At 54.5% G+C, this 138,920-nt stretch overlaps 4 protein-coding genes across 9 annotated transcripts; 2 read left to right on the top strand and 2 right to left on the bottom strand.

Annotated features, from left to right (window-relative positions):
* Window positions 1–34,863: 34,863 nt before the first annotated feature.
* On the top strand, window positions 34,864–66,185 carry MAEA (macrophage erythroblast attacher, E3 ubiquitin ligase). 4 transcript variants are annotated; one of them, XM_060107226.1, is made up of 10 exons: window positions 34,864–34,969; window positions 50,544–50,726; window positions 52,841–53,044; window positions 56,837–56,959; window positions 57,704–57,817; window positions 60,348–60,424; window positions 61,365–61,473; window positions 64,415–64,548; window positions 64,874–65,069; window positions 65,333–66,185. In XM_060107226.1, the coding sequence occupies exons 1-10, from the start codon at window positions 34,901–34,903 to the stop codon at window positions 65,405–65,407; spliced, it is 1,284 nt and encodes a 427-aa protein (XP_059963209.1). In that variant the 5' UTR covers window positions 34,864–34,900; the 3' UTR covers window positions 65,408–66,185. The 4 variants fall into 4 exon arrangements, with proteins under 4 accessions (XP_059963209.1, XP_059963202.1, XP_059963214.1 ...); XM_060107219.1 differs by having other exon boundaries at window positions 65,312–66,185; XM_060107231.1 differs by lacking the exon at window positions 57,704–57,817 and having other exon boundaries at window positions 65,312–66,185.
* Window positions 66,186–73,646: 7,461 nt separating this feature from the next.
* UVSSA (UV stimulated scaffold protein A) lies at window positions 73,647–99,081 on the top strand. 3 transcript variants are annotated; one of them, XM_060089589.1, is made up of 14 exons: window positions 73,647–73,712; window positions 74,689–74,796; window positions 75,950–76,280; window positions 77,360–77,480; window positions 78,300–78,590; window positions 79,376–79,488; window positions 79,581–79,709; window positions 87,590–87,707; window positions 92,914–93,058; window positions 93,470–93,595; window positions 94,316–94,499; window positions 94,928–95,039; window positions 97,667–97,832; window positions 98,860–99,081. In XM_060089589.1, exons 2-14 carry the CDS (start codon window positions 74,699–74,701, stop codon window positions 98,951–98,953), a joined length of 2,028 nt encoding a protein of 675 aa, XP_059945572.1. In that variant the 5' UTR covers window positions 73,647–73,712; window positions 74,689–74,698; the 3' UTR covers window positions 98,954–99,081. The 3 variants fall into 3 exon arrangements, with proteins under 3 accessions (XP_059945572.1, XP_059945556.1, XP_059945565.1); XM_060089573.1 differs by having other exon boundaries at window positions 73,691–73,737; XM_060089582.1 differs by lacking the exon at window positions 73,647–73,712 and adding an exon at window positions 73,761–74,211.
* Window positions 99,082–101,251: 2,170 nt separating this feature from the next.
* LOC132488438 (TRAF3-interacting JNK-activating modulator-like) lies at window positions 101,252–101,914 on the bottom strand. Its single transcript, XM_060096616.1, has one exon. It carries the CDS (start codon window positions 101,912–101,914, stop codon window positions 101,252–101,254), a length of 663 nt encoding a protein of 220 aa, XP_059952599.1.
* An 11,274-nt stretch (window positions 101,915–113,188) lies between these two features.
* NKX1-1 (NK1 homeobox 1) lies at window positions 113,189–116,721 on the bottom strand. Its single transcript, XM_060089559.1, has 2 exons — window positions 116,280–116,721; window positions 113,189–114,042 (listed from the first exon to the last, which is right to left on the bottom strand). Exons 1-2 carry the CDS (start codon window positions 116,719–116,721, stop codon window positions 113,189–113,191), a joined length of 1,296 nt encoding a protein of 431 aa, XP_059945542.1.
* Between the last annotated feature and the right edge of the window lie 22,199 nt (window positions 116,722–138,920).

Raw genomic sequence — 138,920 nt, 5'->3', positions numbered from 1 at the left:
TTATTTTATGGATTGTGCTTTTAGTGTCACGTTTGAGGTCCTGAAGATTTTCTCCTGTGCTTCCTTCTGATAGTTTTATAGTTTTACATCTTACTTTTAAATCTATGCTGTGATCAATTTGTGTCCACTTTTGTATAAGGGGTGACGCTTAGGTCGTGGTATTTTTGTTCATTTGTTTTGTCCTTGTTTCGTGGCCTGTGGAGGTCTAGTTGCTCTGGTACCATTTGTTGCAAAGACCATCCTTCTATGTTAAATCGACTTTTCACCTTTGTCAAAAATCAGCCACATGAGTGTGGTCTACTTCTGGGTCCTCTGTTCGGCTTGTTGGTCCTGGGTCTTTGCCTCCAACCATACCAGTCTTGAGATGGAGTGTACTGACTTCATTCTCCCATTTTGTTCCATTTCAAGTTGTTTTGGCTGTCCTAGTTCCTTTGCATTTCCATATAAACTTTAGAATAATTTCGTCAGTGTCTATAAAATAAAACTTTCTGGAATTTCCATAGGAATGTGTTAAACCAGGAGATCAGTCTGGGAGATGAGACATCTTGACTGCAGTGTGTGTCTGCATTCGGGGGGATCTTTGACCTTTTCCACCGCCCTGCCATGGGGTCCCACTGCTGCCTCGGCACCCCCACTTGTCCAGCTGCTGGAAGGACAGGGTCTCGGTGGTGCTGAGAGCAAAGTCAGAGGCTCACATACTGAGGGCCCGGCTGCCCTGGCCCTCAACGTCCCTCCACCTTCCCGCCCCTGAGCAGAGCTGTGGGACCCCTGGAGCCCCAGGGCCTCCACGTCAGCGTGGCCGGGACTCGGGCACAGCAGCTGGGGGTGTCAGGCCCTCAGAGCAGACTTGGAGATGGAGGGTGGTGGTAGCAGCTGACCCGTCCACTTGGCCCGGAGCCTCCACGCCTGGGCTCGAAGGAGCCCAGGAGCCCGTGGCGCCCTCGGGGCGCAGCAGGAGCAGAGCCCCAGGCCTGGCTTCCATGTGGAGAAGGAGTGTGGCGCTCCTCGGCCTGAGGGCTCGCCCTCTACCGAGGGGTCTCTGTGCTGGTGGCACAGGGCCTGTATGCCTGTGGCTTCCATTTATTTTCCAGAACAAATGAGTTATGACTGTGACAATCTTGGCAGCAACAGCAAAGCGTCTTGACGTATTGAATTGTCGTTTGTGCACCAGGTTCCGACTTGCCGAGAAGGGGCCGGGAGGTCTGGTTACCCCACCGCCCGCCTGGCAACCCTCCAGGTCTCATCTGCTATGACACAGCTCACCGGGACCACACTGAAGCGTGTTCTCCAGGAAGCGTTCTTCTGAACGTGTGCTCTAAGTTCTCTGGGGTTTCTCCCTAGGAGTGGAACTCTGGGTCCCGTGTGTCACTTTCTGAGAAGCCACCAGCGTGGTGTCCACAGCAGCATCACCATTTTCATCCCTACTTGCAAAGTGGGAGGGTTCCCGCTTCTCCACACCCTCATTAACACTTGCTAGTTTCTGTTTGGGGATTATTTTGTTGTTTGAAGCGGCATCTCACTGTGGTTTTGATTTGCGTTTTCCTAGTGACTGAGGTGGGAGGTAAGACTTCTCCTTTATCCCCTTAGCCTTCGCCGGACGGACACAGGACAGATCAGCAGGAGAAAAGCAGACACATTTTATTTAATAAAATTTTATGTGTATGTGGGAGTCCTCACAGGACAATGATGCGCCGAGAGGTGGTGAGGACCAGGTGTTTATAAAGTAGGTTGAACAAAGAGTGGCAATTGTGGGACAGAAGGGGGAATATCTGGGGGGATGGAAGGAAAACACGAGGGATTTAACGAGGTCTCCTCGCAGGGTCCTCGCCTGGCAACCCGCCTCTGGTGACGAGTGTTTCTTCTTGGTGCAGGGAGGATGTCCTCCACGTCGAGTCTCACCTCTGCTTTCAGGAGGAAAAGGGGGGGTCAGAGCACCCTTCCTGCACCTGCTGTTTTTCAAGCGCCTTTAACACAAAATAACCAATATGCCAAAGCAGCACAGCACAGAGCAACACGTCCTGAGCCCCTGCCCTAGCAATGCTGGGCATCCTTTCACGAGCTTATTGCCATTCGTGTATGTTCTATGGGGAAATGTCTGTTCAAGTGCCTTGTCCATTTTTAAATAGGGTCGTCTGTCTTTTTGTTGTTGAGTTGCAAGAGTTCTTTTGTATTCTAGATACTAGATCTTTACCGTTACATGATTTGCAGATATCTTCTCCCATCCTGTTGGTTGTTTTCTCACTTTCTTTCTTTCTTTTTTTGGCCAGCTGTGAGGCATGCAGGATCTTAGTTCCCCAACCAAAGATAGAACCTGTGCCCCTGCAGTGGAAGCATGGAGTCTTAACCACTGGGCCAGCAGGGAAGCCCTTCTCCTCACTTTCTTGATGGTGTCCTTTGGTGCACAAAAATTTTTAATTTTGTTGAAGTGCAAACTTCGTATTCTTAAATTTTGCTGCTTGTGCTTTTGGTGTCATATCTAAGAAGCCATTACCAAACTGAGTCCTGGATTTCTTTTTTTTTTTTTTTTTTTGCGGTATGCGGGCCTCTCACTGTTGTGGCCTCCCCCGTTGCGGAGCACAGGCTCCGGACGCGCAGGCTCCGGACGCGCAGGCTCAGCAGCCATGGCTCACGGGCCCAGCCGCTCCGCGGCATATGGGATCCTCCCAGACCGGGGCACGAACCCGTATCCCCTGCATCGGCAGGCGGACTCTCAACCACTTGCGCCACCAGGGAGGCCCGTGTCCTGGATTTCTTGAGGGCAGTTTTGCCCTGGCCTCTGTCCCCTCCTCTCACTGCTCAGGCTGCTCCCTGGTGTGCGCTGCCATGTGCGCTTCCATGCGGCAGACACAGTGATGCCCAGCAACCTCGCATCTGCGTCCTTTCTTCCTGGTTCCGGTTACACGGCCACCCCTGCACTCCTCCCCCACCGCCTGCCTCTCAGCCATCCCTGCAGCTTGTAGGGGAACAGGCCCCGGGACAGCTCCAGGCTGGGTAACAAGGCTCTGAGGCTGCGGGCGTCTGCAGCAGGGTCTGGGGAGGCGGAAGGGGCGGGGGGGGGTGCGGCCTGAGCTGGACACCAAGCACAGCACTGCTTCTGATGTGCAAACCACGCTGGACGCAGTGTCACCCTCCCCTTAGGAAAAGGGCTTTGTATGCTGAAATTAACCATGAGTATAGGAGGGCTTACACCTCCGCGGGAGAGGGAGTCCTGGGAGACTTACTTCCTCAACTCAACTCTTTCCTACTTTGTTACATTATATTTTCTACAAAGGAATTTAAAACTACTATTAGTGCTCTAAAGGGATTTTCTCAGTAAAATTCTTCCTGTGAGCTTAAGTGAATAAAATAAACAAACCAGTGTCAGAGGGCATTGGCGATTTAGCATGAAAGTGTCATCAGAAATCAAGGAGTTCCAGTGTGAAATGGGGAAAATCCAGAATGAATAATTATACTTAGAAAGCAAAAGGGGCGCCCAACTGCAGATGATAATAAACCTATTATTTTATTTTATTTTATTTTATTTTGCGGTACACAGGCCTCTCACTGTTGTGGCCTCTCCCGCTGCGGAGCACAGCCTCCGGATGCGTAGGCTCAGCGGCCATGGCTCACGGGCCCAGGCGCTCTGCGGCACGTGGGATCTTCCCGGACCGGGGCACGAACCCGTGTCCCCTGCATCGGCAGGCGGACTCTCAACCACTGCACCACCAGGGAAGCCCACCTATTATTTTTTATGGTATTAAAAATTATAAAAGCCAAACGCTCTGAAAGAACTAAGCAGAATATTATTCTTCCTAAACGTGTCAGACGGGGCAGGGCTCCAGCATCACAGCTCCCAGTGGAGGAAATCCCAGGTCCGAGCCCTTCACCCTGTGCGTCTCCTTGGCATCTACATCGACCTTGGGGGACGGGGGGGCGGGGGGCGCTCCTGCTGCCGCAGAGGACACGCACCATTGCTCAGCCTGTCACTGAGAGGTCACTGGGTTTGCCGTGACATCATCCTTTTTTTGCACAGGGTTCTTAGCGTCAGAGCGTTAAGGATGGGAGGGATAAACCAAATTCCGGAAAATAACGGATCTCCTCTGGAGAAAAGAGAGCACTGCTGCTTTCTCTCCTGCAGAGGCAAGAGGAGGGACACACCGCCCCCCAGGGAGGACGACCCTGGTGGGACTTCGGTGAAAGCTTACCGCTGCTCGTGGCCTGGTGACTGTGATCTTTGCTGAGCGCAGGCGGCAGCTCCCGGAGTTGGGGACGGGACGCAGGGCAGAGAGGGACATCCCACGGACAGGAAAGCTGGCACCAGGCGTAAAGCCTGGACCTGGAAAAGCTCAGCAGGGCTCAGACCCCAGGTCCTTCTCCCAACCCACGTCCTCCGTCCAAAATATTGAAAGCTGCTGTGAACTGAATCTGATTCAAGTTGCGAGAGAACTCAGACTCGGCTCAGTTGCGGATTAGACTGGATCACCCTCCACACAAGTGCCTGGCCAAAGAGGAAGACTGCCCTTCTTTACTGTAAAATACACGTAACATAAACTTTACCATCTTCATCATTTTAAATGTACAGTTCAGTGGTAAGTGGTATTAAATACATTCTCAAAGTTGTGCTACCATGACCACCATCCATCTCCAGAAAGCTTTCATCTAGTAAAAGTGAAACTCTGTCCCATTAAACACTGACTCCCTATCCCCCTCCCCCAGCCCCTGGCGCCCACCCTTCTACTTTCTGTCTCCATGATTCTGACTGCTCTCGAGACCTCATATAAGTGGAATCATGCAGTATCTGTCTTTTGTGACTGGCTTATTTCACTCAGCAGAATGTCCTCAAGGTTCATCCATGTCGTAGCAGGTGTCAGAATCTCCTTCCTGGTTAGGGCTGAATCATATTCCATTGCACGGATGGACCACATTTTGCTTATCCATTCATTTGTCAAGGGACACTTGGGTTGCTCATGCTTTAGCTGTTGTGGACATGCTGCTGTGAGTACAGGTGTGTAAGTACCTCTCTGAGATCCTGCTTTCAAATCATTTAAGGATATACCCAGAGGTGGGATTGCTGGATCATATGGTAGCTCTATTTTTAATTTTTTGAGGAACCTCCATAGTGTTTTCCATAGTAGCTGCACCAATTTACATTCCCACCAATAGTGCACAGGGTTCTAATTTCCCCACATCCCTGTCAACAAGGTTTTTTGATAGTAGTCATCCTAATGGGGGTGATGTGGTATCTAGTGGTGGTTTTGCTTTGTGTTTCTCTAATAATTAGTGATGTATTAGCTATTCTTATATCTTCTTCAGAGAAATGTCTATTCAAGTTTTGCTCATTCTTGAATCAGGTTGTTTGTTTTTTTGTGGTTGAGTTTTAGGAGGACTCTGTATATTCTGGACATTAATCCTTTATCAGGTATATGGTTTGCAAATATTTTCTCCCATTGTGGGTTGCCTTTTTACTCTGTTGATAGTGTCTTTTGATGCACAAATTTAAAAATTTTTGATGAAGTCCAATTTGACTGTTTTTTGTTTTGTTGCCTGTGCCTTCGGTGTCATATCCAAAAAACTATGATGAATGTGTCAGACAATGTAGTAGAAACGGTGGGTAGGGAATTCCCTGGTGGTTCAGTGCTTAGGATTCCGCGATTCCACTGTAGGGAGCATGGGTTCAATCCCTGGTTGGGGAACTAAGACACTGCGTGCTGCGTAGGGCTGCCAAAAAAAAGAAAGAAAGAAAGAAAAGAAAAGGTGGACAGTATAGTATGCATCAACAGATGGGAAATTTCAGCTGAATAAGGACACTCAGGTAAGCGTTCATTCCCAGCTGACCTGCAGCACAGGAAATGCCATAAGGAGCTCTTCAGTGAAAGAAACTCAGTACTTGGAAGGCTGGACTCATATGAAGGGACGAGAGACTGAAAGGCCAAACATGTGGTGAATGTATAGTCATAACATCTTTCTCTACAGGTGGCGAGAGATTATGTCTATCTATCAAGAAAGATTTTTTTACCTGACAGCTTAGAGCAAAGGTAACAATGTTCTTTTGGGTTTAGAGTGTAATAAAATGGGGGAAAAAGGATGACAAGCATGAAGGGTGGGAGGGACTAAAGGCAACTTCCTCCATAAATTCTTGTTGTGTTATGTAGCATAAAGTGAGGTGAAAAGTGTGAATACTAAAACCCAAGCCAAACCCACCAGTTCCAGCACCCCCCGCCCCACGTCGTGTTTAATCTCAGGAAGTTTTGAGCTCTCAGTGGTGAGGTACTGCATGTCTACTGTGATGGCATTTTATTTTTTATTTTATTTTTTTCATTTATTTATTTATTTATTTATTTATTTATTTTTGCGGTATGTGGGCCTCTCACTGTTGTGGCCTCTCCCACTGTGGAGCACAGGCTCCGGACGCGCAGGCTCAGCGGCCATGGCTCACGGGCCCAGCCGCTCCACGGCATGTGGGATCTTTCCGGACCGGGGCACGAACCCGTGTCCCCTGCATCTGCAGGCGGACTCTCAACCACTGTGCCACCAGGGAAGCCCTGTGATGGCATTTTAAAGTTTTTGGTCCCAGTACCTGTTGCTCAAATATAAGAAATACAGTCGATTTTCAAGTTCTGGCTATACTACAAATGGCCCCCAAACAGAGCACCGTTCTTCAGTTTCTGACGCCCTGAGTAGAGAGATGTCAAGGCCAGGCCCAGGGTCGCTGTCCATGGCCAGGGCCCAGGTCCCAGGCAGAGCCTCTTCTTGGGGACGTGGGATAGGAGTTGGGGTCCCTTCCTACCACCCCCGGGTGTCTCAATGGGTCTGGAGCCCCCGTCGCCACACCAGTAGGTGCAGAGAACAGGAGCCACAGCCCAGGCCTCCCCCACTTTCTCCAGGACCCCCTCACCTGGGTGGGTGGAGGAGCCCTCTGTCACCCCTGCTGCCCCCTCTGCACCACTGCCCAGCTGGGCCCGCCCACCGCAGGAACCACCAGGATGGTGGGGAGGGAATTGGGATTCGACGCCGGGGGAGAAGCAGCCTGTTCTGTGGACAGTTTGACCACCAGCACGAGGAAGCCTGTCCCATGAGCAATGGTCTGTGCATGCCCAGCCGTTTTCCAGGACGTCCTGTGGCTAAAGGCACATCACCATGAACTCGGCGGGTAAACAGTTATGTTACTGCTGCAGGAACATCCAGGATCCCTCGTTTATTGTATTACAGAAACAAGGCCAGAAATTCAAACAAAAGAATTTCACTTTCGAATCCACCATCTCTTTTGAGCCAAGAATGTAGAAGCTGATCTTTCAGAACCTCAGGGCTCAGCTTGTGCAGAATTCGGTCCGCCCTCGAGACCGCACACGCGGAACCCCAGCCAGTGAGCACGGAAACCAAGTTTGCTCAGACAGCCCTGCCTTACCCTTCCACCAGAAGGCAGGCGCTGCTCCCTGGCAGGTCTCCCCACTGGGGGCGCCCCTGCTGGGGGCCAGATGACCCCCTGTGAATTATTCCAGGACTGAAGGCACTTGTCTGCAAAGATGTTTCATTACAATTATTTACACGTTGAAACATGGTGAAGACCCCGTCGTTAACTGGCAGTTCCAGGTGTTTTCCTCTGTATTGCAAGACGCATGTTTCTGTGACGTCCAGGCTAAGATCTGTGCCACGAGGTGACCAAATGCCCGTGCCGGCCGACAACTGTGGCAAATGACATTCCTGGCATCTGTGGTGACGGGTGAGACGATGTACCAAATTAACAAAACAGAGCATACGTTTTTATCGGAGAAAAGTTTTGTGATAAGCAAGTAACGTGCAAGCCTCCAGGCGTAAGATGGAGCTGCCTGCTGAGCAGATCCGCCTTTGTGGTCAACTGCGAAATTGGGCTTTTTCCCCCTGGCGCCCGTGAAGGACTGCAAGGGCGGACCGTCCCGAGCTTTAGAGCCACCAAGTAGTGGAGACGGTGGCGCGAATGGGATCTGTGGCTTCACCCAAACCCCCGCCTTCTTAGACTCTCTGTGGGCAAGAAGCGATTTTCACTAATGGGTCTGCTGCTCACACTGGAATCTCATCTTTATTATAATTCATATCATAGGGAATTATTACACAACAGTTAAACTCCCATTTTGACTTCCTGAAGATACATTATTGTGAGTTTAAGTACCTTTTTCTGTAGTATATACAGAATTGGAAACGTTTTAACGTAGAGAATCCATATTTGTGAACCACATGCCGAATGTTTATTCATTTTTGCAGCGTATCCAAATGCCCTGCCATTCCGAGCATCTAAGAGAGATTTGAGTGCTAGTCACTCAGGTCAGGATCTGTGTCCGCCGTTGTCCTAATCCAGGAGGCCACGGCCCGTGCCTTCCCTCCCTGGGGGCCTGGCGGCCCCTGGAGGCTGGGAGACGCCAGCAACGCTGGGGACAAGACACCTGGGTGGCCGGTCCTTCTGACAGCCCTGGGGGCCCCGGGGAAAGGTGGACGCCAGCCCTCCCTTCCCAGCACAGCCTCAACGGTCCCTCGGGGTCAGAGCCAGCTAGGGATCTGGGTCACACAGGTAGACATGGGCTCCAGCAGGGAGGAGGGGGCCTGAGCCTCAACACCGGACACTGGGCAGGCGTCCCCACAGGCCCGCCCGAGGTGCACTTGCTTTAGAAGCAGCCTCTGCCCTTCCTCAGAGCCAGTCCGCACCTCCACTAGGGATGTGGCCTCGAGAGGAAGCGCTGTCCCCCAGCCCAGCCCCACCCCAGGATCCCTCACGCCGCTGCCCCACCACCACCCCCCCCCCGCCTCAAGTTCCCCTGATGGAGCCAGCGGGTCCCGCGGGCGGCCGTGAAACTACCACAGGCATCACTGAACAGCGTCGCTCCCACCTCTGGGTTGTGTTTGCTGCAGACACGACGCTGTGCAGCCTTAGAGCCTCTCCAGGAGGACAGAGTTGCTGTTCAGGGGAGTCTTGCCAGGGGCGGGGCGCACGCTCGTCCTCTCTGCAGATGATGTGCTAGCTTTCTGGGGCTGCCAGCAAAATACCACAAACTGGGGGGCTTAAACCCCAGCTCTGAGGGCCAGAAGCCTGCGAACCAGGCGTCAGCGGGATTGGTCTCCTCTGGGTGCTGCGAGCCAGGAGTTGCTCCAGGCCTCCCAGATTCCAGGGTTGCCGGCCCTCCTTGGGGCTCCTTGGCTTGTAGGCGCATCACCCCATCCCTGCCTCTGTCTTCACACACGCGGGGCTGTGTCCCAATGTCCCCTTTATGAGGACACCGGCCGTAGTCAATGAGGGCCCACCCTGATGACTGCAACTTAACTGCTCATCAGCAAAGACTGTTTCCAAATCAGGTCATGTTACGAGGTACTTGGTGTTAGGACCCCAACAAGCGAGTTTTGGGAGGACAGAGTCCAACTCACAGCAGATGATGTAGGTCGAGGAAGTGAGGGTAGGGATTGGGAGCCTTGGTAAGAAACACGAGCTTCAGAGCAGAGACAAACTCACGGAGACCAGGGCCACCGTGTTGGAGAGGTCCCGGGGGCCCAGGGGCAAGCGGGGGTGTCCCCTTCAGAGAGAAGGAGTAACGTGCCCCTCATACTTCCCGCCCTGAGACAGGGGTGGCCTCCAGGCTTTGGGGGCAGCACGTCCTCAGACACCGGTCCACCCAGTCACCGAGGGGACCCCTGAGCCAGGCCAGGCCAAGGATAGCAGCCCTGCCCATCCCTCAGCGTCCCAGGCACCTAGAGGAAAATGATCCCGTGTAAAGGGTCTGGCGGCCCCGCGGGACGGTCAGAACTGCCCGCTTGGGCTCGGCCACAGAAGATGACCTGGTCAGCCGTCTGCGCTGCAGGCCTCTGACGGGGGACAGGGACATCGGGGACGTCTGCAGCCAGGCCCCCAGCCCCGAGCTGAGCCCCGCCCCAGCTCTCAGCACAGACGGGACTGGCTGTGGCTCAGAGATTTGGCCCCATTTTCTGACTTTCTTCATCTCCCCGGGAGGGGTCTGTCGCCAAGTCTGCGTCTTTGTCCGGACTGGAAGGGAAAGTCTTCCCTTTTATTTCCCTTGGGTCGTTTTTCGCAAGAACTGCAGCTTCAGGCAACATCCTTCTTGGACTTGGCATGTCCTGGAGCTGAGTCATTATGAGAAGCACAGGCGGCGGGGAGGCCGTGTCCAGGAGCACTGACACTGTGACAGAGGCGCTGGGTCAGGTCCGTCCTGGCCCCGGGGAAGTAGCATCTTTCCAGCAGCGGCACCACCTCCGCATTACCTGCCGCGACCCCGGCTTTCCAGGGCCGCTGGCGTCTGCGAAGGACAGGACGGCGGGCAGAGGGCAGAGGGACGGCCTTCTGGAGGGGAGTGGCCGCGAGGCCTGGGCCCGGCTCCCGCGTCCTGCGGGGGACGAGGCTTCCTGGCATGTCGTCCCTGCCAGATGTCTCCGGGCACCCGCGCCCCGGGCCCACCTGCTTCTGCTGAGGGGGGGAGAAGCCCAGGTCCCCTCGCGAAGGAAGGGGCGCCCCTCCCCCTGCCTCCGGGGACCCCAGGCCACCCGCCACCCTGCCCTTCGCCCCGCTAGCAGTGGACGCCTTCCGGCAGGCTGGGTCTCTGAGCGTCCCTCGCCTGGTCCCACGTCCTCCCAGCGGCCACCGCCGTGGTTATTCTCTGCTCTGAGCCCACACGTCATGAAGGGCGTGTCACTTCTGGCACCCCCAAGCCTGGGGTTCCTGCAGCCCGACCTCCTGGGCTCCGGCCACTCGCTTCCACCCTATTTCCAAGCAGGGCCGCGTCCACAGATGTAGGGGGTCCGGGCTGAACGAGTCCTTCTGGGGACCTGTTCAGCCCACTGCACACACTAGGCAGAATGACAAGCACCTTCCTCCCACCTGCTAATATATTTTGGATAGTTTTTTGTGCCAGCACCTGCGTCTCTACCATGTTTCTCTGCAGGTTCTGAACACCACCCCCCAATTTGGGCACCCCCTTCACGCGAGTGGCAGGGTGACTGGCGACCCCGCAGTCGGCGCTCTTGTCCACGTTTCTCTGTGAACCCGTGGGGCGCAGCTGCGGAAAGAGCCTGAAAGTGTGTCCATGGGGCAAAGGGTATTGATGCCTACAGGTTCAGCCGTTATTGGTAAAGTAGGAAGGAATAGTTACTGTAGATAATATCCAATAGAGTAACTGCAAAGTGAAAAAGTAAAACTAAAGGCACCAGCCATGAAAGAAAGAATCGATGGTTGGACTTCATTAAAATCACACTTTTTTTTCTTTTGACCATTTTCACCTGCTTCCCCCATCTCCCCCCACCCCAACCTCTGGCATCCACCAATCTGTTCTGCTTCTATGAGTTCAGTGTTTTAGATTCCACACATAAGTGAGATCACACAGCACTTGTCTTTCCCTGTCTGACTTATTTCCCTTTCACATAATGCCCTCGAAGTCCATCCATGTTGCTGCAAATGGAAGGATTTCATTTTTCACAGCTGAATAATATTCCAGTGTGTGTGTGTGTGTGTGTGTGTGTGTGTGTGTGTGCGCACCACATGTTCTTTATCCATTTATCTGTTGATGTGCGCACCACATGTTCTTTATCCATTTATCTATTGATGGGCATTTAGGTTGTTTCCATGTCTTGGCTATTATAAATAATGCTGCAGTGAACATAAGGATGCATGTGTCTTTTCAAATTATTGTTTTCATTTTCTACAGATAAATACCCAGAAGTAGAATTGCTAGATCATATGATAGTTCTATTTTTATTTATTTATTTATTTATTTATTATTATTTTTTTTCTTTTTGCGGTATGCGGGCCTCTCACTGTTGTGGCCTCTCCCGTTGCGGAGCACAGGCTCCGGATGCGCAGGCCCAGCGGCCATGGCTCACGGGCCCAGCCGCTCCGCGGCATATGGGATCCTCCCAGACCGGGGCACGAACCCGCATCCCCTGCATCGGCAGGCGGACTCTCAACCACTGCGCCACCAGGGAGGCCCTATAGTTCTATTTTTAATTTTTTGAGGAATCTCCATACTGTTCTCCATAGTGGCTGCACTAATTTACATTCACACCAATGGGGTACAAGGATTCCAATTTCTCCATATCCTCACCAATCCTTTCTTTTGTGTGTGGGGGGGCGTGCTGTGCAGCACATGGGATCTTAGTTCCCCGACCAGGGATTGAATCCGTGTCCCCTACAGTGGAAGTGCAGAGTCTTAACCGCTGGACCGCCAGGGAAGTCCCTCAATGTGGTTTTGATTTGCATTTCCCTGATGATCAGCGATGTTGAGCACCTTTTCATGTAACTGTTGACCATCTGTATATCTTCTTTAGAAAAATGTCTGTTCAGTTCCTCTGCACATTTTTAATCAGATTGCTTTTATGAAAATTAAACATTTCATTTCTTTGAAAGACACTGTCAAGAGAATGAAAAGACAGGCTACAGACTGGGAGGAAATATTTGCAAATCACACATCTGATAAAGGACTGTTATCCAAAACACAGAAAGAATTCTTAAAACCCAACTATAAGAAACAACCCAATTTAAAAATGGGCCAAAGACCTTAACAGACACCTCACTGAAGAAGACATACAGATGGCAAGTAAGCACATGAAAAGATGCTCCACATCATATGTCATCAGAAAAACGCAAATTAACACAAGATCCCACTCCACACCTGTCAGGAAGGCCACAATCTAGGACACTGACAGCGCCATGTGCTGGCGAGGATGTAGAGCAGCAGGAACCCTCATCACTGCCAGTGGGAGTGCAGAGTGGTGCAGCCACATTGGAAGACAGGTTGGTGGTTTCTCACAAAAGTAAACATACTCTCACCATACAACCCAGCAATCATGCTCCTTGGTAATTGTGCAAAGGAGTTTGAAACTTATGTCCTGCACGCAGAGATTTAGAGCAGCTTTATTCATAATTTCCAGAGCTTGGAAGCAACCAAGGTGTCCTTCAGAAAGTGAATGGATAATAAACTGTGTACCTCCAGACAATGGAATATTACTCAGTCCTAAAAAGAAATGAGCTATCAAGCCATGAAAATACATGGAAGAACCTTAAATGCATATAACTGAGTGAAAGAGGCCGATTTGAAAAGGCTGCAGATTGTGTGATTCCAACTACATGACATTCTGGAAAAGGAAAAACTATGGAGACAGAAAAAGATCAGTGGTTGGAGGGTAGGAAGGGATGAATAGGTGGAACACAGAGGATTGTTAGGGCAGCGAAACTACTCTGTGTTGACGCTATAATCGAGGACACGTCATCATACATTCATCCAGACCCACAGAATGTACAGCACCGAGAATGAACCGCAGTATAAACTTGGGGTGATGATGATGTGTCAGTGGAAGCTCATCAGTTGTAACAAACATACCCCCTGGTGCGGGGTATTGATGGTGGGGAAGACAGGGCATAGATGGAAGAGTCTCTTCCTTCCTCTCAATTTTGCTGTGAACCTAAAGCTGCTCTAAAAAAAAAAAGAAAGTATTTTTCTTAAAGTAAGAGTGATGTTAGGTTGAACTCCCAAAGAAATTATTAATATTTTTCAATTTTTGATCTATAAAAGCAGTAGATTCATATAATTTAGCCGATTAAAATAGAGTTTGGTCTTTAAAAAAAATACACAAACTTCTGGCAAGTCTGTCCATTTTTGTTTGTTTGTCTTAATGAAAAACGCGAACAATAACTATTTGGATTGAGAAGGGCGTTAACAGTAGTTATGGATCGTGAGGGGTTCTGTGAGCACTCGTGTCCGCCTTGTTCTAGTAGCAGATTAAGGGAATGACTGTCTAGGAAAGTAGGCCTCTGGGATGGAGTGTGCCCAAGAGGCTCTGAGTCTCCACCTGGGCTGGGGACAGCAAGGCCACCCACCCCGGGGGAGCGAGATAACAGCAGGCCACGCGAAGGGGCAGGGATGATGTTCTGTGGCCCTGAGACGGACTGATCTGAGGCAGGAGTGGGAGGTCAGGAGATTTCTGGAGACGGATGTGGGACCCGGCCCCTTCCCCCCAACCCCGCCCCCACTGCCAGCCCAGGACACAAACATTGAGGCTATATAGCACCCGCAAAACTTTGGAGAGAAATTAAAGAAGACCTGAAAATTGGGAAAGCTATATCATATTCATAGTTTAGAAGACTCGGTATTGTTACGATGTCAATTATCCCCCAAACTGTTCTATAAATTCAATGCAATCTAAATCACAATATGAACCATAAATGAACCATAAAAGAGAAGAAGCTTCCGGAAATGACCTTTTTTTTTTTAGAAATTGACAAACTGGGGACTTCCCTGGTGGCACAGTGGATAGGACTCCGCACTCCTAATGCAGGGAGCCTGGGGTTCAATTCCTGGTCAGGGAACTAGATCCCACATGCATGCCGCAACTAAGGAGCCGGCGAGCGGCAACTAGGGAGCCCACCTTCTACAACTAAGGCCTGGCGCAATCAAATAAATAAATAAGTATTTTAAAAAAAAAAGAAATTGACAAACTGACTCTAAAATTTAAATGGAAACGAAAAGGATCTAAAATAGCCAAGAAAATCTTAAAGAAAAAAGGAGGAAAGTCGGAGGGCCTACACTCTGTGATTTCAGGACTTATTTATTATAAAGCTACAGAAATTAGGACAGTGTGGTTTGCTGTAGGGAACTCAATCAAGAGTCCAGAAATAGACCAACACAAAAGCAAATCAATTGATTTTACATAAGCTGCCAACGCAATTCAATGGGGAAAGGGAAACATTTTAAACACACAGTGCAGGACCTACCTGGATCTGTATGGAAATGAGCTCTGGCTGCTACCTCACAGTTTGCAAGTTAATTCAAGGTGGAACATAGGCCTTGATGCCAAAACTAAAGTTATTGAACTTCCAGAGGGAGAGAGTTTTATCTCCTAGGTAGTCAAAGGTTTCTAAATAAGAAACAAAAACCATGCCCCATAATAGAAAAAAATGGATACATTAGACTTCATTAAAATTAGCATTATCTGCTCATTGAAAGGAAAATTCAGTAAATAAAAAGCTAAGCAAATTGGGAGGAGAATATCACAAACCATGTATCTGGGAAAAGACGTGTATCCAGAATATAGGAAGAGCTCAAAAGAACTTGTGAAATCAACGAGGAAAAGATGAACAGCACAATTTAAACAGAAGCAAACCATTTAAACAGACAATTCACAGAAGTACCTGTATGAATAACCAATCATCACATGGACAGATGCTCAATATCACTAGTCAGGTGAAATGTACATTGAAACCACAGGCACTAAAACAGCTAAAATTGAAAAGGCAGGATGTTGGGAATGGGAACTGTCTCCAGCTGGTGGGAGTGGACGTCAGGACAGCCACGTTGGAAAGCAGTTTAGCAGTTTCAGATAAAGTTAAACACCCCCTGCCCCAGCCATCACCCAGCAGTTCCATCCTAGACACATTCCCAGAGAGAAGAGGGCTGGGCCACAGCAGTGCTCAGCAGGGATGTCCAACTGGGAACGGCCCAAACACCCGCCCTGCCAGGACGGATGGACAAACCAGGGCATCGGCACGAGCCTCCTGCTCGCAGTGGAAAAGAATGACGTGCTGACTGATAGACGGGGTGGACCGAACTGGCTTGTTTCATGGTAGAAGCTGGGTGAGAAAGTCCACATGTCGTGTGAGTCCATCTAATGGACTGACCAGGTACAAGGCAGGGCTCGGCTCATTTCCGGAAGCTTCTTCTCTTTTATGGTTCCTGCAGCTCCTTTTATTTCTTAGCGGTTTCCCTTGTAATTGTAAATTACAATTAGTGGTTGTAATTTCTTACTTTCCATACTTCTGTCATCTTGCTTTTTAAGACAAAAATTGATCAGCTAGTGGAATTATCTATTTTATTTTTTGAACAACCATATTCTGCATTTATATATTTCTTCTACCATTGTAAAATTTTCTAACCTTTTAATTTTTTATTTTTATCTTTATTATTTCTTCTTTCTGCTTCCTTTTACAGTTATCTCTGTAACTTTAAAAAATAGCGTATCGGGCTTCCCTGGTGGCGCAGTGGTTGAGAGTCTGCTTGCCGATGCAGGGGACACGGGTTCGTGCCCCGGTTCAGGGAGATCCCACATGCCGCGGAGCGGCTGGGACCGTGAGCCATGGCCGCTGAGCCTGCGCGTCCGGAGCCTGTGCTCCGCAACAGGAGAGGCCACAACAGTGAGAGGCCCGTGTACTGTAAAAAAAAAAAAAAAATAGCGTATGTAGGTTATTATTTCTTTCTTCTGTAATTAATGCAACTTTTTTATTGAATGAAAGATCCTTTAAATTCTATAGTACTTCACAATTTTCACAATTTCTCCACACATGATTTCATATAATCCCATAATAACCCTTTTTTCCCCTACCCTTATCTTGCCCCTCCCCCTTCCCTCTCCCCACTGGTAACAGCTAGTTTGTTCTCTATATGTGTGTGTCTGTTTCTGTTTTGTTATATATATTTGCTTGTTCTATTTTGTAGATTCAACATATAAGTGATATCATAGTATTTGTCTTTGTCTGACTTATCAGCATAATGCCCTCCAAGTCCATCCATGTTGCTGCAAACAGCAAAATTTCATTCTTTTTTATGGCTGAGTAATATTCCATTGTGTATATGTACCACATCTTCTTTATGTCTTCATCTGTTAATCAACACTTAGGTTGCTTCCATGCCTTGGCTATTGTGAATAATGCTGCTATGAACATTGGGGTGCACATATCTTTTTGACTTAGTGTGTTTGTTTTTTTCAGATATATACTCAGGAGTGGGATTGCTGGGTCATATGGTAGTTCTATTTTTAGTTTCTTAAGGACCCTCCATACTGTTTTCCACAGTAGCTGCACCAATTTACATTCCCACCAACAGTGCACAAGGGTTCCCTTTTCTCCACATCGTCACCAACGTTTGTGTTCTTTTTCGTAACAGCCATTCTGACAGGTGTGCTGTGATATCTCATTGTGGTTTTGATTTTAATGCAACTTTTTAAAGCTGTGAATTTTACTGCACTCTTCTATTTTTACTGTTCTCTAGAAATTCTGTGCTCTGTACCTAGCTTCTCTTTGGCTCCAGAGAGAGGCTTTGCCATTTCTGGGCGGAAACACTCTTTTCTCCTAGTTTGGGTGCAACGTGATCAAGAAAGTCGCTTGTCCTGTTTCTGCTCTGCAGTGCCGTGCTGTCTCCTTTGCAGCCTGCTGGGTGGGCCATTCTTAGCACCTCTCCTATGAGTGCCTGGATTATCTTCTGGGCTCCGTTGTTGAGAGTTAGGGACAGGGTGGGTCCATTTCACTAACGTGATCCCAAGTAAGAAGAAAACCCTTTACACCGCCTGGGCGGCCTCATGCCACAGACGATCTACTCTCCGCCCCGGTTACCGTCTTCTCCTTCCCAGCACCCATTTCCATAATTAAACCATGGGGGTAGGGGTGTCTCCAGGCAGATCTCCCAAGACACCGATTGCGTCCTTTCGGGGGGGGGCGGCTCACATTGGGGAGGAGGGGCCGTACACACACACACATGCACACACATACATGCACACGGGTGCCTGATTTCTTTAGCGAGAGTCACAGGGACACCTGGACCCAGGCGGCCGGCCCCTCTCCCTGTAGCTTCCTCAGCTCTTGAGTCCCTGCAGGGCTGCACCTCTACCAGCGACACACACCAGCTAGGTCTTAACTCTGTCCTGTGTCCCAGCCTTCTTATTTTCAGACTCATAGCACCTTTCCAAAGGAACGCTTACAATGCTGGGCCCTGACAGGAGCACTCTTGAACACCGAGCACAAGTTTGAGCCCCACTCAGGACCAGGGAGGGCCCACTGCCTGGCCGCTCCCCTGGCCTCCAGCCTCGCGGCCCTGGAGGCTGCCGCCTGGAGAGTTTGTTGGCGGGTGTTGTGAAAATGACAGTCATGTAGTCTGGGTGGATTCAATCTCTATGGCTGATCATAGAAACTAACTATAGGTTGTTTTACTAAATGATTTCAGGGGAAAACCAAAAAATGTGACTTTCTTACCAATAAGCCAGCTAACTGCGTGTAAAGTCTTATCTTATCATCCTGTGTGGGGCACGTGTTTTATTCAAGAATCAGTATTTTAAACAGAATTGGCAGGTGTCAGCCGCCTCCTGTGAGATCAAAATCACCGGAGGTCAGTTCTGGTTGGACAGCGGCCTGGGCAGCGTCCCTGAGCCCTGGGGGGTTATTGACGCCCTGGCTGTCCTGTGGGCGGCTGAGATGAAAGAAGGGCCCCCGGGGCCGGACAGGTCCCCATCCTGTAACAAACAGCCTCCCACCCTCATCTGCACAGCCCCGCCGGGACGTCCTCCCACGGACCTGTCCGGGAGCCACCAGCTTCTCTTCTCTAGATCCCCCTGACCCACCGGGAAGGGGTCTTGGTACTTGCGCATGAGCCACCCTCTGCCCCCAGCACAGCTGATGAGTTCGGATCCTAAGATGCTGGAAGTTTGAATGGAGACGACCTGGCAGCTGGTGGGCGCTATGTGGCAACAAAACCAGACTTGGCCTTTGCCCCTCAAACTCCCGGGATTTCTTGGGTGATGAGTGTCTTCTGTGATTCATAACCAGCTCCTTCCAAGCACAGCTGAGTTTATGCCAATGAGGCGACGCCACCGGGGCCTGTGAGAGCGTCAGGACAGGGGTCGGTCATTAGAAAAGCCAAGTGACCAGGGTGGGAACCCTCAGCCCCCCACCCCCGGACCTCCGGGGTGGGGACGGGGCAGGAGACAGGGTCAGAGCTCTTGAATGGTGAGACTGGAGAGCACCAGGTTGGTGAATGCGAGGGGACGCTGGGAGGGTCACGGCCGAGAGTGAGTGGAAGGAAGCCCCTCCATCCCTCCCTGGCAACCCCCGCCCCATATTGGGCTCTTCCACTGGTCCTGAGCTGCGTCCTTTATCATTAACAAGTAAGTACATTTTCCTGAGATCTGTGAATCGGTGAACCAGAGGAAGGGTGGGAACCACCGAATTTGTCACTGCCAGGAAGAAGTCCCACGTGGTAGTGGGGGCCCACGTACAGGTGGCACTGGAGGGGGCAGCCCCGCGGGACTCAGCCCTACTGTGGGCGGCGCTGACTCAGGGGGAGGGGCATCCAGATGGCGGAGGACGCGCCGGGCACGTGGCTGGTAGGGTCCCGGAGGGAAGCCCGGCTTCCGGGAGCCCCTGGTCTCCCCCAAGCGATGCTCAGCCTCCACGCCCCGTCTCCACTTCTCTCTGTGTCTCTCTCAGCCTCTTTCCATCTCTATCTCTGTGTCTCTGTGTCTCTCCCTCTCTCCTGTCTCTCCATTTCACAGGGGGCTTGAATTAACTCTTACTCAGGACTAGGGTCCTTTTTACCCCTCTGCTCTGGAGCTCAAGCGCATCTTGCTTTGCGGCTTGGTCAGGCCCCAGCCTGCCCCGCCCCCAGAGCCCCCTCCCCGTGCCCGGTCCTGTGCCAGGCCCTGCCGATGGTGCCCTCAGGAGCTGCAGAGTGAGGGGACCGGCAGGCAGCCCCCCGCAGGCAGGAGGGACCCTGGGTGCGGCCCTTGGGCCAGCAGCCCGAAGCGTTTCCAGGATGCGAAGGTGTGACTCACCTGAGCCGGAGGACCCGTCCCCCAGCCCCGCCCTCCCACAGCGCGCGGGCATCCGCGGAAAACACTGCTCCGGAGGTTTGTCCTAAATGTGCTTCCAGAACACAGAGGGGGCGGTGGCTTTGCATGGCCCGAAAGGAAGCGTCAGAAAGAAAACTGGGCGTGCGAACGCTGCTCCCACATCGACGAAGGTTAAGTGTACAAACACATAGATTTTAATAAGAGGTGTAAAATACAGAAAGATACACGTCGTGTGAAGACCTCTTCAGCCACACGTGCCCACGGGTTCCCACAGGCTCTGCTCCGAGAGCGTCTAGTGAACACAGATGGGCCAGAGACAAGCCGCCTCCCCCGAGATGGTTCAGTGACCTGTGATCCCGGAGGCCGGAGCACCTCCACGTGGCTGGGCCCTCGGGTCACTTGACGCCAGGGCCGCGCGGGGACCCGGCAGGAGGAGGGGACGGGGCGCAGTGGCGGCCGGGAATCCACTCACCTCTGTGTCCAGGGCCCAGATGCCGAGTCTTGCTGGCTCATAGCATCTGGATTAGCGGAAAAGTGCGGCCTTTCAACTTGACCTTAATTCTGCCAAGATCAGACACCCTCCTCACTCTGGACCCCAGTGCAACCCCGCAGGGTGAGCCAGGCTCGCCCGCAGACAACGGTCCCCCCCTCACCCAGCCACCGCCTGTGACACAGCCCTTCCTCCCACCCCCTTTTTTTTTTTTTTTTTTGCGGTACGTGGGCCTCTCGCTGCTGTGGCCTCTCCCGTTGCGGAGCACAGGCTCCGGACGCGCAGGCTCAGCAGCCATGGCTCACGGGCCCAGCCGAGCGGCATGTGGGATCTTCCCGGGCTGGGGCATGAACCCGTGTTCCCTGCATCAGCAGGCGGACTCTCAACCACTGCGCCACCAGGGAAGCCCCAGACTTTCCCCTTTTATTCTACTTTTGTTGAGGCTAAACCTTCCAGAACCAATTTCCAAAAGCATGGCTGTGCCCCCGAGTCAGGGGAGCCACGGGCGGGACGCTGTGGGCTGTGTGCTGTGGGCCCCCCGGGCGCCGGGCACAGCCGGCGTCCCAGAGGGAAGATCTGCCGGGGAAGCTGCATCCGAGGGCAACACAGCGACGCCTGGTCCTGGGGCAAGTACAGAGGAGGCTCCCCGCAGCCCCCCAGCCCTGACGTCTGTGTTACATGAGCACCACACACTCTGCTAAAGCGACAGGGGTAATAACGTCCCTCAAGTCCAGGGCGGTCACAAAACAGACGATAAGTGAAAAGCGTTTAAAAGAGGCAGTATCTTGGTTGCCTCAAAGAATGGGGTTGTGCAGCCCTGGGGCCCTCAGAGATGAAGGGGTGGCCATTCCCACGGAGCTGACCGGCCAGAGCACCAGCCACAAGGCCTGGCCAACCATCCACACGGCCACGTGACCAACGTGGTTCCAGAAGTTGGGGTTGGGGCATGATTCATCTTTATGGCAAGGGACACAAAGTAAATAACGTTTTTATACTAATGAAGGTTATTCAGAAAGGACCAAGTAATTCAAATGCAGTTTTATCTTCAAATACGTGGATTCCAAGAATGAATGCCGCAGATGAACTGCGAGGGTTTATGCGCTTCTGTGACATGCAAAACTGTGGGCTGAGTGTTTGCATCCCCAAACTCTTATGTTGACATCCTACCTCCTTTATTTGGAGGTAACTGGAAGTGGGGCCCCCGGGAAGGGCTGGGGTGCTGCGGGCAGCACCCCCAAGACCAGACCAGTGCCGTCTCAAGAAGAGGGAGCGAGTTGGGACTTCCCTGGGGGTCCAGTGGCTAAGATGCCGCAGGGGGCCCGGGTTCAATGCCTGGTTGGGGTACTAAGATCCCACAAGCCGGAAAAAAAAAAGAAAGGAGGGAACGAGCATGGGAGGAAGTCTATTCACATTATCGTGGCAAAATGTAAGGTCAGGTCTGTGCAAGTCCACTTCCATGAAGCTTGAGGAAGCTGATTTATGGGGTGAAGGGTCGGGAGGGCAGCCCTCGGGGGCACAGACGGGGAGGGGCAGGGAGCCAGTACTCCCTGTGTGCCCGGTGTGTGCCCAGTGAGCACTGGGTACTGGTCTGTAGTTTCCTTGTAGTGTCTTTGTGCGGCTTTCGTTTAGGGTAATGCTGGCCTCAAAGAATGAGTTAGGAAGTGTTCCCCCCTCTTAAATTTTTTTGAAAAGTTTGAGAAGGATTTGTATTAGTTCCTCTTTAAATGTTTGGTAGAATTCACCAGTGAAGCCATCAGGTCCAGTTTCTTTGTTGAGAGGTTTATTATTGTTGTTATTACCGATTCAATCTCCTTACTAGTCATATTTCTATTCTTATTTTCTATTTCTTCATGATCCAGTCCTGGCAGGTATTGTATTTCCAGGAATTTGTCCATTTCACCTAAATTATCTAATTTGTTGGTGTACAGTTGTTCATAGTGCTCTCTTACAATCTTTTTTATTTCTGTAGCATTAGTTTTATTTTTTTTTATTTTTATTTTTTTTGCGGTATGCGGGCCTCTCACTGTTGTGGCCTCCCCCGCTGCGGAGCACAGGCTCCGGACGCGCAGGCTCAGCGGCCATGGCTCACGGGCCCAGCCGCTCCGCGGCACATGGGATCCTCCCAGACCGGGGCACGAACCCGTATCCCCCGCATCGGCAGGCGGACTCTCAACCACTTGCGCCACCAGGGAGGCCCTGTAGCATTAGTTTTAATGTTTCCACTTTCATTTCTGATTTTAGTAATTTGAGCTATTTTTCTTTGTCCATCTAGATAAATTATGTTGATCTTTCCAAATAACCAACTTTTGGCTTTACTGATTTTCTCTATTGTTTTCCTATTCCTTATTTCATTTATTTCTGCTCTAATCTTTTTTTATATATAAATTTATTTATTTATTTATTTTTGGCTGAGTTGGGTCTTTGTTGCTGGGCATGGCCTTTCTCTAGTTGCGGTGAGTGGGGGCCCCTCTTCGTTGCGGTGCGCGGGCTTCTCATTGCAGTGGCTTCTCTTATTGCAGAGCACAGGCTCTAGGTGTCTGGGCTTCAGCAGTTGTGGCTCGCGGGCTCTTGAGCGCAGGCTCAGTAGTTGTGGAGCACGGGCTTAGTTGCTCCACGGCATGTGGGATCTTCCCGGACCAGGGCTCGAACCTATGTCCCCTGCACTGGCAGGCAGGTTCTTAACCACTGCACCACCAGGGAAGCCCTAATCTTTATGTTTTTCTTCCCTTCTGCTAGCTTTGGTCTAGTTTGTTCTTCTTTCTCTAGTTCCTTAAGTTAGTGTGTGGATTTGAGATTTTTCTTGTTTTTTAATGTGTTTATAGCTATACATTTCCCCTAAACACCACTGTTGATGAGTCTATTACTTTTGGTAAGTAGTGTTTTCTTTTTTTACTCATTTCGAGTTATTTTCTAATTTCCCTTTTGATTTATTCTTTGATCCATTGGTTCTTTAATTTCCACAAATTTAGGAATATTCCAATTTTCCTTGTGTTATTGATTTCTAACATCATCTTGTTGTGGTTGGAGGAGATACTTTTTTATGGTATCTAGCTTTTTAAATCTATTGAAACTTAATTTGTGGCTTAACATATGATCTATCCTGGAAAGTGTCTCATGTGCACTTGAGAAGGATATGTATGTTGTTGTCATTGGGTGGGGTGTTCTGTGCACATCTGTTAGATCTGGTTGGTTTACTGTATTGCTTATGTCCTCTATTTCCTTATGTATCTTCTGTCTGGTTGTTCTATCCAATATTATGAGTGGGGTTCTACAACTATTGTTTTAGAACTCTCTATTTCTCTCTTCAATTTTGTCAGTTTTTGCCTCATATTTTTTTATTGGAGTATAATTGCTTTACAATGTTGTGTTCATTTCTGCTGTACAAAGAAGTGAATCAGCTATATGTATACCTATATCCCCTCCCTCCCACCCCCCATCCCACGCATCTACGTTGCCACAGAGCACCGAGCTGAGTTTTCTGTGCTTTATAGCATATTCTTGCTAGCTATCTATTTTACGCATGGTAGTGTATATATGTCAATCCTAATCTCCCAATTCGTCCCACCCTCCCCTTCCCCCCGTGTCCACATGCCCATTCTCTACATCTCTATTCCTGCCCTGCAAATAAGTTCATCTGTACCATTTTTCTAGATGCCACATATATGCATTAATATATGATATTTGTTTTTCTCTTTCTGGCTTACTTCACTCTGTATGACAGACTTTAGTCCCATCCACATCTCTACAAATGACCCAATTTCATTCATTTTTATGGCTGAGTAATATTCCATTGTATATATGTACCACATCTTCTTTATCCATTCATCTGTTATTGGACATTTAGGTTGTTTCCATGTCCTGGCTATTGTAAATAGTGCTGCAATGAACATTGGGGTACATGTGTAATTTTGAATTATGGTTTTCTCAAGGTATATGCCCAGTAGTGGGATTGCTGGGTCATATGGTAGCTCTATTTTTAGTTTTGTAAGGAACCTCCATACTGTTCTCTACAGTGGCTATATCAGTTTACATTCCCACCAACTGTACAAAAGGGTTCCCTTCTCTCCACACCCTCTCCAGCATTTATTGTTTGTAGATTTTTTGATGATGGCCACTCTGGTGTGAGGTGATGCCTTATTATAGTTTTGATTTGCATTTCTGTAATAATTAGTGATGTTGAGCATCTTTTCCTGTGCCTCTTGACCATCTGTATGTCTTCTTTGGTGAAATGTCTATTTAGGTCTTCCTCCCATTTTTTTATTGGGTTGTTTGTTTTTTTGATATTGAGCTCCATGAGCTGTTTATATATTTTAGATTAATCCTTTGTCAGTTGCTTCATTTGCAAATATTTTCTCCCATTCTGAGGGTTGTCTTTTTCTCTTGTTTATGGTTTCCTTTGTTGTGCAAAAGCTTTTTGTTTAATTAGGTCACATTTGTTTATTTTTGTTTTTATTTCCATTACTCTAGGAGGTGGGTCAAAAAAGATCTTGCTGTGGTTTATGTCAAAGAGTGTTTTTTCTATGTTTACCTCTAAGAATTTTATAGCGTCCAGTCTTACATTTAGGTCCTTAATCCATTTTGAGTTTATTTTTGTGTATGGTGTTAGGTAGTGTTCTAATTTCATTCTTTTACATGTAGTTGTCCAGTTTTTGCCTCATATAGTTTGATGTTCTGTCATTAGGTGTGTAAGTGTTTATATTTGTTATAAGTTCTTGCTGTATTGATCCTTTTATTAATATTTAATGTCCTTTTTGATTTAAAGTCTATTTTTTTCTGATATTAATATAGCCATCCCAGCTCTTTTTTGGTTACTGTTTGCAAGGAATATCTTTTCTATCTTTTCAATTTCAATCTAGTTGAGTCTTTGGATTTAAAGCAAGTCTCTTGCAGACAGTGTATAGTTGGAGCATGTGTTTTTATCCATTCTGCCAATCTGTCTTTTTATTAGAAAAATTAATTCATTTACATATAAAGTAATTACTGATAGGGAGGGACTTACATCTGTCATTGTGCTATTTGTTTTCTTATAGCTTTCCCTCCTCATTTCATGCATCACTGTCTTTTTTTGTGTTTAGTTGATTTTTTTGTAGTGAAATGTTTAAATTCCATTCTCATTTCCTTTTGTATATATTCTATAGCTGTTTTATTTGTGGTTCCCATGGGGGTTACATTTAATACCCTAAAGCTATAACACTCTAATTTGAATTTCTACCAGGTTAACTTCAAGGACAACAAGACCTCTGCTCCTTTACAGCTCCATATCCACCCCTTTTGGTTGTTGATGTCACAAAATGACATCTTTGCACATTGTGTGCACAAAACATAAATTAAACATTCTTTTAAATGCATCATTCTCTTAAATTATGTAGAAAACAAGATTTGGAATTATAAATCAAAATTACAATAATATTAGTCTTTAAACTAATAATTTTTAAAATGTATTCATGTCAAATAATATAGAAAACAAACAGTGCAATAACAAGCCATTGTTTCAATAACACTAGCTTTTATAATTGCCCATGTATTTACCTTTCTGGAGATCTTTATTTCTCCATATGTTTTTTGTTTAGTGTCCTTTCATTTCACTTGCATGACTCCATTGAACATTTCTAGTGGTCATGACCTTCCACAGCTTGTTCATCTGGGAAGGTCTTATTTCTCCCTCACTTTTGAAGGAGTTTTGGCAGGTATAGTGTTCTTGATTGGCTTTTTTTTTCCTTTAGCACTTTTTTTTTTTTTCTTTTTGCGGTATGCGGCCCTCTCACTGTTGTGGCCTCTCCCGTTGCGGAGCACAGGCTCCGGACGCGCAGGCCCAGCGGCCATGGCTCACGGGCCCAGCCGCTCCGCGGCACATGGGATCCTCCCAGATCGGGGCACGAACCCGCATCCCCTGCATCGGCAGGCGGACTCTCAACCACTGCGCCACCAGGGAGGCCCCCTTTAGCACTTTTAACATGTCAGCCCACTGCTTTCTGGCCTCTAACTTCTTTCTTTTTTTTTTCAATTTACACACAAATGTTTATTTCTTCACATTTACTTTTTTAATTGAAGTATGGTTGATTTACAATGTTGTGTTAGTTTCTGGTGTACAGCAAAGTGAGTCAGTTATATGTATATACATAGTCCTTTTCATATTCATTTTCATTATAGTTTATTACAGGATATTGAATATAGTTCCCTATGCTATACAGTAGGTCCTTGTTGTTTACCTATTTTATATATAGTAGTTTGTATCTGCTAATCCTAAACTCCTAATTTATCCCTCCCTCACTGCCCTTCCCATTTCGTAACCATAAGTTTGTTTTCTATATCTGTGAGTCTGTTTCTGTTTCCTAAATAAGTTCATTTGTGTCATATTTTAGATTCCACATATAAGTGATATCATATGGCGTTTGTCTTTCTCTTTCCAACTTACGTCACTTAGTATGATAATCTGAGTCCAACCATGCTGCTGCAAATGGCATTATTTCATTCTTTTTTTATCACTGAGTAGTAGTCCGTTGTGTATATATACACCACATCTTCTTTATCCATTCATCTGTAGATAGACATTTAAGTTGTTTCCATATCTTGGCTACTGTAAATAGCACTGCTATGAACACTGGGGTCCATGTATCTTTTCAAGTTATAGTTTTCTCTGGATACATGCCCAGGAGTGGGATTGCTGGATCATATGGCAACTCTACTTTTAGCTTTTAAGGAACTTCCATACTGTTTTCCATAGTGACTGCACCAATTTACTTTCCCACAAATAGTGGAGGAGGGTTCCCTTTTCTCCACACCCTCTCCAGCATTTATTATTTGTAGACTTTTTGAGGATGGCCATTCTGACTGTGAGGTGTGAGGTGATACCTCATGGTAGTTTTGATTTGCATTTCTCTGATAATTAGCAGTGTTGAGCATCATTTCATGTGCCTGTTGGCCATCTGTATATCTTTTTTGGAGAAATGTCTATTTAGGTCTTATGCCCATTTTTTGATTGGGTTGTTTGGCTTTTTGTTATTGAGTTGTATGAGCTGTTTGTATATTTTGGAAATTAAGCCCTTATTGGTTGCATCCTTTGCAAATATTTTCTCCCATTCTGTAGGTTGCCTTTTCAGTTTGTTTATGGTTTCCTTTGCTGTGCAAATGCTTCTAGGTTTGATTAGGTCCCATTTGTTATTTTTGCTTTTATTTCTATTGCCTTGGGAGAGTGACCTAAGGAAACATAAATTCTCTGATTTATGTTAGAGAATGTTTTCTGGCGCCTAAAATTTCTGATAAGAAATCTGTTGATAATCTCATTCAGGATTGTGTATGATGATTTGCTTCTCACTTGGTGCTTCCAAGATTCTCTGTCTTTGTCTTTTGAAAGCTTGATTATAGTGTGTCTCAGTGTGGGTTTCTTTGAGTTCATCTTACTTGGATTTTGTTGAGCTTCTTGGATATTTATATTCATGTCTTTAATCAAATTTGGGAAGTGTTCAGCCATTATTTCTTCAAATATTCTCCCTGCCCTTTTTTCTCTCTCTTCTCCTCCTGGGACTCCCACAGTGTGAATGTTGCTCTGTTTGATGGTGTCCCACATGTCCCTTAGGCTCTGTTCACTTTTCTTCAATCTTTTTCTTTCTGTCCCCCAGAGTCACTAATTTCCATTGTCTTATCTTCAAGTTCACTGATTCTTTCTTCTGCCAGCTCAAATCTGCCTTTGAATCCATGTGTTGAATTTTTATTTTAGTTTTTGTATTTTTCAGCTCCAGAATATCTTTTTGGTTTCTTTTTTAGGTTTTCTATGTCTTTATTCATATTTCTATTTTATTTGTACATTGCTGTCTTGACTTTCTCCACAGCTTCTTTCAGTTCTTTGAAGATCTTTAAGGTGGTTGTTTTAAAGTCTTCGTCTAGAAGATCTACCGTCAGGTCTTTTCATTGGTAGTTTATGTTGATTTATTTTTTCCTTTGAATAAGCAATACTTTCCTGTTTCTCTGTGTGCCTTGTGATTTGTTGTTGTTGTTGAACACTTAACACTGGACATTTGAATCTAATAATGTGATAACTCTGGAAATCAGATTATCCCCCTTCCCTTGGGTTTGCTGCTTTGTGTTATTGTTGTTGTTTATCATTATAGGCTGTCTCTGTGCTGAGGATAAGCCTAAGGTATAAACTTAAGGTCTTCTCAGATCATTTCTGAGCCTTTCCCTGGGCATGCATGGTCACTTTCTGATTTTCCCCATATATGCATTTGTTTTTGAATGTCTGGCTCCCAAAAAAGGAAAAAGAAAAAAGTGAACAGGGATGAAGGCTGCCAGCCTTTTAAAGCCCCTGGAAGTCACTTCAGCTGGAGGGGGAGGGTCTTGCAACAATGAGGGAGGTGCAACAAGGGCCACCAGCCTGTTCATCTGCACCTCTGTGATCAGAAACAGCAATCAGTGATCAGAGCACAGATCCCCAATATCTGCACAGGGTCTTTTTTCCCCACCCTAGTTTCCCCAAGCTGTGTGTAGGCTGCTCCAGAAACACATGCACAGCTGTCTTCCATGAGCATAGGGGGTCCAGTGTAGATAGCTGCTACTGTGTTAAGAACTAAAATTGACCAAGATTAACCACAATTTACCATCCAAGGCTTTTCCTGGATATTTCAAGCCTTCAACAGACTCCAGAGTACCCAGATGGTTACGGGGAAGATTCTGCCCCTGCATTTATTGTCCAGGTGGGAGATGGAGTCTCACCTCGCAGGTGCTTCCTACTCTGCCATCTTCCCTGAATCCTCTCTTTAAAAAGTACTTGTTATAAGGACCCTATAAATAACATGAACACCCACTAAAATGTGGGATGTGTCACACCTCTGTGTGTGTGTGTGTGTGTGTATATTTAAAAGAATTATTTCTTATTGATCACACGGTAGTTACAAGAATGTCAGACATAATGACTTATGCAATCTAAACAAGACAGACCAATTAAAATTTTCCATAGTGGGAAAATATACATATTGAAACTTAGCCATGTGTGTAGACAGATGCCTGCAGCAAGAGTAGGTGACGGGAGGTTAGGGTTGAAGGACCGTGTGCAGTAAGATTGCTTCCCCTCCATCATAGTAAATACCTTCTGTTAACACATAGATATTCCACAAACATCTGAATACACAGGAGTAAAGTATGACCTGTCACATGTGCAAAGTGTTCTCACTATGCTGTTTCTGTGATACTCCCACAAAAATAGTAAATAGTGAACCCCGTGCAGGTAGGAGGAAGCATCAATCATTTAGCCCAGGTTGGACTTGGAGGGTGTTTAACTGAACATTAATATTTGTAAAGAGCCTATTTCTCCTTTTGCTCTGTCTTTTTCACTATTGACATGCACAATTGACAACCAGTTGATGGTTGTTTGACCTAAAGGTGATAACTGAAATACTCTTAAAAACATAAGAATTTTTTTTTTTTTTTTTTGCAGTATGCGGGCCTCTCACTGTTGTGGCCTCTCCCGCTGTGGAGCACAGGCTCTGGACACGCAGGCTCAGCGGCCATGGCTCACAGGCCCAGCAGCTCCACGGCATGTGGGATCCTCCCGGACCGGGGCACGAACCCGTGTCCCCTGCATTGGCAGGCGGACCCCCAACCACCGCACCACCAGGGAAGCCCAAAACATAAGAATTTTAATAACATATTTTAGTCACCCAGTTAACAAAAAACGTGGATCATCTATAGCTTTAGATCAAAAGGTAGTGGGAGTGCATCTGAACATCAGTGCTTTTAGGTTCAGTGTTCTGTAGTTCCTACCATTGTCCTAATGAATGAAACTAACACAACTTTATCAAAGCAGGAACTAGTTTGAACTCTTAGATAAGAGAAAATCCAAAACAGAAGAAATGTCACTCAATTTTTTCTCTGGGCCTTTTAAGAAAGCAGGCCAATTTATAAATTATTCAAGGTTCCTGTTGAGCAGTGGCGTTTTTCTGTGTGTAACTGTTTAGAGAACAAACCCCAAAGAACCCCCTAATGTTGTGACAGTGTTGACCTGGCCTTCACTCATTAGGAATAAGGAACCTTGAAGAGCAGTTCAAAGTGTTCTCATACACCCCCATTCACCCTGCTTTTTTGCCAGCTATTATGGCCAATGTGTTTGGGGGGCAGGCATGTTCAACAAATTAGGCTTAAAGACCTTCTCTGGTTGAGTAGAAACCCTTCTAGAAAGAGTTGGCCATGATTTGAAGCTATACTATAAAGCTATAGTAATTAAAACAACATGGTCCTGGCATAAAAATAGACACATAGACCAATGGAACAGAATAGAGAGCCCAGAATTAAACCCCTGCATATACAGTCAACTAATATTTGATAAGGAGCCAGGAACATCCAGTGGGGAAAGGATAGTCTCCTCAACAAACAGTGCTGGGAAAACTGGAAAATCACATTCAGACCATGATATTGGACTCCTGTCTTACACCACTCAAAAATGTTAACTCAAAATGCATCAGAGGGCCTCCCTGGTGGCGCAGTGGTTGAGAGTCCGCCTGCCGATGCAGGGGATGCGGGTTCGTGCCCCGGTCTGGGAGGATCCCATATGCCGCGGAGCGGCTGGGCCCGTGAGCCATGGCCGCTGGGCCTGCGCATTCGGGGCCTGTGCTCCGCAGCGGGAGGGGCCACAACAGTGAGAGGCCCGCGTACCGCAAAAAGAAAAAAAAAAATGCATCAGATGTAAATGTAAGACCCAAAACCCTATAATTCTTAGTAGAAAACATAGGGAAGAAACTCCTTGACATTGGTTTGGGCAATGATTTTTTTTTTTTTTGGTATGGCACCAGAACCACAGACAACAGTGGAAAAAAACCAACAAGTGGGACTATATCAAACTTAAAGTTTCTGCACAGCAAAGGAAGCATAAACAAAATGAAAAGGCAACCTATGGACTGGGAGGAAATATTTGCAAAACATAGATAAGGGGTTAATATCCAAAATCTATTAAAAAAATTAATACCACTCAATAACAAAACAAAAAACCCATTTAAATTGGACAAGAAAGACTAAACAGGCATTTTTGCAAAGAAGACACCCAAATGACCAACAGATACATGAAAAGATGCTCAACATCACTAATTATCATGGAAATGCAAATCAAAAGCACAATTAGATAGCTCCTCACACCTGTTAGAATAGCTCTTATGAAAAAGATAAAAGATCACAAGTGTTGGTGAGGATGTGGAGAAAAGGGAAACCTTGTGCAACAGGCTTTCTCTAGTTGCATCGAGCAGGGGCTACTCTTTGTTGTGGTGTGTGGGCTTCTCATTGCAGTGGCTTCTCTTGTTGCAGAGCATGGGCTCTAGGGGCGTGGGCTTCTGTAGTTGTGGCACATGGGCTCTAGAGCGCAGGCTCAGTAGTTGTGGTTCATGGGCTTAGCTGCTCTGCGGCATGTGGGATCTTCCCAGACCAGGGATCGAACCTGTATCCCCTTCATTGGCAGGTGGATTCTTAACCACAGTGCCACCAGGGAAGTCCCCAGAGTATTTTATTTTTATACTTCTGAAATTTGTAAACAAGTCAGCCTAGGTTAAACAATACAGTTTTCCAAAGCTGCATGTGCTCATTTCATACTGTTGAAGTGAAGAGTTTTTCTGCTTGAAGTACAAAAACAATTTCCTAAAGCTCCTAAGCAGGAACACTACTGTTCTTATGATCTGTGATTAGATGAACTGATCAATTTCAGTTGGTAACATCCCTTTTTTCCCTTGGCAAGTGTTTAACAAATTCTAGAACAGATGCATTTTTCCAGGCTTACACCAACAATTTCATTCCAAATGTCTCCTGAGGGGCATGTACCATACACAGGAATCCATCCCTATCCTTCTCACTTTCATACACTCCAGAAATTAGCGTGGACAAGCTCACCATTCTGTGTCTGTTCACCAGCAGGAACAGGGTGTCAGAAGTGGGATCTGAAGGCATCAAATCCCGAGAGGCAATGGCCCCCAGAATTGAACAAGGTACTCACACTGAGCCCCTTGTGCTCATCACTTCCATGAATTGCCACCTGCTTTCATCTTGGTGAATCTCTTCTTAGACTTCAAGCTTTGCTCTTTTTGCGTTTTGAGCTCTCCAACTTCATTTGGGATCTGGAAAGTCTTTGTCGTTTCAGGGGGAAAGTTTTGTCCATTCCAGTTCAAGACTTTATCTTTGGTGAGTACTCAGTTGTTGTCTGGAGCATGGAGTGACAAGATTCTTTATGGGGGATTGAGCTGTGATCTAGGAATTCGTTTTATTCCTTTTGGAATCTGGGCTAGGACTCTAGCAACTTTATTGGGTTTCCAGGAGAACTAAGGGAAATGGGATCCCAGTCACCTAAATGTTTTGAGGGCAGCCCTCCTTCAGGGATTCCAGCCAGTTTCATGTTTAAAAACTATGGATCCGGGCTTCCCTCGTGGCACAGTGGTTAAGAATTCACCTGCCAATGCAGGGGACATGGGTTTGAGCCCTGGTCTAGGAAGATCCCACATGCCATGGAGCAACTAAGCCCATGTGTCACAACTACTGAGCCTGCGCTCTACAGCCAGTGAGCCACAACCACTGAGCCCACATGCCACAACTACTGAAGCCCACGTGCCCTAGAGCCCGTGCTTCACAACAAGAGAAGCCGCCACAATGAGAAGCCCGTGCACCACAACAAAGAGTAGCCCCTGCTCCCTGCAACTAGAGAAAGCCGGCATGCAGCAACAAAGACCCAACGCAGCCAAAAATTAATTAATTAATTAATAATTTAAAAAATACTATGGATCCCCCACATGCACATTTTTAGCTAAGTGGACTGAACAAACCAAAAGTAATCTGGAATTACAGTGGCCATTATGGGGAACGTTCAATCTCCCTAAACTTGTTTTTCTTAAGATTAAATTGGAGGACCGTGGTTCTAAAATTAAACAAAATGAATGGCATATTTGTTTTCACTGGTAACTGGAAGCTTCCAAACATGCACAAAACTGTAAAATTGCCTCTTTGCAAGATACCATTTCTAAATTGGCTGAAACAACCAAAAAAAAAAAAAAAAAGTAAAGAAAAAAAGGAGAACAAAATGGCTTACAAAGTCTTGTGCTTCTTGTGTCCCTGCCCTGCCCCTAATTTGTTTGTCTCAGGTAGGGTCTTGTGTGTCTTCCCACTCCCTTTGCCTCAGACTCTGCCCCTAGAAACCATCTTGTGCTCAGGCCCTGCCCCCAACACCACCTTCCTCTCTCCTCCTCCATGAAAACCTGCCTCTTTAAAATGAGAGCCTCTGAAGGTCCAAATGCTAACCCTAATTACTGGTTTTAAGTTAACTGGGGCAAACCACTAGGTGAGGAGATCCTGACTCTTGATCAGTGATGCCTTCAAGGAAAGATCTTGAGCAAAAGGGGAAAATGTAGAATTAATTAAGGAGCATTCCTCTAACCTTTGGAGTCAGGACAGGTCCGAAGAGGGTGCTCTCACACCCACCATGCATGTCAATTATCCCAAACAGGAAGATGCCTCTGCCTACTATCCAGCAGGAAGAAGAAAACTTCCCTTCAACCCCACCCCCCAGCAGCCCAGCCAATCAGAGACTGCAGTAGTTCAGCCAATGGGAAGCCTCCATGCTTTGCCCCGCCCCCAGCTCTTCCAATGGACTCTTCCGTTATCACAGCCCCTCCCAACTCCTCGTTTTCCCTGTAAAAGCAAGTCCCCATTTCTTGTTCTCTGGGTTTGCCTGTGGTCTGTCCTTGTTTGCATATTCCGAATCGAAGTTCCTCCACTATTCCTGAGTAAACTCACTTTTGTTGGTGAAATAACTGGCTGTCATATTATTACAGTTGACAGAGGCTTGAGCTTAGCCTTGAGCTGCACAGGCTCTGATTGCCTTGATGCTGTTACTCTGGTTGATGTGATCAGGTTCCAGGAACTTGGTTTTATCCAGGACAGGAAGCTTCTCATCCTCCCGTGGTTCTGTTATTGCCATGATTCTGCTAGAATGCTGCAGGGCATGGGGGCTGGTGGAGGTGAGGGTAGAGTCCGAGTGGCTCCCATTGCGACAGTGGCTTTCTTGTGTCACCTTAGGTGATTTTTTCAATGCTCAACTTTTCTTTTAAAAATCGTTTCAGAAATGAGTGTGAGATGTGGCTTAATTTGAAAGTCTTCTCTTAACTAGTGAAACCTAATTTAATTTCTATTTTTAAAAGGAATAAAAGGGAATAAGAATGTGAAGTGGTTGAAAGGAAACTAGAGTCGGTGCGGATGCCAGGGATGCTGGATGCTCTCCCCGCACCGGGTCCTTGTTACACTGTGGGAGCCTCTTTCCTTAACCAGTTCAGTTCTCCTCCTCCCCAGCGGGAACCTGCGGCTCCGTGTCAGGCTCCAGACGCATTCCTCTGCGGAGAGGGGCCCATGGAAAGTAGCCGGCTGACAGGCACCTGTGGCCTGCAGAGATTCTGGCCACGACTACCACGCGGGGTCACTGCAAGGAGGGGTCCTAATCAGGAGGGAGGGGTCACTGCCTCCAGGGGCCGCCCCACGCGAGCCCAGTCACCCCCATAGCCGCGCTCCTCGCAGAACCCCGGCCCTCGACCCCCGGGGGAGCTCTGGGAAGGCAGCACTGGGGCTAGTGCAGCAAGCGAGCGACGGGTGGAGAGAAGCCGCCCCGCCCCGCCTCAAGTTCAAGGGGAGACCACGCCCAGCCATGCTTCCCTCTGATTGGCTGAACGAGAGAAAGGCCGGCGATGACTGGGTGGAGCGGACGCCTCTCGGCGCCCATTCTCCGCCACGGGGCGGGGGCGGACGTGATTGGTGCAGGCATCGGCCCGCCCCGCCCCGTGACGTCACTACCCGGCGTGCCGCGCGCCGCGCTTCCGCTCCGCCCGCTAATGTTTTGGCCGGTCCAAGATGGCGGTGCAAGAGTCCGCCGCTCAGCTCTCCATGACCCTGAAGGTGCAGGAGTACCCGACCCTCAAGGTGGGGTTTGCGGCCGGGGAACGCCCGCGCCTGGCCGGGCGGCCTCTGGGGGGAGGGGGAGGGGCGGGGCGAAGGCCGGTGCGCGGCATGGGGCGCCGGGCGGAGGCCGGGGGTCTGGGGGCCGGACTTCCCCGGGGCCGGGGGTCTCGGGGCTGGGCTCCCCGGGGGCCGGAGTCTGGCGGCCGGGCTCCCCAGGGGCTGGGGGCCCGCCTCTCTGGGGTCCGGGGCTGGCGGCCGGGCTCCCCGGGGGTAGGGGACCTGAGGGCCGGGCGGGTGTGGCGTGTGGCTATCCATGCTCCCGCCTGCCTTCGTGACAGGGCGGGGAGCGCGTCTGCCTGGCGCCCCGCTTCTCCCTCCGGAGCCCGATTGTGGCCCCTTCGTCCTATAATACCGTGAACTGCATCAGCGACAGTCCTGGTCGTAGACAGGCTGGTGACTTTGGAGGCTGGGGTCTCAGGGCTGTGGGGTCGCGGGCGCCCAGCCAGAGTGCCCACCGTGACTGGCGGTTGGTGTCCAGCTATCCTCCCGGAAGCTCGTGTCAGACGGTGTTGATGGATGGCTTCCAGCCTCTAATTAGGGAACCTGTGAGGAGAGACCTCACGACCCAATGGGAACCCATTTGCGGGGCGTCACCAAACCTGAAATACAGCCTTTGCCACTCGGTCGCCAGTTGGGTGACCTTGGATGGTCACTGAGGCACGTCGACTTACGCTGGGATGAAATCGGTGTTCCCGGGAGAGGGGTCGGTGCTAGTTCTTGCCTAGTTAGTGGAGGATTCAATGGTGATTGACTACAGTGAAGCACCTGGGAATAAATTCCTTCAACGCTCAAGGTTATAACATTCCCAGGAGAGCTGCGGCCGAGCCTACGTGCGTCTGAATTCCTTTCCCGGGGGCCACGTCGTATCTCTCCTCCCGGAGGACCCAGCATCCCTGTCCACGTCAGTGGTGACAGAGGGTGGGTGCGGTGTGGCCAGGTTGCTGTGAGCTCTGTGTTCACTTCCTGGGAGACCTCGGGAGGGTCCTCAACGCCTCTGAGGTTGTTTACTCCTGTCAGACGAGCGCGCCTGGGTGGGCTCAGGGTGAAGAGAGGGCTCTGGCTGTGGGAAGGTAGCTGAAGGGAAGGCAGGGAAGTGCTGCTGGCCTGAGCCAGATGCCTGTTTGCTGGACCGCAGGTGTAGGGCGTGCTGTTTTGACACTCCGCTCCCGCAAGACCCTGCGGCTCATAGGCCACGATTCTCTGCTGCCCCAGGCACCCGACCAAAACAAAGGGGCGTGAGTGGGAACCGCTGACTGTGAGCTTTGGTCTCAGCCCCTGCCAGGCCTGCCGCTTGACGGACAGACAAGAAGGTTCAGAGATGAAAACTGTGGTGGTGAATGTGGGGAACACCAGACAGGCAGGATCCCTCCTGCGAGTCCTCCTCTCTCGTTTCATAATCGTGAACAGAGTCTGAGTTGCAGACTTATCAAACAGGCTTTGATTAATGTAGTTAGGCAGATACTCCTAGAGGTAAAGGATTTTGTTTTTGTTTTTGTTTTTTGTTTTGGCTGCATTGGGTCTTCGTTGCTGCGCGTGGGCTTTCTCTAGTTGCAGCGAGTGGGGGCTACTCTTTATTGCGGTGGCTTCTCTTGTTGCACAGCACAGGCTCCAGGCACGCGGGCTCAGTAGTTGCAGCTCGCAGGCTCAGTAGTTGTGGCTCATGGACTTAGTTGCTCTGCAGCATGTGGGATCTTCCCGGACCAGGGCTCGAACCCGTGTCCCCTGGGTTGGCAGGCGGATTCTTAACCACTGCATCACCAGGGAAGTCCCAAGAAATATTATAGTATCATTTCAAGTGAGCTTGCCAAATAAAGACATTTTACTTCTTTTCTGGAATGATTTTAAAAAGTAGAATTTTTGCAAGGTACTCTCTCCGTTTTCCTTCACAGATTATTTAGATCCCACAGGATAATTCCTCTGTTCTCTTGACACGTGTGTCACTGCTGAGTTAACATTTTTATCAGGAGTAATTCCTACTGGATAATGAGGAAGTTTCACCAGGAACATGGGAAGAGCTGTTGGCTCTGTGAGCTGTGCTCTTCATGGTCTGGAGGGAGTCCAGAGGCAGGGGGTGTGGGGAGAGGGGGCGGGGGGACAGGGCCGGGGGCAGGGGGTGAGGGCTGAGGGTGGGCGTTCTGGAAGGCGTAGGTTGTGCTTCTCTAGTCTGAAGGCAGCTTCTCCTGCAGGGTAGCAGGGACGAGCATGCAGCCGGCAAGTCCCCTTCACACAGGATGGGGACTCCTCCCTGTTGGAGGGCTGGGCAGCCTCGTCACAGCCTCAGGGCTGGTAAGCTCTTCTGCTCTTCTCTCCTGGCAGAGTGGCCAGAGGGTGGAGCGGCCCTCAGCTGCGGCTCCCGGTGCGCTCTGACTGGGCCTTCTCCTCCCGGAGCCCCTGCTCCCCCCGGGGCGGGGCGGGATGGGGACTGGCCCAAGCCTGTGGACGTTTGGATGCGTCTTGGCGACGGGAGCTGTAGGATGCTGAGCAGCAGCCCCGGCCTCGGCCCCCAGATGCTAGGAGCACGCCTCTGGTGCCTCTAGCTTTGCCGCTTGTCCTGGGCCCGGGGCGCAGGTGGTCCCCATGAGAACCACTGGTCTGCACCTTGCTGTGGGGAACTCGTTCTTACCGCACCGGGCGTGTCCAGGCGCCTTGTGCTCCGGCCCTAGCTGGCACCTTTCCCTGCAGTGTGTTGGGTTGTGGGTCGTGCCCCTCAGGCCTCAGGGAAGGAGAAGTGGAAACTCGAGTGCATGACCCACCATCGTCAACCAGAAACCCTGTTCTAAGTATGTTTTTAGAAGTTTTTTCTCATTATAAAAGCAATTTGTGTTTATTCTCCAAATTACTTTGCTAATTATCCCATTAGTTTTTGGAGTTTTTACTTCTGTTTTTTTCCTTTGGACAGCTGAAGGAAAATCATATTTTGGAGGCCTTCTTTTCACCGTCCAAATCAGGTGGGAGTTCGCTCAGCCCAGGGGAGGGACCTGGCATTGTAGCTGGAAACCTGCTTTGGACCCTGACTCCTCCCCCTGAGCTCACCTGGGCCCACCTCTGGGAGCCTCATCCTGGCTCCCCAGCCCCTCTCCCAGCTGTCCCCTCCTCGTCACATGTGACAGGCTGGGAGTGTGGCCGTTGCTCCCAGCTGGGCCTGGAGGCAGATTCTCCTGTGTCTTTAAAAAAATCTGCTGCTTTTAATGTGGTGACGGTCTTGTAGACCAAGTACTGCCCTGCAATTTCAAATCCTGGCTTTGTACTTGTAGAGAGTTTGTGTGCCAGTTACATGCTAAAAGTTATAACTTTCAGTGCGGTTTTACAAACTTGGTCTCAGCTGGGCTTGGGGGATCACGTGTTCTCAAGTTTGAGAAACGCTGGTAGCATAAAGTGTTTGGGCTTTTGAGACAAGTATCTGATTATGCTGTGTCCCAGGTGGTGGCCGTGGCTGGGGCCTAACCTCTTTTTACTTTAGGTTTTGTGATTTCCCGAGTGAGCCAGTCCCTCCCTCAGACGCTGGCCATCTCTGGTCCGCAGCTGCATGCATCATGATTGCCTTCTTCTCAGGCTTCAACCTCATCACACCTTCAGGGCAGTGTTTGTTCTCAGCTGAAAGAGCCCGCACGTGGCCTTGGCTTCCAGAGCCCCACACACCCAGAGCTCGGCTGCATGCCCCTCTCTGAAGTGTGTGCCTGCCCCGCGCGTCCTCCTGGCTTCGCGCTCCCCTCTCTCTCACCGTCGCTGGAGGGATGTTTGACCACACAAAGGCAACCTGGTGGCGTGTCCTGTCCTTGCATCCTCTGCGCCGGGCCCTCCCAGAGAGACGTGGGTTGACGTGAGGGGTCCCTGCTCGCTGCTTGTGTTTTTAAGTATTGTTAGTGTTTTAAACAGATTTTAAGTCTGGAAAAGAAAGGACTTTCTAATCTCCATTTCTCTGTAAGGGGTGGGCTGTTGGAGCCGGCGCTGACCCCCAGCCCTGGGCGGGTGGTGGCAGAGCTGGTGGGGGAGCCGTGTGGCTGCCACACGCGCCTCGGGCCCCTGGCTTCCGGCCGGGTCTGTAACAACCATGATCACTGAGCACGTGACAACTGCGCTCTTGGAACTCTCAGAACAAACCCAGGAGAGGGGGTCCCCGATGGTGCACGGCAGCGGGGCGGCCTGATGGAGAGACGGGTGAGGCCCCGTCCTGGTCACACGCTTGGTGGCAGGAGGCATTAAACGAGGGACACAGGGTTTCAGCGCACTGGTTCGGGGGTGGCCAGGGAGGCGTGTTTCGGGGAGGAGCCATGTGGGCTGAGTTTTAAGTCTTGGCAACCCTGACACGGAAGGCTCACGCTCCCACTGGAGCAAGGCAGCTTGGACGTCCCCAGAGCCCTGCAAAGAGGGCAGGGGCCACTGAGTGCCCAGCTGGCAACACGGGCCGGGGGGGCGGGGCGGGAAGATGGGCCGGGAAGAGGCCTCAGGCAGGCTGAGGTGGGATGTTTGATGCTGACCTGAACCTGGCCAAACAGTTTCCGCCGGGGTAACAGTTGGTTATTTTCAGGTGTACGTTTTTTACAACCTTTTGAAAACTAGAATTATTCACTGTTTCGATCACTACTAACCAATAGTTAACAACTAAATATTGCTGAGTAGTTTGATAACTGGACTAGCACGCAGAATGTGGCCGAGGGGAGGAAACCCCCAGCTGGGTCGATGGCCTCACTGTCCACAGAGCCAGCCTTCCCCTGCCACCACATGCAGCCCCTGGGGCCTGGCCTCGTCCCCTTTCCCATCATGACAGCGGCCTCCCTGCCCTGCCCCATCTGAGCCAGACCTCCCCCGGCTCCCCGCCCCATCCTGTGTCCCTCCCAGGTCTCTGCACATGGGAGCCGGCATCCTAGCGCTCCACCAGCTGGCTGGGCCAGGGCACTGCTGATGTGTCGTTGCCCATGTGGCCCCAGGCCACCGCCCTGAGCCGGATCCGGCCCTGTGGCCCCTGCGCTCTGGCCCTCGCCCTGGTGTTTTCTTTCTGGCTTCGGTCACCCTCTGGCGCTTTTTCTGTCAGATGCCCCCTTGGGACGCTGGTCCTCAGTGAGGGGCCGTGTCTGGGTGGTTGTTGCCCTCCCAGCGCCTGGAAGAGCTGGCCCGTGGGGGGCACTGGCGGTAGCTGTTGGCCGAGCGAGCGTCTCCTCTGTCTGGGGGGAAATCCCTTAAACATTCACATCCGGGTGTGGCAGCCTTCGGAGTTTCCTTTCTCACCCCCCCACCCCGGCCCGCACCCCTCTCTCCTTCCTTCACGGCTCAGCTGCTGGGGAGGAGTGTCTGCACCCTGCCCCTCTGTCCACTCATGGTGTGCATGCCGTGACCTTCTAGGTGACAACTGGACAGCACCCTCGGGGCACCCCCTTTGAGATGGCCACCTCCCGGTCTCATGAGCGGTCTCCAGGCTGGTTTTGCCCCATCACTCCCTGGCAGGCTTCTGGCCAGGGTCTCCAGGTGACCCCATGGTGCTGCCTGAGCCCCTGTCAGCGTCTGGTGCCCGCCCCCACCTCTTACCACGTGTGCCACAGGCTGCCCTTCCTTCCCGGCGTAGGGTCCCAGGTGGCTCCCGTGACGCCACCCACGCCTGGCTCCTCGCAGGCTCACAGCCGCCCCTCATCCTCCTTGTTGGGACTGCTCGCTGCCTTGGTGACCTTGTTTGAGGACCCCCGTGTGTACCGATGACTCCCAGCTGGATCCCCTCGCCAGCACCAGAGCCTTGGACCCGGGAGCCTGTCAGACGTCCCCTCTTGGGTCTGTAAGGTGTCTCAGCATGTGGAAGTCTGAACTCGTTGTCTTATCCAACTCCTCCGCAAACCCGCTCCCCCATCTTCCTGGTCTCAGTGGAGGACAGCGCTTCCATCCCATTTGGCTCAGGCTGGAACCTTGGAGCCAGCCTTGACCCCTCTGTTCTCAGAGCTCACATCCAGCCTGTCCTCACATCCTTTTCACTCTGCCACCGTGGCCTAAACCAGTCCCTCTCCGGGTTGTTGAAGGAGCCCCCAGCTGTCCCTAGCACTGCCCGTGCTTCTTCCTGGCAGCCTCCCGTCTTTCTCGGGGTAAAGTCCAAGGTTGTTAGAGTGGCCCTCCAGGGCCTCATAACTTGGCCCCCTCTTCCTTCTCCCCCACGACCTCCTCCCCCACGTCGTCCTCCTCCCCCTCCCCCTCCTCCCACCTCCTTGCCTCCCCCTCCCCCCGCCACCTCCTCCCCCTCCCCCACCTCCACTCCTTTGGACACTGAGCCACAGTGGCCTCCCCGCTGCTACAGAATGTGCCAGCATGGGGGGCCTCAGAGTCTTTGCTCTTGTTTACTTTGTCCAGAATCCTTTCCGCCAGATGTCAGTCTGGCTTATTCCCTCACCTTCCCCTGTCTCTGCTCAGGTATCACCTTCTCAGTGCGACCACCTTATTGAGACTGGGAGTCCCACCATCCCCTCTTCTGCTCTGTTTTTCTCCTTAGCTGCCACTGCCATTTGACTTAACTATGTTTTGCTTCTTTGTTTCTAACCACTGGGATTATAAGCTCTTTGGAGGGCATAGAAGAAATAACTCTTCAAATAACAGATGAATTATTAAATATTATTTTGGCAGTTCTATCCAAAGAAGATTGAAACAAGTAAATGTAACTATTAGAACGAATGAGACAGAATATGTTTATGTACCCAGAAACACAAGCAAACTAACCAGAAAATGACTGCAATTAATTAGAAAGGTCAACACAGTAACTGGGTACATGAAAAATAGACAAAAGTCAGTCACTTTTCTGCATCCCAGCAATAACCAGCAGAACATCTCCCGGGAAAATGCCAGGAAGAGTAAAACGTTAGGGTGACTGCAGCACACCAGCAGTGGGCGCCAGTGGAGGTGCCATGGCTGGCAGCAGCAGAGGGTGCTGGGTTTGTGTTTGAAGATGCTAACAGTAGCTGTAAAGATACCACCTGACTTCTCTGTGTGCTTGATCAGACCTTTCTTATTTATCATGAGGGAAGCTCCAAGAAGGGTGTCTCTGCTGGACACCAGGGTCTGGTATGAAACTGCGAAAGTAACAGCCTTGTTGCAGAATTGCTGGCTTTGGTTATGTGTTGTATGGAAAAGGTGAGACAGTGTTTCCCTGGTGTTATGCATACAGTCGGCACTGGTGCCTGCTCGGGCTCTGTGTGTCGTGTTTGGTCAGTGAGCCGTCCCGGGCCTGGAGACGCTCACGTGGAGGCCTGGTGCCAGGATGCCTTGTGTGCACGACGGCTAACTCAGCATTTGCAGCGTGTTCTGTTTTACCTGTACTGCCCTTGCTGAGATGGACCAGCGGCATGAAAAGATGCCTGTGAGTAACCAGCAGTCGCGGATGAGCGGACCCTGCCCCCAGGAGGGAGAATATGGAGGTGCTGACAGTGCCCTTCCCGCCTCCAGCTTTGTCAGCGCTCCATGGAGTGAAAAGTCCATCTCATCACATCCCCTTAGAGGTGGGCCAGCAACATGTCACTTTTCAAGAAGCCTATTTGAAAGAGGGGGTTTGAAGCACTCCTGCCCTTCGTGAGCCTCCCTCAGCTGTGTGCCGTGGCCAGGGAGGTCAGCCCAGGAGAGCGTGGAGCCACTGTGATTTGTGAGACTCCCGTGCCACATGCCGGAACACGAGGCACAGCTCTCCAGGCCAGGCAGGGGCGTCTGCTGCCATTCAGGGCTCAGTCCAACACTTTACAAGATGTTGTTAGCTTTGTGATAAATATTTAGAAACCTCTTCTGAGGTTTCTTAATTGTGAAAGATAGAAGGCCTCATGCCATTGGGGAAATACTTCCTTCCTGTGCTGGTAAAAATGGCTGAAAACATTATGAGAACAAACTAAAATGCATCTCTTTGTCAGCAAATACTGTGAGAAAACCCACAGCAAACACTGGAGAAGGTTTGAAGAAACACGTACCAAAGCAAATGGCACAGTGTGGGAAGGCTGCTGTGGAGCTGGATGAGAGTACAGATGTTTCATACAGGTCTCGATTAGGGTGTTTGCCAGATTCTGTTTCAGTTATGAAAACAGGAAGGATTACTTTTTGCGAGTCACTTTTTGCGAGTCACTGAAGGGGAAAGAGGTACTGGAGGAAACATAATTTAACATTCAACTAATTAAATGGAGAAATTCTATGATCTTAAAAGCTGGAGTGAAACAAATTACCAAGGAAACATTAAGTAGATTTGGTTAATACAAATTTAATTTTTTGGTATAACCAGATAAGATAAAACCAGAATTTAAAAGCAAGTAACATGGGCCTCCCTGGTGGCGCAGTGGTTGGGAGTCCGCCTGCCGATGCAGGGGACACGGGTTCGTGCCCCGATCCCGGAGGATCCCACATGCCGCGGAGCGGCTGGGCCCGCGAGCCATGGCCGCGGAGCCTGTGTGTCCGGAGCCTGTGCTCCGCAACGGGAGAGGCCACAGCAGTGAGAGGCCCGCGTACAGCAAAAAAAAAAAAAAAAAAAAAAAAGAAAGAAAAAAAAGCAAGTAACAAACCTTTAACAAATCCACTAAATGTGAACCATAAAAAGCTGGTTCAAATTGATGAGAAAGCTCCAATACCCTCTTCCTTGTTGAGTATTGGGTGAGGAATACAAACAGAAAATATGTAGAAGGAAAAATGTGTTGAGTTGAACCACATAAAATCACCCTTTTGTAAAAATGATGGCTGAATAGCGTATACCATGTAAAAAGATTAAAAAAAAAAAAAAACTTCCCATAAAGAAAAACCCCAGGACATGATGGCTTCACTGGTGAATTCTATTAAATGTTTAAAAAAGAGTTAACATTGCTCCCTCACAAACAGCCAGAAAATGGAAGTGGAAGGAAGTTTCCCAGCTTGTTCTGTGAGGTCAGTTCTACCCTGATACCAAAACCAGACAAACAATACCACAAGAAAACTACACATCAGTCCTTATGAATGAATATAGGTGCTAAAATCCTCAACAGCATGCCAGCAAACTGAATCTGACAACATATAAAAAGGATTATGTACCATGACTAAGTGGGATTTACCCCAGGAATGCAAGGTTGGTTCAACATGTAAAAGTCAATGCCATACTAATAGTATAAAGGACAAAAACCACATGATCACCTCAATAGACACAGATAAAAACACTTGACAAAATCCATCACCCTTTCATGATAAAAACACTCAACAAACTAGGAATAGGAGAGAACTTCCTCTACCTGATAAAGGGCATCTCTGAGAAAACCACAGCCGACATCATGCTTAGTGGTGAAACACCAAAAACTTTCCCCTAAGATCAGCAAAAAGACAAGGATGTCCACTCACCATTTCCATTCAGCATTGTCCTGGAGGTTCCAATTGGGCCATTTGGGCAAGAAAAATAAATAGCAGGCATTCAAATTGGAAAGGAATAAGTAAAACTCAATTTGCAGATGAAATCATCTTGTGTATGGAAAGTCCTAAGGAATACACACGTACACAACACACACACACACACACACACAAACCTGTTAGAACTAATAATCTGGTTCGGCAAGGTTGCAGGATACAAGATCAGTTTATATAATAGAAATAATTTGTATTTCTGTATCCTAGAAATGAACAGTGAAAAGGGAAATGAAGAAAAAAGTTTTATTTACAATAACACTGATAAATTGGATTTCATTAAAGGGAAGAAGCTTGTGTTTCAAAGGTATGCTGTTAAGAAAGTGAAAAGACTACTCACAACAGAAAATATTTGCAGTTTTTTTTTTTTTTTTTTTTTTTTTTTTTGTGGTATGCGGGCCTCTCACTGTTGTGGCCTCTCCCGTTGCGGAGCACAGGCTCCGGACGCGCAGGCTCAGCGGCCATGGCTCACGGTCCTAGCCGCTCCGCGGCATGTAGGATCTTCCCGGACCAGGGCACAAACCCGCATCGCCTGCATTGGCAGGCGGACTCTCAACCACTGTGCCACCTGGGAAGCCCTGCAGATCACTTTTGATAAGGATCTAGGATCCAGAATATGTAAAGAACTCTTACAGTTCAATAATATAAAGACAAATAACCAGATGTAAAAACAAGCAAATGGTTTGAGGAGACTCCTCTGAAGAAGAGATACAAATGGCTAATGAGCATAAGAGGAGATGCACGACATCATTCATCATTAGTGAAATAATGAAACCATGATGAGGCACTGCTTTTACCCATGGGAACGACTGTGATCAGAAAGATGGACAGTAACAAGTGTTGGATGAGGGTGTGGAGAAACTAAAGTCCTGATAGACTCTGAGGAATGTAAAATGGTGCAGCCACTGCGGAAAGCAGTCTGGTAGTTCTTCAGAAAGTTACACAGAGTTACCATATGGCCTAGCAGTTCCACTCCTAGATAATCTACCCAGGAGAAGTGAAAACATGCCCATACAAAAACCTGTGCAGGAATTTATAGGCTTATTATTCATAATAGATCCAAAGTGGAAGCAACTAAAATGTCCATCAACTTATGAGTGTATAAACAAATGTGGTATCACATAATGGAATACTATTCAGCCATAAAAAGGAATGAAGTACATGCTACATCATGGATGAGTCTTGGAAGCATTATGCTAAGTTTTAAAAAAAAGCCAGACACAAAAGGCCACAGAATGTATGATTCCATTGATACGAAATGTCCAGAATAGGCAGGTCCATTCAAGTAGACAGTAGATTAGTGGCTGGTTGCCTGGCTATGGGGAGTAATTCTGTAGGCAGCAGGTTTCTTTTTGGGGTGATGAAAATGTTCTGGAAGTAGATGATGCTGATGGTTGCACAACCTTGTGATGATACTAAACACCACTAAGTTGTATACTTGAATTAAAAGGGTGAATTTTATAGTATCTGAATTATACCTCAATTAGAAATTGGTAAAATAAAAAGTGATGCAGGAGGACTTCCCTGGTGGCACAGTGCTTAAGAATCCGCCTGTCAATGCAGGGGACACGGGTTCGAGCCCTGGTCTGGGAATATCCCACATGCCACGGAGCAACTAAGCTTGTGTGCCACAACTACTGAGCCTGCACTCCAGAGCCTGCGAGCCACAGCTACTGAAGCCCATGTGCCTAGAGCCCGTGCTCCGCAACAAGAGAAGCCACCTCAGTGAGAAGCCTGCGCACCGCCACAAAGAGTAGCCCCCGCTCGCCGCAACTAGAGAAAGCCCACACGCAGAAACGAAGACCCAATGCAGCCAAAAATAACTTACAAAAGAGGGGGGTGGTTTAAAAAAAAAGTGGTGCAGCTTACCTTAAATTATCTTTCAAAGGGCGAAAGTTTTAGTTTTGGTAAAGACTAATTTACTGATTCCTCTTTTACAGTTAGTGCATTCTGTATACCTGCAAGAAATCTTTGCCTATTTCAAGGTTGTGAAGATTTTCTTCTATGTTTACGTCGAGGATTTTTACAGTTTCAGCTTTTATGTTTAGGTCTGTGGTCCATGTCAAGGGAATATGTGCAGATTGTATGAGGCACAGGTTGAGGTTTGTCCTTTTCCCACGTGGGGTCCAGTCCCGGCACCTCTGTTGCGGAGACAGCCTGTCTTCTCTGCCCTGAATTACCCTGTCTCTTTGGTTGGCCACACGGACTGTGCACGTGGGTCCACCCCCCGGGTCTCCCACCCTCCTTGGTCTCCGTTCCGTCCTGGACCAGTGCTTTGAATCAGGCACCATTGCCCGTATGTCACCAAAATCATTCAGGATATTTTTTTATCCAGGTAGAAAACAAATGAACCATCTCCATCATTTCTAAGTGTCTAGCAGTGCTGTATCACGCTCAGATCTCTAGGACTCTCTAAGTCAGCTTGGGCCACTCTGACAGAACGCCCCACAGCACACACTGTTCCTTCGGGTCCTGGAGGTGGAGTCCCAGAGTAGGGGCCGGCACCCCCAGGCACAGCTGCTTCCTGTTCCCCCTGGGAGCGTCCCGAGGTGTGCGCTGCTCTCCTCGTGGTTGTGACTGGCGTTTCCCCGAGTGTTAGTGGTGCTGAGCGCCTCCCACACGTGTTGGGGCCGCGTCTCTCTTCTTCGGAGAAATGTCAGTTCAAGTCCATGGCCCATTTCTCAGTTGGGTTGTCTCTCTGTCATGGAGCTGTCGGGGTTCCTTATGAAGCCTGGATAGTAACCCTTATCAGGTGTGTGTTTTGCAAACGTCTCTTCCCGTTCTGTTGCACTCTGATGATTGTTTCCTTTGCTTTGCAGAAGTTTTAAAGTTTAGTGTAGTCCCATTTGTTACCCTTGTTTTTATTGCCTGTTAGGAATGTATTTTTTCTCTTGGTCTGGCTCTTTGTTGGTTTCCCACCTCACTGACATTTCTCATGTCTCTGTGATTTTGTTGTCTCACTGAGGACTGTCTGAGTAATTTTCCTCCCAGAAGGGGTTTGGCTGCTAAGGGGTTTGGAGCCTTGCCTATCAGAAAGCATCTCAATTTTGCCTCGTTCTCAGTGATACTTTGGCATGGTTTAGAGTCTTCAGCATTTCTGAAATTCCACCCCTTCTTTTGGCAAAAGCCCCTTGGGAAGGAGCCTGTGGAGCTGTTGGTGACAGAACAGCAGGGGACAGTTGGGGAAAGGCGGGAGAGGCAAGGCCTGGGCGGCCCAGTGTCCCCAGGAAGGACAATGATTCCAGGTGCTCGTGCAGGGGGGTGGGTGGCCGAGCTCAGGGTGGGCGGCATGGGCAGCAGAGGGTGGGACCCGAAAGCTCAGCCCTGCAGAGCGCGTGGCCCAGCTGGCGTGGCCCCCGAGCATGTGGGCCGGTGGTCTGGGGCGTGGGAGAATGGCCAGGGCCAGGAGAGGCGTGGGGCTGGTGCAGGTGCAGGGGAGGCCTCTGGGGGACGGGAGTGTCCGGAGCCGTCAGGGGCTTGGGTGGGGCGGGGTGTGGGCCACGTGCGGGGGTGGCACCCTCGCTGCCACCACCACCACCGGCCGGGCTGTGCCATGGTTCCATTCCCGCACCGTGGACGTATGCCAGATCCTGAGTCGGCTTCTTTCCTCGGAAGAGAAATAAGTAAGCTTGACTATTACCTTACAGTATAAATTGTTGGGACTGGATCCTAACGGTAGACTGAGGATGAATGTGAGAGCATCACCGGCATCTTTTTTGGGTAAGAGTTAAAAGTCGGATCCCCAGCCCACGGAGCTTTCTTTGGAATCACCCTGCCTCGGTGACGTGCACGGGTGTACCGGTGTGTGCCCAGCCTGTGCAGGCTCTCTGGCCCGGGACAGGGACCCGCGGACTCCTGGCCCATGATCGCACCTGTGCCTGTGCAGGCATGTGACTCTTTTCTCCTGTGTCATGGTTGTTGTGATTATATTTATTGGAATAGAATTTTAACGTCTGGATGTGATAATAAAAAACAACTTAGGAGCTTTTGTTTGTTGTGCATCATGGGATTTGTTCAACTTGTTTTCTAGTAATTCCACTTTGTTTTCTTTTATGAATTCATCGGTCCAGCTCAGATTACAAATACACAATGTGTTCACGCAGACGGCCTGCGGGACCCAGGCAGGCTGCCTCCGCTCCTGGCCCCGGGTCCTGAGGGCACAGCCGGTGACCCACTTCCCAGTCGTTCTGGAACTGAGTGCTCACTCTTTCAAGCAGTAAAATTAACGCCTACACTCACTTGGGTTTAACAAACAGCTTGGAAGGGAGTTTGCGGTCATCAGTGACACCCCACCAGCCCCGACTCAGCCCACTGCGGGTGTCTCTCCCTGTCTGCGCACCATGGAGGCTGCCTGGGGAGGGTCGTCGGGTCAGGACGGTGGCGATGGGGGGCAAACCGAAGGCAGCTGAGTACCCTGGGGCATCTTCCCCGGTGCCGGTGTCACACAATCTTGGGGTTGCTCTACGTGCCGCTCCCATTGCAGAGACCCATCCCCCCCAGTCCTGGTCGTGGAGACCACGGGTGGTGGTTGAAGGCTGGGTTGTGCCTCCACCCTCCAGAAATCCCATCCTGTGGCAGGACACACCCTCCACAGGAGCTGGGGGGATCCTTCACCACACGTGGTTTGCTGTCTGCCATGAGCCTGGCACCGTGTTGGGTGCTGTACGCAGTGGTCACTTTCTGACCAAGTGGACACCGCAGGAGCCCCTCCGTTTTTTCTTACAGGAAGTACTGAGTCCAGAGGAGGCGGCCAGTGTTGGGGGTGGACCACAGAGACCAGTCCGGTGGCCCATGCAGGGGGACCCACGCCACCCACCAGCAGCAGGTGGCCCCGAACATCCTTGTGAGGCCGTCTCCCGTATCCTGCTGGGCTTGGTCTCTTAGCTCGGTTGTGCTTTGATAGCCACCCCACAGCAGGTCATCAGCGAGCCCGAGTCCCAGCGGGCTGACCACCCCTTGCCGAGCCCACCCCGTCACACATGGCAGATGTGGCTCGGCTCGTGGCATTCTGCCCCTCAGACTACTGATGAGACCCAAGGCGTGAACAGGCATGTTTACGCACTGCTGAATGGGAGTGGTAGTTGACGGCAAGGACAGTGCTGGCCTTGCTGGGTCTCTGGCAAAGAGTCCTGCTGTGGTGGCCCCTCTCTGGCTGGAGCCTGGCCCTGCCTGTCTCTGCCATCACCCCAGGGTCTCTGCTGCTGGGAAGCCCAGGCTCTGAGCCAGGCCTAGGTCTCCTCCCTGCCAGGCACAGTACCTGGCACACGGCTGGTGCCTAGCAAGTGTTGGTGGAGCCAGCAGTGCCCCGGGAGTGGGTGCTTCCCTGCTGGACAGGCCTGAAGACGAAGCGCTCACAGGGCCGGTTTGTGGCAGCCATCGCAGAATTCCACGGAGACCCTCCATGTGAGCGGGGAGTGCTGGCAGGGAGTCCCTGTCTTCGGTGGGTTTCCCTAGGGGTCCCCGGGGTGCGGTGCTGGACCCTGCCTGCTGCGCTGTGATGACCGTGGGGGCCGAAGGGTGTGTGAACAGCAGTTTTTCAGACTTTTCAGTGATGCTTCGTGGGTTTTCTATCTTCCCGTGCTCTGGAGGGAATGGGTGTTCTTTTAATAACTCAGGGGAATGGGCGTCCTCTCATTGAGATCAGTTAAATGTGTGTCTGTGATCTCCCATGGGTGCTGATGCCGTCACTTTCCTAACCCTGAGGTGCACCTGAGGTGCTGCTTTTTGTCCGGCCTCAGCCTAGTGCCCGCCAGGCTCATCAGCATCTCTGCTGCACATCGTGGGCTTCCATGTCCAATCGATTAAAGCCCCCAGTACTGCTCTCCTTTTTGGTCATTTCCTTAACTGTGTTATTCTAGATGAATTTGGTGATCTTTCTGTCTGCTGACTTATGGAGGTTTCTGGGAAGAGTGGAGGCTGCACTACATCTTAGATGTGGGTCAGGGTGCATCTCAGCCTTTGTGTCCTTGTCTAGGAACACAGGTGACCCTCGCTCACACGGGCCTTTTGTGGGCCTCGGGCAGGTTTTAGAGGAGATGCATTTTTAGAGAATGAGAAGCTGAAGCCTCTTGCCTCAAAAAGTGCCACGAAGGAGGCCCGCACATCCCACGTGGACGATGGGTGGTGCCCACCCGCCGACAGTGTGGACTAAGTGGCCTTCTGTCTTCTTCAGGTGCCCTATGAAACACTGAACAAGCGCTTCCGTGCTGCACAGAAGAACATTGACCGGGAGACGAGCCACGTCACCATGGTAGTGGCTGAGCTGGAGAAGACCCTGAGCAGCTGTCCAGCCGTGGACTCTGTGGTCAGCCTCCTGGATGGTGTGGTGGAGAAGCTCAGTGTCCTCAAGAGGAAGGTCAGTGCTGCTTCCAGGCCATGCTGCCTGCCCTGCCCCTAGGCTGTACGCACCCCATGGGCGCACCCTTCACCCAGTTGTCCTGAGAAGGGGCCACCTCCTGGGGGAGCTGCAGTGGTGGGGGAGCTGCGGTGGAGGGGCCCCCCTCCCCTGCTGTCCGCGCTCTGGAGTCTGTCAGCTGTAAGGCCGGCTTCCCGACCCACATTCCTGTTCCTGTAGGGCCAGGTTATCCTGACTCCAGATGTCCCAGGGAGCCCAGGTTGGGGAGGCCAGGATGGGTAGTAGATTGATTTTTTATTTTCACAATTTCACCTCAAAACAGCACATAGGGTATCTTGTTTCTGGGAGTGGTAGGTATGCCCACTGGTAGGCCCTAAAAAGTGAGATAAGATATTTGAAAACATTTTATTCACCAGAATTGGAGAGCAGGGTGTCAGGTGGGCTAGAAGGCGAGGGACCCCTGCTGCCTAGAGAGAGCCCCCAGCAAGGGCCTTGCTGGTCAGTGACTCAGGGCCATTAGAGTTGGGGGCCTGATGGTAGGACCCAGCAGCACTACACCTCAGGTGAGGGTGCCCAGAAGTGGACTTGCCAGGAGAAGCACTGCCGCCCACCCCCTCCTTCAACCTGGTCTGAGTGGTCCCAGCGGGTGCTGCCTCCAGGCTCCAGGTAGAGTAAATGCAGTTTTCTTGAGTGGAGGATGCCTTCCATCTGAGCATCAGATTGTTCAACTACAGTAACCAGGACAGGTACACAAGACACCATGACTGCGACACAGCAGGAATAGAAAGAGATCTGCACAGACTTCAGGTACAGAAACTATCAAATACCATACTTTACTGTGCTTAAAGGATGAAAAAATAGCTTGAAAATATCTGCAGGGAATAGAAAATATGTCATTTAAAGTTAAAAAGAACCAAGTAAAAATACAAGAAGTGAAAAATAGCAAATGAAAAACTCAAATGTTTGCTTACAACAAACATTTTAACACTTAACAATCAGACCAAGCTAAAGAGAGAGTTAGTGAGCTGGAAGGTGGGTCTGAGGAAATTACCTAGAATACAGCACAGGGATGAAAAGATGAGAGCACACGAGAGGGTGAGAGATTAGGGAACAGAGCAGGGACTATGCAGTGGGCCAGAGTCCAGGAGAGGCGGGCGGGAGCAGAGATATGCGGGGAGAATGACAGGGAGACCTAAACAGGTTAAATAAAAGTAAACGTAACTAGGATTTTCACATAGTGAGACTGAAGAAAAGAGAGACAGAAAAATCTTAAAAGCAGGTAGAGGAAAATCTGCTTGTCAAGGAGCAGCAAATATCCTGACAGCTGACTTCTTGATGGCAGTTGGAAGCCAAACCATAGTGGAATGTGCTGGAAGGAAACAAGGGCCGACCAGAATTCTGGACCTGCTGTCCAGTGCCTAGCCACCAGCCACCTGTGCCCACTAACATTTAAATGGAATAAAATCAAGAATTCACTGCTGGGGGCTTCCCTGGTGGCACAGTGGTTGAGAGTTCGCCTGCCGATGCAGGGGACACGGGTTCATGCCCTGGTCCGGGAAGATCCCACATGCTGCGGAGCGGCTGGGCCCGTGAGCCATGGCCGCTGAGCCTGTGCGTCCGGAGCCTGTGCTCCACAATGGGAGAGGCCACAACAGTGAGAGGCCCATGTACCACAAAAAAAAAAAAAAAGAATTCACTGCTGGGGTTGCATGAGCTACACTTCAGGTGGTTGACAGTGGCTGCTATGTGATGCGCAGGCGTAGAACACTTACACCTGGCTGTCTTAATTTTGAGCAAAATTGCCTTTAAGGGAAAGTATTATAAAAGAAAGTCATGTTATAATGACAAGTAGTTTCATTAACCAGGAAGCTATGACAAATTTTAAGTTCTACGCCTCTGGCAGCATAGCCCCAGCGTATGTAAAGCAGTAACATCCCTGAGGAGGTGGACAGACCCTGCCGTCCCCTCGGTAGCAGCAGCCCCGCACACTCTTGCTGCTTGTGGCCCTGGGCCCCAGCTCCCCTCTGACCTCCCTGCCTCCTGGTCCTCGGCGGTCAGGTTGGGGTGCCTGGTCTCTGCCCATCCTGAGCGTCCCCTCTGTTTGCGTGTCACAGGCGGTGGAGTCCATCCAGGCAGAGGATGAGAGCGCCAAGCTGTGCAAGCGCAGGATCGAGCACCTCAAGGAGCACAGCAGTGACCAGCCAGCAGCGGCCAGCGTGTGGAAGAGGAAGCGCATGGACCGCATGATGGTGGAGCACCTGCTGCGCTGCGGCTACTACAACACGGCTGTGAAGCTGGCGCGCCAGAGTGGCATCGAGGTGGGCGCGGGGCTGCGGGTTCCCAGGGCAACGGGCTTCCCAGCCCTTCGTGGAGGCTCCACTCGGCCATTCGTGCGTCCTGAGCTGGGAGGTCCCCTCCCGCTCGTGATGGCTCTAGGGGTGCGTTGCACCTGCCTCAATGGTTTACACATGTTCCGAGGAGCTAGAGTGTGGAAAGGGATCCCTCCCCGCACCGCTGCCCGCTTTCCTGCTGCCAGGTGCGTCCCGTGACCGTTCTCCTGGGGGTGACACCTTTCTCTGGGGTCAGGCACGTTTTCCATCTGTCCGTGTGTGGTGGCCCTGGGGGTGCAGGTGTGGAAGTACTTGATACCCTAGGCTGCTGGCCGGTGGTGAAGGGGGCTGTCACCACCCCCCGCCGGGCCTCTGCAGGTCGGCCTGCACCTTTCTCTGGCCTTCGGGGCGGTGTGGCTGGGGGCAGTGGTACCCTGGTGTCCCAAGGGCAGCCTTCACTGGGGGGCTGGGGGGCAAGGAACAGTTGCTCGGGCTGCTCAGACCAGAGTGCGTGGCCACCCAACCCTGTCCGCATCCTGTGTTGACTGGAGCCTCTGGCGGCAGAATCCGTGTGGACGGCAGTGTCTCCCTCGTCTCCACGTGGGGTCCCGTCTCAGCCTGCTCCTCTGCCACACACTCGGGACCCACTGGTTCCGCCCCTCCTCACTCTTAAGTTCTCAGTCTGAGCACTGCTGGCCGCCTGGGGCCCACCTGCCCCCCGCCCCCCCCACCGCGAGTCCCATCCCCTGGCATGGTTTAAATGTCACCCGTGTGTGCGTGGCTCCCACCCTGGGTTGAGGGGCTCAGCCCTAGTGGCTCGAAACCCCAGCATGAGACCCTGCCCCCTGTCCCGGCAGGTGGCCTTGGGTCCCTTACAGCATCGTGCTGTCACCCCCACACCGGCATCTGCAGGTCCTCGCTGTGCGCCCTGGCCCCACTTCCTGCTGTGTCCATGTCCCTGTCTAGTTCCAGCCCTAGGCCTTTCCTTCGATGTGGCTGACACACTTGTGCAGTGGGGCTGGGGACGGGGGGCTCCTAACTCTTGCACCCCAGCCCCGGGCAGCTCCCTGGAGCTGCGTGTGCCGCGTGCCCAGGCTCCTGCTGTGGACAGCAGGGCCACCAGTCTAAGCTCGGTGCCCAGTGGTCCCTGGTGCCTGCTCTCCTCACCCCTCCCTCCCCTGCCCAGCACGGCCAGCTTCTGACCAACGGGCTCTCCTAGCCTCAGTGAGATTCCTGGCACAGCCTGTCCATCTGCAGTGGGCGTCAGGCTTCACTGCCGCGTGCCCCCCCCAACCCCCCTGCACCTGCGAGGGTGCGGCCATGCACACCTGCGGTGGCTGGTGGGGCACGAGCTCCCCATGCCTCCTGGCCCCCAAACGCGCACCTTGTAGAGGGGAGAAGCACGAAGCCAGATGAGATTTGGTGAAGGTGACGTGTCTGCAGAAGTGCCAAGAGGGACCGGAGGGTGGCGGGGGAGGGGCTGGCGGTTCTCAGAAGAAGGTCACAGCCCGAGAAGGTTGGCATGCACCTCGTCGAGGAGACAGTCATGGAAGGGGGTTTCCACAGGAGCCCCCAGCTTCACACACAGCGCAGAAATCCAAGTCTCTTTCAGAAGCAGATGCAGGAGGACATCCTCTTGGCCTTGGGGTGGGCGAGGCCTCCCAGGAAGAGGCTGCAGCTGGAGCTCCTTCATGTCAAGAACTTCTTTTCATCAAAGGACACCATGAGGAGGGGGAGTGCGGGCTATGCAGATGGCCAGGAAGGGAGGAACGCCCGGTGGAGTCCGCTGTGGTCCCTGCGTTAGCAGCTTCCATGCTTGCGCCTCCCGGGAGCGGACTGTGGTTGGCGCTCACTCTGGCCCACCTCCCACTGGCTAGTTTAACATCTTCACTGTGGCTCCCATAACTGAGGGTCCGAGGATGTCAGAGGACCGTCAGCAGGAAAGGAAAGACCTGGAAAGACCCGGGATGCCGGGGGGTGCAGGCAGGAGAGGCCACCTCTTGGATTTTGAGCAGAACTGGAAAAGATGGGAAATGGGAGAAGAAAGACTAGAATGTCGTCTGGGGGCCTGGCCTTTGCCCAGTGGGAAGGGTTCAGGAGAAAGAAGACAGTGGAGAAATGGCCAAGGAAGCGACATGAGAAAGCAGCCCACCTCTGCAGTGAGGGCGGTGAGCAGAGAACTGGATTAGTGAGTCCTGGTTACGGCAACCATGGGGCACCTCGTCGTCAGAGCTCCCCTCGGGAGGGCAACGCCAGGTAGCAGCCGGTAGGAGCAGTGGCCGTGGCGCTCAGCCCGCCACACTCCCAGCCCTGTCTAACTGGGTCCTGTTCCGTAATCGGCAGTCAGGACGGGGAGGTTGGGGGCGCTTCCTGCGGGCCCAGCCGCCGTCCCTACTGAGGACGTGGGTAGAGCCGCCCTTGCTTGGCCACCCTGACCTGCCCGCTGTCTGGAGCGGCCATGCAGGAGCTGGATAGCTGACAGGGCATCTCCAGTGTGCCCCCCCGGCAACAGGCGCACACCCCGGGCCCTCTGGTCAGCTGCTCTTCTGCCCTTGACCCATTTGGTTCCGCAGGAGATGCTTCAGGAGCTAGCGGTCCATGGGTGCCGCCTTGTTGCCAAGTAACTGTACTCGATTATTTCTTCCTGTTAATTTTGCTGTAAGTGCCTGGTTTTCACTGCAGCATCATTAGCTATATGCATTCAGTGACTTTCTCTTGAAATAGAATAGGTGTCTCTTACTTAAAAGCTTGCACCTTAACACTGCATCCACCAGTAGGACTCTGTGTCCTTTTGCAGCACAGCTCCTGCAGGGAGCTTGACGTGGCCCTGGTGCCTGGGTACAGAAGTTCGGTGGCGAGCTCCTGGCTTGCTTTGCCGTGGCAGACCTTGGTTGAGAGAGTGTGGGCAAGAAAGCTCTCTTGTCCTGTGCTCTGCAGTGCCCAGCAGCCCATGAGGCCTGAGTGGGGACTCTGGAGACACGGGGTTCCAGGGATGTTTGTGTTGGGTGTTCCACCTGGTAACTGAGAAAACGATCTTCACTAACGTTTTCTGCTCGAGTCTGTTCCAGATGGAAGAGAAGTTTACCTTTTGAAATTTTCGTTTTCTTCTAATGACCCCCCTCCTTTTGTGATGTCTGAGCATTCTTCACCTTGCCGTGTGCGACCAGGGAGGTCCTTCTCGCTGGCTGTAACCCAACCTCTTGCTGGGGGCCTTGCACTTCCTGGCACCACACAGAGCCCCCTTGACTGCAGCAGGTGTGCACTTGAGTTGGTGGGTTCGTTACTGTGTGTCCCTGGCCCTACTGGGATCCTCCAGCCCAGCAGATGCAGCTGCACTTGGCCTGCCCTCCCAGATTGCCAGGCCTCAGGGATGGAGAGAGGGGAGCAGACAACGGAGGGCAGAGAGTTGCAGCCCCTAACCACCCTGCTGCCCCATCTCAAAAATCTAAACTTTAAATCAATCTGCAGAGCAAAACACAGAAAATGAGAGTATGAACTGCTGGGTCTCCGTGGCTGCCCTGAGAGGTGATGGCGGGCAGACCTCTGCCCTTCAGGGCCCCAGGTTCTGGCAGGGCCTGGGCTCTCAGGGGGCCTGGGACCCAGCATCTAACTGGGGCGCAAGCCTGCCTGCTGTGCAGACCCGGCCCACAGAGGGGCTGCCCCGGCAGGGGTCGGGGGTGCTCCTATAAGATGAGACTGCTGGGCACCGGGTGCTGTGTGGGGCCGGCCTTAGGCGGGTCCGGGGTCCCGTTCTCTGAGCCGGTACTTCCTTCCCTGCAGGACTTAGTGAACATCGAGATGTTCCTGACAGCCAAAGAGGTGGAGGAGTCCCTGGAGAGGCGAGAAACGGCCACCTGCCTGGCCTGGTGCCACGACAACAAGTCCCGGCTGCGCAAGATGAAGGTGTGCGGGGCTGCGCCTGGGCCGGGCTCCTGGGGGCGGGGCTGCGCCTGGGCGGGGCTCCTGGAGGGGCGGGGCTACACCTGACAGGGCTCTTGGAGGGGGCAGGACGCGCCTGGGCAGAGCTTGCAGGGTGGGGAGGCAGCTTTGCCACCTGCAGTAGAGCCGAAGTGCTTTCACCTGTTGGTTCAGAGTTCTGGGGTTCTGATTCATAGTGGAGGGTTATTGGGTTTGGTGTGGGTTTTGGGGTTTTATTGGGGGTGGCGTTTGGGTTTTAGGTAAAATCCCTGAAAAGTGCACCCCCTCTACATTATGGTTTGGACAGAAGTTCTGGGCATGAGGTTCTGAAGGCACGAGGTGTTGACCGGGCTTGCGCTGCGCGTGGCCGCTGCGGGGGGTTGGCGCCGGGTCGGCCCCCACACACGTGTGGAAGCCAGTGGGAGCGGGTGCCCGCCTGCCAGGGTGCAGAGTTCCAGGCTGGGATATTCTCCAATACAGCCTTTCTTGAGACCCACAAGCAGCTTAAAAAGTAGGCACTTAAACATAAATTGCAGAATTTAAACATGCTTACTGAAAGGTGTCATTTGCCTTAGGGCTTGCAGAAATGCTTGATTGTATTAACCTTTCCTGCCTCTGTCAGAAAAACTTTGTCTTCTGTGTCCTAAACTGAGTGCCTCTAACCCCGCCCCGTTGAGCTTGTCGTGTGCACATAGTCACCAGCCAAGGGTGACACTCTCTGCCACTCAGGGCCGCCAAAGCGAGCACGACGCGAAGACGGGACGGAAAAGTAGAGTGGCCAGTGGCTCCCCTAAAGAGAGTGAGGATCTTGGTATGGAAACCATAAAAGGAAAGCCAGAATTGGTATGTAACACGCGCCCGCTCTCCTGCTCCACCCCCACGGCTGTGCGCTCGGTGGGGACCAGGGCAGAAGGAAAATAGGCCTCCGGTCGCGACAGGCGGTTTCTGCAAGCCCTGTTCCCTCCCAGAGAACACTGCTGCTTGGCCAGGGCACACCACGTGGGCCGGGTCAAAGCAGGGGCCTTGCAGCTACCAGGGGGTGGGCTGGCAGGGACCGAATCCACGGATGGCACATTGCTGTGACCTCGCCATGTAACTTGAAGGAGCATAAGTAGTCATCCAGAAGCGCACTTGGAGGACAACCTGACGACACCGGAACGTGCTCAGTACAAAGTAGCGTCTGAACACAAGTCAGCACGCAGTCACTGTACAGTTCGTACATGTGTGGGCACACATGAGCTCCCGCACTATATCACACTCGCAGGCCAGGGAGGGGAGGGAGCTGGGGCGGGGGGTCACGGGTGCCCGTGCCAAATGCCAGGGATCCCTCAGATCAGTGATGAGATTCTAGACGAGAAAAGCAACTCTGAGACCCACGTTTCCCGCAGTTGAGAAATACTTCCAAGGATAGGCGCAGCAAGGAAAGTCTCCGGAGTTGACCTGGGTCTCCGGACACGTCAGGCTAACAGAGGCAGCAGTGTGTGTGCTGCGTGTCTGCAAACTCGGAAGGGGTCATAAGTGGGAGAACGCCACGCCTTTCTCAGACAGCACAGGGCGTGTTCAGCCAGCAGCACGTGACGTCACCCAGATCGTAGCCGTCCACGTGGAGTGTGACCGCCTGCGTGTGTGCTTCCCTCTCAGCAGACTGTTTGAAGGTTAACCTGGAGAGCAAAGAGCCACCACAAATAACGCCAACACATTTCCACGTGTCAGTTGTGTAAAGCTGTGGCCCAGCGTTTACCCGTGACGCTCCTCGGCTGCACATCCACCGGCGGCCCCAAGCAGCAGCAGTCACTGGGCCCCCGGAGGCAGGCGGGGCCTCTCCCCGCTGCTCCCCCTCTCGGCCCTGCTGGTCTGGCCTCTGAAGGGGGCGTGTCCTCTTCACTGGTTTGTGCGGCACCTGCCAGGCGGCCCACGTCCTGCCCCACCCAGTCGGGGGTCAGGACAGACTGCTGCCCAGGGCTTAGTCCCCCGTGCAGAGGGCAGGGAGGGGTCTCGGGCTGGGAGACCGCCTTCCCTGAGCACCTGTGGGGTGGATGTGTGGGCACCAGGTAAGTGGCTCTCTGCATCTCTGCCGTGCCTTGGACGCCCTGGACAGCACGGTCCGGCGGTCAAGTCAGCCTGGCCTCACCCCATGTCCCTGGGGCGGGTCTGGGGGCTTTGTGGAGGGTGTCCTCCCAGGGTCCAGCCCAGGCGCTTCCCCAGAATGCAGTGTGCACGCCGGGGCTTGGGTGGGGAGCTGCGGGGTTGGCAAACTTGAGTTGAAGCGTCAGGCGTAGAGCACCGTTCACACCATCTTGCGACCTGGGCACTGTGACAGTGACAGTGAGGTTTGCGTCCTGTTCTGTTAATTCCATGTATTCTGTCTCTGGTGGAAACCATGTTCAAGATGTGATCATCTAAATTACTTCTTTTGTAAAATAATCCAGGTTTTTCACCTTAGGTCACGCAAGTTCGTTTTGCCTGCTTGCCCTCTACCCCCAACCGCAGGGGTTTTAGCCCCAATTGGATTGATATCGCTAAGATTTCACAGTTAGTTTGGGCTTCCATACAAGCGACCCCACTGGCTGGGGCCCCGTTAGCCGCCCGCAGAGTCTCCCGTGGAGCTTTGGGACTGACGCCTCCCAGGTGACGCCTTTGGGAGACAGCCACCTCATGGCACAGCAGCCCCAGCCCCAGACCCCCTGCACCCTCGGCAAATCCTGGGGCTCCCGCCTCTTCCAGGAACCAGCCCCTGACCGGCTCTCACTACCTCTGCCTCCTTCACCTGGTCCTGGCCAAGTGCCCCAGGCCCCGCCCCCCCAGGGCCTCTGAACTGGCTCATCCCTCTGCCTGGAGCATTCTCCCGGAGTTCTCACGGCCCCCACCCTGAGGGTCCTCGCCCAGCGCTCCCTCCCACCCACCGGGTGCCCAGGCCTCAACATGGCCTGGCTCCAGAGCCGCCTGGCGGTGGAAGGCGCCCCGTGTGGCTGAGGGCTGCCGGCCGGCGGGGCTGGAGGTAGAGGAGGGTGTGCGCTTGCTGACTTACAGGAACTGGGCCGCTGTGTCTGTGCGGTTACCCGCCGCCCTCTGCGCTGCCGAAGGCTCACTCTGCTTCTCGCCCCCAGCGCCGCCTGCCGGCCCTCCCTGCCCTCCCCTGCCTGGCCCGAGGGACACACTCGGGGGCACACTTGGCCGAGGCTGCGCTGGGAGGGGCCGGGCCCCAGCCCGTCAGAGCCCAGAAAGCCACGACTGTGGATTGAGATCACGGTTTCAGTGGCAGCCCTGCCTCCCTGGCTACTCGGAGCGGCTGTCGCTGTGCGCGTGGCCTCAAGCTGGCACGTGGCTCCGGTGACCCCGTCTAAGCTGCCCATTGTCTTGTCTTCACCCTCAGAGCTGCCTGGAGTTCAGCCTCAGGATCCAGGAGTTCATAGAGCTCATCCGGCAGAACAAGAGGCTGGATGCTGTGAGGTAGGCCTTTCTCCTGACTCTCGGGGCGGGCATTTTGGGTCCCCTCCCTGTCTGGGTTGGGGGCAGGCAGGGCGGGTGTCTGGCAGGTCTTCTCTGGCTGGCTGGGCCCTGCCCAGGGACGCACGGCCACTTCTCTCCCATTGCTGAGCAGGGGTGAGGCCGCGGCGCCCCCGTCAGGGCCAGGCCTTCGCCGCACTCTTCCCGTCGTGGTCCCTGGAGCAAATGGCCGTCCTAGGTCAGGCTGTAGGCAGCGGGGAGCACAGTGTCCCCAGGGCAAGAGAGCCCTGGGCAGCTGTGTCGGTCCTCCCGCTGCTGCAGCTTCAGCCTCGCGCCCTGAGCTCCGTCTCCTGGAGGCATGGGGTGCCGGGCTGGAGGGCTCCCAGCCCAGGATGTGGTGGTTAGAGGGTGTGCGGGGCCAGTATTGCTCTCCACAGGGAGCCTCAGGGAAGGAAGCTGGAGTGCAGGCGTGGCGGCAGGGGTCCCCGCCCCCTCCTGCTGTTTCCACCTGCACAGACAGGGCTCAGCGCCCGGGGTCTGATCGATCGGTGGATGTGAGTGAGGCTGTTCTGGGGGTCACTGCAGAGCCAGAAGGCTGGACCCTCTCTGGGGCCCCAGGGGCTGTGCAGGAGGAGGGGCAGGTCGGATCCGGGTGCCACGGATGCCGTTGGGCCAGGTTCCTGGCACCCAGGGTCACCTGGAAGGGCTCGGGCAGGTACCGTTTGCGTTCAGGCACTGCCTCTGGGTGTCCTCTGGGTGGGATTCTGTACTTGGTGCCTCGCAGCCCGTCCCCATCCCCTTGAGGAGGGGGGGCCTGAGTACCGAGGCTTTGTGTGTGTCTGGGTGGGGGCGGGGCCCAGGATCCCGCAGCTGCCGTGGAGCCGAGCTCAGCTTCCCGGCGCTGGGAGCGCAGACTTCAACAGGGCGCGCTGTCCTTTTCCAGACACGCGAGAAAGCACTTCAGTCAGGCCGAAGGGAGCCAGCTGGACGAGGTCCGCCAGGTCATGGGCATGCTGGCGTTCCCGCCGGACACGCACATCTCCCCCTACAAGGTAGGGTGCGCCTGGGGGCCCTGGGCGCTCGTAAGGTCTGGTCTGTAGTCACTGCCACAGTCGAGCGTGGCCCACGCACGACTTGTTCCTTTCCCGTCTTGGGCCTGATTCATGGGACCCAGGGTCACTTTTCCCATCTTGTTCCCATTATGCTGGTAAAAAAAACTTAAATCAGAAAACCTCCCGAAGCGCATCAGCTGCAAAGTGCAGTTCCAAGTGCCTGACCGCTCCCTTTCTCTCCCCAGGGGCGCCTCTCTCTCTGGAGCGCCTGGTCAGGGCTGGACAGGCCGGGGCCTCTGCACGGCTCTGCCAATGTCTTTCCCGACCTCGCTTGTTCCTGATTTGCTTTCTCTTCCCTGCGCCAGGATCACTGGGCACATCTGCCCTCGGTCCCTCCCCCTTGGATGGCTCTCCTTGACCTTGAGGGTCCATGTGGGTCTGGGCAGGGGCATACCCCCCACAGCTGTGGTCCTTTTGAAACCTGGGGGGCGCCCTAATGACCTTTGAACCTTCTCTTGGAAAAACACCGCAAGTCCCGTCCTGTAAAACCTAAGAGGTCTGACAGCCCCCCCTTCATTCCTTCCCTTCTCCTTCCCCTGAGGTTCAAACTGGCTGTTTTCCCTGGGGTGGCCCATTGAGTCCTGGGTGCCGCCCACCACTGGTCTCCTCTCCTCAACAGCCTTTCTCAGTGTTTACAGTGTGAACAGGGTTTCCCAAATGCTGAAGTTGGGCTTCCTTTTGATGAACGATTCTGTCTTTAAGTCATTCCTCTCTTCTTGGTTTTTGTTATAAACACTCAAGAGAAGCCCAGCTACACCTTCAGCACTTTGCTCAGAGACAGCTCATCACCCACAGCTCCCTGTCCACGAATACAGCTCGGCCAGGCTCAGCACGCCTCGTAACAAGGAGCCCTCCCTCCAGTCCCAGTAACACAATCCTCGTTCCATCTGAGGCCTCATCACAGTGGCCTTGACAGTCCACAGCTCCTAGGTTTCTCTGCGGAGCCTGGGGCACTCCCTGCCGCTCTCCCTTCCTTCTCCTGGGCCCACCTTTTAATGGTCCATTCTGTGTGGCGTCACCTCCAAGTTTCTAGCTGCTGCCCATTGCCCAGTTCCAAAGCCACACCCCCGTGTTTAGGTATTTGTTACCTAAAGCATCCACTTCCGGTAGCCGGTTTCTGTCTTAGTCCCTTCTGGAGTCTGCGACAACACACCACAGATGGCTTGTGAACAGCAGAATGTTAGCAAACGGTTCTGGAGGCTAGAAGTCCAAGATCAGGTGCCAGCGGGGTCTGGTGAGGCCTTCATCCGAGTCGCAGACTTCTGCTGTGTCCTCCCGTGGCGGAAGGGTTGGGAGCCCTCTGGAAGCTCTTCTTAGACAGGCCCTAATCCCATTCATGAGGCTCCACCATCGTGACCCCATTCCCTCCCAGAGGGCCTCCCTGTCCATCGCCTTGGGCCTCGGCATTTCCTCGTGTGCAGGGAGAGGGTAAAACCCCTTCTTTGTATGGTGAACCAGCCCTGTGCTCCAGGCCTTGAAGCTGGTCTCCGTCCAAGGCCCTGAGTGTTTGCCCTGCAGCCCCGCCTGCCCCGCAGAGTTCTGTGGAGCCTCTGGCAGACCCGGCCCCTGCTGCCCAGGGCGTGTGGCGCAGGCCTTTGGGAGGTGGCTGGAAGCTTCTCGCCCTGACTGAGCTCACACCTTCTGTAGTGTTTGGGAATATAAGTCCGCAGGTCACAGAGATCTTCAGGTCTAAACTCAGGTTTTAACTCACAGCGTTTGGTCTTCCTGCTCTGGAGATTCGTTAGAAGTGCAAGAAAGGCCGGCCTGCCCTTGGGGCCAGATGTCCAGCTCAGGAGGGCATGGAGCGTGTCCCTTCCTTCCCCGGTGCGGCCTTGCAGGGGCTGTAAAGAGCCAGGCGAGTGCTGCCATCATGGCTTTGTGGACAGGAGGGGCCGAGCCTCAGAATGGGCTCCGGGCCAGGGCGGAAGCCACAGCCGCCAGGGCAGGCGACCCTTTCCCGGGGCAGAGCTCTCCACACAGCCTCCCACCTATGAAGGTTGGTCAGACAGATTGAGCAGCACAAAAGAGAAGACCAAGATGACACAGGAGAACCTCGGCTCAGAGCAAGTGGGGGATCTAGGGTGCGGGAAACTCAGAAACGGAGCTGGGACAGTGGAGTGTACTGGAAGCAGGAGCAGGGGGCCAGATACTCCTGAAACGTGCTGGAGCAGCCTGGTTAAGGGAGCGAAACCCTTGTCCCTCGTGGTGGCAAGTCACAGGCGTGTCCCGACAGGTCACGGCGGGAACGGGACGAAGTGCTTTGTTTTGAGAGGCTGCGCAGGGCCTCGGAGTCGGCACTGGGCAGTGCCAGCCCCAGGGTGTGGACCTCATTCTCCGTGGGCTTGGATAAAAGAAACATTAAAAGCATTTCTTAAACGTTGGAGTGCGATGTGTACCGTACGCCAGGACTCTTGAGGAGCTCACACAGAACCTCTGACTGTGCTTGTGTGTGTGTCTCCCCCTCCTTCCCTGCGCTCTCTTCTTGAGTCTAAACCTGGGCGGTTTTAGGCATGGACATGATTTAATCTTCTCTTCTAATAAGTGGTTTCCTGGAATAAGGCTTCTCCTTTCAGACCTTAATGCTCTTAGCAAGAGGCTCTGGAGCTCGCTCCGTGCCGAGCTGTCCTTGCAGCCCCAAGTCCTTGACTTGCCTCGAGGCCGCAGGACACATGCTCCAGAGCAGCCGAGTCCCCGCCCAACAAGTCGGTGTCCCAGAAAGCGAGTCAGCAGTGGGCTCGCCGCGGGCCGAAGTCAAGGCTGCCCTCCAGCCGCCCGCCTGCGGGTTAGTGGGGTGACTTCCTCCAGTCACCTTTCATCTGCAGGGAAGAAGATTTCGCGTTTGTTTGCTGTTGTCACCCCAACTCTGCCCCGCTTCTTCCAGGACCTGCTGGACCCGGCCCGGTGGCGGATGCTGATCCAGCAGTTCCGGTACGACAACTACCGGCTGCACCAGCTGGGGAACAACTCCGTGTTCACCCTCACCCTGCAGGCCGGCCTCTCGGCCATAAAGACACCGTATCCTTCGCGCTGGGAGTGGCTCCCCGTGTGCCCCACTTAGTGTGGGGCTGGGGTCCAAGACCCCGCTCCTTAGCGCCCTCGTCCTCCACCTTGAAACGGGCGCTGCATACCCCGACTTCAGACCCGTGCCTTAGTTGGGCTGCAGCCCCACGGTGTTGAGACTGGGGGAGGGGGTGCCCAGTGGAAACCTGCCCTGAGCCGGGCCGCCTCCAGGTCCTGCCCAAACTCCATGGATCGAGCCATTCGGAACAGCCTCCCCCGAGGTGCCCGGGGGACCCCCTAGAACCTCGGCCGGCCCCCGCCCTCCTTAACCCGCGCACAGGCAGTGCTACAAGGAGGACGGCAGCTCGCGGAGCCCCGACTGCCCAGTGTGCAGCCGCTCCCTGAACAAGCTGGCGCAGCCCCTGCCCATGGCGCACTGCGCCAACTCGCGTCTGGTCTGCAAGATCTCGGGGGACGTCATGAACGAGAACAACCCGCCCATGATGCTGCCCAACGGCTACGTCTATGGCTACAACGTGAGGGCGGGGCCTGGGCTGCGGAGGGAGGGGCGAGGTCTGTAGGAAGAGTGGGCGGGGTCAGAGGGTGGGCGGGGCTAGCAGGGCTGGTCCCTGAAGGCTTAGGGCAGGGGTACCTGCCTGAAATAACTTTTCCGAAATGCAGTGACTTGTTTCCCGAGACTTGGTTCTGTGCGTTTCTCATAGAAACGTTGATTTAAACCATATTGGCTCTTCTTAATGCGCTTGGTCTTTCTTTTCAGTCACTGCTCTCTATCCGGCAGGATGATAAAGTCGTCTGCCCGAGAACCAAAGAGGTCTTCCACTTCTCCCAGGCCGAGAAGGTGTACATCATGTAGGCGGGTCGCCGCACCCAGGGCGGCTGCAGGCCCCTGCCTGCCTGCCTTTCTGTTTCTTGCGACCAAAGATCAGTGAGCAACGACAAACACTCTTGGGAAGAGAAGAAGTACGATTTAACAAGCTCGTACTTGATTTTGTAACAAGTCAGCTCTTCGACGCTTCTGAAGCGCTTTCACCTTTCAGAGAAACTTCTTTAAAGACTGACCACGCGGAGGGAGGCTAGAACCTTTCACCATAGGAACTGATCCCTTTCCCGTGTTCTCACAGTTCCCTCCCTTTTGCTAACGAGGAACCCCGGGGGACAGGCTAGTCCTCAGCCGTGGCCCGGGAGCGTTGGTGGCCGTGCCAGACCTGCGGCGACTCGGTGCCACGAGGGACCCTGTCACTTCTCTGTAGAGCTGCTGCCAAAACGCCAGCACCGCGGGTGGGGCCGGCCTCCAGGACCGCCGCCTGCCTGCAGCCGCACCCACGGGGCTGTGTTAGGATGTGTGTAGGCTCAGTGTCATGTCACTCGTGCCGCCTTATCTCCTGCCTGAGAATGTATCCGTGGAAATCCACTGGACCGGGGTCTGCAGAGGCCTTGCCGACGGCTCCGTAACTTTAGCTCTAAACACTATTCATTACAGAAGCCAATAGTTCAGTTGAAGTAACCACCGATGACTTTTCAAATCAAATGAACCATTGTAGTTTACACGAAACCGTATTGTAGAGGTTTGTATTCAACGCTTATTTTTGCATGTTGATGTTGATTAGCTAATAAAATGTAAATGTAAGACACGGGAATAAAAGGGTTTCTACTTCTTGTTCCGCGCGCACATCCCACCCCACCGGTGGTGTCTGCCACCTGGCCGCTGGTCCAGGGTGGGGCCTGGGTTGGCGGAGAGCTGCTCCCATGTGAGCTCCGTCCCAGAGTCCTGCCCCAGGGCCCCTTCAGCCTCACTGCTGCCCCCCGAGCAGCACCTGGTAACTGGGGGTCCCTCTGGGGTCATTTGAGGCACCTGAAGCAGAGCGTGTCTTCTGCTGAGAAGGTGCCAGGCTGGGAGGAGGGGCCACTGCTCAGATCTCCCTGCTGAACTTCGGCAGGGATGGCGCGGCAAGGGGGCTCAGGGTTAGGATGCGGGCGACCACATGAGCCCCTCTGCCTAGCAGGTCGTGCCTCGGTGGAGGGGCCTCCCCCTGCCCGCTGCTTCAGCCCCCTGCAGTCCAGGAGCTGCCCAGTTCCTTTTGGAAAATTCCTCTTCTTAATTCGCACAGCTTCTGTTACTGTGGCCAAATGGGGCTCAGAAGCAGCTGGAGGCTACTCCGGCTTGGCCGGGGCAGGGCCACCTGCTCCACCAGGTCCCCAGCCCCTGTCCCCAGGCATGCTCTGTGCTGCGAATCTCTGTCCCCGTCGTTCCTGCAGAAATTTCCTGCTAGGACCGGCGCTGGGTTCTGTGGCCCCTGCTAACCACTCCCTCATGCCTGTTCTCTGCCATGTCGGCTGAGCCTTCTGGGTTCCTTGGCCTCCTTCCTGGCCTCACTGCTGTGCTTCCCCGACCCTTGACCCGCCCGGGCTTCTTGCTGGGTGCTGGCCACTGTGGCTTCCGGCCTTGGTCCCAGCTCTCTGCTCCTCTGCCAGGCACCCACACCGACCCCTATGCCCTGGGTCCACATCCCAGAGACCATGGTCTCCAGGTTGTTGCTGTGTGCTCTGCTTAGTGGGGGCCAAGGATGGCAGTGCCAGCCGAGTGGGGTCTCCCCGTGCCCATCTGCCACCAATCAGGCCCCAGCGCACACGTGGGCTCCTGGCTCTGCAGGGGTGCGGGGCAGAGCTGTCCGCGGGGCGATGGGCTCCTTGCCGCCACCTGCACCCAGGGAGGGGGCAGCGGGAGTCTCTGCTGGCCCCATCCCAATCCTCTCTGCCTGCCTTCCTGCCCTTTCCTTTCTGTAGAAATAGGTCTTAACTGAGCACATGCACGAGGATGAATTTCTGCACGCGTGCTCGTGCGTGTGGCCCGAGGGCCAGCGGGCCCTCAGGGCTGCCCCCAGGTCCTTCCCAGGCCAGTGTTCCAGCAGCGGTGGTTACTGGTGACAGTGGCTCAGCGGTTCTCAGACTTGGTGAAAACAGAACCCTACTGTCGGCTCCCTGGGTGGCTTGCCCACGGACAGGGGCAGCTCATCCTTTCCACTGTGTGCAGCGTCCCACTGGACGTGTGGAGGGTGACTTCCCGTCCACACACTGGTGGACACTTGGTTGTTTCCAGATAAACCTGCCCCGAGCGCTCTTGTACGTGGCTTTTGCTGAACACACACACGTGTTTTGTGGGAGGAGTGCCGGTCTTGTGTTACCTTTGCTAGACAGACAGCTGGCCGGCATGGGCCCCCTGCTCACACTGCCGCCGGTGCCCGGCCTTCCATGTGGACTGCACGTGCTGTTGGCTGTGAGCACCAGCTCCCTGTGGGCTTGTTTAGTTGTGAAAGTGGCATGTGTGGAAACACAGATCTTAAGTCAACAGCTGGATGAGTTTTGCTAAATAAATGTTCACACACATTAGCCAGCAGGCCCAGGTGGCCAGCACCCCCAGCCCCTCCAGACTGTCTGCTTGCCCAGCACACAGCCATCGCTCCGGTTTTTGTAACTCAGGTGAGTTTCGCCTTCACTAAAATCAAATCACGGACTGAGCTCTTGATCCCTGACTTGTCTCACCCAGAAACTCCCGTGGTCTCTGTGGGCCGCTGCTTCTCTATGCGCACCCGGCCTGGTTGTCCACCCGGCCATGGACACGCGGGCGGTTCCCGGGACGTTGGCACCCCCGTCTCTGGACATTCCTTCTTCTCTCCTGGGTAAAAACCTGGAAGTAGAGTCCCTGTGTCCTGATGTCGTCACGTGTTTATCGTCGCAGCCGCCAAGGACTTCCTGGAGTGGCCACACAGTCCACACCCCTCCGCTCGCCCCACCTCATTCTTTTCTATGTGTGTTTGTGCTCTGCGTTTCCTGGGCTGGGTCTGCCTCACTACCCACTGATTGGTTAGTCATAACTCTGTCAAGCCTTCTGCCCCTTTTTCGTTGGATTACCTGTTACCTTAATTAGTAGGGATTCATTACATAGTCTGGCTACCGACCCTTTGTCAGAAATATGTATATACACTTTATTGACGCTGTCATTTGATCAGCTGAGGTTTTAATTTTAGTGAAATTCAATTTATCAATTTCTTCTTTTATGGTGAATGCCTTTTTGTATTCTGCGAAATATTTGCCTATCTCAACATCAGAATGATATTCTCTTATATCTTCTAGAAGATTTAGTGTTAACTTTTATGTTTAGGTCTGTGATGCATCTCAAATTACCCTGTGTGTGTGGTCTGAGGGAGAGGTTGAGGATCATTTCTCCCCAGTGTGTTTATCCTGTTGTTCCAATATCAGAAGACTTTCTCCCCATTGAATGATGGTGGCTCCTTTGTTGGGAAAACCATTCCCTGACTCTCTGTCTGGGTCCACTTCTGGATGTCCTCACGCCACACTCCATCTCAGTCACTGGAACTTTAATGGAATTCTTGAAACCAGGGAGTGCGAGTCCCTTTTGTTCTACTTATTTTCTAGGTTTTCAAGATTGTGTCAGCTGCTCTACTTCCCTTGCACACACATGTAAATATTAAAATCAGCTCGCAAAATTCTACCGGGAAAAAAAAACCAGTCTGCTGGGATTTAAACTGGAATTGCGTAGAATCTCAAGATCAATTTGAGGGCAGTCTTAGTCTGCTCAAGCTGGGCGGCTGAGACAGGAGGATATTTCCTCAAGGTCCTGGAGGCCAGAGGTCCAGGACTACGGTGCTGGCATTTGGGTCCTAGTGAGACCCCATCGGTCCGGCGCCTTCTCCCTGTGTCCTCCCAGGAGGACACCAGTCCTGCTGCATCGGGGCCCCGCCCTTGTGACCTCATTTAATCTTAATTGCCTCCAAACAGTCACACGGAGATATGGGTTTGGGGGGGTGGTGCTGATTCAGTCCGTAACAGGGACTCGAAAATCGGCAGTCCTGAGCCTTCTAACCCGTGAACACAGGCTGTCTCTCCACATGTTTATTCAGATCTACCTTCATTTCTCTCATTTACATTTTATAGTTTTCAGTGTACATACCTTGCACATATTTTGTTAAGTTAACCCTAATTATCTCATGATCTTTAACGCTATTGTAAACTTAATCTTTAAATTTACCTTTCCAACATTTCCAATATGGTAACAGACAGACATAGAGTGATTTTGTATATTGACCTTGTATCCTGTGACCTTGCTAAACTCCCTCATTAATCTTAGTAGCTTTTTGGTGAATTTTAAGGAATTTTCTATGTACACAATTGTATCATCTGTAAATAAAGACAGTTTACTTCTTTCTTCCTAATCGCATGCCTTGCTTCTCTTTTCTTCCCTTCTTGTACCAGCCAGAGCCGCCAGCTCAGGGCCAAACAGGAGGGTGGACATCGTTGCCTTGTTTCCAATCTTAGGTGGAAAGCATTCTCTTTCACTGTTAAGGGTGATGTTTGCTGTAGGTTTTCCTGGGTGTTCTTTATCAGGTTGAGGAGGTCTCCTGAAAATTATTACCATAAACTGATGTTGAATTTTGTCAAATGTTCTTTAGTTTGTCTAAGGAAATTACCATATGATATTTCTTCTTTATTCTGTTGTCATGGAGAATTACATTCTTAGATCTTGAGTGGTTAAACAAACCTTGCATCCCTGAGATAAATCCCACTTGGTATGTTATATTCTTAATGTATTGCTGGATTTGTTCTGCTAGGCCTTTGTTAAGCACATGATCTATAATGTACTCTATTATTTTGTAATGTCTGTAGGACATGTAGTGATGTGCCCTCTCATGCCTGTTGTTGGTCATTTGCTTCTCCTTAGTTTTTCCTTGATCAGTCTAGCTAGAGTCAGTTTTCTATCAATCAGAATTTCTATCAATTTTATAGATTATTACAAAGAAGCACCTTTTGGATTATTTTCCCCTGTTGTTTGACTGTTTTCTGTGTTTGATTTCTGATCATTATTGTTTTCTTCCTTCCACTGATTTTGGGTTTAAGTGTTCTTTTTCCAGCTCTTGAGGGGAAGATTAGATTACTGATTTGGGGGCTTTCATTTCTAACATAAACATCCCATACATTTTAATATTGTTTTCATTTTCATGCAGTTCAAAACATTTTAGTTTCCCTTGTGATTTTTTCTGTGACCCATGGACTATTTAGGTGTCTGTTGGCTAATTTCCAAATACGTGGAGATTTTCCAGATATTTTTGTTATTAAATTCTGATTTAATTCTGAAGACCTTCCTGTAACATTTCTTCCACCACAGATCTGCTGGTGATGAATTCCCTCAGCTTTTATTTGTCTGAAAATGATTTTATTTCACCTTAGTTTAGTTTTGGGGGGACATTTCACTGTACATACAATTCAAGGTTAACAGTGTCTTTTTTTTTTTTACTGATACAAGGGTTTTGTTCCATTGTCTTGGAGCTTGTGTTGTTTCAGGCAAGAAGTCTGCTGCTCTCTTATCTTTGCAACACGCCTTTTCTCTCAGAATGCTTTTAAGGTGCTTCTTTGCCACTGGTTTTCCACAATTTGATTATGACGTGCCTTGAGTGGTTTTCTTCATGTTCACACTGCTTGGGGTTTATCATCCTGAAAAATCCCATTTGGTTGTTTTACAATATCTTTTTAGTTCTCACCACAATTCAGCTTGGCTAATTTTATTTATTGATTCAACATTCAACAAGTATGGAACACCTACTATGTGCCTGGCATCATGATACAAAGACAAAGATCCCTGTTTTCATGGAGCATATGTCCTGAGAGCAGAAGAGGAAAAAGCCCAATAACCTAGTAATAAGATTACAAGCCTGTAATCTTGTGAGTGTGAGATAGAGCTGTAAGAACTGTGAGACAAAGTACAGGAGGTTAAGAAAGGGCAGGAAGGCTGGGCCGGGGGCGGGGTGAGGGGAGGCTTGTCACAGCAAGGGAGGTGAGAGGCTGCAGGAGAAAGTGCTGGGGTGGGATGCACAGACTTCCAGGCACAGGGTGGCTCCAGGAAGCCTGACGTGGCTGCAGGGATGAGGGGAGAGCAGGAGGGAGGAGGTGGGGCGGCCGGCACAGACCAGGAAGGCCCCATGGGCTGATAAAGGCTTTTGCTTTGCTCTGGGATGGGAGCCACTGCAGGGGCGAAGGGGTGACATGATCTGACCTTAGCCTCTAGAGGGTCCCTCTGGCTGCTGCAAGGTGAATGGACCCTAGGGGTCTGAGGGGAGTGGGCAGAGGTGACTGCAGTGACCCGCGGAGGGGGAGGGTGGCAGGGACCTGCTGGTGGCCGTGGGTGACGGAAAGTGCTTGGATTCTGAATACGTTCTGAAAGTGGGCCTGTCTGGACTTCCAAGTCGGGTGAGAGGAAGAGGGGTCCAGGGGGACTCCAAGGTCATTGGCTCGAGCGAGTGGAAGGACAGATGACCATCCATCAGCTGACACCAGAGGGCAGTGGGCAGGTGGCTCAGGTGGTGCGGGCACAAGGCTGGACTGGGCCACACAAGCATCTTGGGCAACCTGGGTCAGGGCAGGGACAGCTCTTAGGAGTTGGGCCCGCACAGGGCTGGGGAGGAGCTGGAAAGAGTCAGGAAACAGTTACCCCGTAGCCGCAGAAGGGAAACAGCTCTTGGTTGCTTGGAGCAAACCAGAGGCCTGAGGTCTGGGCACAGAGAGGGCAGGCAGCCACTTCCTCTCTCTTTTTTGTGTCGTTTTTTAATTCATTTTTGTCTTTTTCCTTCTTTCTTTTCCTTTCTCTTAATGGCTACTTATTGAGATGTAATTCACATACCACAAGAGCCACCCTTTCAAAATGTACAACTCAACGTTTTAATACAGTAAGGAGGTTGGGCAACCACCACCTCTAATTCTAGGTCACGTCTGTCACCCCAAGAAAGAAACCCTGTGCCCATCTGCAGGCGCTTCCCTTCCCTTCCCTCTGCCGTGGGTTTGCCTCTTCTGGACATTTTGTCTAAGCGGCATCACACATTTGCTCTTTTTGACGGCCTCCTTTCACTCAGCGTCCTGTGTTTAAGGTCCCTCGTGTGGCGTCTCAGCGCTTCACGCCGTCTTGAGCCTGGAGACAGGCGTCTGGTCACCGTCGGCCAGGGAGGAGCCCTGCCTGGGCTGTGCGCTAAGGCTGCGGCCTCTAGCGCCGTCACCCCCTTCGGCCCCCACCCCGGGTCGCGGCAAATCCCAGCTGCCCCCTGACGCCGCTCTGTGCCGGCGCCGCGGCACCCAGAGCCCGAGTGAGGCGGGCAAGAGCTGGGGAGGCCGCGGCGCTGCGGAGGGAGGGCCGGGCGCCCGGGGCCGGTGAGCGGGCGAACGCCTCCCGAGGGCCTGGCTGCGGCGGCGGTCCGAGGACGCCGGGGCCGCCGGGGAGGGCGGCTGGGGTGCGGGGCCACCTGGCTGGGGGTGTCATCTGGCACCTGGGGTCCCCGGCCGCGTGAGGACCCAACGCCCAGCCCGGGGTGTCCCCGCCTCCGGGACGTTCGGCCACCGAGCGGGCGGGAGACGAACCAGGGAGGGTCTGCCGGGGAGGGTCCCCCGGACACGGCTCCCAGCGCTGCCATCGGACCCGGGAAGTGTAGCCGCCCAGGCGAGGCTAGTGCCGACAGCGGGGGGGGGGGGGGCACTCCTTGGGGAGGGTTGGGGGGGTCATCTGCCGAGGCCCCCAGCCCCGGGGAGCCCGCGCCCCCTCCCAGGCCCTCCGAGTGGCGCCTGGGGAAGGTCTCCGGCGCTCCCGGAGAAACGCGCAGCGGCGCCCACCCGGGCGTCCCGTCGCAGGGGCGGGGCCGGGCCGGGGGACCGCAGTCCTCCCGGCGACGACGCCGTGAACGCCGAGCTCGCACCCCTCAGCCCGGCCCCGCCCCGGCCCCGCCCCGTCCCCCGCGCACGCGGCTCCTTTAAGAACTTGCTGCGCCCGCCCGCCTCCTTTTTCTCGCGCGTCGCCCTCTCCGGCCGCCCCGCCCCTGCCGGGAGCGCGCCTGCGTCACTGCGCAGACCTCAGCCCTGACCCCACGTCCGCTCCTCGGAGGTCAGGGCGAGCCATTGCTTGCCGAGCTCGGGGACGCGTGACAGGAGGTGGGCGGGGCCTCCTCCGGAAGGGGCGGGCTAACTTGAGAGCAGCCGCGTCGCGGCGTAGATGCTATCTTGGCCGGGCCGACCTTAGCCCCCGCGCCGCCCGGGCCAGGGCGAGCCAATGACTGTCGCGATCTGGGGCATGTGACAGGGGGCGGGTCCTTCGCCGGAAGGGTGAGGTGAGGCGAGCGTCCGGGTCGGGCGGTAGGTACTGTGGTGTTGCGCCGCCCGGCAGGGGCGACGGGGCGGGGGCGGGGGGCCGGAGGGCGAGCCCTCTCTGGGGGACGCCCCCTGCGTCCCGCCGTGATGCCCCTACCGCACTCCTCCCCGGACGCCCCCTCCTCAGTCCGGCCGCTCCCCGGACTTCAAGACGGGGGCGGAGTTGGCCCTGACAAGGCCGTGGGCAGCCGGGTGCTGGCGTGTGCTCTGGAGAGCGGCTCCCGCCCCGACCGCCGAGGGTCGGCGACGATAAACGTTACTGTTGGCGGGCGCGACGGGAGAGGCTACGCCCACCTTCCCGGCCCTTCGTTCCACTGATGAAGCCGAGCCCTGCAGCCAGCCAGGCGTCCTCGGTGCCCCAGGCTCAGGGCGACCCCGGCCCCTTCCTTCCTGCGCAAGTGCTGCGCGGGCGCCCCGGCCTCCTCCGCACCCGGCTTCCAGGCGGCTCCCCGCGCGCAGGTCGAGTCGCAGCAGCTCGCTCCGGGTGTAGAGGCCGCCTTGTGGCCTTTGGATGGATAGTCGTGCTGGCGAGGGAAGAGGGGCGGCGGCGGTCCTGTGGGAAAGCTAATTTAATTAAGTGCATCTTAGACCGTTCTGATCCTTGCCTTACCGCAGTGCGTGGGCAGAGGCGGAGAACAGCCGGGGCTGCAGCCTCTGCCGCGCTGGTGGGGTCGGACCGTAGATCTCCAGAGCTCACGTGCTGTTGTTGCTCTTTTCCTAATTTCCACCAAAAAGGTTTTGTTGGTCTGATTTGGAACGTCAGCTTGAATTGTTGTATTTCAGCATCGGGGTTCACCTCCCCGAGGCCAGGGAGCGAGGACCCAGCCTTGCGCCCACACCCCGATTCCCAGCGCACAGTGGAGCCCAGCAAACATTTGCTGTTGAAACCCAGAGCCCTGAAGTACTAGGTGGTCATTTCGCGTGTCTGCGTTCCAGGTTTCTACATATGGATCAGAAACTTTCAGAGTTGGTGGAAGAGCTCACAACTTCAGGAGAGCCCCAAGTGAATCCCGAGAAAATGAAGGAGCTGAAGAAAATTTGCAAGTACGTCATAAGCGTTCACGTTTTAGGTGACGGCTGTCTCAGCAAGCCCGTGACAGCCCTGGGAGATTGTGGGACTCCCCCGGGGTCCACCCTCCCCTGCCTGTCCCCACGATCGACCCTCTGCCAGGAAAGAAGCAGCAAAGGGACACGCCCGGGACGTCTCCCCAGGGCCCTGCAGCGCCTGGTCGTGTTCTGGGTAGCGGTCCCAGGTGGGACTGTGTGGCATGGGGGAGAACACAGCAGGGCTGTGGTTGGTGTCTGTTTACTCTCGTGTGTGTGTGTGTGTGTGTGTGTGTGTGTGTGTGTCCTTGAGCGCACGTGTGTGACTTATGGATTAGTTACTGTTGGAACAAAGGATGGGAGGAAGGTTAGAGGTCAGCAGGCGGGCTCTGCAGGACCTGTTTTTCAGCACCACCTCTTCTTTTCTCCCACTGCCGAGGGCCTCTCAGATGCTGGGAACGTAAGCCGAGGAGATTTACTGATCATTCTTATCTTGTGTTTACAAAACAGGAGAACTTAAGTGATCGTGTTAGTGATTTATGTTTTGATAAAAAATAGTGTCTCAGATCAGGTTTTGCCGCACACCCCAGAATCCCCCCAAACAGCAGGGTGTGTGGAGGGGCGGGGATAGCCGGGAGGAGGAGCAACGAGGGGTCAGGGTGTGTGCCGGCCCCGCCAGGGCGGCTCCCAGAGGCCCACAGAGCTTTCTGGGGGTGCTGGGACGTGTGGTCTCCCCTTGGGGTGGGGTCTCTGCTACGCGAGTGCAGGGCCGGCAGACCTCTCCCCGCGGGCCAGCCGGGCGGGGAGTCCTTCAGGCTCCGCAGGCGGTCAAGTCTGCTATGGGCACTGGGCTGTGGACGGGCGGTCAGCCGCTGAATGAATGAATGAGCCTGGCTGGGTCCCAATAAAACTGGGCACCCACGCTGAATCTCACACATCAGGAAGTGTTACTCTTTTGACTTGTCTTAACCAATTAAAGGAAAAACTGTTCTTGGCTTGTGGGCTATGCAGAAATAGACAGGGGCTGGGTTTGGCCCACGGGCAGTAGTTTGTCCACTTTGCTCTGGAGGAAGGGCAGAGGGCTGTGGGAGGGCCCGCGTCCCTGCCACCTGTGGGTGCGTCAGGCGCCTGCTGAGGATGGCTGTGTCCTCAGGTCTTCAGAGGAGCAGCTTGGCCACACCTACCACCTGCTGATGGCCCAGCTGAGCCAGGAGCACGCCGAGGTCCGCCTCTCCGCTTTCCAGGTCCTGGACCAGCTCTTTGCCAGGTCTCACCATTTCAGGATGCTAGTCGTTTCCAACTTCCAGGAGTTCCTGGAGCTCACGCTGGGCACCGACCATGAACGGCCCCTGCCTCCCCCCAGGGAGGTGGCACAGAAGCTGAGGCAGGCCGCCACCCGGGCCATCCGCGGCTGGAATGAGAAGTATGGCACAGCCTATAAGAAGCTGGCCCTGGGCTTCCACTTCTTAATGCACAACAAACAGGTAGGCAGGCCCCAAGCTGCACTGCCCCTCTCCGCGGGGAGCCCTCCCTGGCCCCCGGGGGTACTGAAAGGGGCGGGCCTCAGGGGCTCCCAAGACAGGAGGAGCAGCTTTGGGGGAAGAGCCGCAGCTCGTCCCCACGTGTAGGTGGTGCTGAGCCTTTGGACCTGGTTTCTAGGAAAGAAGAAAAGGAGGAGGGAGATTCAGCTGTTCAGACGTAGCCCTTTTCTGTGCTGGGCTCTGCGCTTGCGCTGTCCCCCGCTTTCACTGTGAGTTGCTGCCTGGGCTGCCACAGGCTCTGGCCGGCCCGGCTGGGTGGTACCTACGAGTACCGGTAGTGCCAGCCTCTCCCGTGCCCGTGCTCCCGGCCTGTGGCTGCTGCCTTTCCTGCCGCTCCCTAGGGGTCCACTCGAGCGTTGTTCTCAGGTCCCTCGGTCCAGCCAGCAGCCTTCCTTCCCACTAATTGGAGCGAGCTTGCTGCCTGCCTGCCTGCAGCACGCGTGGGGTTACGTCTTATTTTACTAGGAGACGCCGCTGGCTGTGTTCTTCCCGGGGGTTAAGTATCGCAGCTGAGCGTGTCGCTGTGTGTGTTAAAAGAGCGCATGTGAACTTGAGATCCGTAGAGCTCATGGCTGTAGCTGGCGCGGCTGCGTCTTCCCTAACGCCAGTTTTTTTTTAATTTAGTTATTTTATTTATCTTTGGTTGTGTTGGGTCTTCGTTGTTGCACGCGGGCTTTTCTCTAGTTGCGGTGACGGGGGCTACTCTTCATTGCGGTGCGTGGGCTTCTCTTGCTGTGGAGCACGGGCTCTAGGCTTGCAGGCTTCCGTAGTTGTAGCACGCGTGCTCAGTGGTTGTGGCCTCACGAGTTCTAGAGCACAGGCTCAGTAGTTGTGACGCACAGGCTTAGTTACTCTGCGGCATGTGGGATCCTCCCAGACCAGGGCTTGAACCCGTGTGCCCTGCATTGGCAGGCGGATTCTTAATCTCTGCGCCACCAGGGAAGTCCCCTTAGGGCCGTTTTTTATTCTTGTTTTACTTGGGTTCATCACGGGCAGATTTGATCTTTACCTCAACTTCTCAGGTAGATTTCCAAGATGTGGACGCTAGGACTCTGGCAGAGAGAAAGCGAGCAGATGAGAAACAGAAGCGCTTGGATAGAATCTACAAGGAGAGGTCTGAGCAGGCTGCGCGGGAGATGGAAGGTGAGCTGTGGGGACTGGGGGTGCCCCCGTGCCCACCCGCTGCACCTTCCCAGGAGGTCTCGGGTCTCCGCCTAGCTCTCTGTTCTCCCGTCCCAGGGCCTGGTCCCCAACAGGGTGGGGGGGGGGTGGAGGCAAGTGGGCAGGCTGGCTGGGCAGAGCTGGCTCAGGTTGAGGGCTGGGGGAGGCACTCAGCGACAGACCCTAGCCTTCCCCTCTGGAGGCCGGGCAGCAGGAGGCACCCTGCAGGCCACCCCACGCCTCCCCCGCGGCCCCGGCGGCCGTGCTTGAGACGTGTACCCTGTGGTGGTCTGCGCACCCCATGCATTTGATGCTCCCCTACCCCCCAGCTGTGGTCTTGCCGGCCTTCTCCCCAGATCTCCACCATTGGCCAGCCCTTCCCGTGAAGGGCAGCCAGGGTGGGAGCACCTGGGCAGGAGGCCTGGCCTCAGGACAGCCGCAGAGCAGGGAGAGGTGGTCGGCCCCGGGGGAGATGCCGCGAGGGTGGGGGGCGGCCAGAGTGGGACGGTGGCGGTGTGCCCCCTCGGCTGGCTGCTGTCTTCCAGAAGTACTGGCCACAGAGGCTCTCGCTGGGTGTCCATAGACGCCGCCAGGCGTCGTCGCAGCATGAGTCAGGGCTGAGGGTGGTACCCGGGACGTCCTGAAGTATGGCCTTGCCGCGGCCGGCCGGGTGGTCTCTGGAGCAGGGCGCCTGTCTGCCCCTGTGGAGGAAGTGGGGGGCGGGGCGGGCAGCTGGCTGCATCCCCACCCTCGACGGCGAAGTCCTGATGGGACCCAGCGAGCCCCGTCTCGTCCTCCCAGAAATGTCTGGGGAGATCCGGAGCTGCCTCATGGAGCTGGAGAGCTGCTTCCGACTGCTGGTGCCCTTTGACCTTGACCCGACCCCGGGGGCTGCCTTGCCCGCCACGGCCGAGGAGGGTGGCAGGGACGAGGAGCAGCCCTGCTGCAGCAAGACTCTGGCCACCTGCGCCCGCTGCCCGGGAGCCGCGGGGGCGGAGGGGCTGCCCTCGGAGGACAGCGACCCAGAGGGGTTTGTGCGGCACCACGGCCTGGGCTCCCGCGAGTACACGCTCGAGGTGGAGTTCTCCTCAGGTACGGGCTGCGCTCACGCCCGGCCGCCTTGGCCACGGCCCCGGCGCGTCCCAGAGCTTGGGCTTCTCAAGCTGTGGGGTCAGGGGTGACTCAGGCTTGTGGGTCCTGTGCCCCCCACCACGCGGCCCTCATTGCGACACGCAGGCCCGACGGTGAGGGTGGGCCTGACGCGCCAGTGATGGGGCGCCTCTGCGGAGGGGTCGGAGGGTGGCTGGGAGAAAGAAGTCATTGAGAAACAGCTTGTCACCACGTTTGTGACAACACAGGTGGTGACAGGCTGGCCTCACGTGGCTCCTGCTTTCCAGCCACCGGTGGGGCAGGGGCACTGACCCCCTGTCCGACCCCATGTGGCCCAGGCCCCTCGGGCGGGGCTGGAGGATAGCCGGGCTGCAGGAAGAGCCCTGCAAGCCCCAAGGAACCGACGCCCTCTGGCCGGGGCCATGGAGGCAGGGGCGTGCTGGAGGTTGGGGTGCCTGGCTGAGGCTTGTAGGCGTGGCAGAGCTCAGAGGGAGGACCCTGGGGCCCAGGGGCAGGTGCGGCCTCCATCCTGCGAGTAGTGCGGGGAGGGGTGTCCCGACCGCCTGGCGCGGAGGGAGGCGTTGGGGTCAGGCTGAATCCATCGTGGCCGAGATCACAAGGCAGTGAGTCTCCTTAGGGATTCAGGTTTGGGGTCCCGGGTGATGTGTGGCTGGGGCAGGGTGGGTGGCAGTGCAGGTGGCCCGTCTGGGGTGCCCAGTGACCTGCCCGGATGGTGGTCCCTCTGATGACCCATGTGCTTGCTGCAGACAGCCTGAAGGTGCATGAGGACGAGGACAACTTGGTTATCATCCACGTGGTCCGGGACACGCTCAGGCTCATCCAGAACAAGTTCCTGCCGGCCGTGTGCTCCTGGGTCCAGGTGGGCCAGGCGTGTGGGCAGAGGGTGCCAGGGCGACCCCAGGGGAGGGAGAGAGGGTGCCTGGCCTGCTGAGTGATTCCCCGTCCTCGCAGCTGTTCACCCGCGCAGGGTTGCACGGCGGGCACTTGGAGGGTGCTATCGACCTGAAGGCCGAGCTGGAAACTGCCCTGAGGCGATCTCGGGACCTGGACGTCATGCCCGAGGAGGGCTGCAGGAGGGAGGTGAGTGCTGCCGGCCCGTCCACCCATGAGGATAGCCAGGGGACCTTCCTCTGATACCAGCTCGGCCTCCTAAGCAAGCAAGCATCCCTGGGGCCCCAGCGTTGTTCCTTCTCTTCCTCTCTGGGAACCGACTTCCTGGAGCGGGAGCCCTGGACTGAGCACCAGAGGCCACAGCCAGGCCTTTGCCACACGTGGAGGGACTGGGACCGGGTCTTGGCAGAAGGGCGAGGGAGGTGGGCTGGGCAGCGGGCCGAAGGCTCTAGTTGGGGAGGGGACTCCCAGGGCCCAGGCAGGGATGTGCGGGAGGCGGCCTCGCTGAGACTAGACTGCCGCCCTGCCCGAACACCTAGTAGGCCCCTTCCCGTGAACTCGGTAGTAACTTCCAGCCTCGGGCGTTTCTCCCGTCTGTGCACTGGAGCCGAGGGTGGCTGCAGGACCCGGAAAACCAGGATGTCTCTTACGTACAGAGCAGTGTCCCAGCCTAGGGCAGCCAAGTGGGGTGGATGTGGGGACTGGTGCCCGGTTTTGGGAGGGTGCTCAAGGCCCGCCATCTGCTGGGCATATGGCGCCACCTCCCAGGTGCCACGTGGTTCGGGAGCGGGGAGCTGATCTTCGATGGCTGTGTCCCCAGCAAGGCTTGTGGGGCGGGGTCAGGTGTGTGGCCCTGGTCCAGGGGCCCTAGGGACTGGGCAGGGGTAAAACCACCTGCTTCCGGACACCAGGCCCCCGTGTGGTGACCCCGAGCCTCAGAGGTGGTGGCGTCCAGGCCCCCTCCCGTGGGCTTGCACCAGGAGCTGGACCTTCGTGCCTGAAAGGGACTGAGAGAGCTGGGTCCTCTGAGGGTGTCCCAGGGGGCCGTGGGGGGGCAGGGAGCTGCTACAGCTGGAGGGTGTGTGTGTGTGGGGGGGTGACAGCCACAGCTGGACGTCGTCAGCGGTCAGAGCCAAGAAGCCTCTGGTCAGAACCAACGAGAAAACAGGCAGCAGAGTGCACTGCGCCCCAGGGGCACCCAGAGCCCGAACCCCACAGGGTTGAGCCGTGGCACCTGAAGGGGGAGGGAACAGGCGGGGGCAGGTCCCTCTCCCGTTTCCTGAGGAAGCCCTGGGGTGGGGAGAGTGCTGTTCCTTGCTGAGGAAAAGGTCAAGTTTGAAGCCCCTCAGACTTAGAGGGGAGAGGGACCAGCACCCTGGGCCTTGGTGCCTCGTCCTTGCCCCCAGGGGCCCGCGGGGATGGGCCCTGCGAGAGTTTCTGAGAGTTTCCGAGCCGAGGGCCGTCGTCTGCCCTCCTCTTTGCGGGTGTGCAGCCCCCGGGGACCGGCAGAGGGCGATCTTGACCTTCTCCCACGACACGTGGGCATGAGGCCTGGTCGTCAGCTGGGGGCCTGGCCCTGCTTCCGTGGCCGCTAGGGCTTTACTCGGTGCATAACTGAACAGGAAATAAGTTCTGTGAATTTTGACCGAGATACTTGTTTCACAATGAGAAAGGGTGCTTTCTGGGCCCGGGGGAGGAATTGGTCTGGTCTGTGCATCCTCTCAGGTCTGGGCGGGGGCGTGTTTCTGAGCCTCAGCGGACTCCCGGCGCGGCATCAGTGTGGAAGGCCGGGCCGAGAGCAGTGAGGAGTGTGGGGATCAGGGGTTGACACCGTGTGCCCCCTTCACAGGCACGTGAGGCCGGCCTATCTTGCTCGAAGGCCGCTTTTCCCTCACTGTGTCTGGCGGGGCTGGGGCAGCTCTCCTCTTTTCCGAGCAGCAGGCGCCCTGAAGCAGCCAGGGCTTTGGGGGAGAGCCTCAAGGAGAGACCAGGCAGCACAATCTGGTCCCTCCAGGTCTGGGGCCAGCATGCACTGCCCGGGCCGGCAAGACTCGGAGCCCAGAACTGGTAGCAGAACCTTCCGGATGTCTTGACACGGCTCCCTTGAGGGCCACTAGGTGAGGCCAGCTACTGGGAGCGAGCCCTGAGCGGCCCACTGGGTCTGGTTCCAGCTTGAACATCAACGCATCCTTGACGGTGGCCGGGCAGCCCCAAAGCCCGGGAGGCACGTGATGACACGGTCAGGTCAGAGTGCACTCTGTGCAGGGAGGCGGCTGAGGGCACGGGCTGGGGTGGCCAGGGTCTGTCGGGGTGGGTGCGTGGTCGGCTGTGGCAGTGGCGCTGCCTTGTCAGGCTCCTGCAGGAGTTGATTCCAAAGGCCCTGAATCCTTGGAGAGCGTGCTCGCTGGTTCACTAGCAGTGGTGGCGGGCCTGCTGATGGAGTGATTGGGGCTCGGCCGCTGAGTAGCAGCGCCCCGCTTGCTCGGGCAGCCTGCTTCCCAGAATAGACGCGGCTGCGGTATCTGCACATCTGCGCCCGCTCCATGCGACCTAGCGGTGATTAGAATTATGGACCAGTGTTTCTCGCTCGCTCGTTTTCACATAGAATGTCTGGGGCCTAAATCCTTTGCCTGGTGTTTCCCCATTTAGCATGAGCTGAGCTGGGAGCGTGTGGTTAAATATTTGAGAATTTTAACAAATGTGGAAGAGACCGAAGCTGATGTGAAGGTCGTGCTGAAGCTTAGACAATGGTTTCGGCCTTGGAAAGTGTGGGTCGTGCAGGGGCTTCTCCTGGGCAGCCTGACTGCAGCCAGGCCCAAGGGCCTTTTTTTCAGATTTCCTGTTTCAGTCTGTGTGTTGCCGTATTGTTTTCCTTTTGATGTAGACGTTCTGTCTTTAAAGAATACTTAAGCCAGCTTAAATACATTTAACCGTTTGTTTTATAGAGTGTCTGTCCCAGTTTCTTGTGGAAGCGGGCCGGGGATAAATCTTAACTAGATCAATATGGAGCATCGTTTGGTAGATTTAGTTTCCAGTTCTGCTGCTAGAGGAGAGGTCTAATAATCCGTGGCTGCTACATCTGTTAAACTGATAAAAATCCTTGGAAAACTTTTAAATTGCTTGCTGTTTAACTATGTAGCTACGATCACCACTTAACTTTGTATTGTGTAATTAACAAAATATTAATCTTCCCCCAACCAGTAAGCCAGAAAAAAATAATTCCAAGCATCAGTCTGTTTAAGCTGTGGACAGTGTGGGTGTCTTCTCAGTTGTCGGGTTCCTCGCTTCCACGGCTGGAATGCCCACGCGGATGCTCTCGTTCTCACCCATTGGTGGTCTGAAGTGGCAGCCACAGGGTTTTAACTCAGACACACCCCCTCTCATTGCAAAAGTGGAGATCGCTCCTCTTAACTCTGGGTGAGGTTTTCTTCCTGTTTTGGTCGCCCAGGTGGGTGCGCGGGCCGCGGCCAGGCTGCTGTCACGGCTGTGCTGTGGCTGTGCTATGCGCTGGAGGCGTTTCTCTGTTGCCGGAGCTGAGTGCTGGCTTCCTGTAGGTGAAAAGGAAGGAGCAGGGAACAAGGGGAGTGAAATGTTGACCGCGTTGGGTGCCCCAGGGAAGCAGGGGAACTAAATCAGCCGGCAGTCAGGACCTTGTGTTCGGCAGGGCCAGTAAACAACCTACCTTCCTGGTGACGCGCCCTCTCCATCACCACTGCCCTCTCCATCACCACTGCGCTGAAGGCTGCTGCGTGAGGGCTGGAGCCGGGGGAGGGGGCTGCACACGTTCTCGCGAGGACTGGGACCAGGAGCGTGTTAGCTGCTGGCGGGGCTGGGGTCAGCCGTCTCCCCCTGCAGCCCCTGGGCCCTCCCTGCCCTGCAGCCCAGCCTCCCCAGCACCCTCCAGGGTGGCCGCTGTCTTCCAAACACTTTTCACATGCGGTCCCGTTAATTCCAAAATCAGCCCTATGAGGTCGATTCCATTTTCACCGTCCTCTTACAGATGGGAAGATTGAGTCTAGGCGTAGCCGCATGGGTCTTCTCACCAAGGCCGAGGCGGCACAGCAAGCACCTCGCTCTTTCTAGGAGGTCGCACTGAGGGAGGAGAGCGAGCATCAGGGCTGCGTCGGGGCACTCGGGAGGAGAGCGCTGCTCATCTGGATGCAGAACAGACTCAGGCCACCTGGCCTCGGCTTGGAAATGGATGTCCAGGCGTTTGGTGGCCTCCTTGCGCACCCCCGGCAGGCTGGCCAGGGTGCCGGAGCAGCTCCCAGGGCTCGGCCACATGGGAGCGGGTGAGAAAGGGACAGTCAGTCTGACTGTTGGCTCTCAGGCCCCTGTGCAGGAGGTGAGCACATGCTCCACGCCCCGTCCGCCTCCTGTTCGCGGGCCCGTGCTGGTCACCGCGCGTCCTCTGTCCTCTGAGGTGCGTCCCGGCAGTGGAGATGCGCGTGAGATATTGGCCTGGCTGGGCAATTTGCACCGCGTCCAGGGAGGGCATTAGCATATAAATAGCAGATGTGATGACGACCATCACAGCTGAGCACGTTTAATTTTTAGTTTATAAGATAGAATGGGGTTTTAAATGCGTTGCCATCAAGCCGCGGAGACAAATGCAGCTTGGAGCTCACTTGTCTGACGAGGCCTTACATCATTTTTTTTTTTTTTAAAAAGGGAAACAGACACACATGAAACTGAACAAAAGTGATTTCTTGGGTGAAAAGTAATGGAGATGGTGCCCCGAGTTAATTAGATCGCACAAAATTTATTTAATGGTCCAGCTGTATCTCGGGCGTGCCTTGGGCGGGCAGACCTGGGAGGTGGCTCTTCCTGTCCTTCTCAAGTAATTAGCAACCTGCTGCCCTACTTCTGTAAACAGATTACGTTGTATATCTTAGCTGTTTTTATTGCTTGTTTAATTATGATCGGGGAGCCTCATTTTTCTAAATCCTTTTAACTGTGGGCGAGAATCAATTTGTGTGAAACCAGAGGAAAGCCCAGGGCATCCTCCACACCTCCCTGCGGCCTTGGGAGGGTTCAGTTTGGGGCCTGGCCCTCACCCAGATGGTTGACCGCAGGGCTCAGACCGCCTGCCCGGGCCTCCGAGGCCCTGGGACTTGACCTGTTAGGGAGGGTGGGCGCACCCCCCGGGGCGGCCTGGCATGGTCTCCTGGCCCCCAGACGAGGGCGGGCTGCTTTCTTAAGCATGTCTGGTAGTCTTTCTTCCGGATTGGGAAGCTCAGCTCCAGCAAACTGCTCTTGAGAACCACTGGTGAGTCTGGCCCCGTTTTGAAGGCCACCCACCCTCAACCGATTCCTCCCTAGGGCGTGACCTCCTCCTAGGATCCTCGGGCCTCTCCTCACCCCTCCTCTGCCCGTAGTGCCTCTACCAGCACCCAGTGTGGCGTCTGACCTGATCTGTGACCTTTAAGCTTGAGGGGAGGTTGCCACCGCGACTGCCTGGCACCCCTGGGCTGGCCCCTCGAGCACAGGGGGATGCTTTCTCATGGGCCTCGGTGTCCCCAGCCATGTGCTTTTCGGAGGCCTGGAGAGGACTGTCCAGCCTGCGGGCAGGGGGTTTCCTTCCTCTGAACAGGCCCTTGGCCCCAGGTGTTCCGGCCACAGGGATTGTGCCTTGGGACATCTGCACTGCTGTTCTCCCGTGCGGGTAGTGTGCCCAGAGCCGGATGCAGAAGGTCCCGCTGTGTGCTCAGGACAGCAGAGCCCAGCCCAGCCCATATGAACTAGAACTCGAGAATGGGTTCATTCAAGCTTGAGTTCAGTATCAGCAGCGAAGCCCCTGCTTCCTTCTGCAGGGCCGTGGTTTGAGGGTCACCCCAGCTACTAAGGGGTTTAGGACGCGAGCGTGGCAGCAATGGCCAAGGTAGCTCTCGTACGAGGGCCCCGGGGCCGCTCACGGCAAAGCTGTGCCCGAGGACCTGGCCGGGGGCCCTAAGGAGGCAGCTCTTGAGGGCCAGACGGTCTTCCTGGGTGCCATACAGCCTCATGGGCTCGTCAGTGAGAATTTAAGAACGGGGAGCCAGAGCTTAGTGTTTAATCATGGGGATAAACAACTTTAGTTGGGGAGAAAGAAGGTATAATTCCTAATAGTTAGCTAAGCAGCTAATTATTTTTTAGGAAATGAAAATTTAATAAAAGTCTCAGGTGAAATTCAAGGGTGTGAGCAATAAGCATAATATTTTATGAAAATGAGCCCCATATTTAAAGTCTGGCACTATGTGTTATGCATTGTAGCACCCGGTCCCCATCTACCTTTTAGAAAATTAAAACACATAAATTCTGTTTAGTGTTTGATACGCACTGCACTAGCCGGGACCGTAATGCCCTAAAACCTTGGGCTGCTTTCCACCTTTCATAAATTCCTGGGTAGATTCTATACAAAAATAATTTTCAGGTCCGCGGCTCATTGTTATTCAAACGTGATTGATCGTCGTCATTTGCTCAGCTCTGGAGTTAAGTGCCCCTGTCATTTCCAAAGAGTATAATTGGGACGTTTCACAGGTCAGCGGCGGAGACAGGCTTCCCTTTTGATCAGTGTTAGACCGATAACAAAAATTACAGTTTCCAATGATTAATGTCTCTGTGCTTCCCATACGCACGCCGCGGGGTGTGCCCAAGCTCAGTGCATTTGCATCTGATTAGGCCTCGCGGGCAGCTCCTCCGTGGATTTCGGGTCCGCAGGGCGTGGGGCATCCCCGGCCTGGCAGTGCCAAGGGCAGCTGCGGCCTGGCTGGCCTCCTGCCCTGGGGGTCGGCGGGCTGGGCCCTCCGTCCTTCTTCCGATGTGCCTGTGTGCCCTTGAGGCGTTGCTGTCGAGATGGGCTCTGGAGGGGAGGGCAAGTCTGATGAATACAACCATTGGTTGCTATCACCCTGGCAGCGGGCTACCTCTCTGGACGTTTCCTTCAGGTAGGCCTGGGGGCAGCAGCCCCTCCTGGCCTGAGAGGCTGGAAGCAGGCAGCGCCCCGCGAGTGTTTCAGGATGGCGCTGGCAGCGGGGCCGGGCTTCTGGGCGCCTTCCTGCCATGACCCTCTCAGGAAGGACAGGCCCCCACGCCCTGTCCTGGAGTGCGGGGGGGTCGTTGAGGATGGGTGAGGGAGAAGGGGAGCAGGAGGCTGCTCTGGCCTTGGAGGGGCTGTGCCTCCGGGTCTGAGCAGCATGGGCTGCCAACATGTCATTCATGCTGCACGTAGCCCCAGCACATTGGCACGTGTGCGAGGCCGTCGGTCGTCCTGCTTTTTGGAGGGCCCTCTGGTCCCCACGAGGTGAGCCCTCTGTGCTCAGTGTCCCTGCCGCTCCTACCCAGCCGGGCACTGCCCAGGAGGGGGTGGGGGCAGAGGCGGAGGGGACGGGTCTTGAAAAGAACGCCTTGGGTGGTTCTTGGGTCCCTGGGCAGAGCAGGCGGGGAGGTTGGCCTTGTCCAGAGGAAGCTTCCTCTTCGGTGGTTTTTTTTTTTTTTTGCAGTATGTGGGCCTCTCACTGCTGTGGCCTCTCCCGTTGCGGAGCACAGGCTCCGGATGCTCAGGCTCAGTGGCCATTGCTCACGGGCCTAGCCACTCCCCGGCATCTTCCCGGACCAGGGCACGAACCCGTGTCCTCTGCATCGGCAGGCGGACGCTCAACCAGTGCGCCACCAGGGAAACCCCGGTGGTTTTTTAACAAGCCATCTTGAGGGTAGAGTATTCCAGAAGTGCTGTGGTCACACTGGCACCACTGGACGCCCAGGTGGGGAGCCAGCCCGGGGCAGGATGAGGTGCTTTGGCCCGGCTGGAGCTGGATGGAGGGCCGTCATCCAGGCCCTGGCTGTGCGGGTGAGACCTGCCGCTCGTGGGGGCTCTGTGGGCTGAAGCAGTGCCCATCCGTGCATCTCAGAGGGCCGGCCGGTGGAGGAGCACATGCGGCTCGTGTAGTTTAGGGACAGGAGCGGACCTAAACACGGCCATCACGGTCAACAGTAAACCCTGACTTGGAGAAAGTCCACAGAAGCAGGACTGGGGTTGTCCGGGTCTCTGCCTGTGGTGTCCACTCACAGGTCTGGGGGTGTGTCCACAGGCGGCAGCCCCGGGGGACAGGGACGAGGACGAGGATGAGGACGACAAGGACTTTGTGGAGGTCCCGGAGAAGGAAGGGTATGAGGCCTGCATCCCTGAGCACCTGCATCCTGAGTATGGTGAGTGGCCAGGTTGGGGCCGGGAGGAGGTCCCGCTCAGGATGCTGCCCTTCAGGGCAGACCTCACGTCCGGCCTGGGGCCCGCCAAGCAGGGAGCTGGCCGTGGTAGGCACCCCGAGTCTGTGCCACCTGGTCCTGAGGTTCACTGGACCCCACCCGTCGACCCCGCGGAGCCACTTTCATTGAAAACCATGTGACTCTCATTTCCTGATCGGGGCGCTCACTGGCCTGGGCCCCTCCCTGAGGCCCGGCCTGGGTTCCCGCGGTCCACTTGGTGGGCAGGCCCTGCTGCCAGTTCCTGTGGGTGCGGCCAGGCTGTCCACACACGGAGGCCTCCGACCCACCCCCAGAGGCCCATGCTGACCACCCCCCCCGGCCCTGCAGCTTCAGTTCCCACCACGGTGAGGGGCAGCCCTGCTTGGGGTCACGGAAGTCTCAGCCGTCGGGAGTGAGTCCAGGGTTGGAAGGGCACCTTCAGAGCAGAGAGCACCTCCTGGGCTTGGGGGAGGGTGTTGGGGGCACGCGGTGTGGTTCCCACGGCGGTAGGGCCCTTTGGGCTGGGAGGGAGTCGGGGGGGGGATGCCACTGCCTTGGTGGGTGGGGGGCAACCACCCCACATTCTCTGGGCTCCCTTGCTGGCCAGTCTCCGTTTCTCAGGGGCGTCACGGGTCAGGCGGTGTCCTCCTTCCCGTTGATGGAGTCGCAGCCTGATGTCTGGTCCAGGAGCAATGACACACCTTGAGAAGGCGTGCTACCCACGACCTGTCTTTCCCGTGTAGCATTCTTTTCTTTTCCAGAAAATTTCCAAAAGCCTCGTCTGCACAGGAGGCATCTCTTTTCCAGAGGAAGCTAATAAAACCAAGATCGCATGTGGGGTTGTGGCGAAGTGGACAAATTGATTTGAATTGGAGTGTGTGAGATGAGATGTGAATTTGTTAGTTTAGACGCTCAGGCAGTTGGAGTGTGAGGACATGACCCGTTAGGTGTGTCACACCAAGTTACCATACCAGCTTCACAGCTCTCCAGTGTTTGGGTCCTGCCGTCTGCGCCACGTGACCCTCCCTGGGTGCCTGAGGGTACACCCTCCGCCCGCCTCCTGCCCTCCTGGCCCCCGCCCCGCCCTTGGTCCCGGCTGCGCTGACCGCACCGACCACGCCGACTGACCACGCCATCCCAGCAGTGGGGCTCCTCTGACCACTGGGCCACTCCCTGTGCCCTCTGTTCTGCCTCGTCCTCCAGGTGCCTGGCCCACCCCCCGCGAGGCCTCGTCCCACACCAGTGAGGCTGCCACGGGTGCTGAAGGCCCTGGGGTGCCATGACTGCCCTCCCAGGTCTCCCCTGGCTACCCCGCCTCGAGGGAGCTCCAGCCCCGCCAAGAGGCTCCCAGGTCTCCAGGCACCACTGTGGGTGACCACCTCCAGGTGTCACCGACCCGACGTTTGTCTTCCCAGCGGGGCCGCAGGTGTGACAGAGCGGAGCTGAGCCATCCCCTGGTTGTTTGTGGGCCGGGCAGCCTGGGAGCCCTTGCACGACAGGACCTGCTGAGCTCTGGGTCTGTCCTGCGGCAGTGGGGGACTGGGTGCCGTCCCCCCGTTCCCTGGAGGGGTCTGGGGCCTGGTCTGGAGCACAGAGTTTGGGGCCACGGGGCCCCTGCAGGAAGTGCTGGGCGCGCCAGTTTGTAACTGTAGTTGATAGTTCATCACTGGTTTTTCAGTTTAACTCAGGTGACTCTGCAGTAGATTCGGCCTAAATCCACAGCTGAGGAGACGGGTGCCCGTTTTCTTTCTCATTTCTTTCTCTGAATTTTCACTGAGGGGCTTTTATCTTCCCGTTAATCCTACGATTTCTGTCAGGACGTAATCTCTTTCTCAAATTTACATTTTAATTACAAGGCCAGCTGAACTAGGTAAAATCAATAGTGTCAGGCTCGCAGCCGAACTCCACGCGGAGCCCCCACCCCTCCCATTTCCTGCCATCGATCCTGCCCGCCCCATCTGCTTTAGCGCTGCAGGCACGGAGGTGCCACTTGGTCAGTTTAAACCAGCCCAGGGGGTTTGGGCATTCTCATGACTCTTCCTCAGAGCCGCCGAGGGAGCATATTTGAGCTGAGATCTGTGTTTGAGGCAGACGCCCCTGCGCGGGTCGGTGGGGCTGGCGGGGTTCGCCGTGACCTGCGACCTCTGGTCTCCCCGGACTCAGTGTTCTCCCCGAAAGCACAGCACCCGGGGCCGGGGGACACGTCTGCTTTTCGGACTTTTACCTTGAAAGTATGTCAGGGAGATTGATTTTCTACAGCAGTGTGAGAACGGTAGTGTTTTTTTAGTGCTCTGAGTGTTTACCCTGCTTCAACATGCTCACCCATCTTTTTAATGGTTTAAAACAACAAATCGATGAAAAATATATTTCATTCTTGTAACTCTTAGGAATTCTCGTATCGATCTTTGGGTTGCGATTGTAGCCACCTACATGAGTGCCACAGCGGCCACTTATCAGTCCCACCTCCCCGTGTGTGCGCATGCCCGTGTCGGGGTCTGCACCAGTTGGTAATGCTGCATTGTCGGCATCCCGAGTGGGGGCATCTGGAAGGCTTTGTGAATGGACCCGGGATGTGTTGGTGATGGGGCCGGGTCCCCGCCGGCCTTCTGAGAGCACCCAGGTCTCAGAGCTCAGGGTGCTGCCGGGTGACCAAGGTGGACCCTGCCACGCCAAGTGGCTCTGCCCCATGTCCTCCACTCTCAGCCACGGGCACCTGAGAAGCAGGGGTGGACCCTGTACTCTCAGGGCTATGCACAAACTTGGAGGGCGTCTGGAGCAGGCAGGGCAGGCGTTTTTCGTGAAGGGCCTGGGGTAAACGTTTTCGGATTTGTGGGCAGTATGCGGCCTCTGTTGCAGCTACTCACCTGCTATCGTCTACAAAAGCACCAGACAGCATGCCGGCTGTGCCCGCGGGGAGGCCACGTGCAGACACTGGGAGGACTTGGCTGCGAGGTCTGCCCGCCCTGCTGCAGAGAGCCCGGAGCTGATGGTGGCCTGAGCCAGCCTTCCCAACCCGTCCTTTTCGCCTTTCTCCCCTCCCACCCCCTCCCACTTCCCCTTCCTCCCCCAGGAAGCACTTCCCCTGGCGTCCAGCTCTCAGTGCTGTGTCATTTCCTGTCTGGTTTCTCTCTCTAAGCGGGGGATGTTCTCGAGTCTGTGCACGTGGATGGAGGGATGGAGACGCCATCAGGAAGGCCAGGCTCGTGGCGTCGCGGGCAGCGCTTCGTGTCAATGTTGGTGCTGCTCTGCTCCCGTGGCGGGCGGCTCTTTGGCCCCTGGAGCTGCCTGCCTGGCTCTCTTGTCAGTTTTCCATGTGTCCTGGGAAGGACTTCTCAGATGTGAGGCCCCAGGGTCTGTCATAGAAGCCACGACCTACCTCACTGACCCTTCGTCCAACCCCCACTGGCCAGGGTCCCGCCGGCACTCCCAGGGCGCTCATGAGGCAGAGCCATTCACGTCCGTTAACACCTTCACACACTCTTCTTACGCAGCTTTTTGATGTAAAACCCAGTTTTTTTTGTGGTGACATTGGCTGAGCTTCCTTCTAGTTCCCTTTGGCACAGCGAGTGTCTTTTCATCCTTTTATTTTCTTTTAGTTTTAGTCTCTGTTAACCTTTTGTTTTAAGTGGTTCTCGCCAAAGTGGTAAATTGCTGATTGTTGTTAATTTCATCAGTGTGTCTTTTCATTGACTTGAATCCATTGAGTTACTACTGTGTTCTCAGCTGGGGTTACCAGTTTGCTGCACATCTCTTTGCCAGCCTTCCTCTTTAGTTTGCTGTTGTTGCTACTGTTTTATTTTTTTCTTTTCCTACCTTTTATTTGCTGGGTAAACTTTTTTTCTGCTGGTTTTGAAAGTGTTCATCCAGTATAAATAAAATGATACGAGTATTTTCGCTTCTGATGGTGACGCCTGCTCGGGAGAGTTGCACTCACACTTCCCCTCGCCATGCACCTCCCAGCACGTCCCTGTCCCCACGTCCTGCACAAGATGGGGGACATGCTGGCTCCCGCTCGCTCAGGCCCCCCAACCCGGCACATTGGGTTGTCCAAGTACCAACTTACTTCTGACAGTTGCGGGTACTCAGGTTTCGGGGGAGGTGGGAGTGAATCTTACCAAGTCATTTCTTGGCCTTTTCTCTCCATGTCCCGCAAACCCTCCTGAACCTCCAGGTGGGGCTGTGTCCTTGACCTGCATATTGAAACCTAGCGTAGCTGGGTATAAAATTCTGAGTTTGACTGTTTCCGAGACCTTACACTCACTGTTGCCTGTGGGAGGCTTGTGGCTTCCGAAGGAAAGCTGCTCAGACCTTTCTGTTCATCTCTCGCGTTCCTAAACGTCCTTGTAAGAGCCTTGCACGTTCTTCCTTTTGTCTCCTTCCTGATACTCAGTGAGCCCCTCGGTCTTGCTCTGATTCCAGGAAGATTGGGCTCTTTATTTCATCCACTCCAGTTATCTTTTCTCTTTCCGGGGTCCAGTAATGTGGAAGCTGATGCCTATGTGAATGCCCTTCACATCTCTCTGACCAGAGAGAGCTGCCCATGGGTGTGCAGCCACCCTCCTATCCTTCAGCACGGCCTGGACTCGTCCTCTCCTCCGCTTGCCCGCTGTCTTCGTCTTCCTGGCTCCCTCTTTGTGGGGCCCTGGTGGGTCTCCAGCTCCTCTTTCTTTCTCACCTTCCAGATATTTTGTTTCTTGTTCACCTCTTTCTTGGCAGTGGTTCCCTGTCTGGAGGAGAGTTTGGGGAGGGAGGCACTGCCCTTGCTCTCGGGATGGAGTGCCTCTGAGGTCCTAACCCACACCCTGCCCCGTGCCTCCTGGGCAGCCCTTGGCCCAGGTGCCCAGCTGGGAGGGGCTGGCAGGGGTCAGGGACAGCCCGGGAATCGGCACAGGTGGGCCAGTGGGGCCCAGTAGTGTCAGAGAAGCTGCCCTCCCCCTGCCCTGGGGACCTGGGCACGGACCTTGGCCTGCAGAGGTGGCCTGGTGGCCTTGCTGGTGAGATGCTGGCATTGGGGCCTCATCTGGCTGGCGGGGCAGGTGCTGTGCTGATGGAGGGTTCGGCGCCCTCACACATGCTGTGCCGTCACTGTAGGATGGGGACACGGCGCCTTCCAGGGGTCTGTCCGGGGTCATGGGGATGGTGGTCAAGAGCAGATATGTCTCTGTCACAGGGCTGGAGAAAGACCCGGCCACGCTGGCCTCGCAGGCGAGGAAGAGGACGGGGAGCAGCGAGGAGGCCTGCGACCCCACCTCTGCGGCCGCCCAGCTGCATTGGCTCCAGCGCCACTTGCCCCCAGCCTCGCCCCCGAGCCCCAGGTGATGCCCAGACACCTGCCCCTGCCCAGGCAGCCCCGTGTGTGCACCCCTGGCCGGGCAAGCACCTGCCAACATCTGTACTGGGGCGGGGGCTGCAGGGGCCGGGGGTCCTCAGCACTGGTGTGTAGGCCAGGCCATGGGGGCGGGCCAAGGCTCGGGGGTTCAAGGGGGCAGGCGTCAGGACACCCCTGGGCCCAGCGTGAGGACCGCAAATCTGAGGCCAGCTCCCCGTATGGTCTTGGGATGGCCAGCCTTTTCGTAGGGCTTCAGGGGCTGCCCTGGGTTCCAGGCCCGAGGTGGCAATGGTCACAGCCCAGGTGTGTGACCAGGAGCTCCGGGGCTTGTGGAGAGGCAGGTGGCCGAGGCCGGCTCCCGGCAGCACATCACTGAATCCTCCTCTGCTGTCTCCAGGGTGCCGCTGGGTCCAGAGGAGGCTGAGAAGCTGGCGGCAGAGCGGGCCCGGGCGCCTGTCGTGCCCTTCGGGGTGGACTTGTGCTACTGGGGCCGAGAGGAGCCGATGGCCGGGAAGATCCTCAAGTGAGTGCGGGCGTCCCATGGGTCCTGTGGGCCACCCAGCCTGCCCCCGGCCTGGGCGCAGGGGACACAGCCAACGCAGGGCCCAGCTCTGCCGCGCAGGCCCTCACACGTCCCACTGAGCGCAGCTCTCGGGCGCTCATAGGCATGGTGTCCGGGGTCGTACAGCCCTGCCCAGAGGCCTGTGGACCTTCTTTGAACCTCCTTGTTACTCCCTGGGGGGATGTCCCCTGTTGTCCACCCTGATGGTTGGCCATCATGACAGACGGCATGAAGGCTTGTCTGCCTAGGACTGGGGTCCGGCCCAGCCCAGCCCACTGCTCCAGGCTCTCTGCCCAGGCCCTCGTCACGACCACCCTCTGGTCCTCTGACTCGGATCTCCGCAGGCCCGGCCTGGGGCTCCGCAGAGAGTTTCTGGGAAGCCGCCGCCCCCGTTGCTGCGCTGGACACTCTCTCCAGAGTGGACACGGGGGTGGGGGTGGGCGGATCTGTCCTCTGTTAACCTCCGTCAGGGAGCCCCTGCCCCGAGTCCAGACCAGGCTAGGGTGGCAGGCCACCGGGGTGGGTTGCCTGCTGGTGCCCCCGCCATGCTATGCGTCTCTGCTTGTCCTGGATGGGCTCACAGGCCCAGGGGTGGCCCCTGCTCAGCCGCCCAGGCCAGCCTTGCTGCGGGTGCTGCGGTGGCCACCCTATGACGGCGCTGAGCATCCAGTCCGTGTGCAGGTCCGACTCGGAGCACCGCTTCTGGAAGCCCCGCGAGGTGGACGCGGAAGTAGAGAGCGCCGCTGTCTCTGAGTCTCTCCGGAGCCGCCAAATCACCTTTGCAGGGCGATTTGAGCCTGTGCAGCACCGGTGCCGTGCCCCCCGGCCTGACGGCCGGCTCTGCGAGCGCCAAGACCGCCTGAAGGTGAGGAGGGTGGGGGGCTGGGCAGTGGGGTGGCCACCTCGGCCAGGCCAGGATGGGGCCGGAGGGGGCGCTGGGCTCCAGGCTGCTGGTGCCAGGACCTTCCCCTGGGTGGGTGGTCTGACATGCAGGCACAGGGCTGGGTTGCTCTGTCCTGGCCCCTGCGTCCCCGCCCACGTGTGTCTCCTGAGCGCGCTCTGTGCTGGGCTGGGGGTCCACGGAGGCGGCACTGTGCGCCAAGCAGGGCTTTGGCCAGACTGACACCAGATCTCCCTCCGCTGCCTGGCTCTGTCGCGGCTGCGCCGGAGGGCGCCTCCTTTGAGGGGTGTGTGAGCAGAGGGTGGTGTGGGCTGGCCGTCCCCGAGAGCCGTGAAGGTAGGGATGGCCAGTGGCCCGCTCCCGCCTCAGAATTGCTCTGTTCTCTGCCTCAGTGCCCTTTCCATGGGAAGATCATCCCAAGAGATGACACGGGACGGCCCCTCCATCCGGAGGACAGGGTCCGCGAGCAGAAGCAGCAGCTGCAGAGGGCGGCGGGGCGCCCAGGTAGGTCCGGGGGACAGGGTAGGGGCAGCCACGGCGTGGGGAGCACCCTGGACCCCGGCAACCTACAGGGTGACCCGTGGTTTCCACATGTGGTCGCCTGCTACCTCCCACTCAGTCATAACTCACAAGCGTGGCCGGGACACACTGTCCTCGGGGCTAGCAGGACCCTAAGCACCAGCCTGACCACATTTTCACACGGCTCCTGATGGGCGACGTGGATACACACTCACGGCCAGAAACCACCTTGTCCTCGTTTGTTTGGGTTCTGGGTTCTTAAACCTGTTTTTAAGCAAATGGAAAAACCGGGGCATGAAAAGTTAACTGGCTGAGCCCCGAGCTGCCTCCAGGACGCCAGCTGCCCACCTCCGTCACCTGCTGTCTTGCAGAGCCATGCACGAGGGGCCGGGCAGGAGGGCTGCGGTGTGTGTGGTGTGCGATTTGCGTGCACGTGGACTGTGTGTGCGTGTGTGTGGGCAGAAGGTGAGGGTCTTGCCCGGTGGTCCCAGGCATCCTTGCTGAGCCTCTGAGCCTGGGGTGCTCTCTTGGGGTCCTACTCAGGGCCCCTGTTTTCCGGCCTGTAGGCCTATTTCATGCCAAACAGAGAGGGGCTTTCGTGCCAAAGCCACCGAGACACTGTTCTCCGCCATTCAGGGAGCTCATCTCATCCTAGCACGTGAGCCGGTGCTGTGTTCTGGCACGAGCTGTGGGGTGGCGGCTGCCTGGCCCCCAGAGGGCCCTGAACAGCCGGGCAGGATGGTGACCCGCAGAAGCGGCATCCTTGGCAGGGCAGCACTCGGGCATGCTTGGGGTGGGGGTGGTGGGCCCACTGGGGCCGCCCTGACCCATGTTGACATCCCGTGGTTTGTCAGATCTGGGCTGGGGTCTGGAGGCCGTCCCGCCTTGGGCCCCTTTTCTTAAAAGAAAGGCCAGGCCCACGGTGCAGAGCCCCCCGAGGCAGAAGGCGGCTGTGTCTGTAGGGGTGGTGCTAGTGTGGGTCTCAGCTGGGCCGTGTGTCCTCTTTAGCAGGGTTTTTCCCTTTGTCAGGAGAGACAAATGTTAGATTTCGGCCTCACACCCAGGGTTGGCGCCTGGAGCCCTGGCGGGCGGCGGGGAGGGGCCCTGACCCATTAATCCGCGGGCGAGGCCTTCCCTGGTGGCCCACGCTCGGGAGCAAATTAAGTGCCTATTTTTGTGTCAGCCCTGAAGAGTATCAGGATCTGCAGCCCTTGGTGACTTGTTAACAACAGGTATCATGCCGGGGCCGTGGGCCAGCGCTGGCCAGTCAGATGTGAAATAGCATCTCTTTACTAACTACAGTATCGATCCCCGCCTCCCTCATACGCTGGGCAATTTTCTTTTCCCTGGCGTTAACTTCGGTGACAATGCGCGCGGAGCTCCAGGGCCCGTCAGCACGCAGGACGGCCCTGTGGCCCGGCTCTTATTGATTTTTTTCAAAGGCTTTTAAATTGCTCCTTCATTTTACTGAGATGCTCATTCCATCTCTACTGGGTGCCGGCGTTTTTCCGTTGTGTTTAAACAATTGCTCCATTCACCGGGTTCCTAAACTGTGACGCCTTCTCATTACTGGGAGATAAACTGTTTGGACAGTTTTCCTTAATCTTGGATTAATCGTTCCTGTATCTGGATTGTGCCACCCCGTATTCCTTCACTTCAAAAATCAACTTGGGGAGGCCTCGCTATCTGTCTGGGCGCGTGGCTTCTCCCCCCACTGGACGTGCCCTGCTTGCCACCTGGCCCCTCTGCTGCAGCTCCCCGTGGGGCTCTTGTTTGCATGGTGGGCGCCATCGGGGTTTGGGGTGTCCAGCCCCCTTCTGCCAGCCAGGGCCTGGGTCCGTAGGTCTGGGCACGTTGGGGGGCTGTGCTGTCACACTCCTGACCAGGGCGGCCTTCCCGAGCCAGCGGGCTAGATGGAGCCTGAATCTCAGGGACCTCCACGCGACCCAGCCCTGCCCCCCGACACAGCAGAAGGAGACTGAGGTGGAAGTCGCTGCCAGGGCAGTGGTGCGTGGAGTTGGGACGCTGGCCCCTGACTCCGATGCCTGTGCCTGCTGCGTTGGGACCCCCTGTTTAGACAGTTAACGCTTCCCGTCTTGGCAAACAGGCACACTGACCTGTCTCTGTTGCAGCCGGGTCTGGTGAGACCAGGCCTTGGGGCTGGGTGACGTTTGTTTCCCCGCGGAGCGCCGTCTTCTGACCTGAAGGGCCTGGGCCGTGGCGGGAGGAGCAGGGCTGCCTGCGTGAACCCGACACCCTCATCGCTGGAGCCTGGAACCAAGTTATCTTTGGACCAGTAAAGAGGCCGTGGCCACCCTGCTGTGCACACCCTCTGGCCAGCAGACGGGTCCGGAGGCCGGCCACGCCTGGGTTCTGGCGGGGCACCGTCAGCCTGGAGGCCGAAGCAGCCTGCGCGTGGCACTGCCCCTGGCCGCCAGCCTCGGTTGCCTTCCTGCCTAAGGGGTCAGTAGAGGCACCCACCTTGGCCTATGGGGGCCTTGTGCCCACTCCTCGGGCAGCCGGTGGCCCTCCCTGCCCCCGTGTCAGGGAGGGCTCAGGGCTCAGGTGAGGTCGGCGCCGGGAGTTTTCTGCAGTGTCGGGTGTGTTTTCAGCTTGGCAGGACCCTGAGCTCATGAGGGATGTGGAGGCAGCCACTGGGGTGGATCTTGGCTCATCCGGGCCCCGTGGGAAGGGCAGGCGGCGGCGGTCCGGCCTCACCGATCTCAAGCGGCAGGCGGACACAGCGCGTGCACGCATCGCCAAGAAGGTCTTCGCCAAGTAAGAGCTCCTCGCGGGGTCCCACCCTCCGCCCCAGGCCCGGTGTTGCTGGCAGCAAGAGTGGAGAGGCCGCCAGCCTGCGCCCCCACCCCGCCGCTTTGGCGGCCAGAGGCGCTCCTCACGGTGCTGCCAGGTGCCCTAGAAGGCACGAGGGTGTCCGTGCCCAGGCCCCATGGGCGCCGTCCACCCCGGGCAGAGGAGGCGGCGCCAGGGCCCTGCCCGAGTCAGGTGAGCAGGAGGGTGGCTTCCTGAGCACCCCCGCGGAGCCCCCACAGCTCCTCGCCGCCAGCCTGCCTTGTGTGTCTGCATCCAGGGGAGGGCTTGGCCCCTGGGCTCCGGGCACGAGGCTGGCTCCCCGTGGCTCAGCCAGGGGTGATGGTGCCATGGGTGCTGGCGCCCGGAGGAGCGGGGACCGGGGGCGTCCTTCGAGGGGCCGGGAGCTGTGGCCAGAGCCTCTGTGATCTGTGAGGGAGGTCGTGCCTGACCCCTGGAGTGGTGGCCGTGTCTGGGCCTCCTCGCTGCCAGGCCCCAGCGGCTTCCTCCCAGGCACAGGCGCTACCTCATCACGGCAGCCAGGCTGGCCGCGAGACGCACGTTCCTCGCCGGACGTCGAGCTCTGTGCACAGTGGGGCAAAAGCAAGCTGGGCTGAGTGGATCCAGCGTGTCTTGACTGCCTCTGCCCACACGCTGCTTCCTGCCCGGTTGCTGGGCAGGCTGCACCCTCGTTCTGGGGTGCACCCTGGTGCTGGCAGGATTGGGGATCCTGGGAGCTGCCTTCAGGGCTCAGGGAGCGATGGGAGAGATGCCAGGACACGGCCAAGGCCACGTTTGGGGACAGCGCCACTCACTGTGGTGTCCGGCTCTGGACGGGGAAGCTCTGGCTATTTCCGAGCTGTGTTGCCCGTCCGTAGGGAGCGGACGGGCAGCCGGCCCAGGACCCATGCCTGAGCCCAGCCAGGCTGCAGTGAGCAGCCCGGAGCCCTGGCTGGTGCCTCCCTGATCACATCTCGCTGTGCTTTCCCTGCAGGGCCGCTGTGCAGAGGGTGGTCACAGCCATGAACCAGATGGACCAGAAGAAGCATGAGAAGTTTGCAAACCAGTTTAACTACGCGCTGAATTAGAGCGCCAGGCCGGGTTCACTCTGGTCGTCAGCTCCTCTTCTTCTGCTGATGAGCTAGGATGGGAAGGCAGACCCAGGTCTGGGCTGTAACAACAGCCACAATTATATTGTGTATTTAACGTGAAGAAATGGTGCACTTTCTCCTTAAAGTGCCCCAGAGGTGTGGACTCTCCCTTGCTGCGGGGGACCACGGCCATCACTTACGGGTCTGACTGCCCAGTAGCCCGGGGTGAACTCGGGCAGCCATGTCCACAGGTGGGCGTCTTGTACAGCCTGTGCCCTTTGTGGTGTGATTCAGGGTCGCTCAACGTCCAGGACGAGTGTGCAGCCTCCAGCCCTGCCCCCCAGCCTTCTCCTCCTCGGAGGAAAACCCACATTTCACGTTGACACGAAGGGGAGCCAGCTGTTTGCTCTTGGCGTTTCCAGCTCACAGACATGCTGGTGGTGGTTCCACATCAGAATGCAGGGAACTACCTCACTCTTTTTTCTTCTAAAATCAACTTTATTGAGACATAACTCATGTACCGTAATGTTCATGCCTTTAAAGTGTACAGTTTGGTGATGTTAAATACACTCACAGTGTTGTACAGTCTCCACCACTGTCTAGTTCCAGAACTTTTCATCACCCTAAAAGAAACCCTGCTCCCCCAGCCCCGGCCCCCTCTAGTCTCCTGTTTCTGGATTTGCCTTTGCTGGACGTTTCCTGTGAATGGAGTCATAGCAGCCTGTGGCCCTTTGTGTCTGGCTGCCGTCACTTAGCACAGCGTTTTCAAGATTCTTCCCTGCTGGGGCGTCTGTCCGTGCTTCATTCCTTTTTATGACCGGATAACTCACCACTGTATGAACATACTGCACTTTGTTTATCCGTGCATTGTGGACATTTGGGTTGTCTGCACTTCAGGGTTATTATGGATGATGTTGCTGTGACCATTTGTGTACAGGTTTTTGTGTGGACGTATATTTTCATTCCTTTTGGGTTTATACCTAGAAGTGGAATGGCTGGATCATGTGGTAACTCTGTGTTTAACTTATTGATTGAATTGCCAAAACATTTTCCAAAGCAGCTGCACTGTTTTCTGTCCCCACCAGCAGTGTATTAGGGTTCTCGTTTCTCCATGTTCTTGCCAACATTTGCTTTTGTCAGTCTTTTTAATTTTAGCCATCTTAGTGGGTGTGGAGTGGTGTGTCATTGTGGTTTTGATTTGACTAAGGATATTGAACATCTTTTCATGTACTTATCGGCCATTTGTATATTTTCTTCGGTGAAACATCTAGATCCTTTGCCCATTTTGAATTGTTGTTTTGAGTTGTAAGAGTAATTTATATATTCTGGATACTAGATCCTTATATGATTTGCAAATATTTTCTCCCATTCTGTGTTTTCACTTTCTTGATTATATTCTTTGAAACACAAAAATTATGAATTTTGATGATACCTAATATATCTATTTTTCCTTTTGTCACTTGTGGTTTTGGTGTCATATCCAAGCAGCTGTTGCTTACTCCAAAGTCATGAATATATACTCTTATGTTTTCTTCTAAGAGTTTTAAGATGTAGCTGTTCATTTTAGGTCTTTGGGCCATTTTGAGTTAATTATTTTTAAAATTTTATTTATTTATCTTTTATTTATTTACTTTTAGCTGTGTTGGATCTTTGTTGCTGCACACGGGCTTTCTCTAGTTGCGGCAGGCGGGGGCTATTCTTCATTGCAGTGCGCGGGCTTCTCATTGTGGTGGCTTCTCTTGTTGCGGAGCACAGGCTCTAGGCGCGCGGGCTTCAGTAGTTTTGGCTCACAGGCTCTAGAGCATAGGCTCGGTAGTTGTGGCTCGCGGGCTCTAGAGCACAGGCTCGGTAGCTGTGGCACACGTGCTTAGTTGCTCCGTGGCACGTGGGATCTTCCCGGACCAGGGCTCGAACCTGTGTCCCCTGTATTGGCAGGCAGATTCTTAACCAGTGCACCACCAGGGGAGCCCCATTTTGAGTTAATTTTTGTCTGTGCTTCATTCATGTGGATATTCAGTTGTCTCAGCATCATTTGTCAAAAAGATTATTCTTTCTTCCATTGAATTGTGTGCACTTTTCTTGATCATCAGTTGACAATAAATGTGTGAATTTATTTCTGGACTCTCACTTCTATTCCCTTGACCTATATATCCTATGCTACTGCTACAATGTCTTGATTAATGTAGCTTTTTTTTTTTTTTTTTTTGGCAGAAAAGCTAGTTTTTATTTAGAAAAGTCTGAACTTGGTTCCACTGTGGGCCTGATGATAGTCGTGGGGCAGCTGTCACCAGTTCTTCAGAACTTCAGGAAGTCCTTATTGGCCAGGAACACTGCCACCGCTATAGCCATCAGTGCCATCAGCATCAGGAACTTCGGCCACATTGCCTCCTTTTCCTTGGCCAGGGGCTGCAAAGTTTTCTTTTGGAGCTGGTCTCTGAAATTCCAGTCCTTCTTCCCTGGACCCTCAGGCTCCACTTCGTTATGGGAGGGCTTTGGACTCCACCCAGGCAAAGCTTGATTCTGCAACTGCTGTACTTTGGTCACCAGGGCAAGTTTCTCCTCCTCTGAGCTCTTTAGTTGATCTTGTAGGTGCTGGGTATCCGAGCTGCACAGGTCTCTGTCCCCCTGCAGGTGTTCAGTCTTGGCCTGCAGCTCCTGGCACTCATTCTCCAGAAGCCGTAGGGCCTGGTTCATCTGTAAGTCTCTACTGTCTGCTCCCTGCAGTTTGGACTGAAGCACGTGGAGCTGGCTCTCCAGCTCCCTGTGCTGGGTCCCCAGGGTCCTCCAGTCCTCCTTCAGAGCCTCGTACTGGCTCTTCCACTCTTCACACTTCTGCTCGGCCAGAGCCAGGGACCGCTGTTTGCTCTGCAGTTGCTGTTCTGCACTCATTTTCTCCTCCAGCACTTTCTGCAGTGTCTCCTTGGCCTTCTGCTCATAGCTGTTTTTCTGGTCTTCCATCTGGGTACAGGTGTACAGCTGGTTTTCCAAAGATCTCAGTTTGCCCTTCAATTTGTCTTCATTAAGCTGGCCCTGGGGAAGCCCGAAGCCTCCCTGCCTGCCTTCCTTACGGGGCTTAGAGCGATTAATGTAGCTTTGTGGTAAGTTTCGAAATACTCCAACTTTGTTCTTTTTAAACATTGTTTTGGCCATTCTGGGTCTTTTGCATTTCCAAACAAATTTTTGAGCCACCTCACGTGTCTGTCGCTGTTGCTAAAAATAGTAATGGAATCTCAAAAATAAATGAATGAATGAATGAATGAATTTGTGCCACCAAAAAAAACAAAAAAAGGGCATCTGAGATTTTAGGGATTGTGTCGACCCTAGAGATCACTTTGGAAAGTATAGCTGACCTTAGAAAACCATGGGTTTGAACTACACAGGTCCACTTACACAAGGACTTTTTCAGCAGTAAATACCACAGGGCCCTGCGAGCCATGGCTGGTTGACTCCTTGGAGGAGAACCACAGATGCAGGGGCTGATGGTGCGGTTACACGTGGATTTTTGACTGCATGGAGGTAGGCTCGGTAGGGTCCTCTAAACCCTGAGATGTTCAAGGGCCATGTGTAATGTCATTTTAATATTAAATTTTGTAATTAGTGAACTTAGAATATCTTTTATTTAGGTTTTCTTTATATTTATTTATCATTTATTTAGGTTTTCTTTATATTTTCTCTGTGTTTTGTAGTTTTCAGTATACAAGTTTTGCATTTATTTTGTTAAATTTATTCTTAAATGTTTTATTCTGTTTGATGTCATTGTAAACGCAGCTGTTCTCTGAATTTCATTCTTAGATTGTTCATTGCTAATGCATAGAAATACAACTACTTTTTTTATGTTGGTCTTATATCCTGAAACCTTGCGGAACTCACTTATTAGTTCTAATAGTTGTATGTGTGTGTAGATTCCTTAGGATTTTCTATACACACTATCATGTCATCTGCAAGAGAAAGTTGTATTTCTTTCTTTGCAATTTGGATTTCTTTTATTTTTCTGTCTTGCCTGGGTGCTCTGGCTAGAGCCTTAGTACACTGCCGGATAAAATTGGAGAGAGCAGACATCCTCGTCTTGTCCTTGATCTGAGAGGAAAAGCTTTCAGTCTTTTACCATTGAGTGTAATGGTAGCTGGTTTTTTTGTAGATGGCCTTGTATCAGGTTGAGGAAGTTTCCTTATGTTCTTAGTTTGTTGAGTGTTTTTGTCGTGAAGGGAGTTGAATTTTTGTCAAATGCACTTTCTACATCTATTGAAATGATCATGTGGTTTGGGTCCTTTATTCTTTTCGTATGGTGTGTTACATTAAGTGTTTTTCATATGTTGAACCATACTTACATTCATGGGATAAATCCCACATGGTCAGTTTCAGTAGTCTGTATATTTCTAGGAATTTGTCCATTTCATCTAGGTTATTTGTTATCATTTGTTGACATACAGTTGTTCATAGCATTACTTTATAGTCATTTTTATTTCTGTAAGGTTGATAGTAATGTCTCTTCTATCATTCCTGATTTTAGAAATCTGAGTCTTCTCATTAATTTTCTTGGTTAGTCTAGCTAAAGGGTTATCAGTTTTACTGATCTATTCAAAGTTGTTTTTCTCTGTTATTTTTCATTTTTTACTTAATTTCCACTTTAGTCATTATTTCCATTGGGTTGCTTTGTGTTTAGTATTTTTCATTCTTTTTCTAGTTTCTCAAGTGGAAGTTTAGCTTATTGATTTGAGATCTATCTTCTTTGTAACGTAGGTGTTTACAGGTATAAATTTTCATCTAAGCACTGCTTTAGCTTCATCCCATACGTTTTGGTATGTTGTGTATCCATCTTTATCTCAAAAGTATTTTCTAACTTCTCTTATGATTTCTTATTTTACCCATTGTTTATTTAGGAGTTTGTCGTTTAATTTCCACATACTTGTGAATTTCCCAAATTTCCTTCTGTTATTTGATTTCTCATGTCATTCTGTGTAGCCAAAGAACATGTTTTGTGTGATTTCAGTTCTTTAAAATTTGAGACTTATGATCTATGCTGGAGAGTGTTTTATGTGCAGCTGAGAAGATGAGTATTCTGCTGTTGATGGGTGTTCTGTAGAGTCTGTTAGGTCTAGCTGGTTTATAGTGTTGTTTAAGTCTTCTTTTCCTTATTGATCTTTACCCCAGCAGTTAAATCCATTATTGAAAGTGGGGTATTGAAATCTCTAACTGTTATTGTTAAATTATCTATTTCTCCCTTGTCTGTCAGTTTTTGCTTTGTGTATTTGAAGGCTCTGTTAAGTGCATAGATGTTTATACTTCTTATTTCTTCCCGATGGGTTGACCCTTTATAGCACAGCCTTCTCTATCTCTAGTACTAAACAGTTTTTGCCTTAAGGTCTCTTTTGTATGATGTTAGCGTAGCTTCTGGTGGTTTGCATGGTATATCCTTTTCCAGCCTTTCACTTTCATTATATCTCTGAATCTAAAGTCTTATGGACAGCATATATTTGATCATGTTTTTATATCTGTTCTACCAAGTCTCTGCTGCTTGAGTGGAGTGTTTAATCTACTTACCTTTAATGTAATTGCTGATAAGGTAAGATTTATGTCTGCCGTTTTTCTGTTTTTCTACATGTCTTTTTAAATCTTTCTTCCTCTGTTACCTTTTTTCTTGTGTGTTAAATGGCTGTTTAATTCCCTTGTAATACTTTAATTCCCTTGAGTCTCTACCACTATTTTTTAAGTAATTTTTTTCAGTGGTTGCTATGAGGATTACGATGAACAACTTAATACAATCTACTTTGGATTAATAACAACTTAATTTCAGTAATGTACAAAAACTGCTCCATTAGAGCTCTGTTTCCTTCCAGCTCTTTTCTGCTATTTTTGTCATACAAATTGCATCTTAATAGATTGTAAGCCCATCAACATAGTTTTGTAATTGTTGCTTTATGTAGTTGTCTTTTAAATCAGATAGGAAAAGAAGAGGTTTACAAACATAAGCACATTTATACTGTCTCTTATCTGGCTCTGTAGTTCCCTTTCCCAGTGCCCTAATTTCTCTTTGAGGATTTGAATCTGGTATCTTTCACTTCAACCTGAAGCACTCCCTTCAGTGTCTCTTGTAGGGCAGGTCTGCTAGCAGTGAAGTCTCTTCATTTTTGTCTCTCTGGGAATGTCTTCATTTCTCCTTCATTTTGAGGAATAGTTTTGCTGGATGTAGAAGTCTTGGTTTAACAGTCTTTTTCTTGCAACACTTTTTTTTTTTTTTTTTTTTTGCGGTATGTGGGCCTCTCACTGTTGTGGCCTCCCCTGTTGCGGAGCACAGGCTCCGGACGCGCAGGCTCAGCGGCCATGGCTTACGGGCCCAGCCGCTCCACGGCACGCAGGATCTTCCCGGACCGGGGCACGAACCCGTGTCCCCTGCATCGGCAGGCGGACTCTCAACCACTGCACCACCAGGGAAGCCCTCTTGCAACACTTCGAGTGTGTCATCCCACAGCCTCCTGGGCTGCAGGGTTTCTGGAGAGAAGCTAGCTGTTAGTCTTTGGAAAGAAGCCTTGAACACGAGTTGGGTTTTTAATTGCTACTTTCAAGATGCTCTGTTTGTCTTTATCCTCTGACTGTTTTAACCACGAAGTGTCTAGTTAAGGTCTCTTTGTGTGTGTCCTACTTGGAATTTGTTGAGCTTCTTGGTTATAGAGATTGTTTCTCATCAAACTTGGCCACTGTTTCTCCTAAGATTCTTTCTGTCCTGTTCCCTCTCTCCTCTCCTAGGACTCCCATCATGTATACACACTTGGTTGATGGTATCCATTGGCCTCTGAGGCCTGTTCATTTTTCTTCATTCTTTTTTCTGTGTCTCAGACTGTACCTGTTGACTTGTCTTCAAGGCAGCTTAGTGATTAGCTAATGATTGGACAGAGATTTCCTTAAATGCTTTGATCCAGTGAGTCTGGTGGTTTTCCGACTAGCTGTGTGTGCGTGTGTCTGTGTTGGGCACACCTTCAACGCTCTGCCAGCCAGTTGCTGACTCTGCCTTGGCTCTCACTTGATGAGTGTTTTGGTCTTTGCTCCATGAGAAAGTAGCATGTTATAGTTTTAATTGACGTTCCTCTTAGGAGTGAGAGCAAGCATTTTTCATAATGTTAAAGCATTCACTGTTTATCCTTTTCTGTGAATTGTATTCCATACCCTTTGCCCATTTTTCTGTTAGCTTATTGGTTTCTTATTAAACTGTGAGAGCTCTTTATTCAGTAACAAGCTGTACATGATGAGTCACAAATATTTCCTCATTTTATCTTCTGACTTTGCTTATCTTGTTTTTTGCCATGTAGATTTTTTACGTAGTTGAATTTAGCCAACCTTTCATGGCTTCTGAGTTTTGTATTCCTTCCCCACTCAAAGGTTGTATTAAAAAATTCTTCCATCTTTTCTTCTAGTACTTTTATAGGTTGCATTTTCATGTTTAAGTCAGTGATCTACTTACCATTTATTTTGATATAAAATATGGCTCTGGAAATTCAGTTTTTTTTTTTTTTTTTTTTTTGCGGTACGCGGGCCTCTCACTGTTGTGGCCTCTCCCGTTGTGGAGCACAGGCTCCGGACGCGCAGGCTCAGCGGCCATGGCTCACGGGCCCAGCCGCTCTGCGGCATGTGGGATCTTCCCGGACTGGGGCACGAACCTGTGTCTCCTGCATCGGCAGGCAGACTCTCAACCACTGCGCCACCAGGGAAGCCCGGAAATTCAGTTTTTTATTTTAGATACCCATCCAGGTGTCCCAACACTAGTAATGAATTCGTTTGTTTTTGCAAATTTAAAATACTGCCTTTATCATTTGTTAAAGTCCCTACGTACAGTGGTTCTATTTCTGAACTTTGTTCTGTCTCATCAACTCGTCTACCTATTTATATATCATCATACTGTTTTAATTACTGTGCCTTGGTAGTACATGCCTATGTCAAAGACCTCTTATATTTCTGTTCTCTTTTGTATAACTTCAGGTAAAGTTAGATAACTAATGTTTTTATAAAATTTAATTCATGACTGATTTGTGACTGGTGCTCTTTGCATCATATCTTTTAATGACTCTCCATGAGTGTTTATTAAGACAAACCCACAGGTCCATGTGTTTCTGGCTGGCGGGAGCAGCAGTGGGAGCTGGGCTGGCCCTTCTGGCCAGTGGGGCCCAGTGGACTGTACCTCGGGGAGCAGGCTCCACCACTCTGAGCCCAGGGCCCCCAAGAAGTGACTTGATGCTGAGGGGGTCCTGGGTGGGTCCCACTTTCCTCAGAGGCCGCAGAGGAAGCTGCACCCCCTCTCTTGGTGCCCTCAGTGTCCCGCCTTCCCACCTGTCTTGTCACATGCTGCTTGGGACCCCATGAGTCAGGGAGGGGCAGGGGGGCCTGGGAGAGCCTGGGCAGTAGGTGGGTGTGGAGCCAGCAGGGGAAGGCTGCACCCCGTGTGCCTTGAGGAGCCCACTTGCATGTGAGAGAGCAGGGCGCCCCAGTGAGGACCTGGCAAGCAAGAGCGGGACTTCCTGGGGGATGGGGTCCCAGGGCCTCCCAAGGCCATGTAGCAGAGGGGTGTCAGTGCTGGCGTTTGGGCTAGGCAGGTTCTCGTCAGGAGGGCGGGAGCAGTGAGTGGGGAGTCCCTGTCAGCGCGGGTGCTGTGGGGCAGTGCGGGCAGGGCTGGTGGGAGCGGGTCCTCACGTGGCACTGAGGGCTCTGGCTCCAGCCTGGGAGCATGGGGGCTGCCGTGGGGTACAGGGTGGGATGGTGCTGTGCCCTGGTCCAAGGCAGACTGGCTGGGTGGGCTCAAGGAGTGGCAGAGGGACGGCAGGAGGGAGGACTGGCAGGGCTGTTACAGCGGCAGTCAGAGCTGGCTGCACAGAATGGAAAACTCTTGAGTAACAGTGGCTTGTGAACACAAGGCTTTAAATGTCCTTCTGTTCTAAGGTGGTGCCCAGGCTGGGGAGGAGGCTGCACAGAGCCATTGGGCCTCATCCCTTCCCAGTATCAGAGTATAGGGCCTGTATCCCCAAGGCTACATCTTGGCCCAAAGTGGCTGCTGGAGCTCCAGCCATCACTGGGTCTGCAGAAGGGGTGCAGGGGTATGTGCCTTGGGCTCAGCCATTTCCTGTAAGGAGCCTCCCTGGGAACCCCTCCAGCAACATACACTCTGCTCATGCCAACTTGGCCAAACCTAGTCACATGGCGTTGTCCAGCTGCCCTGAAAGCAGGAAAAGTTGTCTTTATTCTGGGGATGGGCGCCCACTGCCATCAGCTGTGTCCTGGCAAGAGGAAGAACCTGTCAGTGCCCAGCAGGGGCTTCTCCAAAGGGGGCCACCACACAGCTGTTGGGTATGGGGTGAGACATGGCACCCGGAATTGTGGCCTGCCTACAGGGGATGTGGTCGTGGAATGGATGGGACTTCCCCCTGCTACCCCGTGGACCTGTGTGCCTCAGCTCTGCACCCTCCCCTTGAGTGACAGTCCCTGCGTCCCTGAGAATGACCTGTTTGATTCCTCCCCACCCCCTCCCTGCTACTACTACCCTGCCTGCCCCAGGTGCCCCGAGTTGTCTGTCCAGTCTTGCCCTTCACCATGGAAACACCACACCCTCCAGGAAGCCACACATGGCTGGGGAAGGTCCCCCAGCTGAGTGACACTTAAGTGGTCCAGGATGGAGACCTGGGTGCCACCCTGGGATGGGGGACGTGGTAGGTCACGCTGGCTGACCTGGAGCAAGGGGTGGGAAGTGGGGAGGGGCACAGGAGGCTGAGTGATGGGCCAGCACCACTGGCCTGGGGAGGGCTGGGGGGCCTGGAGAGGGGGCCACAGGAGAGCTGCCCTGTGGAGGGGGGACGGAGCGGGAGTTCAGTGGGTCCTGGGAGGGGAGTGAAGTGCGGCTGGGGGCATGTCTGAGATGGGGCAGAGCTGGGCTTGGCCCCTGGGGCTCATCCTTGCCTCTGCAGGACAGGGGTGGGCACAGTGGGTTCCCCCGAGCTTTGAGAAGGAATCGGCAGCATCCGCAGCAGGAAGGAGCAGCAGCAGACCCGGCAAGGGCGCAGGATGGGCTGTGGGCGGGCAAGAGGGTGGCGTGATGGGCGGGGGAAGGGAAGCCATCGTAGACAGCTCTTTAGTAACTTCGGCTCGGCTCTGAAAGGGGGCCACACTGCAGGCAGCCGGAAGAAGCAATCCCGGGTCGGGTGGAGACACTAGAGCGTATTTGGACTCCTGTACAGCCCGGCAAGGAGGGGTGGAGGTCCTGGGGCTGTTCCAGTCCTCATGGCACTGACACCAAAGTGGGACCTTGGGGGGGACAGGGATGAGGTGCCAGCAGGGCCACCGTTGAAGGGGGAGGGGAGGGCTGCGGCAGGACGGGCAGGTGGCATGAGCCTGCCGTGGGGATGGGGCGGTGGGCACTGGGGGTCCTGAGCGGGGAAGTGAGCACAGTGGGCCAGGGGCAGGCTGCAGTCCAGGTGAGTGTCCCCTGAGGGTGTGGCTGTGACTGGGTAAGGCTGAGGGTCCCCAACATGCCCAAACGGAACAAAGCTGGTTAAAGTTAAGTGGGGCAGGCAGGCAGGGAAACGGGTGCAGCTGCTAGGGTGCTCTGCAAGGGTGGCAGGTCTGTTAGCAGCCCCCACAACCGCTCCCCTTTTTACCAGGAATGAGAGCACATCCTCTAGAAAAACTACATTTCCCAACCTCCCTTGGCTAGGAGTGGTCATGTGACCAAGTTCTGGCCAATTGAGATGTGAGCAGCTGTTACATGGGCTTCTGGAAATGACCTTAAAAGGAGGCAGTTTTGCCCCTCTTCTCTCTTCCTGTTTGCTGCCTAGAACGTGGATGTGATGGCTGGAGCCTCACCCTCTATATGGGTCCATGAGGATGAGGGCCCAGCCCAGCCAGGATGAGGCAGTGGAGAGCTGGACAGAGCTGGTTCTCCAAGGACCCTGGGAAGGTGTCCTAGCTGCCCAGGGCTGCCAAAGGCCAGCATTCCCTCACACAAGAGAAAATAAACAATCTCCTTTCAACTTCTGTTCATTCAGTTTTTCTCTTTCATGCAACCAAAGCCTAACACACAGCAAGGGACCACAGCCAGCCAGCTGTGGGCTGGGCACAAGCAGGGGAGGAGGGTGGGGCTCAGCAGTCCCTGGGCAGGAGACTGGGGGGCAGTGTGGGGAGGGGAGCCCCCCAGGGCGGGCTCCGGGTGCCTGTGCTTGTCCAGGCTCATCCCTACAGGGCCTGTGTCTTGCTTGCTCCTTCCACATGATGGAAACTACTTGAGTACCATTCTGGGATTGGGGGTGTATGCTGTCTGGGGCCAGGGCTGGTCCGAGGGGCTGGAGGAGGGCCTTCCCAGAGCACATGAAGATCCTGGGGCTGTGCCAGTCCTCATGGCACTGACAACAAAGTGGGACCATGGCGGGGACAGGGATCAGGTACCAGCAGGGCCGCCACTCCCCTCTGCTTCCAGCTCAGGAACCCCAGGCTGAGAACTGGGCAGGCAGGGGCCCCCCATAGCCTATTGGGAGCAAGGGTGGTAGGGCCAGCTGGAGGGTCCCTGGGGAAGCAGCCAGAGGAGCCTGCACCCCCAAGTTACCCAGGTCCGTGGCGGATTCTGAGCACCTGATAGGAGAGTGAGTGGGAGGGCTGGGGTGGGAGCTGGGCCTGTGGGCACCTCCAGGAGGGGCAAGGGCACCCAGGCCGGGGCCAGGGCCTGTTTCTTCCCATGTGACCATGTGCAGATACCCGCAGCTCGGATGCCACTCGGGTGTGGGGAGGCTCAGATGGGCTGACACAGGGCCCAGCACATGGTAGGCATGCACCAAAGAGACTGGAGGGGCCCAGGGAAGTGAAAGGGAGCTGTCCCCGCTCCCACAGCAGGGCCTGCACAGGTGCTCAGAGCAGCCCAGTGTATGCCTAGCCTGTGGGCCAATCACGGCTGTGGTATCAGCTCAGGGCTGAGTCTGCGATCCCAGAGGTGGAGCCGGGCGGGTGGGGGGCGTTGATTCCCTGCCTCATGGCTTCCAACGCCCCCCTGCACCGGTGTCCTGAGCCATGGTTTACTGATGTTGAAGGGTCCAGCGGTGTGGCTGCCTTGTTTCTGGGCGACCTTGGTGAGTGAGGGCAGGATGTGGGATGGGGAGAGGAAGGAGGCTGGAGCTGTCGTCTCGAGTCTGAAACTCCCTCCCTCTTCCTCCCCTCCTGCCCCACCGTGGACAACGCTGCAGGGCCAGGCCTCATGGAGGGTCGGGGGCACTGGTCTTCCCTGACCTCTCCCTCTGTTCCAGCAGGTTCCGGCCCAGCAAGGTGGGCTTAGGGGAGGCAGGGGACCCCTGAGGGACAGGTCCAGCTCCTGCAAGGTCCTGATGGTTTGCCCTCCTCTGGCCTCTCCCCCCAGCTCCTGGAAGTGGAGGCTGTGGCTTCTTGCTTGGCAGCCCCCTGGCATCCTGTTTGGGCTAAGTGCACAGTAATGCTGATGATTTGAGGCCAAGAGCCTTCTGGAACCTTCTGGAGCTTTCTGGGGCTGCTCTGTCAGCTGTCTACACCCTGGAGGCCCAGGCCTCAGCAGTGAAACCAGGGGTGTCCTCACCCTTCTGCACCCCGGCCAGTTGGATTCGGGGACATTCCGGCTGCCCGCAGGTTGGGTGGAGGATTCGGATGGCGGCTAACCACCAGGAGCGAGGATACTCCGAGAATTTCAGCAGCACCAGCCCCGAGCTGACGGGGAGGGCAGAGGCGGAGTGTTGCATGGGCGGGGGGGGGGGGGGGGGGGACACTCGCGTCTGAGGCAGGGGTGGAGCCGCCTGCGGGAGGCCAGAGGGCCAGGCGGCGGGTGCTGCAGCAGTGGGCAGGGCGGGTCCAGCTGCCTCCGCCCCTCCCCGCTGCGCGGTGGTCGGGGGCTGCTTCTCCCCCACCCTTTGCCCACTGGTGATGGAGAGGACAACGGGGGGCGCCCTCTCGTAGGTGAAGGCGGTGCGTGCGCGCCGCGGCTTCCCGGACTTGGGCCTGGACGGCGGTGGCTGTCACTCACACGCCGCAGTGTCGTCCTTCTCCCCAACCCTGCCCACGGTGGTGGGTGATGGGCTGAACAGCGCAGGGAAGAGTCCCTCTGAGAGTTCGCTAGTCGCACACGGAGCGGGATGTCCCCTCTGCGGGCGCAGGGCTCGGCCGCGGAGCAGCCACGGGGCGGGGCAGACGCACGGCTTCACCGCGCTGGCGTCCAGCGACAGTGGACACCCACCTTGAGTGCCGACGGGGCTGCGGCGGGGACCCCCTCACCGCGCGGCAGTGCCCGCGTCCCCGAGCCTCGGCTCTCGCCTCGAGTCGGCCACCCGGCCCAGGCGCCGCCGCCTCTTGCCTCCCCTCGCTCCCCAGGGCTCCAGGAGCCCGCGTGGGGACCGTGCCCAGGGCCGGGCTGCAGGATGTTGGAGGAGAGGTGGCCGCGCCGGACTCCCGCGGGCCGGGCTCGGGGTCCGGCTCAGGCGCCGTTGGGCAGGTTGCTCCATCCCGGCCAGCCCCAGCTTTCCTCCATTGGGAAGCGGCTGGAGCCCCCTCCTCCTTGGGCCGGCCTGGTGCTCGGGGAAGGCCGCGTGGATGCGCATTGGGGCGGGGGCAGGGTCGGCGCCCAGCGCGAGCGCTGCCCTCAGGCTCCACCGCGCGGGCACTGTCCCGCTGGGCTTCCCTCACCCCCAAGCGCCCCGGGCGAAGAAGGGGGAAGGGGAAGGGAAAGAGCAGGGACCTGGGACTCACTCCTGGACCGGAGCCTCAGCGCACACAGCACCGAGGCCGCGCGCCTGTTCCCAAGCGCGTGCGGGTACCCGGGCGACGCAGGATGGGGCGAGCTTGGCCACGGGACGCCGGGCGGCGGGGAAACTGGGGCCCAAGGCCCGCGCCGGGCCGAGCACCCCGGAGCGCCTCGGTCACGCCGAAATCCCCACCGAAGGGCGGCGAGGACGACGGGGCGCGGGCGACGCGGGAGCCTGAGGGGCTTGGGCGCGGCCTCCTGCGGTTTATTGATTGAGTAGAGTTCGGCAAAGTGCTTCCCAGAGGGCCGGGCTCGGCCCCGACGCGCGCGGACAGTAGTTTATAAACTTAAAACTCTTCTGTAGCAATCGGCTATATACAGAGTCAGCGACCGCAGCCTTACAAAAGGGCCGACCGGCGGGCGCCCTCGGGTCCTGGGCGCGGCCTCAGGGGCGCGAGGGCCGCGTGGGGCTGCCCCGCCCGGCGTCCCGTCCTGTCCCGAGGCCGTGCTCAGAGGTGCGGCGCGTAGAAGGCGGGAGCGCCGTAGGTCTGCGAGCCCAGCACGAAGGGCGACAGCACCGCCGGGCTCGACAGGAAGGGCAGCTGCGCGGCGCACACCAGGCCGCCGGGGCCGTGCGCCGGGTACCCGGCCGGGCCGTGCATGGCGATCGGCGCGCCCATGGGCGGCGACGGGCTGAGCGGGCTGAGGCCACCGGGCAGCCCCGCGCCCGGCCCGGAGCCCGGCCCCGGTGCCCCTCCGCCGCCGGTCGGCGCACTGGTATCGGCGCCCGGGTTCTGCTTCTTCCACTTGGTGCGGCGGTTCTGGAACCAGATCTTCACCTGCGTCTCGGTGAGGCTCAACGACAGCGCCAGGTTGAGGCGCTCGCACACCGACAGGTAGCGCGTCGCCTTGAACTTGTTCTCCAGCGCCACGAGCTGCTCGTAGGTGAAGGCGGTGCGCGCGCGCCGCGGCTTCCCGGACTTGGAGTCGGAGCCCGTGCGCTTCCGCTTGGGCTTCGTCGCCGTCGCCGCGCCCTGCGGGGTCGTCCCCGCGTCCCCGGGCGCCGCCGAGGCTCCCGGCGGGCCCGGGGCTCCCGGAGAATTCCCACGGGGGCCGGGGACAGCGGCCTCATCGACAGCGCCTGGGGGCGCCTCGGCCTCGCCCTGGCAGCCCGACCCGCGGGCCCCGAGGCCGCTGCCGCCTCCCCGCGCCTCCGCGCCGTGCGCCGCCCCCGCCTCGGGCGCCTCGTCCTCGTCCTCGTCGTCGGGCGCCTCGTCCCCGCTGTCCGCGCTCGGGCTGCGGCCACCGCCGCTGCTGTAGCCGTTGGCCTCGGCCTCGTCCGCCTTGCAGGGGTCGCCAGCGTCTGCGGGCGGGGACGGGACGGGGAGGGAGGACAGCACAGTTAGGACCCGGCGCCCTCCCTTCCGCTCGCTCGCCCCTCCGGCGCCCTGCTCCCCTTAACGAATCCCTTTTCCTGTTGCGTTGCTTCTCTTCTTGCCTCCCTTTCCCCTTAGCGCATTCGTTTCCCTGCCCTCTCCCCTCCTTTCCTTCTCACCCTCCCGCGCTTTCTCTCTCCGTCCCCTGTGCATTCCTTCTCGCCAGAGGCCCCCCTTCCCGCCATCTCCCGAGCCCTGTGCCTTTGCCCCAGCAGGGCAGGACGGGGCCGCAGGGCTTATGGCGGAGGGAAAGATCCCATCGATCCATGGGGCAGATACAAACTTAATTAAACTCATTTTGCGTAATGTACAAACTAGTTAACGGCCATTTAATTTATTTCAGCGTACATTACCCTCCAATTACCACAAGGCTCCAACAGAGCCAGCCAATTACTGGGCATTTAAGAGTGGGCTGGGCCAGAGTCCTGGGGTGAGGTTGGAGCCCGCTGTGGGGAGGCGATTTCCGGGGACCAAAAAAGTTGCCCTGGATCCATCCCTACCTCAAGACTTGTGGCCCTGGAACTTGGCCACCCTTGGCCCCTCGGCTGAGACCCCAGCAGGTCCAGGCTGGTCCCGACCAGGAGGGCCTGGCCTGGGCAGTGGGGGTCTAGAGCAGTCAGTGCTGAGACCAGCCGGGATGGGAGTCCCCACTAGGTCAAGTCTGAGCAGCAGCTCCGGACCCTCCAAGCAGAGGCCCGTGCGGTGGCTGCAATCTGAATCTCAGAAATTTGGAAGAAAGCATCTGTCCTGGTCAGAGCCTGGCAGGGGTGGCAGGGAGGGGAGGGGTGTTTGTATGCAGCCCCTGCTCCCACAGGTGGTCATACAACCAGGAGAGAAGCCAGGGCAGGCGCCCAACACCATGCCGCCCCGTCGGGCACCAGGCCCCGGTCAGGTTGGCACGGAGAACTGGAGAATAAGGGACAAATTCAGTCCTGGAAGATTCCTCCAGGGTGACCACGGGCTGCGCGGAGGCCGGCAGGGCAGATATCCTGGCCCCCACCCATACCCCTTAGCAGGAGGAGAGACGGTCCCCCAGGTGACCCTGACAGCACTTTGCCATCCAGCTCCTGCTCTGTCCTGGGGTGGGCTGAGGAAGTAGGGGCCCTGACCCAGCTCCCTCCCTAAACTACCAAGAAACTGGGCCTTCCGACTGGGATGTCTTCCCCATTTGATGAAGGCTCCGAGTGGAAACTCCCAGAACCCTGGCCAGGCCGAAAGCCTGAGGGGCTCCCCTCCAGCCTTCCCGAGATTGTTCCTCCTTCATCTCCGCCCAACCGGGAGGAAGCCCAGTGCAGGTGCTGGGAGGCCCCTCGCCTGAAAAGGCCCACCCGAGCCCTGCCGCCCCTGCGTGCCTCTCCCCGCGGGGCAGAGGGCCCAGGAAGTTGGAGGGAGGAGGGCCGGTGGAGGGGGCACCAAAAGCAATCAGGAGCCGGTCGAATGCAATTCTCGATCAATAGCGGCCCCTAATAAGTGTAATAGGTTTTAATCGAGTAATTATCCGAATTTTGACCCTATAATTTAGATGTTCGGGGGGAGTTTGCAAGGTGCTTGAAAGAGATATGCATGCAGCCGTAATGGGATATCGACCAGGCCGGGGTTGCGGGCCGCCCCATTACCGGCCGCTTTCCGCCGCTAAGCACATTTCCCCTTAACTGTAATCGAAGGGATTTAATTGTTTTTCCAGAGATAACCAGTGTTTTGTCACAATTAGTCTGATTTGTCCAAAAAAAAAAAAAAAAGAGAAAGAGACAGAGAACGGAAAAAAAAAGGAAATAAAAGAATGGAGGGAGGGAGGTCTCCGGAGGCTGCGGTGGGAGTGGGGAGGTCACGGGCTAGCCGCCGCGCACGACTCCCCCTCCTCTGCCACCTACTGCCCTCCAATGCCGGGGGTGCGCGGTGGCCAAACCTGGGCCGGCCATGCAGTCCGTAGCCCTGGGCCCGGCCTGGGGGAGGCATCCCGGGAGGCACCGGGCGGTGCGGGCCCTGGAGTCCGGGTCGGACGCAGGCGGCGGATGGGCTGGTGCGGGCCCCGCGCGCTGCGAACTTTCCACCGAGCCTTGGCGCCGGGCCGGTCAGGTTCGCCGAGGGGTCCCGGGAGCGCAAACGCGTAGATGCGGCCCGTTCCTCTACCCCCGCGACCCGGCGCCGGCCGTGCCCTACTTACGCGGCGGCTCAGCTCCGGTACCGGCTCCAGCTCCTCCGGCGGCGGCGAGGGCACGGCGCTCCAGCTCCTCTGAGCGCGGCGGGCGTCCCGGGGCGGCGGGGGCCGGGGCGCACGCCGCGGGCGCCACGGGGCCCAGCAGCACACAGCGGCGTCTTCTGCTGTTGAACTTGTTGGGGTCCAGGATGTCCAGCACCGAGAAGGAGGTGGGGCGCGGCGGCGGGCCGGGCCGGGCCGCCCCAGCCCCCTCGGGCGCCGCGGGCACCGTGTCGCTGGCGGCGAGCGGCGGGGCTCCGGCCCGCGGGAAGGCGGGCACCTCAGCGCGCCCGTCCATGGCGTCCCGGGCGGCGGCGGCGGGCTCGGGCGGTGCGGACCCCGGACTGGGCCCGGGCGGCGGCGGCAGCGCGGGGCCGTCCCCGGTAGCCGCCGGGCCGCTCGCGCTCATGCCGGCCTCCCGCCGCTCCGGCCGCTCGGGCCCCTCCGGCTACTGGGCTCCCATCCCCGGCGCACGGTCTCGCGCCGGCGGCCGCGGCCGTGGCTCGGCTCGCTCCCCGTGCCGCCCCGCGCTCGGCCGGTGCTGCCTGGCGCCGCCGCCGCCGGCTCAGGAGCCCGCCGCGCCCGGCCCGCTCATTTATGGCGGCCCCGCCGGCGGCGCCCACGCGCCCACTCGCCGCACACACGTGCGCCCGCAGGCTGCCGCGGGCTCCGCCGCCCTCGTTAGCGCGCGCGCCTAATTGGCTGAGAAGGGTCCCGGGCGGAGGAGGCGGGTCCCGCGCGGGACACACGGACTGCGCCCCGGGCCCGAACGACAGACCTACAGCCCGGAGCCGGAGTGCGGTCCGCGAGCGGCTGTCGCGGTTCGCGGCGTGCCGCTGCGCCTCCGCTGGTCCGGAAACGGCGCGCCGGCCTCCTGGGCGGAGGGGTGGGGGGACAGCCCCGGCTTTTAAATAATTGCGGGATCCGTCTGCGGACGGGCCGCGGAGGTCCCCGGGCGCGACTTAAGAGTTGGCTGGGGCATCCCGGCGGCCGGCCGGCCTTTCCCCCGGCTCCCGGCGCTCGGGGCCCTGGCGCCCTGGCGGCTCCCGAGGCTTCGGCGCCCCTCGGCGGCTGGGGCGAGGAGTGGGGTCCTCGCGGGCCGACTCTCGGGGTCTTCGCCGCGTCGTAAGCCCCCTCCCAGGCGTTCCGTGGACCTCGGTCCTGCCTCTCTCCGTCGCTCCGCTCAAGGTCTCCTCTCGTGTCTCGGGGTCTCCCTCGCTCAGGGTCTCCGGCCCTCTGTCCCCTCCCGCCCCCGCCCTCTTCGCGTCGTCAAATTAGGGCCTGGCCTCGAGTCCCCGCCGGGGGCGGGGCCTGCGGCCCCCAGGGTCGCTCATTAGACGTGGAATCGAAAATGGGGACGGCTGGAGGGCCCTCCTGTCCCCGCCCCCCCCCAAAATGGGGACCGAAAAAATCGTACAGACGGCAGGAGGCCTACACAGAAATCGATAGCCTCAAGGAAGGAGAAACGTCGCAGCAAACTCCCCCTTCCCACGCCCGGAGAAATAAGTCCTTCGGTCCGGATCTTTATGTGTGTACATTTGTCTACAGCGGCGAGGTTTGCACCCCAGGGCCCTGGCCCTCGGGGTGGAGGGACCGGCTGCCGTCCGAGGGCGGAACCGCCGCTGTTCCCTCTGCACTGCGCCCGCCAACGGGCACACCGGCCGACCGCGGGACCCAGGCGGGAGCCGGCAGTGGGAGTGCGCTTGCGAGTGTCTTCAGGGTGTGCGGCTGTGTGCGCGCGGGCGTGTGCACGAGCGGTGTGCGCCGCCTCACACTGCGGTCCCCGGAGCCTGCTCTGCGCACAAGGACGGGTCCTTTGCAATTACCGCGGGCAATGATCCTTTGGAAGCAGAAATTAAAAGTTGGGAGAAATAATGGGGGACCGATTGGCTGTAATTTGGGCCAAGCTCGGACATGCTTAGCCTCGAGGAGGCGGGGGGAGGGGGCGGCGGGGGGGCAGGCAAGACCTCCCCTCCCCCAGCCGGTTCCCCCCCCCACGTGCTGGTTGGTCCCGAGATTCTAATCAGACCCACAACACTGTGTCCTTCCTTGCCAGGACTTGATTATTCTTTATCTTTAAATTATAAATCACCTCTGGGGGAAGGAGGGTGGATAATCTCTCATCACAGAGAGGTAATTATCTCCTTCCCACCCCCACCTTCCTGGAGGGACTCTTAGGCTCTCTCCACCCCTCCCCCAGCAAAGTTTGAATATAGATGTGCACACGCATTCACACGCACTCACACAAACACGCATTCTCCAGCACGTGCCACACACGAGCGCAAATCCATTCATGAGCACCCGGGCACACCGTGTGGAGCTTGTGGCTCATAAATGCACCCACCAGCTCGGGGCTGGTCTTGGAGGAGGGGCACACAAGGTCCCCTGTCCCCTGAGCTGCTGCCTGATCCCCCATGAGGCACGGCTACTAGGCATCCTAAGGGGCCAAGTCCCAAGGGCTGGGCCCTGACCTGGCTCTGGGTGGCCGAGTCTCAGTGTGACATAGTGTCACAAGCTCCTCAAAGGCATGCCCACACTCCATGCCTGTCCCTCCGCAGGTCACCAGGCGAGGCACAAATACAGCAGTCCAAACTGCCACACCTTGCTGGGTGGGCAGAGGGCAGGCAGGGGTCTGCTTTCACCCCCGTTATACGCACACGTGAGGAAGAGAAACGTGAGCTCTCTTGGTACAACTTTCATTCAACATGAACACAAACACACATAAAATGATGTTTTATATAATGTGGATGTAGTATAATGTATGGTGATTACCACTAAAGCATAGTAAGTAGAATACAATGTTAAGTACGATATGTAATAAGCATAATGGAATACTATACTGTAATATACAACCACACTGTGCTCCTCTTCAAAGCACATGCCCACACTCAGCATAGCAAAGTGCTCTCCCTGCCGAGAGGTGTGGGCTGATCCAGGGCTGAGTGCTATTTGGATGAAAGCACTGTGCCTGTCCTGGAGTTTGGAGGTCCTTCCCTCCCCTTTCTTCCCTGCCCCTAAACATTCTACTGGGAGCTTGGCAGGCAGGGAGTGAATTGCAAAGTCTGCAGTCTGCAGTCTGGAGCAGGGGCAGGGCAGTGGGGTGTGAGGGGGACCTCCAGAGCTACACAGGAGACCTCGGGGCGCTTTCCCATAGGGAGGGGGGCTGCTGTGCATGGACAAGGGTCAGGAAGATCGTGGCATCCTCTACTGCCCCACCCCTCTCCCATCTCTAAGGAGCAACCTGTCGTGGAGAGGCACACACCCCTCCTCCTCTCCCAGATACCTGGAAACAACCTCCCATCTCCCCGACTTCAACCTAGAGCATCTGGGTCTATAAAGACGTCCTTTTGCTCCTAATCACAATTGATTGTCAATTAGACCGTCATTTGTGCAATCTCTGCCCATCTGCCATATCAGGTTATCTCCAAGCCACCAGCTTCACTTGTGGGGCCCCGGGTGGGCAATGACAGGTGAAATCAGTGCTTAAGTTGGGGATGCCTCCAACCACCCAGTGGACAGGAAGCCGCCTTCGCTGCTAAGCCCACACACACTGCACATCGGTCAGGGCCAGATGGAGTCATTGGCGGGCTGGCGGGGGGAGGGTGTCAAGGCAGGAACCGACATGGACAAGGGTAGAAATCTGGGGAGAGACTGGTGATAAAAGGCCTTCAAAGTGGACCCGGGAACATGAGTGAGTGGGGGCTGAGACTATGCAGAAGAGGGGAGGGAAGGGAGGTGTTGGAAGGGGAGGGAAGGGGGAGAGCGGAGCACTCAATCTTTTCAACCCGTCGCCAGTATCCTCTCCTCAGCAACAGAGTTTTGGGAGGTTTTGGAGCAGGAGGGAGACCCACCATCTCTGCCATTAACTCACCATGTGTTTGTGAACCCCCTCCTCAATTTTTCATCTGTGAATTATGGGGGTTGGATTCCATATGACCTCTAAGGTCCCCATATCCTCAGCTCGAAGGTCGAAGGGTGACAAGATTACAGCCTTCATTGTACATGGTGGTGGGGTGAGGGGCCTCCCTTCTCGTCTTGCACCTGGAAGGGCAGCAGTGCTTAGGTGTCCCCAGGGCGCATGGATAAGTAACGCCCAATTTGAAGTTTGATTCATGCAAAGCTCACCCCACTCCAGACCGCCCAGGGTCCTCTCAACATCGCTGTGAAATATGCAGGGCAGGGGTTGCCATCCCCTCTGCAAATTAATGCTTCGGCTCCTCCAGTCCGCCTGGGTCCCGCGGCTGACGCTGTGCTCTCTCTGAATGGGCTGCTGTCCTGTGCACGTGTGGGAGGGGGCAGAAGGTGGAGGCAGAGCCTGGAGACAGAAGCCCCCATGCTCCCTCCTCCTGCCTCTCCACCCCCAAATGACCCACACAACCGCTTTCTCACCTGGAGTTTGGCAAGTGAAAGGGGAACTTTCTGCTTATTTGTGTCCTCATCTTCTCTAAGGTATACCTCTCCTGGGGTCTCCTGACTACTCGAGAAAGTGTACCCCACACTCAGAACACCAGAGAAGGGAGAGCATACGGGCTGCTGCGCTGCAGATCTGGGGACAAGAGGGCCCCAGCCCTGCGCAGCCCGGGCGTCGGGGCGTCTTCAGAACCATGGAGAGCGCGTGCGGAGCCCATGTTCAACACCGTGGACAGCGCCCCAGGCGCCTTGGCCTCCCGGCACTGTCAACGCGCTGTCAGCAGCCCATTCACCAAGGCCAAACCACGACCTACCAAAGGGCAGGAGTTTTCACTGCCTGGGTTTGAATCCGCCTGCTTGTAAGCTGCATGAGTTCAGAGAAAGCATGTAGCGCTGGGCCTGGTTGGAGGCAAGGAATCAGATACAAAGGTGAGGTTTAAACCCTTTAAACAGGGCTTCCCTGGTGGCGCAGTGCTTAAGAATCCGCCTGCCAATGCAGGGGACACAGCTTCGAGCCCTGGTCCGGGAAGATGCTGCGGAGCAACTAGGCCCATGTGCCACAACTGCTGAGCCTGTGCTCTAGAGCCCGCGAGCCACAACTACTGAACCCGAGTGCCACAGCTGCTGAGGCCCGCGTGCCTAGAGCCCGTGCTCCGCAACAAGAGAAGCCGCTGCAATAAGCCTGCGCACCACAACGAAGAGTAGCCCTCGCTTGCCCGAGCCTGCGTGCAGCAATGAAGACCCAATGCAGCCAAAAATACAACAAATTAAAAAAAAAAGATCCATAAACCCTTTAAACAAAACCAAAAACAAACAAAAATCAACAACTGGGAGTGATTTCAGGCTGTGGGGGACCAAGGGTGCTGGTGTGGAGGGCAGGGTCACCTGGCTTCGGCACCTGGGCTGTAGAGGCAGCGGCCAGCTACCTCTCCCAGCCTCAGAGGGCACCCTGGCTTCAACAGGCTTTCTGACCAGAGGGCAGGCCAAGGGTGGGAGTCACCACCTTGCAGATGGGCAAACTGAGGCTGGAGAGGATGGGTGATGTGCTCACGCTCAGCCAGCCGGCAGGTGGTGGAGCTTTGATGTGAATGCTGGGTCCTTCTGGTGCCAGCATCTTTAACATGCACAAACAGGTGCCACAGGGAAGATAGTTCAGGTGGGGTGCCTGGTGTGGTGGGGGAGGTCCCTGCCTCTGCAGGCCTTGTCCCTCCTTGTCCCCCTTGTGGCCTCTGTCCTCTCCAGCCTCTTTGCCTATCGCTGTCCATCTCTGAGAGGCAGAAGAGGTGTCCAGGTTTGACCCTGCCCAGCATGGCCACCTTCCCTCCTGTCCCTCAGTGTCCTGCCAGTACCCAGAGCTCCAAGCTTAGGCATTTTCACTGTCAGTGGTCTCTAGAGTTATTTGGGGTTTCTATGGATGTTTTTTTCCCAGGGTAATGCCCAAGACCCCTCTGTCTGGAGGTGAATGGTGAGAAGACCCTCCCGAGTGGAGGGTCTGGGGTGCCTTTGGCCCTGGGTATCAGGATCTTCTGCTGGTGACCGCCTCTCCTGCCCCTGCCAGAGCCCAGCCCTCCAGTCTATCCCCATCATTCTAAAACACAAATCCAGTCACACTCCTCCTCTTCCGGAAACTCCTTAAGGCTGCCACGGCCCAGGGCCGACTCTGGGCTCTGCAGCCTGGCATCAAGGGCTTCCTGACCGGGTCCTGTGGGATGTGCTGCCTGGCTCCAAAGTCTGCATCCTGTGCCCAGAGTTACCGATGAGCCTGGATGGTCTGGCTGCCCAGTGCCTCCATGGGCGGTGCCCTTGGCTGTTGTCTACACAGATGCTTCCTACCCACCTTGGTGGCAGCACCACATGGAGGGAGGCACCATCTTGGGTGCCCATCCAAACCCCGAGCTTCACTCCGTCATGTCTTAACATGTCGTGAGAGCTTTATGTGTTCACTTTTGGCTCTGGCCCCAGACTGTGGGCTCTTGGACATTATGTGTGTGTCTCACTCAACTCCGTGTCCCCCATCAAAGCAGATGCAGGATGCAGAATGCAAAAGCATGTTTACACTGATGAGGAAGATCGGAGGAGGGACGTAGGGGGCGGAGCCTGCGGTCGTGCATCGCACGTCCACCCCCATAGCGCTCTGACTCCCTTGTCTGTCTGTCCTGCCCTAGCCACCTTGGCTCTGTCCTCCACTGACAGTGTGACCTGGCACTGATCAGTTTTCTGCCTGGTGCAGTGGATGCAGGTGGTGCCCTGCCCAGACCCCCAGTTCTAGCTGCTGAGTATGGTGGGTCAAGCTCACACCATGAGCTGCTTGGGAGAACTGGCCCTGGCTAACAGGCGGTACCGGTCCCCAGGGACCACCCTTCCTCCAGGGGCAGGGCTACAAGAGGGCATCCTTGCTCTGTTCTGTCCCTGCCTTTCCTGCACTCCCTCCTGGATTTCTCCTGCCTCAGTGAATCCCCGGCGCCTGAATCGCTGCCGCTGGCTCTGCTCGGGCCTCCCCGGGGGTCAGTGGTCAGGAGACCGACCTGGGGAGTCTTTGTACAGGGAGGAATTCCACCCCTGCTGTGCCGAGTGCGTGTGTGCACATTTACAGTAATACGTCTCCCCTACCCCCAGCCCCATGCAACTGGAAAAGCTCCAGTTAAATCAGAAATGTCATCGATTGGATAATTTAGCCCCAGCTTTCCCTTCCCTTCATTGTCCCTCCCCGCCAAGGCCTTCCAATGGGGAAAGGATGCTTCCCACCTGCTGAAGCTGGGCTTGACCATGTGACCTGCACAGGCAGGAGTGACCAGGCCTTCTACACTCCGGCCTTCAGGGGCCTCTGAGTTTCTGCCCCTTGCAGCTTCCAATCTCTTCCATCAGAACCTGCTCCAGAGCACTGATGGTCCCTCAGCTGGGAATGGGAATGAAGGTGTGGAGGCTACCTGAACCCCACCTGATGAATCCGGCAGGGGAGGGGGTGCCAATTGGCAACTGATCCTGGTCGGCCAACAGGAAAGGAATGACCATTGCTATAGACCACTGAGAGCTTTGGGGCCGTTTGTTACACAGCGGGATTGCAGCAGAACCCTGACTGATACAGTCCACGCATCAGGGCTGAGAAAACGTGGCCTTGTCAGCACCCACCCACTTGTCTGTTCGGTTCCTGGCTCACGTGGCTCTCCCATCCATTTCTCCCTCTGTGACCAGACCTCCACCTGTCCACCAGCTGGCTCAGCCACCACGGTCACAGTGTGTCCCTCCCGTATGCCCATGCTTCTGCACTCCCCACAGGCCTGACAGGGTGAGTCCTGGCTGGGTCTGGAGGCAGCAGAGAGCAAGATGGGCAGGTCTGCCCTGGAGGAGCCTGGGCAGTCACCCAGCCACCAGGGAGGACAGGTGGAGACCACTCACCCGACACCACCTGAGGGAGGGCGGGTGGGAGGTGAAGGTCAGGGAGGTGAGAAGGTGCCCTTTCTGGCCCAGAGAAGAGGAGCAGGGAGCTGGGTGGGTGCTGGGAGGAAGGGGTGGGGTGGGTAGGGAGCGTCCAGTGGGGTCTGAGGGTGCGGGGAGGGCGCGAAGGCCGGGTACATAGGAGGCGCTCAGGAAATGAATGCACAGGAGTCATAGGTGCCCAGCGGCCCTACCACACTCACGGGGCCTGCGGCCGCGGGTCAGGAGGGCACGTGGGGGGGCAGTCAGGCGGCGTAATGAGCTTAATTGAGGTTAATGCCCCCTGCGAGGCTCCCTGATTATTAAATTATTATTATCACACGCATGAATCATAATTAGAAGTTTGAGTAAGGCTCCGTCCGGGAAGCCTCAGAGCAGCGACTCTGGCGCTGCGCAGGGGCCTCCTGGAGTCCCGGGGCGGGGTCCGCGGTGGGGAGGGGCGTGTGCACGTGGGGAGTTGTTGGCGGCCGGGGAGGAGGGGAGACTGCGCGCCCAAGAGGAAGTGTCCTCGGGGTGGGGAACCTTGTCTGCGGGGGTGGGATGGGCGTGTGTCCGAGGACGGCTGCGCGATCACCACGGGACTACGTGCGCGCCCCTGGGCCGCTGAGCCACAGGACGGGAGCGGAGACGCGGGTTGGGGGGGGCGCTGGGGAGAAGGGGCCCCCGCGGCCCCGCCTTCGGCTTCCCCACGCGCAGCTGCCCTCCTGGCCCGAAGCCGGCGAGGGGGAGGCTTCGGGGTGACAGACCGGGAGGAGCTCACGCTTCTCCATCCCTCCTCTCCCGAGGCCCCCCCTCCCCTCCCCCCTCCACGGTCCCCTCACGGGTGAGATTCATCCCTCCCCCCATTCTGTGTCCGCTCCCAGGAGGCCAGGAGGCCCGCAGTGAGTCGACACGGTTGAGGATGTGTCCCTGTGGTCCACGCACCGGTGCCAGTGTGTCCATTCACACGTGTGACTCTGCGTGTGTGTGTTTGGGTGTCCACGTGTTTGTGTGTGTCCATCCATGTTGTGTGACTATGTGTATGTGCCCAGAGTGGATCTGTGTGTGTGTGTGTGTGTGTCTGGGTGTATACGTGTGTGTGGTGTGGGTCTGACTCTCCATCTCTGTAACCTGTGTGGGTTTGGGGAGCTCTTTGGGGTGCAGACCAGGCGGAGGCCACCCTGAGGGGCCCTGGTGGGCTCTCCCTCTCCAGGTCAAGCTGCAGCACGTCTTGTCCGTGTGTTTGATTCTAACCCCTCAGCCCTGTCCTTCAGCCCCCTCCCCCTGCACAGCTCAGCCAGGAGGATCCCTGAAAAGATGTGCTGGGGAAGGGTGGGGGGAGCCAGGGGTCCCCAGGGGAAGAGACAAATCGGTCCTCCCTCCCTGCCCTGAAGCGCCCTCCCCCCTCCCTCCCCCCCCTCCCCCGCCCTCTCTCTCCCTCTCTCTCCACTTCTCTATTTATTTTCCTCTGTTGCTGAAACATATTGAAGGGGGAGAAAAAGGAAACATTAAGATCCACTGTGAGCCACACAGTGGTTTAACGATTTCAAATGAGCGCCGGCTTGGGTGAGGACCTGACAATTCGCCGTCAGGATGGCAGATGACGGCTAAAATTACCCGGAATCAATATTCTCACCGGGTGTCCCAGGCTGATAAGCGCCGCCAAGACAATGTTGACTATTAAAGTCGACAGCTTGAGATATTACACTATTAGTTATGCTATTTTTAATAATCTATAATATTTGGGCTATAATTAATTAATTATACGGGTCAGATAATATCTCGGGCTGGAATGAGGTCTGAAGGACCTATTACGGTGGTAATGAGAAAGGAGGAATCTAATCTGGGGACAGGTGCAGGAGGGCCGCGTGCAGGCGGAGGACGCTGCCGCCCGCCGCGCTGGTCTCCCCCGGCTGCCCGGGCCCCGAACCCAGCCCAACACAGCTGGCTCCCTCGAACCAGGTGTCTGCGGGGTCACGGGCTGTGGGGCTGCTGTGAAGAGGGTCTCTGCCTCTGAGCAGCTGGGGGAGAGGGAGGGTCTGCAGGCCCTGCAGGGATGTCCTGGTCCCCGCCCACCCCCACTGCTTCCCCATCTCTCTCCGGAAGTGACAGCCTGGACCAGAGGGCTCCTGCCACCGAGGTGCTCAGAGCACGGCTCGCGGGCCTCACCTCATGCTCAGCCAACCTCTTCCCAGCACAGAGAACAAAACCCAAGCCTGCTGCCTTGGTCTGAGGGGCCTGCTCCACCTGCCCAGCCCACCCCCTCTCGTCTCCCTTCCGTGGGCTCCCACACCCCTGCCAGGAGGCCTTCCTGCTGCTGCTCCAGGGTCTTTGCACTGGCTGTTCCCTTGTTCCGTCGCCCAGCCCCCCATCTTCTCGTTGACACTCATGTCGAGGGGCCCCTGCCTGAAGGCCCCGTCTCAGCTACTGCGCTGTGTCCGCCCAAAATGATGGTTCTTTGTGCGCTGGTGGACGGAGGGACGACGGGCTGGTGCTGCTGCCTCTGAGCGGGGTGGCCTTCGGTGAGCACAGTCGTCCTTGAGCAAAACCAGGACACAGCAGTCTGGACGAGGGCCACGTGCAGGTGCATCGCCCACAGGTGTGCTCAGCGATGCTGCTCCTTCCCTGGCCCATCCTCCCGCTGCAGGAGGCCACCCTGCTCTCCCTGGGATCCTCCCCTAAAACTGTGGTGTCAGCTGCTTCTCAGGAGTCTGGCCCCGAGAGGATGGGCCGCTGGAGGGGCGGGGCGGCCCTGGGCCTCAGAGGAGCCCGGGGACCGGACCCTCTGTGGATGCCCTGAGGGGGCAAGGACCTCTGCAGCGCTGTCACCCTTCACGGCTGGTGCCTCCCCTTCCCCGTCAGCCCCCAGGCCTCTGCCCAGCTGGCCCTCTCCTGCCCCTTCCTCACGGCCGGACTGCTGCTGTGTGGGATGGTGGGAGGAGGGCACCGTCTGCAGGGATTTTAAAACACAAATAAAGCCCGCTAGCAGGCTGTCCTCTTCCTGCTGTCACCAGCGCAGTGATTCTGAACAATGTCAGTGATAAATACTCCTACCCAGAAAAAAGTGTTTTGTCGGCCCAAGTTCTAGACAGCAGCTGCGGCAACTGTACAGCTTGTAGGGATGCCTGTAACCCTCCGACTCCACATTGTCACCTTGCGCTTTGTAAGCATCATCTCACACGAAGCCAGTTAGGAATCCAGGGTCTCCAGGCCCGAGACTGGCCAGGAGTGAGCACCACCTTGCTTCAGGCCACGCCTGTCTCCATCCTTGTGTTCTACCCGTGACCACGTGTAAACAGCAGGCCACAAATAAAAAGACACAGAGACGGAGATGCAGGACGTGGTGACCTCACTATGTCTTTCTAGGCGCCATCCCCACGGCTCCTGGAGCGGACCCCACGGCGCCCTCTGGTGCCGGGTGATGTCCTGGCCCAGATCCTGGAGCAGGGAAAGGACGTCAGTGGGAGAAAGTTGATGAAACCCCATCTGGGTTTTCCTTAATAGGTTCCCAGCCCTGTTGTCTCCAGGGACAGGCATGCAGTGGGCGGCGGGGAGGTGCTGACCCCGGGGGGTGAGTAGGAGGAAATCAGAGCTCTTTGCCCTACTTTGCAACTCTTCTTTGGACCTAAAATTATTCCCAGATTAACAGTTTACTAAATACGTTAATATGATCTAAAAGTACCAACCTATTACCTTTTCCTTTTTTGCATGGTAGTATTAAATTGGTTAATTTCTTACCGATGATATAAAAAATTCAATAAAAGAAAATTCTCACCATCGGCATTTACTGTCTGTTGGTTGCTTCGTTTCCCAAGGATTGCTGGAAAGAGCTCTGTCCACGTGCTCCTGGTCTCAAATATTGGGTTAGCCAAAAACTTCATTCGGGTTTTTCTGTGATATCTTAACGGAAAAACCCGAACGAGCTTTCTGGCCCACCCAGTACTAGAGGTGGAGCCCGGTGGCTGCCTCTTTGAGCCCCAGGGCAGATGCCCCTGTTGTGCCCCCCGGGACTCCTCCCCGCACCTCTTCCAGGCGCCCTCTGTCACCGCACCCATGACACAGGTGAGCGTTTGGGTCCCCTCCCGCCGCCCTTGATGCTGCAGATGTGGGAACAGCTCAGGGCACTGTAAGCAGAGAAGGGGGCAGGTGGCATACCCAGGCCTGCAAGGTGGAGGCCAGTGGGGACGAAGGGCCAGGAGCGATGGTTTGGGGGCCACGGCTCCCAGCTGAAGAAGGGAGTCCCATGGCTCCCTGCTGACCCAGGCTGGCCTTGCCGCGTTCTTCTCTGACTGTAGAGGGGACACGTGCTGACAACAGTGCAGAGAAGCCAAAATGTCTCCCATGATCCCACAGCACAGCCGTGGCCCCGCTCACATCTCACCTGTTTCTCTCTTATCCTGTTTTCTGCTTTTTGGAAACACACACGTTGGTGCTGTGTGTCCAGCTGTGGCAGCCGCTCTTCTACCCCACATTACATCACAAGCCAAGACGGCACCATCTGCAGCCACTGCCGGGCCCACTCCATCCCAAGGCCAGAGTTCGTCATCACTGGGTCGCCTCGGGGTGCTCTGTGCGCGGTGGTGGGGGCCCTGGTTTAGGTGATCCCCTCTGTGAGAGGAAACAGACACGAGCTGCTGGGTTAAAGGGAAGGAACTGGACGATGCCTCCAGCAAGGCCCCGCTTGGCCGGAGCTCCCAGGCTTGAGGCGGGCAGATCTGCTGTCTTGCTGTGATTTTTGTTCTGCGGACGCTGGTGAGGACACTGGTCCTGTGTTCGTCTTTCATGAACTGCCTTTTGCCTTTTTCTATTTGTTCAGCTGTTGGGGTTATTGTGTTGTAATAGATTTTAAAAAATTCTTTATTATAAAATATTTCAAACACACGCAGAAAAACAGGGAAGAGTACAATCAGCTCCCCTGTACTGTCACTCAGATTCAACAATTATCGACGTTTTGTCACTGTGAGTTCATCCATTCACAGCCACACTTTTCTTTCTGGAATATTTTAAAGTGTATCAGATATCAAGTCCCTTCACCTGTAAATATTTCAGGCAAGAAAAACAAGCCAAAACAGGGTATCCAGAATGGGAAGGAAAAACGAAACTACCCCACGTACAGATGACACCATTACCCACACAGAAAATCCCAAGGACTGACTTCCCGGGACTCAGAAACTAGGAGGCTCAGAAGATATGACCTCAAAAAGTCAATCACATTTCTATCTACTAGCAATCGACCACTGGAAACTGAAATTTAAAAAATTTACGATAACCATGGGCTTAGGAGTTCCTTCCTATTCCTAGTTTTCTGAGTTTTTATCATGAATGGATGTTGCATTTTATCAAATGCTTTTCTGCATCTGCTGATGTGATCATGTGGTTTCTTTGGTCTGTTCCTGTGGTCAATGGTGATAATTGATGTTGCAATGTTGAACCAGTCTTGCATTCTTGGGATAAACCCCACTTGGCCATAATATTTTTGTTCTTTTTATATGCTGCTAGACTTGATTTGCTAGTATTTTGCTGAAGATTTTTGCATGGTTGTTCATGAGAGGTATCGTTCTGTAGCTTCTTATCTGGTTCTGTCTCTGTCTGCTGTTGGATTTGGGATAATGCTGGCCTCATAAAATGGGAAAGTGTTATCTCTTCTATTTCTCAAAGAGATTAGGTAGAATTGGGGTTACTTTTATCTTTAGATATTGTGTAGAATTTGCCAGTGAAACTATCTGGGTTTGGAGTTTTCTCTTTTGAAAGGTCATTAGCTACGGATTCAATTGCTTTAGTAGATAGAGGGATATTCAGGTTATTAGTTCTTGGGTAAGTTTTGATAGTTTGTGGATTTCAAGAAATTGGTCCATTCATTGAAACTGTTGAATCTGAGCGTGTGGAGTCATCTCCAATTGTCCTTTTAATGTCTGTGGGCTCCGTAGTGATGGCTGTCTTTTACCCCTGTTATTGGTAGTTTGTATCTTCTCTCTCTCTTTTTCTTTTTTTCCTTTTCAGTCTAGCTAAAGATTAATCAATTTAATTGACTTTTCCAAAGAACCAATTATTGATTTCATTGATTTTATCTAAAATTTCTCTGTTTTTAATTTCAATGATCTGGGCTTCATCTTTATTATTTCCTTTCTTCTGGTTGCTTTGGGTTTCTTTTGCTCTTATTTTTCTAGTTTTATAAGAGGGAAACTTAGATCATTGATGCAGTCTTCCTCTTTTCCAATAGAAACACTTAATACTATAACTTTTCCTCTAAGCACTGCTTTAACTGCAATCCACAAATAATTTTGATACTTAAAATTTTTCTTTTTCATTTAGTTCAAAAATGTTTTCTAATTTCCCCTGAGACTTCTTCTCTGATCCATGAATTATTTAGAAGTTTGTTAACCACTAAGCATCTGGGGTTTTAAAGATATCTTACTGTTATTGATATCTAGTTTAATTCCACTGTGGTCAAGAACATATTTTTATGTAAGTTGAATTCTTTCAAATCTCTTAGGTTGGTTTCGTAGCCCAGGATGTGGTATCTCTGGAGAGTGTTCCATGTGCATTTAAAAAGAATATGTATTCTCATGTCGCTGGATGGAGTGTTGTTCTATAATGTCATTTAGGAACATTGGTTGATGGTGTTGTTCAGTTCTTCTATTTCCTTGCTGATGATCTGTCTGCTTGTTCCACTGATACTGAAAGAGGACCGTTGAGGTCCCTGCATAGTTGTGGGTTTGCAATTTCTCCTTCCAGTTCTGTGAGTTTTTGCTTCATGTGTTTTGAAGGTCATGTTGGTTATGTTGTTAAGTGAATACACATTTAGGCTTTTATGTCTTCTTGATTAATTGGTCCTTTTATCATTATGTAATATTTCTATTTACCCCTAATAGTTTTCCTTCATCTAAAATTATTATAGCCACTTCAGCTTTCTTCATTACTGTTTCCATGGGATCTTTTTAATTTATTTATTTATTTATTTATTTATTTATGGCTGTGATGGGTCTTCGTTTCTGTGCGTGGGCTTTCTCTAGTTGCAGCGAGTGGGGGCCACTCTTCATCACAGTGTGCGGGCCTCTCACTGTCACGGCCTCTCTTGTTGCGGAGCACAGGCTCCAGATGCGCAGGCTCAGTAGTTGTGGCACACGGGCCTAGCCGCTCCGCAGCATGTGGGATCCTCCCAGACCAGGGCTCGAACCCGTGTCCCCCACATTGGCAGGCAGACCCTCAACTACTGCGCCACCAGGGAAGCCCTCCATGTGATCTTTATTATGTTGAAGTATGTTCCCTCTATAACCACTTTTTTGAGAGGTTTTTTTAAAATCATAAATGAATGTTGAATTTTTTTCAAAAGCTTTTTCTGCATCTATTGAGATTATCATGTGATTCTTATTTCCCTATTTGTTAATGTGGTGTATCACACTGATTGATATTGAACAATCCTTACATCCCTGGGATATATCCCACTTGATCATGGAATGTGATCCTTTTAATACATTGTTGAATTTGGATTGCTAATATTTTGTTGAGGATTTTGGCATCTATGTTCATCAGTGGTATTGGCCTGTAATTTTCTTTTTTTGATATCTTTGTCTGATTTTGGTAGCAGGATGATGCTAGTCATAGAATGAGTTTGGAAGCATTCCATCCTGTGCAGTGTTTTGGAATAGTTTGAGAAGTACAGGTGCTAACTCTTCTCTAAATGATTGTATAATTCACCTGTGAAGCCATTTGGTCCTAAACTTTTGTTTGTTGGAATTTTTTAAAAACTACTGATTCAGTTTCATTACTGGTAATTAGTCTTTTCATGTTTTCTATTTCTTCCTGTTCAGTCTTGGGAGATTGTGCATTTCTAGGAATTTGTCCATTTCTTCTTGGCTGTCCATTTCATTGACATATAATTGTTCATAGTAATCTTTTATGATCCTCTGTATTTCTGCGGTGTTAATTGTAACTTCTTTTTCTTGGCTGTGCTGCATGGCTTGTGAGATCCTACTTCCCTGACCAGGGATCAATCGAACCCACACCACCTGCATTGGAAGTGTGAAGTCTTAACCACTGTACCGCCAGGGAAGTACCTCCCTTTTCATTTCTGATTTTATTGATTTGAGCCCCATTTTTCTCTTAATGAGTCTAGCTAAAGGTTTATCAATTTTGTTTATCTTTTCAAGAAACAGCTCTTCATTTCATTGACCTTTTCTATATTTTTTAGTCTTTATTTCATTTATTTCTGCCCTGATCTTTATGATTTCTTTCCTTCTACTAACTTTGGGTTTTGTTTATTCTCTTTCTAGTTCCTTTAGGTATAAGATTAGGTTGTTTATTTGAGATTTTTCTTATTTCCTGAGGTGAGATTTTATTACTATAAACTTCCCTCAATTAACTGCTTTTGCCATGCCCTTAGATTTTATTTTTGCTTTTTGTTTTTTGGGGGTTATTTTTGGCCATGCCACACAGCATGTGGGATCTTAGCTCCCCAACCAGGGATCAAACCTGTGCCCCCTGCAGTGGAAGCAAAGAGTCCTAACTACTGGACCACCAGGGAATTCCAGATTTTGGATCGTTGTGTTTTGGTTTTCATTTGTCTCCAGGTATTTTTTATTTCTTCTCTGATTTCTTCAGTGATCCACTTGTTGTTTACTAGCATGTTGTTTAACCTCCACGTGCTTGTGTTTTTGTTGGTTTTTTTTCCTCTTAGAGTCGATTTCTAGTCTCATAGCATTGTGGTCAGAAAATATATGATTTGATATGATTGCTATGATTTCAGTCTTCTTAAATTTGTTGAGATTTGTTTTGTGGCCTACCATGTGATGTGTCCTAGAGAATGTTCCATGTGTGCTTAAAAAGAGTATGTATTCGGGCTTCCCTGGTGGCGCAGTGGTTGAGAGTCCGCCTACCGATGCAGGGGACATGGGTTTGTGCCCCGGTCTGGGAGGATTCCACATGCTGCGGAGCAGCTGGGCCTGTGAGCCATGGCTGCTGAGCCTGCGCGTTTGGAGCTTGTGCTCTGCAATGGGAGAGGCCACAACAGTGAGAGGCCCACGTACCACAAAAAAAAAAAAAAAAAGTGTATTCTGCTGCTTTGGATGGAATGTTTTGTATATCTCTATTAAGTTCATTTAATCTAATGTGACGTTTAAGGCCAGTGTTTCCTTATAGATTTTCTGTGTGGATGATCTGTCCGTTGATGTAAGTGGGAAGTAAAAGTCCACTATTCTTATTGTGTTACTGTCAATTTCTCCCTTCATATTTGTTAGTATTTGCTTTATGTATTTAGGTTCTCCTATGTTGGATATATATATATATATATATATATACACCTCATGGAAACCACAAACCAAAAGTCTATAATAGATATACACACAAAAAAGAAAAAAAGGAGTCCAAACATAACACTAATGATAGTCATCAAATCACAAAGGCAGAGAGCAAAAGAAAAAAGGAACAAAAAATAATTATATCTATATATATATAATTTTTACTCCCCCCACCCATTTAATGTTTTTACATCATATTTTACATTATTTTGTTTTATGTATCCCTTAACTACTTGTTGTGGATATAGATGATGTTTACTGCTTTTGTCTTTTAACCTTCTTACTAGCTTTGTAACTGGTTGATCTATTGCTTTTACTGTATATTTGCCTTTACCAATGAGATTTTTCCTTTCATAACTTTCATATTTCTAATTGTGGCTTTTTCTTTTCTGCTTAGAGAAGTCCCATTAACATTTCTTGTAAAGTTGGTTTTATGGTACTGAACTCTTTAACTTTTGCTTATCTGTAAAACTTTTCATCTCTCCATCAAGTCTGAGTGAAAGCCTGCCAGGTAGAATATTCTTGGTTGTATGTTTTCCCTTTCATCACTTTAAATATATTATGTCACTCCTTTCTGTTCTGCAGAGTTTCAGCTGAAAAGTCAGCTTATAGCCTAATGGGAGTTCCCTTGTATGTAACTTGTTGCTTTTCCCTTGCTGCTTTTAATATTCTCTCTTTATTGTTAAGTTTTGCCATTTTAACTACAATGTGTCTTGGTGTGAATGTGTTTGTGTTCATCTTGTTTGGGACTCTCTGTGCTTCCTGGACTTGGATGTCTGTTTTCTTTCCCAGGTTAGGGAAGTTTTCTGATATTATGCCTTCAAATATGTTCTCTGTCCCTTTCTCTCTCCTCCTATAATGCAAATATTAGTACACTTGATGTTGTCCCAGAGGTATTTTAAACTCCTCATTTATTATTATTTTTTCTTTTTTCTGTTTGCTTCAGTGATTTCCACTACTCTGTCTTCCAGCTCACTGATCCATTCCTCTGTATCATCTAATCTACTGTTGGTTCCTTCTAGTGTATTTTTTATTTTAGTTATTTTATTCTTCATCTCTGTTTGGTTCTTCTATTTTCTAACTCTTTTTTAAAAACTTCTATCTTCTCACTCTGTTCATCCAATCTTCTCCCAAGTTCCTTGAGCATCTTTACAACCATTACCTTGAATTTTTTCTTAGGTAGATTGCTTATCTCCAATTCACTTAGTTTTTCTTCTGGGGTTTTATCTGTTCTTTCATTTGGAACATGTTCCTCTGTTGCCTCATTTTGCCTAATTTGCTCTTTTTATTTCTATGTATTTGGTAGGTTGGTTCATTTCCCAACCTTGGAAGAGTGGCCTTTTGTAGGAGATTCCTCTGGGGTTCAACAGGACCCTCGCCTCTGATCACTAGAGATATATGCTCTAGGGGTGCCCCCTATGTGGGCTGTGTGGGTCTTTCCGTAGTGGCAGGCCGAGGGCCCAATGTGTCCCAGAGCTGGTGTTGTCCTGCTGGTGGGCAGTGCTAGGATCCAGGGAATCCTGGGATTGGTGCCTGCCCACTGGTGGGTAAGGCTGGTCCCAGGGTGGTGCACTGGTGTGTAAAGCCAGGTCCTGGGCCCTCTGGTGGACAGGGCTGTGCTCAGGGGTGTCTGTGGGCTCAGGGGTCTGTTGGTGGGTGGGGCTGGGCCCCAGTGGGCAGCGGGTGGACGGGCCTGGAGCCCAGGAAGAAGGCCTGCCTAGGAAGCCTGCAGGAGACAGGAGACAGGAGAGGGCTAGGGGGCTGGGGGGCGCGGGGGTGATGGGAGAAAGCCAAGCGCACGGCCGCAGTCACAAAGGGGTGGCAGCAGGAGCCCCCAGGGAACGCAGCCGCCGAGCTGGGCCCAGCCTGACCCAGGGCCATGTCAGCATGGATACCCCAGAGCACCTGGACCCCCACCATCAGACGGTCCTGGCAGCCCAGCCAGAAGGCTGCTCACACCCAGCAGGGCCCTGAGGAGGACAGAGTGGGGCACAGGCTCTGACCTGCCAAGCGTGCACACTCAGGCCTGGCCTGGTGCCTGAGGGCAGTTTAGGGCCCATTGACCTCGGCCTTGACCCGGAGGCAGCACTTTGCTGCACAGGGAGAAACACTAGCGGCTCCCAGACCACCCCCTGCTGCAGAGAATTGATGCCTCAGAATCAATCGAAGCCGGCGGCTTCTCGGTCAAGTAGAACCTCGGTCCCGAGGCATTACCTACCCCTCCTGCCCACCTCTCCTCTCTTCCACTCTGACTCTCCTGCTCTGGACCCCTGGGTATTGGCTGAGGGGGCTGTCCCTGGGTATCCTCCTGAGAACCCCAGTGCTGGCCAAGCCCTCTTCACCTTGGGCTTAACTGCACACAGATCAGGAGGTGCCCTCCACATCCGCCTGCATGTCCAGTGCAGCCCCGACCGGCCCCCTCTGAGGTCCTGCAGCCCCTGCTGGGCGTCGCCTCTTCTCCGAGGCTTATGCAGACCTCCCGCCAGGGGAAACGGGGTCCCCCTGGGCACGGCTCAGGATGGGGCACTGTGTGGTGGGAACACCTCTGTCCCAGGAGCAGGTGCCCAGCGCTGAGGCCAGTGACCGTGCAGGACAGATCGGCCGGTGGCGGCATGAGACTCAGCCTCTCGACCTCCAATTCGGGTGGAAAAGCCCCTTGGGAGCCCTGTCTTGCCCGCCCGGGAGTGCGACCCTCTCGGGCCGCAGAGCCCCCAGACACTCCCTGGCCAGCGGGTCAGCTGCTGGGACCTTAGGCCGCAGTCTGTGGGTGGTTTGGGGTCCTGGGGATGGCGCGGCCCAGCCCCGGGCTTTCACGCAGATGGAAGCCCAGCACCGCGGGCAGGTGTGGAGCTGGCTGCCCGCGTAGGCACCCACCTCCCGGAATGAGGGCCTCGTAAGTGGGCCAGGCAGCTTCACGTAAGTGACGTCTTTGCGAAACTGGGGACCAGAAACAGGAGGCCCCATAAATGGCACTTTTATTACTGTTGCCAGGAATAGAATAAGGCCCGGGAGATGAAGCCACTGTTTTACAGGGGCCATGAGTCCCCTTCTCTGCTTTAAGTGTCTGTCACATTAAGGGGAAAATACAGCCCACCTGCCACCTCCTGCAGGCTGAGCTGACCAGCCTCAGCCCCCAGGCTGCGGGCCTGTCTCCGGCCTCCCTCCTGCCAGGATGGGGGGCTCAGTCCTGGCCCCCAGGCTGCACTTGGGCTGGGGAGGCCTGGAGCCAGCACAGCTGTGGGTCAGCCCACTGAGCCCGAGCTGGGGCCGAGGGAGCTGCATCCTCACGGGCCTGTGGCCAGGAGGGTAGATGCTGAACCAGCATGTGGTGATGGCTCTGCTGGCTTGGGGGTCTGGTGCCCCACGCGGCTCGGGGGAGACGCCAGGCCTCTGAGAGGAGCCCGCTGTAGGCAAAGCACCTTGTCCACAGGGCATCGGGTGGGAGAGCAGGTGGGCAGGGACCGGCTGCCTCAGATCCCAGGCCCCTCCAGAGGGCTGAGAGCAGTGCCGAGCGCCTGGGGCCCCATGGAGGGCTGGGGACCCAAGGGCTGGAGTGAGCTCGGCCGAGGCTTCGGACAGTGACCGGACAGGGTTGGGGGAGGGGGCGGCGGCGACCAAAGAAGAGTCCTTCAGATGGAGGCGTCGGTGACTTTCCCCCGGCACGCTGATGTCCCTCTTCTGCCGTCTGTGGGGCAGGCAGGTCTGGACACCAGGGTGTGTGTGTGTGTGTGTGTGTGTGTGTGTGCGTGTGTGTGTGTCCTGTGCCTCCACCACACACAGTGAGGCCTGGACAAGGGCTGGGATTGGAGGAGGGAGCTGCGGGCTCCGGGTCCAGCTGCTGCAGCCAGAAGATTGGGGAGGGGGCTGGAAAGACGGGGGCACCAGGCTGGGTGGGGTCACGGCCAGGTGAGGAGTTCTGTTCAGAGGGCAGAGGGGGCCTTGGGAGACCCCGGGGCTGGGCCTGGAGATGAGGGAGCCAGAGAGATGCTGGGGGTGGGAGCAACACCACCCACAGGCCCGGCGCAGGGGTCTGTCCGGGGCTACCGCCGCGTCCTCCTCCAGAGCCCCCACTGCTGAGCCAGTGAGGGGGACACAAAGCACAGCCGCTGCTTGAAAAGCGTCGGCCGGATGGTGAATGTGAGACTCCTGTTTGGAATAAATGGTGCTGAAGCCGAGCCTCACTGTTAGTGGCTCTGGCATCCACAGTTTGCTGTCTCGTGGCCTCTCTAACCCCCTGCCCACGACTGGCATTGGCTTCTCTGTGGCAGTGTTGCCAGATCGCCCTACAGCTTGGAATCGCACGTGGACTGCATGCCTTTGTCCAGGCTCTGCCCACCGTCCCTGTGGCTCTGCACCAGGTTGGCCAGGACACTGGCCTCCCCCAAGGGGCTCCTGCAGTTCCCAGATGCCCTCTGCTGGGTGGTGCTGGGGCCACTTGAACCTGGGCCCTCTCCCCAGGGTGGCCATGTTCCTGGTTCGTGTCCAGGCACAGAGGCCAGGAAGGATCCCAGGGTGTGAGCCTCTCAGAGGAGAATGAACCTGCTGGGCAGTCTTGACTAGAGGCCCCTCTTCTCCCTGGTGCCCCTGCACCACCCCCCATCCCTCCTCAGCCCTCTGGCCCAGCAACTTGATGACCCCTTGACACCTCTCAGGCTACATCTCTTGGGAGAGTGAGGGGCGGAGGGCACCCCTCTGCATCCTACGCACTAGAGGGACAGAAAGGGGGCTTCATGCCGCTTCAGATGGAGAGAAGTTTTTGATGGGCAGCCGAGCTGATCCTATGGGCAGAAGTTGATCCTGGTGGGCAGAAACATGGGTGCCAAGCGACTGAGTGTGATGCTATCACACATCTTCACGGCCTCAGCAGCTGGAGGTTTTGTTCTTTGTCTATCTCTTGTCCAAGCTGTACCACCACCATCACCACCACCATCATCATCATCACCACCACCACCATCACCTGTGACATTTCTCAAGTGTCTCCTGCAGGCTAGATATTGTGCACATTTATTCCTCACCCTAAAACAGCCCAGCCAGAGGGCTGTTACTATCCTCGTTTTGTAATATATATCCCAACCTTCCTCATGGAGATGAAGAAAAGTGCTGAAGGTCACAGAGCTTTTAGGTGGAGGAATTAGGGACTGCATTCACATCTCTCTGATTCTGGAGCCTTCCCCATGACCAAAGGGTACAGCTTCCTTGTCCCTCTGGCCCAGTCTGGCATGTGTTCAGAGTGCCCAGCCTCTCCTTCTGTCATGTGGCCCTCAGTAGGCATTGCAGCCTGTCTGTCTTGTTCTTCAGACCATGAGGGGAGGGGGTCGAGGAGGCCAGACTGGGGACAGCAGTAGGAGATGGGGCTGGGGGCGGCCTTCCTGGGCTCCAGCAGGGGTGGGCACCTCCCTAGAGGGGGCGGGAAGCCTTCTACCTCTGACCCCCCCCTGTGGGGGGCATGAGTAAGCCACGTGGTCAGACCATGAACAGTAAGGTGCCC

Source organism: Mesoplodon densirostris, chromosome 1 (assembly GCF_025265405.1).
Source record: "Mesoplodon densirostris isolate mMesDen1 chromosome 1, mMesDen1 primary haplotype, whole genome shotgun sequence".
NCBI lineage: Eukaryota > Metazoa > Chordata > Mammalia > Artiodactyla > Ziphiidae > Mesoplodon > Mesoplodon densirostris.
The sequence above is the reverse complement of the archived record's forward strand: the minus strand, read 5'-3'. Positions and strand labels throughout refer to the sequence as shown.

Bases quoted from the DNA above. Each gene is read 5' to 3' on its own strand.
- LOC132488438 (XM_060096616.1), bottom strand. From the start codon at position 101,914: ATGGAAGACCAGAAAAACAGCTATGAGCAGAAGGCCAAGGAGACACTG.
- NKX1-1 (XM_060089559.1), bottom strand. From the start codon at position 116,721: ATGAGCGCGAGCGGCCCGGCGGCTACCGGGGACGGCCCCGCGCTGCCG. The intron at 114,043-116,279 runs GTAAGTAGGGCA...CCCCGCCCGCAG, and splicing joins TACCGGAGCTGAGCCGCCGC to ACGCTGGCGACCCCTGCAAG.
- UVSSA (XM_060089589.1), top strand. From the start codon at position 74,699: ATGGATCAGAAACTTTCAGAGTTGGTGGAAGAGCTCACAACTTCAGGA. The intron at 79,710-87,589 runs GTGAGTGCTGCC...GTGTGTCCACAG, and splicing joins AGGAGGGCTGCAGGAGGGAG to GCGGCAGCCCCGGGGGACAG. The intron at 87,708-92,913 runs GTGAGTGGCCAG...TCTCTGTCACAG, and splicing joins GCACCTGCATCCTGAGTATG to GGCTGGAGAAAGACCCGGCC.
- MAEA (XM_060107219.1), top strand. From the start codon at position 34,901: ATGGCGGTGCAAGAGTCCGCCGCTCAGCTCTCCATGACCCTGAAGGTG. The intron at 57,818-60,347 runs GTATGTAACACG...CTTCACCCTCAG, and splicing joins TAAAAGGAAAGCCAGAATTG to AGCTGCCTGGAGTTCAGCCT. The intron at 65,070-65,311 runs GTGAGGGCGGGG...CTTTCTTTTCAG, and splicing joins GCTACGTCTATGGCTACAAC to TCACTGCTCTCTATCCGGCA.